The sequence below is a fragment of the Ascaphus truei genome, chromosome 12, assembly GCF_040206685.1.
Source record: "Ascaphus truei isolate aAscTru1 chromosome 12, aAscTru1.hap1, whole genome shotgun sequence".
Lineage (NCBI taxonomy): Eukaryota > Metazoa > Chordata > Amphibia > Anura > Ascaphidae > Ascaphus > Ascaphus truei.
The window spans coordinates 14,474,744-14,618,922 of record NC_134494.1 but is presented as its reverse complement, the minus strand read 5'-3'; the positions used below and the strand labels follow the sequence as shown (position 1 = coordinate 14,618,922).

Genomic DNA, 144,179 nt, shown 5'->3' with positions numbered 1-144,179 from the left:
AGAGCCAGTTTTATGGCCAAAAGTTCATGATTACCAACATCATAATTCCTTTCGGCAGATGAAAATTTCCGGGGGAAAAAACCACAGGGGTGAAGTTTCTCTTGGGGAGAAGTCCTCTGGGACAGGACTGCGCCGGCTCCTACGTCCGAGGCATCGACCTCCAAAGTGAAGGGGAGGGAGGTATCCGGATGACGAAGGATGGGTGCAGAAACGAAAGCCTTCTTAAGGACCTCAAAAGCATGAACCGCCTCAGGAGACCAGGAAGCAATATCAGTGCCCTTCTTAGGGCAGTTATGGCAGTTATGGGAAGCGCAATAGAATTTTTTTTTTTAATGAATTTCCTATAATAGTTGACAAAGCCAAGAAAACGCTGCACAGCCTTGAGTGAATTAGGCAGCGGCCAATCGAGAACAGCTTTCAGTTTCTCTGGATCCATGGAGAAGCCTTGGCTGGAGATGATATAGCCTAGGAAGGCCGTAGAAGACTGATGGAACAAACACTTCTCCATTTTCGCATATAGATGGTTAGAACGGAGTCTAGAAAGCACTAGTTTGGTATGTTGAATGTGTTCCTCCAAACTTTTTGAAAAAATTAGAATGTAGTCTAGGTAGACTATAACAAATGTTCCCAATACATCGCGGAAGATGTCGTTCATGAACTTTTGAAAAACGGCAGGGGCGTTACATAACCCAAAGGGCATAACGTCCAGAACGTGTGTTAAATGCAGTCTTCCACTCATCCCCCTCCCTTATGCGGATGAGATTGTAGGCACCTCTTAAGTCGAGCTTTGACAAGATAGAGGCCCCCTGGAGACGTTCGAACAGTTCTGAGGTAAGCGGAAGGGGGTACTGGTTCTTCACCATGATTTTATTGAGTCCGCGGAAGTCAATGCACGGCCTAAGCGATCAATCCTTCTTCTTCACAAAGAAGAAGCCAGCCCCAGCACGGGAGGTAGAGTTGCGGATGAATCCCTTCTCCAAATTCTCCTGAATATAGGACATCATGGCCTCAGTCTCCGGGACAGAGAGTGGATAAGACTTCTACTTCGGCAGGACGGTCCCTGGAATGATATCAATAGGACAATCGTACGGACGATGTGGGGGAAGAATCTACGCTTGTACCTTGTTGAACACATCCAGGTATTCATGATAAACGGTAGGAAGGGTTAATAGATTAGAAGAAACGGAATCCAGGCTGGCCAGATCCGCAACAGGAGACTTCTGGGGAGCGGTATCAGTGGGCGAAGGCCATTGGAGAGGCAGAACACCGGTCCAGTCAATATGCGGATTGTGGAGTTGAAGCCAAGGTAATCCTAAAATAATTTGCACAGAAGGAGATTGAAAAATATCGAAGATGATTACCTCCTTATGGCCATCAGCCAGGGTCAATGTGAGAGGATTAGATTCCCAAATGATACATGCCGGCTGGAGTGGTCGGCCATCAATGGCCTCGAGGCCAATGGGAGGCCAATGGGAGTCTTCCTTCTGACCATGGGAATTTGGTTCTCTGATGCAAACTTCTGGTCCAAGAAGTTTCCACCCGAACCTGAGTCGATGAACGCTTCAACCTTCAGAAAAAGGTTCGGACTCTCCAACGTAGCAGGAAGCATCAACTTCTTTGGGAGAGTTTCAGGAGGAGAGGGGCAAGGAGAGACAGTACCCAGTAGAAGCCCCTCTACCTTTACTGGGTGTGCCCGTTTCCCGGCTTCAGAGGACAATTCTGGAGACGATGTTCCGGAGAGGCCGAATAAAAGCAAAGTCTATTCAGGCGACGCCGCGCTCTTTCCGTGACCCGAAGTTGCTGACTACAGACCTGCATCGGTTTCGGAGACTCCAGTGCCAGGAGCAGTGTTGCAAGCGACCTATTAGAAACAACAGAAGAAGAAGGTCGAGAACAATGCCTCTCATGCAGCAGCTCCTGAGTACGCTGATCCATGCGTACACTCAGGGTAATCAACTCCTCCAAGGAGGAAGGCCGGGCATGAGTCGCTAGGTCGTCCTTTAAGGTATCCGTGAGTCCATGCCAGTATGCGGCAGCGAGTGCCTCATCATTCCACTGGACTTCAGCGGCCAGCGTGTGGAACTCGATGGCGTATTTGGCAGCGGATCTTCGGGCCTGAGAAATGTGAAAAAGAGAAAAAGCGGCTGCCTCACGCCGTGCAGGGGTATCAAATACAAGTTGAAACTCGTGTCTGAAAAGAGCGTATCTTGGGTTATTTCACTCTTGGGCTCCCACAGGGGGGAGGCCCAGGCGAGAGCATCTCCGGTGAGCAAGGCGTAGATATATGCTACTTTGGCGCGGCCAGAAGGAAACAGGGAGGGGGACATCTCAAACTGCACCTCGCATTGGTTTAAGAAACCGTGGCAGGCGAGGGGGTCCCCTTTGTAACCGTTCGGAGAGGAAATCCGGGGCCCAGAATTGGGTAAGTCGAAGCCACTGGTGGCATGGGGGCCGTGAGATTCTCCTGAGAGGAGAAGTTCGCCAATTGTTGGGAAACAGTAGACAGCTGGTTGCTGACAAACTGTAAGGCCTCTAAGGAAATACTCGTACCCACCTCAGGGGGGTCTGCATTTGTTTGGCTCTGCATAATGTCACGCCTGTATGCCCGCAGACCTGGCAAGACCCCAGTACTGAGGTGGGAAAGGTATTACACCACACACCCACAGCAGTGGGAGCAAGCCCGGAGTGTGGTATAGCGTTGCTGAGCCTGTTGAAAGAGTAGTTAGTGATACTTGCAACGTCTTTCGTAGTATGCGTAGGGATAGTCGTATCCGTGTGCCAATGTCCAAGGGTTCTAGAGGGTAGAGTCGTCGGGGTACAAAGCCAGGTCCAAGGGTTCCCGAGAGCAGCGTGGTCGAGAGCGTAGCAAGGTTCAAAGGGGTACAGAGAGCAGAGTAGTCCAGAGTAAGCAGGGTCAAAGCCAGGGAAATCCAAAGGAGAAACACAGGAGCAGGATACAGCAGGGACACAGCAGGGACACAGAGGGAGCACAGCATAGGTCAGCACACAGGGAAACAGGGACTATGCAGAGCGAGGAAGAAGTGGACAAACAGGGATTATCATACTGCTCCCTTGTAGCTATTAATTCAAGCTTCCCCATTTTATCTGTCAGGCTTCTTGCATTAGCAAGCATGCATTTAAGTTTTTTTTCAGCTTTTCAGCCTGTACTATTATCTTATCTGCTCTTTCCTTTCTGCTCCCACTTGGTTTAGTCTTTAGAAGTTTTCGAAATTACTTTTACAATGTCAGTTTTATGCCTAAATGTTCAAATCTGTGAACTTGTTACCGTATGTTATGCACAGTGGATTTCATAAAAGACCCAGGACCATAAATTTAATGAATTCACACGATTTCCATTATTTTGGAGATATACAGTCAGTGCCTTAATTCCATTTTCTTCTGTAATAATGCTCTTTAACACTATTTTCCACTGCCATCTACTCCCTGACAAAGAGCTGCAGGAGAGGTATACAGTAATTACCTGGTCAATGGCAAATATAGAAATGCTGCATCACCACTATAATATTTTTTAGCAGTTGTTACAATCATCCTAATTGACAGAGCGGTAAGACCACTATGCAAAAATTGCATTACCAATTAGCTATTTTCCCTCCTTATTTCTCAGACTGTATATAATGGGATTCAACAAGGGGGTCACCACACAGTAGAATATAGACACAACTTTGTCAATGTCAAATGAGTACTTAGACTGTGGCCAGACATATATAAATATAATCGTCCCCTACATAGAATATGCCGACCACTGTGAGGTTACACACACGTGTGGAGAAGGCTTTCCGACAGCCTGTGTGCGAGGAGATCCACAACATGGTTACAATGATGCAAACATAGGACACCATAGTGAGAAGAAAGATTGCTGGTAAGATGACAGACGTGGACATGTAATATATGGCATCAACTACATGGGTAGAGGACCAAGACAGTTTTAACACTGGAGCCACATTGCAGAGTTAGTGGTCAATTGAGTTAGGACCACAAAACGTCAACTGAGATGTAGAATAAGTGGTGAGTATACACCATAGAAACCCAGCAGAGCATGGCCAGCATGTGACACGTCCTGTTGGTCATTATACGTCGCTGTGTAAAGTAATGTCTTGCAAATGGCAAGGGAATGATCGGAAGCCATGCCAGAAATGAGGAAACGCTCAGTGGAATCCAATGAAAAGGAGAAGTACATTTGAACCATATAGCTAAAGAAAGAGATTGCCGTTGGCTTGGTCATGAGGTTCCTGAGCATCTTGGGAACACTGACGGAGGTGTATCACATTTCCATAAAGGTGGAGTTTCACAGGAGCAAATACTGTACATGGGCTCGTGAAGGTATCAGTCCAGGCTGATAATGGGTGAGGATAGTGATATTGCCCATCAGGTTCACTGTGTAAAATAAGGAGAACAAGATAGAAGGGACCAGGTGAAAATACTGAGAGTTGGGAAAATTCAGGAGGGTCAATTCTGTGACGAGTTTTATTCTCCCTCAGGGTCTTCCCAGTCTGTAATAATACTGAAAATGTCTTCATTTAATTACATATACATTAATAAATTATCCATGTATTAAAAAATCCATCATCCAACTAAAATAAGATGCATAAATGTAAAACTATTGGACATTGTGCTAGGTTCTGCCCATTGTAATATATTATACAGGACATGCATTACATTGAATCCCGTGTCCCCTCTCCATAGAGCTTACAATCTGATTTTAGGTGCCTGAGGCACAGGAAGATTACTTGGACTGCAGTGATCCTTGTCCATAATATATTATAATATTATGTGACAATGTTACAACAACTGGCATATATTACATTTACAGTGCACATCTACGTCGCACCAAAGGCGGAAAGCCTTTGGGGCAGGCGAAGGGCAGGCAAAGGGTGTGAGCCATTTGCTGATGTTAAAACTTCTCTATTTCAATCTGAAACACACCAGCCCTTTGTTTTATCCTTTTTTCCAACTCTATCTGTCCATGAAATGTCTGTGAATTGATTGTATAACTCTGTTCATTTAATGTAACAATGTATTGTTATAACTCTGTGTCTAGGACATACTTGAAAATGAGAGGTAACTCTCAATGTATTACTCCTGGTAAAACATTTTTATAAATAATATATCTACTTATAATTATAAATACTATGTCTCTGCTACAAGCCTACTAACGTTTTTTTTTAAGCCACCAATTTTATATGAAAAGGATTGCTAAAGTCCTGAAAGGATTCAACAGAAGGGTCACCTTTTGCTTTCCTCTTACAAAGTTCAGTCATTTATGAATATTGCTAGGATCCATTTTAAAGCTCAGCTTTCAAATTATTGCTACTTTATCTTAGATTAGTCCAGTTCAGGAGGGGCCAACTCCAGTCCTCAAGGGCCACCGGCAGGTCAGGTCATTGACTGAGCCTCTAATTGAGCCACACACATGGCTGCGAAAGGTTCACTCCTTAAGTCAGGAGACTACAAGGCCCCAAATTCCGTGGAAATATGTAGGGTAAAGATTAGTTAGCTTGCGAAGCATGTATTTGAGCTCGAGGAAGGTTTTTTGTATTATTCACTACAGTGCGAGGGGAGGAGAAAGTTAATTTTGAATTCTCTCTCTTCCATGTAACTTGGTACGAAATAAACTCACTATGATATTCTGAACCCTTAGACTTATTGATATTATTTGTACGCTTTCACACACTCACTGGATTCTTGAACTTCTAGGCTCTAGGGCGTTCATCCAGCAGCAGAAACAGTAGTGATATAGTCCAAAGATGGAAAAACAGACGCGTTTCGGGCGTTCCTACTCTTTGACAAAGGGCAGGAATGCTCGAAACGCGTCAGAGTAGATTCTATACCCACTCACCTTGATGTTCCCCATTTCATTCCCTAATAAATAGGTCTTTAATTAAATTCCTTGATGTTCTGTACTCCATTTTTTCCTCAACACGATGTGCACCATTTTTCCATATTTGGACTATATAATTTCTCCTCAATTGACTGTCACAAACCGGTATTAATGCTGCTATACATGGATTTACTTGCAGCTGAAAAGTGCTACGGAATTGACGGAACTAAACCATAGGTAAACTCGTTTCTCTCTTTGTATCTCTCGTGTATCTCCTTGTGGAAAACAGTCTACAGAAGCTTACAAGCAAGTGAGCACCTCATTTCAAGGACCCATAAACATGTTCAATTTAATATTTGCACAGATCATCTTACAGTGTTCAGAGATTTTTTTGTATATATTAATATCCATGTAAAGTACAATTAGTGATACATTTTCTATAACATGCTCATCATCTATCAAATAAGTAATTGATCTTCAGACTGTGGTAATTAGCCGAAGGCACCGAGCTTCAACCAATGGGAGACACGCAGCGCTCCTTGGCTTTAACACATGAGCATATGCAGTCCAAGTTTTAAAAGGGGGATGGAAGATGAGAGAGAGAAAAAAGAGGGTCTGGGGGAGAGAGAAAAGGGGTAGAGAGGAGTGCGTGATTGTGTTACAGTAAGAGAATGCGTTTGACACCACATCATGGAACAATCAGGATGCAATGGGGTTAGATGCGTATTCACTACAAAATACTCTGACTCTGACATAAATAGTAAGAATTCTATTTTTCTTTCTTTTCTTAGAAGTCATGTAATAAACATTTAGGGCCTCATCCAGAAAGCCTCGATAAGACCCTTATCGAGTACGTATCGACCAAAATGGCTACTCGTATTCAGAAAGCCTCGATAAGTGCTCGATAACGGCCTATATCGACGCAAAATGTCCTCACCAACAGAAATTCGCCAATTGAGCGGCGATCAGCCGCTTATCGACCATTTTCTGAAGGATCATAAACTCGCGCGATTCAGATACCCGTGAGTCAGCTGTCGCTGCCTATCGCAGCCCTAAAAGGCGTTCTTCTCCCCAAATCCAATTCACCTCAAACTTTAGGTAAATTGGTGGGGAAATGGCCTCAATGAGCTGCGATGTGTCGGGACTTAGAAAAAATCAGGCCCTTTTCCTGCCTCGGATTAATGCCGAGGGTCTCTGAAGCTGATTGCCATTAAAAGCAGCTCCGGACCCCCCCGGCATGCATCCGAGGCAGGAAAAATGCATGTACAACAACTTCATTACCTTAGCGGCTATCCGCTCAGGTCGCTCGAGGAGGACTTTTTCTAAGTATAGTCTTTTTTCTACGTGCGCGCTCATGAGATTTCCCTCGTGTCGGGTGCTCGTCTTATTGTAGGCATACTGTATGGCAGCAGTTGCAGAGCGTTTAAAAACCGCCCTTTGAGTTTTCCGCTCTTGAAGCCGTCTCTCTGCCCTTTTCCCACTCAATGGGGTTGCTAGTTCATCCTCTTTGAGGTTAAGTTGCAATTCCACACCCACTTCCAGAGAATGTCCCATCTTTTCAGCTTCATCAGCTAAGGATTCTTCTGGTTTTGATTCAGCACATGTAACTTCTTTTGTTGCCTGTTGGGTGGCCGAAGGTTTTGCTAGTGCTTGTTTAGGTGGTTCAAATTTTGCAACCTTGTCTTTCAGATGAGCGGTATTCCCAGCTCTCATTGTACCCTTGTCTTCATGGGTTTTTGAGGCAGTGGGATACTGACGCTTAGTCAGGGTCAATACTTGTCCTTGTAGGACTGTAATCTCATCCGCGAGAGATCCCTGTTTTTTGAGTGCGTCTTGCAAGTCTCTTCTGGGTCTCTGCTGATAAAATCTACCTATAACCACCTGTAGCTGCACTGAGCACAGCTCAATCGTTTCACTGTAGCGCTGTAAACTCAGCTTTTAACCGACCTAATGCATCTCTGATCTGATACACCCATTTAAAGAGGTGTTAGCTCTGGCACAGGGCAGGGCTGTTTGCAGTCACTACACACTCAATCAAGCTGCAAATGGAACATTTTCACTCACTGCGTGTTTAGCCTAAACATCGGAGCAACACCAATCTGCGGTCCAGGACACTATCTGGAATTGCGCCCTGTCACTGTTTAAACCTAGCCCACACAAATACCTGTCCCATTTTCAGCGGGGGTCCTGTTGTACTTCCTGGTGCGACATTATCCAAGTCGCAAGGAACTACCGAGATGTGACCCGCTGACAATTAAAGTACCACTAAGTACCATGGCCAATCACTTCGGCCACGAACAGTCCCTATACCTACTTATTTAGTAGGGGTATCTAGTATCATTATTTAAATATGGGGTCTGTGGGCACTCACTAATGGACGCCAGGGGAGGCACGGCAAACAGCTTCTATATTTCACCGTATAGTGCAAACTGCGAAGCAGCGCTCCATCAGACTCTGCATCTAGTCTATATCTAAAACCTGGCCCTTTTCCAACAGGGATCCAGTGGTACTCCCTTGTGCGATACTGTCTAAAATACTTACCAAGAATTGCCACGAATAGCACGGCAACCAGTTGTTCCTCTGTACAGACTTTAAGAGTCTCACGGCACAGGTAGCGATACCTACTGAAGTTGACGCATGCGCAACTAGAATCTCAAATCAAGTACAGATCAGTGCGTATGAAAACTGTACCCACAATAGAACTGTACACCTGTGGGTGCAAACAACCACTTTTCTAATACACTGGACAGATGTAAGAGGGCATAAATACACTCTATCTCTCTGCAGGAAAAGCGCATTGCCGCTAGATACACTAGTATAACTGCACCAGACTATACATCTATTCCATATCTTTAAACCTGGCCCGTCTCGAGGGGGGAACCTGCTGCACTCCCTGGCGAGACACTGTTTAGCAATATTCACTATGAAGTATTACTAAGGGCACGGGAACTAGCCCTCAGTCTATACAGATACTAAGAATATTACGATAAACGCAGTAACACCATCCAAAGTTGACGCATGCGCAACTAGAACTTCAACTCGGGTACAGGTCAATACGTACAAGAATTGTGCCCATAAAAAGAACTATATATCTGTGGGCGCACACAACCATTCTACCAATAGCGCATTATACCTTTATATACCACTAAAAAACTGCATACTAACCATCTGTACTTGTTCCATATATCACAGCCAAGCGGTGATTAGACAATACACTACTCCTAAAACATACCCTGATGTGTGTCATGCGTTTCCCTCCCTACATGGGAATATTTGATTGGTAACTCCATTATAGTTAAACTATTACACTTACCTCACCAGACACAATAAGCCGCCAGCAATTTTTGACCATACTCTTGCTCACGCTCTTGACGCATGCGCAGTAGGTACCGGTTGTCCACGGGTGACCATGAGTGCATCCATATACATTATCGCTTAGCCTCACTGTATAACAAAGAACTACAGTTCTAATCTACATACGATTACTACACCTGGATAATCGAGCAACTTACAGTGTGTAGTAAGGTTTTGGTTTAACTCAAAAACATCACCAGGTATCCATTCAAACTTGTGTGTACCAACCATTTGTTCTACACTACCCAATAACGATTATAGATGCATCAATAACTTCACGACACTACAGTGACTAACAATAGTTCTGATATAGCCAGAACTACTTGCTACCTATACCTACAGGGGGCCTACAGTAGATTATATAGACCTGTTAGTGTCTATTTTTAATACAGTATATCTAGTAGAATATAAGTATGTATACTGTTTTTACTACACCTTCACTAAATTGAATAAAGTATTAAAAGATATTCCAATACACACCATTTTTTTCACCCCTGACCACTTTTATTCTATAAAGGTCTGCGGTGCGCCTACAAAGGGACTCTTTCTGTGTACCTCTCTAGATACACTTGTTATATATTCTCTTCTCAGGGAATTTATCTGCATGCTTTGCTTTCTCTGAGCTTGCCTCCACATTTTTATTGCATTGTGGAGCACTATGAACTTCTTTGCTTGGGCCACAGTTACTTGTTTCAGTTTCTGGACCTTCTTGTGCTCCCTTTTGTGCCGCGTCACCTGGGTTCTAAGCTTGGCTTTTAGCGTTGCTTTGGTGATGCTCAGGGTAGCCTTCAGTTTCTCATGCTGCTTTGCGGGGACATACTGGGTCATCAGACGTCCCTGCAGCACTTGAATTTCTTTAGCAGCCTGCAGCTTTTCTTCCTGCAGCATTTGCTACTTCTCCTCAGCATACTGGAGGTGTGTACGCAGACCTTGCAGTTGGTTCTGCAGTCGGTGCTCTGCTTCAAACCTTTCCTTGACTTCTTCTGTCAACTTAAAATTTTCTTCTTTCAGTTTTAAGTTTTCTCTTTTTAATCTTGAATTTTCTCTTTTTTTCAGTCTCTGTATTCTTCATGGCTTCTTTGCAGTCCTCCTTCCATTTAGGCACATCTGCTTTGAGAATGACACTCTCCTGGCGTGAGACTCTTTTCTCTAGGTTGAGGGTCTGAAGCTCCTTCTGAGAGACTTTGAGATCTGTATCAAGATTACCAATAGTTTCTTTAGCAATGTCCAGCTCCTCAGTGAGACTGTGTAGTTCCTTTCTGGAAACTTCCAGGTCTGTGCGGCAGCTGTTGGTCAAGGGATCGTCACTCACTGGTTCCGGCTCCACTTCCCTGGGATGGTTGGTTGAGGGTTCCTCACTGTTGGCACCCGACAGACACTTCTTTGGGGTACACGACTTCTGCCTTGGGCCCTCTGGATATTCAGTTACCCACGGGACAAATTCTCCATTTTCTCTAGGCTGCAGGGCAACTCGGTCCCCCTTTTCCACCACAGGATCTGCGGACATGTCTGTTCCTTCCACGGTAAGTGAAGAACTGCTTTTCTTTTTCTTTTTCCACCTTTTTGATTTGGATGACACCGTCCCTTCAGGGATATTGGGGTCTCCATCTTCATTTGAAATTTTAGCAGCTTCATTATATATGCCAGGCTTTTCTTGCAGTTGCTTTAGCTGACAGAAATATTGGGTGATCTGCTGCTCCCGCTCTGTCTCCTGTTGATCATATTCGTCATCAAAGGGAGCGGTCTTTTCTGTTCGTGCCGAGTTCAGGCACCCCCACCATTCTTGGGGTATTTTGTGGGTGTGACTCGGTTCGGGTTCCCCGTAAGAGATGTCTTCCTCTTTTTTTTCAACTTTATATTTTATTGAATTTTCAAAAGATACAGACATTTTTGCACAAAATATAAAACACTCCATACGCTCTGTAACTTGTCCATATCTGTCTGAAATGACAAGACGCAAACACCATTCACACATCCAACATGCACAGGGGGGGAAAGACACACTGGGGAAGAGGGGTATGGGGGTGGGGGGTCACTGTGGATCTTCAATCCAACGTCATGCTAGGCACATCTCTACACTTCTCCCTCTTTCTTTTGGTTCTGGTGCGGGAGACCTCTGCAGCCTCTTATGCCTTTGCAGGCTTTGACGTATAGAAATTTTCCCTTAACTTCCCGACCCAATCGTCCTTTAGCTAGGCCCGTCTCTATACACCCTCCCGCCCGAGTGCCGTCTTTCACAGGAGAACTCACTTATTTCTATCATAGCCAAATGGAGGCATTGCTCGCCCCTGGGATGTCTGTTTGTGCCAACCACGGCATCCAGACCTTTTGGAAATTTGAGCCAGTGTCGTTGACCAGACTCGTCAGCTTCTCCATCTGGCAGGCAAACCAAATTCTGTTCCGAATCTTTTCAATTGTTGGAATCGTGCTCTGTTTCCACAATGCTGTGGTCTCACACCTCATTGCCGTTGCAAAGTGAACGATCATTTTGTTTCCTGCCCTTGACAGACCCTCCAGTGGCTTATTTAGCAGAAACAGCCATGGATCCCCGGGAATTTCGAGGCCCAAGATCCTCTCTAACCACTCGGTTTGGGTTCCCCATAAGAGATGTCTTCCTCTTTATTGGACTGGAAGGGCCACTCTTCCGTGGGGTAGGGTTCATTACAGGAACGCTGCATCTTGTCCTCCATTTTTAGGCTATCAGGTGTAATTTTCTTCCTGATCTCAGGAGGCGCTATTGCAGCTGTTGCCACTGTATTTGCTAGAACCCCCAATTGTGGTAGTCCTACAGATGGGCCTATTTTGCTTGTAGAGGTCGTAGCTCTCACAGGCATCTCTGTAGAATTTTTCTTTCTTGGATAAGTTTTACAATATCAGCAGTACTGTGCATGCATTTTCTCTCATCAGGTATACAAGATGTGCAGTTGCTAGGTAAAAAAGTCTATTTGCTTTACACCATTTACTTGCTAGGTTTAAACTCTCCGCTTCAGCAACAGAATTTTGGTTTTCTGCCTGAGTTCAGTAATATTCAGTCTCATCTTTGGGTATTATGGCATTCACACTTCACACTTTGGGTGTCTGTTTTTGCTCCCAAGATATATATAGGCAGACTTTTTTTTACTTGCAGAAAAAAAAACATTCTTTGCAGTGGACTATTTCTTTCATTCCCGGCAGGGTGACTCAACATTCAGCAATTGATTGCTAAAAATTCCCCTGCTTCAGCACAGTATTGTATCAATTTTCACACTTTTCTGCATATACTCCATTCACAGCTGGTAGCCCTATGCGGTGTGGCAACCTTTATTTGCAAAATCAGTACCACTCTTGGGTCCCCATCTGTATTCACTGCTTCAGCGAAACTTTTGAAAACAACAAACACCTATCCCTTTTTAAGGGCTGACTCACTTCTTGAACCCTGACTATGGCTGGAAGGCAAAACCCCTATTTCAATGACCATATTACACTTTGTGATAGGCAAAAAAAAGGATTAGCTGTTTCAGCAGTCTCTCCTCTTGGGATTGGGGCAAAGAGTCCATCTGTGATTTTGTAAGTTTCAGTGCAGTGTAAGTTTCAGTGGTGTTTACCCCTTTAACTCGGATCTCTGCTGCATGAGGTTTTTTTTTTTTTTATGTTGTTCAGACTGTTGTAGGCAAAAAGCATTAAAAAAAATTCACATAAAAATCTCCGGTCCTTTTTAACTACAAAGACACCTCTTGTCCCACCTCGGACACCATATGTAGACGGACGTTCACAGGTACACAGTTGGAGACTTTATAAGGTGAAATTATAATAGGCTTTATTGTGTCTTTTTCCTTTTCATCAGGAAATCATCCAAACACAGGGGGGGGAACAAAGCGTCTATTCACTCGGGGAGTATCTCTAGTGAAAATACCATGCAATTAATTCACAACTCCCTAAGTCAAGCATGTCTCGCAGCCCCAAAACATATAGCATGAAATAAGCAGATATAAGCAGTCTCTTAATTATGAAAGTCTTATCTGTTTCTTGCTGTAGAGTAAGCTTCTCTGCTCTCCTGGAACCGCACCCGTGCGTGCACAGAAAATATCAGCATCTAGGTTTAGAAGTCTTATTTGGTGTCTTGCAATCAGCTATGCTGGGCAGAGCTCAAGACCGGTCAGCTCCAGAGATGTGTGTTCTCTTGGTCAGTCTCTCCTGGGAGTCTCAAGAACACTCCTCTGTCTCTCCAAAGGTCAGCTCTCATTCAGAGCTAAGGAGTCCCACTTCCTGTCTCAAAAGACAGGCTTTTGTAAGCAATCTAATCAGGCAGGTGGTGTTTGTTAATTGACTACCAGCAGTTAACCACCACACTGCTGGATTAGAGGCACATTACTTGAACAGGGATAATTCCCTTGTTACAGGCATGATAAGCCTCTATAGCACTCAATGGGCACCCTAATTACAATACATTAATACACTAGACACACAATAATAAAACCTAACTAAACTCCAAAAAAACACACTTCACTAAATATAAACAGTAGCCAGCTAATCCAATCAATACAAGCAATAACAACATCAACAATGAATTAATTAAACCATTAACCAATCAAACCAATTAATTCCTAAATCAACTCAAAATGAATAGTAACACTAACCAATCCAAACAATTAATTACTATAACATTAATGAATTTAAACAGTAAAATACAAAGAAATTCTAACAATATCTGAACTAACCATAAAATGCATTAGCTAACATAATATAACATTAACTACAAACGAACACCAATCGCAAACTTTTTAATAGCATTAAGCATGAACAAACAAACAATCACATCCACATAATACAATGAAATGAAAAAAAAAAATAACAGCAATACCAAGCGAGAAATGCCCCCCAAATATTAGCATAATAATGTATTAATCTGTACCCTAAAGAGGTACAGATTAATATATTATCAGTCAATGTGCCTCTCCCAAAAATTCAAAACACACATCCAATGAAGAAACCTGTAAACAGAGACATTTAAAAACATTGAATATATTACTTACCATTAGAAGTGGTGGCCCTCCGACTCCCAGGGTAACAGGAAGCTCACGTATCTTGAAGCCCTCCAACAGCATCCGATGTCATCCGCCATGAAGATCCGGATCAGGTACCCAAATCTTCTTTTTTCTAGTTGGGTTCCCGAGGGACTTGTCTGTGCAAGAAGGTGACACACCCCTCTCACAACCCGAGACGCAGGCAACCGACCAAGGTGGTCCCTATACCGGCACCTTCCATCTAATAATTTTATTGACCTTCTTCATACAAACTACATACATGAATAAACCAGTGTGGGTACAAGTCATAACCTATTTACAGTGAAAAAAGAAGAGAAAAGACGGTGCAAAACAGCGCTAAACACACAATAATAAAATAATATAATGGTAATAAGATATGATGAATTGGCAGCCAGACAAAAACTGACTGTACAGTCAGTAACTAGGCAAAGAGAAAAAGGTAAGCCGGCGCCAGTTCAAACCGTGACGTGCAAAGTCCAAATCAAGTCCTTTAGTGATGGTGATGAGCAAAGTGCAGATTTCCTCCAAAACGTGACGTGATATGTGAAAAAACAAAGAGAGAATTATGGTGCAGTATGTCAAATTGAGGACATAAAAACATATAACACTGACAACATTTAACAAACAAGACAGACTCACAACAACAACTAGCCAGACAAAAATTAATAAAAAGCTATTTAATAACAACTAATGCAGAATTCTGGATAATTTCACACACTAATCCGGGGGGGCAAAATCGTTGCCCTACTCACAGGATGCAGGATATTTGAAAGCAGTAGGACTGGAAGCACTTTCTGTGGATCCAAGATGGCGACCGGAGCTCACTCTCTGGCGTCCCCACGTGTGGCAGATGCTGTATGGAGCTCCAGAGGGTCTGGATCAATGATGCTGCTACGCGTGTCTCTCTCTCCTCCTGCCGGTTTCAAATTCTCCTTCTCTCCTGTACCCAGCCGTGCGGTGTACTCTCCACGAATAATAAGCTTCTAAAGCTTCTAAAAACGAGTCCTCCCCTCTGGAGCTCCATACAGCATCTGCCACACGTGGGGACGCCAGAGAGTGAGCTCCGGTCGCCATCTTGGATCCACAGAAAGTGCTTCCAGTCCTACTGCTTTCAAATATCCTGCATCCTGTGAGTAGGGCAACGATTTTGCCCCCCCGGATTAGTGTGTGAAATTATCCAGAATTCTGCATTAGTTGTTATTAAATAGCTTTTTATTAATTTTTGTCTGGCTAGTTGTTGTTGTGAGTCTGTCTTGTTTGTTAAATGTTGTCAGTGTTATATGTTTTTATGTCCTCAATTTGACATACTGCACCATAATTCTCTCTTTGTTTTTTCACATATCACGTCACGTTTTGGAGGAAATCTGCACTTTGCTCATCACCATCACTAAAGGACTTGATTTGGACTTTGCACGTCACGGTTTGAACTGGCGCCGGCTTACCTTTTTCTCTCTATTTACAGTGAACACGAACGAATCCTAGCAACCATCCCGGACTTCTAGTCACCCAAACCCCTCGTGCTCTGTGTGATCTTCAGCTCTGCGGCAGAGTCCAGTGCGGTCAACCCTTCCACCGCTCCGATGCCCGATCCCCTCAAGGCTCCCTCCCTCTTAAACAAGTTATATTTTGCTTTGGCTGAACTTCAAACCTATTTCCTTCTAGGCCACAGTCCCTTAACAACCTTTCCCCTCCGCATGAGTCCCTTGTTTATTATGGCCGCCCACCCTGACTCCCTCCCCCCTCCCCTTTCCCCCCACCCAACCTCCACCATCATCCTTATCTCCGGTATGGGGGCTTTTCTTCCTCGCGGGACCTTTTCAGCTTTAGAGGTGTCCACATACCCAGTTCAGCAAAGGTACATAGCGACCGCACTCTCGTCATACTCCCCCCTATACATTGTGGACGAGCATCTCCCTGTCGGCCCCCATGGACATCTACTGCAGGTAAGTGGAGAGAGAGATTAATCATCTGGACCATAGAAAACATGGAGGTCCACCCTAATTCTTGCCCTCATATCTAAGTCCCTAACCCCCTGCACTTCTAAGACTATTTAATTAAATCTTGACCCTCGGTGCGCTTTTGTGTTTCATTCCCTGCTGTTGCCCGCGTTTGGAGCCATCCTGCGATGGGACCTGTGGAGGAGGGGTGCCTTCACATCACATCAGCTGCAAGAGGGAAGAGTTGATCCACTACGAGATCCTGTTAGGAAGCAAGAGCGCGGTTTGACTTTCTCATCTATGGTAACTGTGTTGCTTAGTTATAAGGAACACTACTCTCCCTCTACCCCACATCAATCTCGCTGCACTACAAAAGACTTCCATTTAGTATTACAACTGTTTGATCCAGTAGATATTTGTTCACTGTGTTATTGTGCAATTTTTATTTATCTAGCTATTGTTTTATTCATCTTCCATGTTCCAATTCCCTCCCCCCCCTTCCCCAGGCCCATCTTCCCTGCCACTCATATCTCCTCTGTCTCTCCCCTCCTCCTCCCCCCCCCCCCCCCAGGTCTGTGCCTCCACCTTCCCCTGCTCTTATTAGACGTATTATGGATGTACCACACACTAGCCAATTCCTACAATGTATTAACAATAGATACAGGAAGGCAGAAATCCTAAACAAATTATTTTCTGATAAACCCCTCACTGAGGAAAATGTACCTAATCTATCTGATCAAATTGATACTTTGCATAAACTAATAGAAAAAGAAACTCGGTCCTGGTTGGATATGGCCACACTAGAGGAGTATGCCAGGTGTGGCCGTATTCCCAGAGGCTTAAGATTCAGAAAAAAAACAACATATGCTGCTGACAATGACGAATTTGTAAAGGAGTGGGAAAGACTCCTTGATCATTGCTCATTTGAATTGATCAGATTGCTGGTGTTGGAGAGAAAGAAAGAACTAACAGAATTAGACTCCAAGATCACTAAGATCAAAAATGAGATTCTATTAATGTCCTGCTTAGATCAATTACCCAAACGTACAGAAGACATGTGTTCTAAATTGAAGAAATTCGAAAATCAAATATTACACTGGCGACACACTTTATTCGAGCTTGGCTAGTCCCACGAATTCGGGTATACCCGGGTGTATTGAGGTTTGTGACTGTTTTCTGCCCGAGTGCATTGAGTTATTTTCCAAGCAGGGATTGAAGCATTTTATTCCCGCTGGCTGCAATACTGCACAGTATATATATATACACTGCATTACAATTCATGAATTTATGCCATCTGGTAGACACGCGAAGCATTGCAGCCTATTAAATCCTAATCATTATCATTTAACAGATCAGCCGCCCATCAGCCAGGCATGAACCCAGGCTGGGAAGGCAAATGCAACGGGGCTTGTCAGAGGTGAGGAGTGGCGCATTCCAGGTATCTGCCAGGTACATACCGGGTATTTGCTCGAATAAAGTGTGTCGGTGCAGTAACGTCCAAAAATAGGAAATTTCTTAGGGATAAACTTGACTATTCTCTAAACCAACAGAGATCATGGGATAATTCGAGAGACAAGAAACAACAGGAAGGAGTAGATGCTTCACATAATCCCAAGACGCCCGTTCCTACTCCCAAATTAGACCATGTAAGTAATAACCCACATAAATCTCACAAATATCATCCACAACCACCCAGAACACCCAGAGACCCCAATCATTATCAACACAATCCACACTTCTTTCCTCACCACGACCAACACTATAGACATACGCCTCAACATCATAGAGACAGCACTTCATATAAACCCCCATGGGGTCACCCCACGGGACCCCCCAGTCATTGGAAATATCAAAAATCAAAAAATAACAAACACTACCAGAAGTATCACTATACATGCGATCACAACCCTAGAGAACCTCCTAGGGACTCAAGAAGTACAGTGACACAACAGCAACCAAAAACTAAAGATATTAAAGAGAACCCAATCCCAGTGACTAATAAATATGAGGTCCTAGGAACATTGCCAGAATCACATAATGATGATTTTTTAGCCAGATTGAATCAAGTCAGGAAAACAATACCGACCTGGGATCCAAATCACCCACCAGAGACCAAACAAAAAATATCAAGAAAAAGAGAGAATTCAGAAGGGGAACAAGGGGGAGAGGAGGAATCATTACAACCCTGCAAAAAACCCACCCAGACAATATCACACTGATTAACAACGGTATTTTTAATTTATCATCTATTACTGTAGATGATACACTTATGATGCTGTTAAGTAAAGGTTTATCATTTGCTCCCACATGTGAAGCTAAGAATTTTGATCTGTATGTGGATCTTCAAAAATTCACTCGAAAACTCACACTGGGTAGACATTTTTCGAATGCTCCATACAGTGTTAAAGCAGCATCTCTCGACATATGTTCAAATAATGAGGGCTTTACCATAGAAGAACAAGCTGCGTTGGTTGACCTCACCAATTTAGCAGATGAGGGATATATGGATGCTCACTTTAAATGTCCAGTGAACCATACGAATTATAAACCTCGATCAGTTTTTTATCCCTATCACTCTCGTGGTCATTATATAGAAATCTTCAATAAATTAGTAGAGAAGGATTTTGGAGAACTGTGCCAAATTGAACATGGGAAACATAAATACACCAGTAATCTAACCACACAAGAAAAAATAGTATTACAAGAATTAAAAAACAATCAAGATGTCATTATACGTGAGGCAGATAAAGGCGGGGCCATTGTCCTCCAAAACAGGACTGATTACTGTAGGGAGGCACTACGGTTACTATCTGATACCAATTCCTATCGGAAACTATCCAAGGATTCTACTAAACAATATCAGGAAGATCTTAAATTACTACTTTGAAGGGCACGACAATCTGGTGTGTTAAGTAAGGCAGAATACGAGTACCTATTTTGCGCTGCTCCCACCATCCCTATCCTGTATCACTTACCCAAGATTCACAAATCCCTCACTGATCCTCCTGGGCGACCTATTTTTTCTGGTATCAACTCTCTCACAGCTAACCTTTCCCAATATGTAGACACTTTTTTACAACCACTTGTGCCTACATTACCTTCACACTTATTAGACACTACTTCGGTTCTTACTCTACTTCACGATTTTCCTTGGGTGAACACCTATTCACTAGCCACTTTAGATGTACAGGCACTTTACACATCAATACCTCACAAAGGTGGATTAGAAGCCATAGATTTCTATCTAGCACTTCACGACACACTCCCATCTATACAGCGTCACTTTATTCACGATTCCATCGAGTTTATTTTGCAACACAATTATTTTCTATTTCAGCACGACTACTATGTACAACACTGTGGTACTGCTATGGGGACCCGCTTTGCACCTTCCTTCGCCAATCTTTACATGGGATGGTGGGAGTCGATGCATATATGGGGTATCACTGTATCTCCTCCTCAGTTAAAACTCTGGAGGAGATACATTGATGATATACTAGTTGTCTGGGATGGCGATGAGACGTCATTTAAAAACTTCGTTGATAGGATTAATAACAATAATTTTAATCTCACCTTCACTAGCAATGTCCAGAAGGACAATACTACCTTCTTGGATTTATCAATCTCCATCAAGGGAGACTCTCTTCGTACACAAACTTTCTTTAAAGACACTAATGTAAATTCCTATTTGCATCCCAAAAGCGGACATCAAAAGAAGTGCATTGACAATATTCCGTATAGCCAATTTCTCCGAATCAGGAGGAATTGTGCAACTGTTGATAGCTATATGGAACAGTCACAAATACTGATTAAACGCTTTAGACACAAGGGCTATCAGGAGGAATTAATATCTGAATCCTACCTTAAAGCATTGAATAAAAATAGGGATTCATTACTACTAAAAAAGAAAAAGAGTAAACAAATACATGCCAAAACCTTAGGATGTCAAAACAGTGACTTAGAAGTCGATAACATTCACATACTCGATTCCCTCCCTGTCAACCATAAAAAAGACAAACAAGAGACACCATATTTTGTGACACAATTTAATTCTTCCCATAACTCCATAAAAAATATTTTGACCAAACATTGGCACATTTTACTCATGGATCCAATTTTAAATAAATTTCTTGCCCCGAAACCACTCGTGGTTTTTAAAAAAGCACAGACGTTTTATTGATTGTCTGTCCACGTATGTGGTGTACATACTGCAGTGCAGCTGCGGACTGCAATACGTGGGCAGGACAAAGCGAAATTTGAAAATACGCATTATGGAGCATTTACGCAACATAACTAATATCCCTAAACTAGAAGGGACCTCCAAACCTCTAACTCATCTTTTGACTCATTTTAAAGAAGTACACAACTGTAGTACAGTGGATGTACAATATATGGGTATTGAGATAATAAAGAGCAACGTGAGGGCAGGAGATAGAGATCTACAACTTGCCAAACGTGAGCAATTTTGGATCTTTACCCTCCAGTCCAAATACCCAGGAGGTCTCAATGATTATATTGAACTGACACCCTTTTTGAGATAAACGGATATTAGTTGTTGCATTAAGACTAATGAGATTTTTTTTATCCATTCTTATGATTATTGGAATCCATTTTTAGTTTTTAATTAATATACCCCTGGAACTTCCCCCCCCCCCTCCCCCTCTCTCACTCCTTCCTCCCCTTCCCCCCCCCCCTTTTTTTTTCTCCCTCTTTCCTTTCTTTTTTCTTCTCTCTCTTTTTCTTCCTTGTCTCCCTTCTACCCTTCCTTTACCCCATTCTTTCCTTTCCCTCACTTCCCTCTCTTCTCTCTCTCCCTCTCCCTTTCCCTCTTTTCCTCCTCTCATTTTTCTCAACCCTTTTCCCCTGCTAGTTTACCCCACTTTTCTCTCCCTCCCCCCCCCCCATTTTTTCTTATCACATTATCCTTCCTTCTCCCCTCTCATTCATCTGTTTCATTCTACCATTTTAGACCTTTCACCCCTTTCCCTTCCTTTCTATCCCCCTTTTACAATGTGTTCTTATGTATTTATTGCATGTACCATTGTGATTCAAGTGTGATCTTGTAATACATTTACATGATCAATTATGGGTTATTACCTACATGGGTGGCTCTTTACAGTGTTTTTTATTTAATTATTAATATATTGCTAATGAAATTTATTTTGTTTTTATTAGTATAAGGTTCAGTGCATACCGTTTGCATTTATAATACCTTTTAAGCCTCGTCAGTACATTGCATTTATTATGCATGTACTCCTATTGGCTAATTCTCTATCCTATCGGGAACCCAGTATTACTGTTTAAAAGGCCCCCACATAGGTGTCCAAAATATTGCCTGATGAAGCACAATACTGTGTGAAACGCGTTGCGAAAGCCCTACGTTGCAGCTAGAAGTCAACCCACTGGTGTACCTACCCCCAGCTGTCCCATCAACAACCAGAGACCCTTCGGCACGCCGGAGTGAGTTTCTCTGGGGAACCGGCGTTTGAGGCGGGCTACTATTCACGGGTCCTGCGAGAAGCCGCAACCCGGAAGTAAGAACAATGTGGTGCTGAGCCAGGCAGCCCCAGCGCGCGGGTCTACCTCGTAAGCCTCTGCACCATTTCTTTATGCCCAGGACACCACCAGGACTGTTTCCTCTGCACCTTAATACTGGATGTACTTAACCTTATATGTAAGTTTTTATTGTTACTACTACTAACATGTTTTAATTAAATCTTGACCCTCGGTGCGCTTTTGTGTTTCATTCACTTCTAAGACTATCCCTTTTTCCTCTACTTCCCTGTCCCTTCTCTAGACTCCTCCTTCTTCCCTCCTCTGCTGGGCTGGAGTTTCAGCGCTCCTGCTTGGCCCTGCTTGGCTGAACTCCTCCCTCTCCTACCCTACCGAGGGGATGCTTCTATCCCTTCTCTCTCCTAGTCTACCCCCAGCCTTTCTCCCCCACCCTTTCTCCAGCGAATAGATTAGCTTCCATGTGACCATCCACATCCCCCAGTCTTCTTAACCCCTGCTCCCTCTCCCCTGATCTCTGGCCTGATCTTCGACCCCAGTCTCCCCGCTCCTCCTTCCCTCTCCATCTATTCTCTAGCGGCAAGGCCCCCCTCTCCCCCCCTTATGAGTTTGATACTTATTAAATTTTAGGACAGCCATGTCCCAGTCGGATCCTGCGGTTCTCCACTGTTCTCCGCTGGTGGGCCTCCTGCTCCCATCTGAGCCCCCGTCGGTGAGGTAATGGTGTCCAGCCAGACTCAGTGCCCTCTTCTACCACCAGGGGGCTCTCCCAGCCGTACCCTCACCATGAGCTTATATGGCCGACATGCACCGTCGCGCCACCAGGGATCCTCATCACTCATCTCCTTCTGCTGCTACCAAGATGGCCGTGATGCATCTTCCCGCCACCACGGGACTTCTTCTTTATCTCACTCCTCCAGGAAGAATCAAGATGGGCGTGATTCACCTTCCCCGCCACCAGAGGGACCAACTACACACCGCACGAATCATATGAAACTCAGAGACAGGGATGGCTCCTGTAAGTCCTAACTTGGGGATGATTGACACCGGAAAAACACTTAAGCACTGTGTTTGCTCCTCTGCAGCTCCACACGCTTCCATGATGCCTCCGGAGCTGGATCCTCGGCTGGGAGCTGCTGTTCAGGACCCGAGGAAGAGACAGGTAGGCCTATTTTTTTCAGAAACTCAGCTCTCCCCTCCACATGTTTCAGAGTGAACGCCACCCCATTTTTTAACACCATTAATCCAAATGGGAACAGCCATCTATACCGGATCCCATTATCGCATAGGGCTTTGGTAATTGATGACAGGACTCTCCTCTTTGACAGGGTTGCCGGGGCAAGGTCCTGAAACACCTGGAGTTTCACTCCCTCGAATTCCAGGGACTTAGCCGCTCTGGCGATTTGACATATGTTTTCCTTTATTTTAAAGTAGTGTAGCCTTATGATTATGTCCCTCGGCGAGTCTCCATGTTGCGGTTTGGATCGCAACACTCGGTGACATCTGTCAAATTGTAGCTCTATTTCAGTCTTGTCTGGTAGCATATGCAAAAGCCAGTTGGAGGTAAATTCCTCTGGATCTGACACCGACTCCGGGACACCCCGCAGTTGGATATTATTTTGCTGGTCGCGGTTTTCTGAGTCTTCCTGCCTGTCATTTATGTCCGCAATCATTTTATAGAGTTGGGCCGTGGATTTCTCATTTTCTGGATGGCTCTAGTACAGTATTTGCATCCACTTTATTTTCCAGTGTGTTGGTTCTGTCACCTAAACTGTCAATATCTTTCCTGAGTTCCCAGAGCTCTTTCTGAAAAAAGGTCTTCATCTCCAAGCAGAACACTTTAATGTCCTTTCTTGTGACCCAGTCTTGGTCCGTAGCCTCCACTCTACTCGCAGGTCTGCTTGTGGATCTTTCACTCTCTGAGTCGGAGCCCGCCATTTGCCTGCTTTCCTCCCCTACACTCACTTGTGTCAGCTCACCTTTCTGGAAATAAACTGTTACCATCAGGGTTCTCTTTCGAGATATCGTTCTCCTTGGCATCCTTGGGGGCTCCGGCGTCTGAATTTCTGGTTTTCACTGTTATTCTCCTGGTTTTTGTGCTGTAAGTACATACATTAATTGCCGGCAGGGACAGAGTGAGAGGATGAGGAGGGGGGAGGGAGAGGATGAGGAGGGGGAGTGCGAAGGGGAGAGGGGGGAGTGAGAGGATGAGGAGGGGGAGAAGCGAGATGATGAGGATGGAGGAGTGAGAGGAGTGGGATTGAGAGGATGAGGAGGGGGTGAGTGAGAGGATGAGGAGGGGGGAGTGAGATGATGAGGAGGCATGGAAAGATGATGAGGAGGGGGGAGATGGTGAGGAGGGGCAGAGGCGGAGAAGGAGTTTAGAGGCTTTGCAGGAAGCAGAGAGGATGAGGAGGGGGAGAGGTGGGGGAGTGGAGGGGGGAAGAGGAGGGGAGACGATGAGGAGAGGGAGAGGATGAGGAGGGGAAGAGGATGAGGAGGGTGGAGGTAGGTTAAACAGGGGGGGAGTGAGAGGATGAAAAGGGAGAAAAAGAATAATGAGGGGGAGAGGATGAGGAGAAAGGGGAGAGGATGAGGAGGGGGAGAGAGGATGAGGAGGGGAGGAAAGCGGATGAGGAGGGGGATAGGAGAGAGAAAGAATGGGGAGGGGTGGGAGAGGGAATGGGGGTGGGGTGGGAGAGAAAAGGGGGAGGGGTCGGAGAGAGAGAATGGGGATATAACAAAAAATATATACTTCATAAAACTCATATGGGTTTTGTTGAGATATGGGTCTCTCTCGGCCCACTTGGTTTGGACATGCGAGAAGGACTTACAGAAGAGCAAAACCTAGAAATCCAATCGGATAAGGCTCTTTCTGCACGCTTTTGCACATCTCCCAGCTACTAGAATATCCCTGTGTCTATCGAAGAGGAGGTTTTAGTGTACTGACAAAAACATCCCAAAAATAAATTGTAATTAAGGCCGCGAGGTGTCACTGTATATAGAATATAGATCCAGTAGCACTCTCATTGTAAAAGACTCTTATCTCTATCCCCCCACAAATAAGCAGGGGGACCCATTCAATACCCATAATGCATATGTCTTAAGCATTAAAGCAAAGTGCAGTGCTGTACCAAAGTAGTAGTTTAGTTTAGACTGCCCTTGAATGGAGTTGAACACTTCCCCAGTGCTGGAAAAAGTCCTGAAAAAAGGGTCTCTGCAGCAACATAGAGTAATTGTGTTTAGACGCATGGCTCTATTTTTGGGAGCAAAGCCGCAGCATATATACTGTAAGAACAGTTTCTTACTTCTGACGCGGTATGTTAGACTTATGGCACTTCAGATATGGAGGATTTTATGGGGGCAAATAAAAGGTTAAAAAAAAAAAGTATCAGAGAAATGCAAGTTTTGATACATCTCAAAAGAATCTGTGCACCATGTAACTCCCCCCCAACTCCTCCTACTGACTCTCCCCAAGGTGCATGCTGGGACAGACGCAGAATGTGATACATCTCCTTATAATCTGTGCACCATGTAACTCCCCCCCAACTCCTTCTACAGACTCTCCCCAAGGTGCAAGCTAGGACAGAAGCAGAATGTGATACATCTCCTTATAATCTGTGCACCATGTAACTCCTACCCAAGGTGCATGCTGGGGCAGAGCTGCAGAATGTGATGCATCTCTTTATAATCTGTGCACCATGTAACTTCTCCCCAACTCCTCCTACTGACTCTCCCCAATGTACAAGCTGAGTAAGATGGGACACAATTTGGAGCAAAATGCTTAGATACAGTTGTAACGGGTTTCCCCCCCCCAATCGCAGATTATACTGTGGGTGCGGAGAAACATATAGTGTTACCAGGTGTGTGGTGCGTTACCTGTTGGCTCACAGGAGGGCTGAGCTTCCGCCACGGGGAACCTGGGGCAAATTATACTAGGGGTAACCACTTACTCGATACAGCGCCTCCACCTGCGATGGCTCCCACCATAGGGGGAGGGGTTCCTCGCAGGACACATACAAATAACCAATACTCACACACAGTGATATATATATTAACTAATACTATTTACTGGGAACAGCATATAACACGATACCATGCAACATATCATGACGGTGTCCCTCTCTCGAGGGGACACTTACTACAACGTTGCGCAGGACGCTTCCCCAACACCAGGTGATCCCACCCAGTGTCCAAAGAACCCCACCCAATGTCCCGCACTCTTGTAGAGAGAGGCAATGGGTGACTGCGCAGTCACAATTAAACTAAGGGCCCGTTGGTGCACTTAGAACTGTATAGTACCTGCCGAGCACTCCGGTGCTCGGATCAGCAACACTTCGCAAAGGATCAGTCGTAGGATGACTCCATCTGATCCCCAACCGGACTCCTTGCACGAGGACCGCCAGGGGCGATCCCACCCTGGAAATAACCTCTTAGCAGGAACCGCAGCGTCCGCTGTGTCCCTATCTAATCTACTCTACTGTGACAGGATCCCTAACATGAGGCCTGTCCCTGTAGCACTACAAACTGGGGGTGAGAACCTATCTGGGACCTAAGGGGTTAATAACCTACGCCTTTCCCTTTACTCTTCCCGGTTCTGCTCTACCCCTGCAACTAACCTTCGCAGTCCTGAATAACTAATCACTAGCACTCGCAGCACTAGCCGTAACGTGTTGCAATCTACTGGGTGGGTACAGCAACTTAGCTGCACTCTAACACTATGCCTTCTTGTCAGGCCTCACAGCACTGTCAGCCGTGATCCTGACAAGACAGCACACTCTCGCAGTAAGGGCAGCGTCCCTATCTTGGGCCTCCCTCAGCACTTACCCACTAACCTAGTGGGGAGTTAGGTACCCAAACCCCAGGTAGGCCCCATCTGGGTGCAGGAGCTGCACTCGCTGCCCGCACCCTTCCTTCCCTCACAGCTCCCTGACTCCAAAGGACAAACTTGAGTGACAGGGTCCCTAACCTAGGGGAGTCCCTGGCAACACTCACTCTCAGGTGGTACTCAAAGCTATCTCGGGCCCTGGGGGTGCTGGCCTAGTACAGGGAGTCCCTGACTCCTGTACCCTACCTCCTTCCCTGGGCTGCTCCTAGCTCTGACTGCCTAGCGTGGGCTCAGCGCGCGAATTGTATCCACTTGCCTGCCTGGAGATCCTAAGCCCTATTGGCTCCCTGGCATCACGTGGGGCGCGCAGAGGCTCATGGGACTTGTAGTCCTCTCCAAGAGCCTTCCCTGGTAGGCTAGGGCTTCGCAGGCTTTCTTTCTCCTGCCCTGCGCGTGCGCAAGCTATCTGGTGCTGCCTCAAAGTTTCCCTGCCTAGTCTCACGCTCGCACGACTTCTCCCTAGCTCTGGTCTATCTTCTGCGCATGCGCGATCTATCTGTGGTCTTCCCGGCGCTCCGGTGCCCTTGCGCATGCGCAACGCACCTGCAATGGCGGTGCTCCGCTTACTGAGCCACCAGGACCTTAGAGACGCGACCGCGGCCCTAGCAACGGCCCGATCGCATCCCCGGCAACCGGCCCGCTCGTGTCCCTGGTAACCGGCCAGCACCCCAAGGCAACGCACTGCTCGTGCACCTGCCCCCTCACTCCCTCGTGCGCTGCGACTGTAGGCTGGAAAGGGAGGGGGGTCAGCGGTGAAAAGGGAGACCTGGCTACACAGTAAATACAGTAAGTGCAGGGTTTTGCTCCAAAATTGCCTTGATACATAGACCCCAGAGAGAGAGCTTCAAATGTGTTTAAAAAGGAGAAATATTGAGCCTGGCCTTAGTAGGAGCTGACAAATGACTGATTGTATCCGTGCAGGTGGTGTTATTTATTCTGTTTGACATACACAGTAACTTCTCAGCGTTTTACATGTGACATACATAAGGGGATGATACTTTATCTTGCCATGAAGTCAATGCATTTGAACCCAGTGATACAGTATGTTGATCCCACTGCTGTCAGTGGCACTGTCCATATGTGTACTTGTGTCACACAATGTACGTAATACAATGTATCACAGCAGCTGTGATTTTTATGACTGATACTCTAGTTAACCACTTCTCAACCCCTTGAAATTAAATGTCAAAGTAACTGATTTCTCTATTATGACATCACGAGACAGCATCATTGAGCCTCCTAGGAGATGCCAGCAGCCGTGTTCTGTAATGACATCATGGAATCGCCTTAGAGACTGAGATAAATACACAAATGTAAACTTGTTTGTGCGTGACTTGAATTAGTTCCCGAAGGAAACCGGTAGTTTCGTGGACATCTCAGAGATAGGAAAAGTGTGGCGCTGTACAGAGAGACTAATTATCTCCACCTTAACTCTGTATCATGGCAGGTAGGAAGCAACGTGACCTTTACATACCCAAAAAGAAATGGATAATATCTATATTTTTTTATTGTTTACTTGCACAATGTTTCATGGGGTACAGAACAAATAATATGACTCCTATCAATGGATGGGAGAAAGAAGACGGATTGGGGGGGGGGGGGGTGCAATGGATGGGAGAAAGAAGATGGATTGGGGGGGGGGGGTGGCGGTAGACAACACACAGGGGGGTTAGGTACGTGGCCTTTATTGGATAATATTTTTTTTATAAATGTCAAAACTAATTTATTATAGATACATACACACATTTGTTTTATTGTATTTACTTCTATATCTGGCTGGTAATTCAAAATCTTAAATGATTTGAACAGTAATGTATAGAAAAGAACACATGTACTGTATACATAAATGTCAAAGCGGCAAACGTCTATGGGATCTATGGGATAGTAAAAAAAGACACAGGGACCTTAGTGTATACAGTAGGATTAGTTATGTATAAGGCATGCTTTTTCCTTTGGAGGGGGATGAAATGGCCCGAAAGGGTCATAAGGTGTGCACCTTGCACTATACCAATTGTGAAAGGAGGGAAAACTGAATGGTATAACCTGTGTAGTGTAGGAACAAAAACTGCAATAAAGTGTGGAGGTGGTGCTGGCAGGGAAGGGGTTAATATTGAACAAAAGGATAAAGAGAAGTTCCCTATATGCCGCACAAGAGTACACCTGTACCTGTATTAAAACTTAATATTTATTAATAAACAATTAAAATATATTTATTGCAGCAAAAGTGTGAACCAAAATATTGAAAAAGTGAATTAAAAATGGAGAGGTTAGCTGTGTGCCTAATTCAAACTAACAGTGTAGATAGAAACCACTATTATGAGTATGACTATCCCACAACTATATAATTATACTAGAAGTGGTAGTGATTCTGTTACAATTTAATGTCGTTTGAACACTACTCCCAAATGGTAAAGTATGTAACCTAAAGTGATGTATACGTTCAAAATGAATGTGGTTGAGCCTGGTAGAATGTAGATCAAGTATACATACACATTTGTGCCAGGCCGTCAGGTTCAGGATTTAGTGAGCCTGTGGGTCTGTTATGATAAGCCTTAGCAGCTGTCACAAGATCACAAAGTATGTGTCTTGTACTTAGAACCATACACAAGATGAGGAGTAGTCAGAGTGTTGTGCTTCCTATTGAAGTCTCCGTAACACTCTGAAAGGAGGTTAAGCAGCAGACCTCTCCGATATAGCCAGCGAACTAGGTGATAACGCTTAGCTTGCCCTACATATGTTTCACCTGTAGTGGCTTCATCGGGGGCAAAGACAGAGTGATTCCCTTACTTATTTATACACTTTAATGTTACCCTATTGGTTAATTGATTACAGACTATGATTGGTCCTCAGAATGTGTATATCCCACCTACCCTTCTGAAATGAGAGAGGAAGGCTATGATTGGCTGTGTCAGGTCACGTGGCCAGTCATCCATCTGTAGATTATAATTAGACTCGCACTATGTTAACAGTGTCCATTTGAAAATGAGCTGTCACGGGATTTTAGCATGGGACAACAATGTTTCCCAGCGTTGGTTTGTTTATAGATGCTGCCCGTGACGCCCTAAGGTTATTTACACGAAGTGGCGCCGCGTCATCAATGCGCGACATCCCCATCAACAGTGTTTAAACATGGTCAAGGATTCTCCCCTTGTCAGTGCGCATGGTTGCCCTGGCTACCCGCGATGCTCTGTCCTGATTGGTCAGAAGTTCCGTCGCATCATCAAAGGGGCGGCATTACTCTCCAAACAGTGGAAGAAGATATCACCGCGATCGATTGGCTGTGTGGGCAAATGTATTAAGTTAGAGGGTTACGGGCCACTGGCATGTAGCCCCAAAGATTAGCAATGTGGCATAAGTGGGTGACACATGTTGTTATGGTGTCGCTTCATGTTGCCTACACTCCCTGGATGGTAAGAATATCCTATTGGTGGAGGAGGGCAACTAGTCTGCACTTTTATATAGTATATACTAACATTTTATGTTTTTGATTACAATTACTAATAAAGTTACAAGGAGCAAATGTGTGTTTCTACTTGTTCATTTGTGGGATGTTGCATCAATTAAATGACCGAATAAACTATTTTTCAACTTTATAGTGGCGTTTACTGTTAATTTAGCTTAATATGTGGGAGTGTATGTCTCAAGGAATTGATGGTTGCAGAGGAGAGTTTGATAAACACGGTCAGGATTGTATCTTGTTATTGGTTGGTGTCACTAAAGGGTGAATGAGTCAGATAAACTGAAATAGTCAGAGCTATTTAGAGGAAGGGGGTGAAGAGGAAACCCTCATTCAGACCTGATGGGGATAGGGTGGATAGTTGGTATATCCAACGGGACTCTTGTTGTAAAAGAGTTTTGTCCCAATCTCCTCCCCTCATATTTGTTTTCAGGCAAAAAATGCCTTGAAAGCTTAATGAGTTGATGTCCCCCCCGTGGTGTCCCCTAACGTGGCATGATACCGGGGTGTCTAGCTCATTCCTAATTGATCCGACATGTTCCAGTATGCGTCTTCGGAACTGGCGACCCGTCTTTCCCACATATTGTATCCCACATTTGCATGTGATAAGGTATACTACATGTGTACTCTTGCAGTTTATAAAACTCTTCATTTGGATTTTTTTGTTATTACTGGTACTTTGGAAGTTTTTACTGGTGTTAATGTGTGTACATGCTTTGCATGTTCCACACTTGTAGGTACCCTTGAAGAGTTTTATAAACTGCAAGAGTACACATGTAGAATACCTTATCACATGCAAATGTGGGATACAATATGTGGGAAAGACGGGTCCACCCTATCCCCATCAGGTCTGAATGAGGGTTTCCTCTTCACCCCCTTCCTCTAAATAGCTGACTATTTCAGTTCATCTGACTCATTCACCCTTTAGTGACACCAACCAATAACAAGATACAATCCTGACCGTGTTTATCAAACTCTCCTCTGCAACCATCAATTCCTTGAGACATACACTCCCACATATTAAGCTAAATTAACAGTAAACGCCACTATAAGGTTGAAAAATAGTTTATTCGGTCATTTAATTGATGCAACATCCCACAAATGAACAAGTAGAAACACACATTTGCTCCTTGTAACTTTATTAGTAATTGTAATCAAAAACATAAAATGTTAGTATATACTATATACAAGTTCAGACTAGTTGCCCTCCTCCACCAATAGGATATTCTTACCATCCAGGGAGTGTAGGCAACATGAAGCGACACCATAACAACATGTGTCACCCACTTATTCCACATTGCTAATCTTTGGGGCTACATGCCAGTGGCCCGTAACCCTCTAACTTAATACATTTGCCCACACAGCCAATCGATCGCGGTGATATCTTCTTCCACTGTTTGGAGAATAATGCCGCCCCTTTGATGATGCGACGGAACTTCTGACTAATCAGGACAGAGCATCGCGGGTAGCAACGGCAACCACCCACATAAAAACAACGTCGCTCACTGATGACGCGACGGAACTTCTAACCAATGAGGATAGAGCATCGCGGGTAGCCAGGGCAACCATGCGCACTGACAAGGGGAGAATCCTTGACCATGTTTAAACACTGTTGATGGGGATGTCGCGCATTGATGACGCGGCGCCACTTCGTGTAAATAACCTTAGGGCGTCGCGGGCAGCATCTATAAACAAACCAACGCTGGGAAACATTGTTGTCCCATGCTAAAATCCCGTGACAGCTCATTTTCAAATGGACGCTGTTAACATAGTGCGAGTCTAATTATAATCTACAGATGGATGACTGGCCACGTGACCTGACACAGCCAATCATAGCCTTCCTCTCTCATTTCAGAAGGGTAGGTGGGATATACACATTCTGAGGACCAATCATAGTCTGTAATCAATTAACCAATAGGGTAACATTAAAGTGTATAAATAAGTAAGGGAATCACTCTGTCTTTGCCCCCGATGAAGCCACTACAGGTGAAACATATGTAGGGCAAGCTAAGCGTTATCACCTAGTTCGCTGGCTATATCGGAGAGGTCTGCTGCTTAACCTCCTTTCAGAGTGTTACGGAGACTTCAATAGGAAGCACAACACTCTGACTACTCCTCATCTTGTGTATGGTTCTAAGTACAAGACACATACTTTGTGATCTTTCGACAGCTGCTAAGGCTTATCATAACAGACCCACAGGCTCACTAAATCCTGAACCTGACGGCCTGGCACAAATGTGTATGTATACTTGATCTACATTCTACCAGGCTCAACCACATTCATTTTGAACGTACAGTATACATCACTTTAGGTTACATCCTTTACCATTTGGGAGTAGTGTTCAAACGACATTAAATTGTAACAGAATCACTACCACTTCTAGTATAATTATATAGTTGTGGGATAGTCATACTCATAATAGTGGTTTCTATCTACACTGTTAGTTTGAATTAGGCACACAGCTAACCTCTCCGTTTTTAATTCACTTTTTCAATATTTTGGTTCACACTTTTGCTGCAATAAATATATTTTAATTGTTTATTAATAAATAGTAAGTTTTAATACAGGTACAGGTGTCCTCTTGTGCGGCATATAGGGAACTTCTCTTTATCCTTTTGTTCATGCTTTTTCCTTTCCCTAAGTTTAGGCCAATAACTATTGGAGCAATTCTACACCCTGGGGTGTAATGTTCGACTACTTTCAGCCATATCCTTAAATTATTGTGTACAGCAGTGTTTTTCAACCAATGTTCCTAGGAACCCTAGGATTCCCCGGGCATCCCTAAAGAGTTCGCTGTAATTTCAGGTCATTTTAAAATTGTACTTAATACAGAAGAATTTACAGTACAATGCATCTTATCTCACACGCGCTATTAGAGAGGGTTAGGGTTCCTAACAATGCATCTGATCTCAGACGTGCTATTAGAGAGGGTTAGGGTTCCTAACAATGCATTTGATCTCAGACGCGCTATTAGAGAGGGTTGGGGTTCCTTACAATGCATCAGATCTTAGAAGCGCTATTAGAGATTGTTGGGGTTCCTCACACCATCTGATCTCAGACACGCTATTAGATAGGGTTGGGATATATTACAATGAATCTCATCTTAGACTCGCTGTTAGAGGGTTGGGGTCCCTCAGAATTTCACATTGGGTTCCTTAACCAAAAAAAAGGTTGGAAACCACTACTCTACAGTCATACAAAGGCCCCCCAAAAAACAAAGCCACAAAACGAGGGCAGAATCTGCCACTTGATTTACAGATATAGCTGACCTGAGTGCTCCTCCAGATACCTCAATATACCAGACATGTCTCAGAATACCACACCATAATATTACCACAAAATATCACAGTAGGCACAGGCAATTTTTATTTTTTTATTTTTAAAGATCCAGTTCCAAAAGCTATGGTACATCTACATTTGTCATTGTGTTCAGAGGTGAACATGAAAGCAGGTGATGAACTGCACAAGTTATATATGGCTGTTGCCACTTTGTGTCGAAAACTACCTAGAAATCGTTTTCTGTCTGTGTTACATCCCAGCACATCATTAATGTGTATATATATATATGCTGTGAGTGGGTTTACTGGCTCTGCATCTCCCAAGCCCTTGCTTAAAAGCTGTGTCTAAAGCAGCATGCATTGGCTATGGGTTGCTCATGTAATGTGAGCTTGAGATAAAAGGTGGCATTGTGTGCTCATTTGCATGCCATTTCCCAGAATCCCTTGCTGCAGTGGAAGTGCTGTGTGCTAAGGGTGAAAGACAGGGTTGCAGACCTGTCTAAGACATGCAAATGTATATACAGGAATAGTTACAGTTGCTTTATGCTTTACTGTGGATGGAGCTTGCTTAAAAATGTATTTAAAATATTGAAGCTTCTGACCACTATTGATCAGAGTAGTGGTCTGTAACATTGATAATCAAATAAATGTGTTTTCCCAGCAAGCCCGGTTTACATGTGTTTTCCCAGAAAGCCATTTTCCCTGTTAGTGCTTGCTATTCATAACAAAACAAAGACCCCCAAAAACTTTATTCAAAACCAGAACCAAAACCCCAAATATTTTAAAGGCAAAATAAAAATACCAAGCCAAGTGAGCATCTCTATGTATTTCATATGTATTTGATATCAAGAATATCTTTTAACAGGTCTGTTAAAGCAGTCCTAACCCCCAAAAGTCAGGCTTTTAGGATATCCCAGCTTCAGCGCAGGTGGCTCAATCAGTCCCTGCTTCAGCACAGGTGACTCAATCAGAGGCTGATTGAGTGATTGTGCCACCTGTGCTAAAGCTGGAATATCCTGAAAATTTAACCTGTTGGGGGGGCTTGAAGACTGGAGTTGAGTCCCCGTGTGTTAATGAAATGTGCCTTAATTGTGCTTTTCACGCCCTTTACTTTTACCTTTCTTCCTTACAGATCAGTTTTTAAATTCCTCTGCTGTGAACCCTCCACCGACCTGCAGTGCTCCTGCAGTCACCACTGCTTACCCTTCATGGAGCAACAGCTCCCACCCAGTAGGGAGGAATACTGAAGTCTACAGACATGGGGCCCAAGGCATGATTTTGCAACAAGGGTCTGCAGGAACACCAATGTATCTACAGCAGATCCCACAGGCAACACGCGCTTACCCTCGTGTATCGGACATGAACGGTGATTCTACCACACTGCTACAGGAGGATACGCAGGATTTGCAGGACAGGTTAGGGAAGAAGCCACAACGCAGCCTGTTACTTTCTGTCCCAACAAACAGTTGGAAAGACGTGCTACATTAGGGCCTTGTATAATGACCACCCAGTATGCACAACTTCAGCAGCCACCATTCATACCCCTTAGAGGAATGCACGTTCAGGATAGGACATACCACCCAGTTCCTGGCCAATATGCTCCAACTGGTGGCAACACAGCTCATTATATCTACAACCGACCTCAGCCGATGCAAGTGCCTTAAGCACAGATTGGCTCCTTCTTAGACACCCACTGGGCTGCCAATAACCTCCACCAGGGGGGGCTCTGCTTTACAACACCCAGTGCACCAGGGGGAAGTGCTCCTGGTCCTAAAGGAGAAAAGACCAAGACCGTCCTATCCACTTGCTCATTATTCGGCAGCCCCTGATCCCCAAGCAAACAGGATAGCCGAAAACGTAAAAGTAGGAGGAGTGTCAGGTGGGTAAGGCAAACCAGGTTCAGTTGGGGGAGCACAAGGGGCAAAAAAGGAGAGACCTAGATGCCCAAATCATAGCATTTTCCCCAGTTGTTGCTATTGCAGCTAAACGTTTGTGGATGTTCCTTAAGTTGAATGCCGCTTTGTTACATAAATTGATAACATGCAAAACTGAGTAGCTACTGTAGTGTATTGGTTTTCCCATTGACAAATAACACACAGGTCTTTTATCATAATCTGCCCTCTTTTTCACTAATGATATCCCCACCAATAAAACCTACTTCTCCTCGTCTTCATCACTCCACCATCATTATTGTGATAAAACATGGATATCTCTCATAATTTTGCAGTGTGTACAGTAGTTCTTTGTACTGATTTAATTGTGTAATTAGCTTAATTCCCTTTCCCCACTGCATTGTGTTGCAGACCTTACAAGGTGAGACATGGAGAATCTTTACTAATCATTGTTCAAAATCTTCTCCTTGACCGATACCATTACCTGTTATAAAGATCTTAATTACGGTCATTCGCCACTGTAGTGTTACAAAGATATAGAACTCTACAGTATGTAGTCCTCGCCGATACTGAAGGGATTAAGCATGTGTTTGCTTTTCTTTCTTTGTGTTATTATGTACAATGTGTTGGTATTTATGATAATTGATTATTACTCCTTTTTGATTTTGTTACAGTGTGTCAGACCTCGCTTGGAGCCCAACATATTTCCCAGACCAGTTTAATTACACAAGGAGCAGTTCAGCTTGCTGCTAATGAAAAAAGTGAACCACCTCTAATGTACCCAACTCAACCAGCTCGGAAGCTGAGCCACCTCCCAAAGTTACATATTGAAGTGCAAAGCAACAAAGAGTTATGTGTGCCAGTGTGGAAAAGGGGTGGGTTAAAAGATATGGAGAAGAGATCTTCAGAGGTGAAGGCCCCCTCACATATGGCTCAGAAGATTCGTAATAACGTGCTGAGTTCAGTGAAGACTAAGGGCCTCATGCAGTAAGCGCCGAAAATGTGCAATGGCCAAGCTTACCGATTTGGCATGATTTTGGCGATTTTCCCTCTCCGTATGCAGTAAGTGCCAAATCCCTTCCCAATCAAGCCGAAAACACTTCCGCCCACTCTCACGATGATTTGCCGATCACACACAGGTGTATCGGCATGCTGGCAGCACCAGCCAAGCTCTGAGCCTAAACGTGCTCAGAAGAAACGTGTGGAGCAGCCACGTAATCCTCGGTTCAATGACCAGGAAAACACAGCTCTTGTCACTAGGATTCTGGAGCACTATGACATTCTGTTTGGCCATTTAGTAGGTGAGTTTACCTTTGCATTCATTCTTCAAATACATGTGATCTTAGGTCATGTGAGGTGTGTTAATATGCAATTATGGGTCCATAATATCTATCAATCTACATTATTTTGTAATCACATATTACAACGACAAGAACACTCAGTCGTTCAATTGGCGCAAACTTCATACAATATTTATGCAAAGTTCCTTACATGTCTATGTTTACAAGTGAATGCTCATGTGCTTCACATATTACACCTAAACCAGCATGTTTGGTATCTCTTGGAACAGCTAGCAGTGTAGGAAATTGTTCGTTTTATTAGTAGGAATTAACGTCATATATGTTGTATGTATTTCAAGGGCGGACAGTTCAGCAAGCAAAGAAGAGAAGTGGAATTAAATAATACTTGGTGTGAATGCGTGTGGGAATCGTGTCAGGGACAAGAATAATTGTCGCAAGAGATTTGACGATATTAGGGCAAGATTAAAAAAGAAAATACAACAACTACGCTTGCATGCATGTGGTACTGGAGGAGGGCCGCCAGCACAACGTCTCATATTAACTCCATTGGAGGAGCAGCTTCGGGAAAAATTACTTCCCGTCGTCGTGGAGGGTTTGGCCGGTGACAGAGACATCGGAATTTATTCATCTGAATTTCCACCAGGTGAGAAATGTTACTGTACTAGGCGTGTCGTTGGTTACAGTTATTAGCGAATTTTCCGCTGCTATTTATACTTTCCTCCCAATAGAAGCATACCTACATCTATATATGTATATGTCTCTCTCTCTATATATATATCTATCAATATATATTTATATTTCGTTGTCCTACTAAAAGCAGTAAATAATATATCACGTGGCGCTGCGTGCTCATTTGCATGTCATCTCCCACAAACCTTTGCTGCAGTGGAAGCAATTTATGCTGCCCGAAGATGGGGAACAACAGGGTAGCACACATGTCTAACACATGCTAATGAGCAAACATTAATATGTAGTGTTGCAGTACACACATATGTAATAGTAATGTATATTTAATTTATTTGACACCTAGAAACACGACATTACTGCCTCTTCAAATCATGCATCAAAGATATTGCTACTGCCAACAAACATCACTTGCACCAACACATTTGCTTTTGGTTATTAAAAGGTCCTTTTTTGCTTCATGTCACATACAGAGACCATAATGAGGCACACGTTGCATATGTTATGTAATTGTGTTCATAGCTAGCTCACTTCATAATAGTATTTAGATCATCTAACATTGTGTTAAACCTGCTGCAATTAATATGTCATCACAGCATACACGTGAACCACTGACAGCTGCTTGAATTAATTGAAAGGTCACGGTGATGTCACCTTTTGGGGGAGGGACTACAGTTCTTTAAACCTGACAAGCTAAATAGAAGTTAATCACACTCATTTGAAATGTTAACTCTATGTACAAATTCACCCACCAAAGCATTATGTATCAAAACGTACGTTACACATTCGTTAACTCAGATATATAGTTCAACTTATATCAACACCAAATTATGACACCAGTAGCATCTGTGAGCGGCACAATGCAAGTGTTGTGTTGTTGAGTGGCAGCAACATTCAGCCTTGCAACAGCTTCTATTACTGTAGTACACATCCAGTAATAAAAGCATAAACTTTTCTAATATTACCTACTTAATGATAAACATTGTCAATGTTGATCTCATGATAGTGATGTACATAATGATTTTTATATTACTGCACAACATATGCAGTGTATGTCCAATATTATTAATATTGGTAAAACGCATTACTGCATAAACATTGTATGTTAGTGATCTAAATAGTCCAAAGTACACTGGCATGTACATTGTTATTAAAACGAATAATGTTCAGTTTGCCACTCACATTTTTCAAGTTCAGGAAGTGATGCTGTTAGTTTGCCTTACATACTCAACATACACTAACTCAATGGTCATTATGTACACATGTGAATTAACAACTTATGTTATTGTTCTATATAGTTGCTCCTGGAGGACATGTGTCACCTGAGACTGAGCAAGTGTCTTCACCTGGCTCATGCAGCTCATCGCACCTGGAAGGAAAGTGTATGAGGTGGCGGACATATAATATGTTCACTTCTATATGTTATGTTGTCATGTTAATTAATGGTTGAAGACATGTGGATTAAATTGGATAACTTAGTGTCACTGAAAAAGAAGTTTCTATAGAGAACATGTATTGTGCTTGGGATGTACAGTATCATGTAGGAGTTGTGAGGTTTCAACAACCTTTCATTCATTCTTATTTCACACCGAGTCCAAACAGAATTCTTAAGTTAAGGTACATTTTAATGTGACGTCATAAAACGTATGGAAACATGTTAGGTGATAGTTGTTATCACAGTGTATAATTACATAGTAAAACAGCAGACATTAGCATGCCATTTCATCATGTGTTCTTTTATTTTTAGAACATAATGATGGCAAAGACACAGAAATGCTATTAAGTGAAAATGAAGAGGTTCCCTTTCAAACAGTGACACAGGCAATTCCTCCAGCAAGTAACACATACACAGCAATAGCTGCTTCTGAAGAAAAAATTGTTCTAGCAGAAAATCGTCGCCATGCAGATATTATGTCAGTGCACGAAAGGATTATATCACTGCAGGAAGAAACGATATCACAATTGGCACACCTTCACAGAGTCTTCATTGAAGTTCCTAAAAAATTACAAACATTAAACACGACATTAAAAGCAGTAGTTGTTCAGCTAACCCAAGCTAATCACTTGAGAATGACTACAACAGCACATCAATTCAGCTTCACCCCATCACAGGATGGATCTTTACATGCTGCTAATTTTTCACCCCATGCATCTGATATTCATTCCCCAGGACGGGATGTTACTGGTACAGTAGCTGCAAGTTCTGTGCATGTTCCTCTCCACATCCAACCGCTGCCATCTGTAGTAAATCTGGAGCTGACACCTACAAAGGAGGCACCAAAAAGAAAAATGCACAAGCAATTACTAATAACCAGTTTTTGGAAAAAAACTAAAATACAAAAACATCAAACGGAGCAAGCATCAGTTGTGCACTGTCTACCAACTTGTTCAGAACTGCCACTGCCCACTAGCCCTGGCCGTGAAGTCTCACTGCCCACTAGCCCTGCCCCTGAAGTGTCACTACCCACTAGCCCTGCCCGTGAAGTGCTACAGGCCACTCAAACTGGCTGTGTTTTGCCTAAAGTTGTTGGCAAACGGATAAAAAAAATACCACCGACAACAAGCAGGCCTGTGACTCGGTCCCAAAAGGGAAAAAAAGAATACATTTTCTAATTAATTAAATCTGTATTTGGCCTTGTGATGTTGACTTAAGATTATCTAATGAATATTGTATGTATGATCAAGAGCTGTTGTTTCCAAACATTCAAGTATGTCCTTGTACACGTGAAGGTTTGGAAATGATCACAGTCTGAATGAATGCATAATGTAATTAATATTTATGTATTAATCATCTGTTCAGTAATGGTCTAACATTACACAGTTGCAATGTTTAGAGAAGGTGACATTCACTTAGCTACAAAACATTTTATTGAGGTGTGTTTGGTAGGTAATTTAGGAAGTCATTGCATGTTAATAGTATTCACATGCAAGTAAAAAAAAGTTTTAATTAACTGCTAACATCTTTCATTTACGTGTCGAGCAGGATTAACTGTAAAATATTACTTACCTACACCTTCCTTGAAGCTTCTTAATGTTTTCCTTTCATCATGTATGTGTACTACTTACAATAACATATCTGTGAATGTGTAGTAATATATATATGTAGTATCTATGTATATATGTACACACACAGTGTATAACTAATTATATATAAATATATATATATTACATTTGTATATAGTTTTTTGTACAAAAGATATATATGATGTTTTCTTTTGAAAAGACAGTATTGTCAATCAAAAAAACATTATGTTAGTTAAATATACATGATCTTACCCTTTCCCAATATGGGCCTAATATTATGAAGCACATAATTCACTCACCTTGATCACCATTTAAATAGTTTTCTAAGAAGGCCTACTTACTGCCATCAATACGTTCAGTCTATAACTGGATTAAATAGATATATTATATGTTGTAACACTACAGCCCTTGTAAACTCACAAAAGGCCTGGTCTGATGTTAACTCCAAATTGGACACAGCTGACTGTAGTAGGCTCTCAAACATACTTACCCTGTAATGTTTAAACCTTTAAATAAGTCTGAACAATCTAACAATCCCTGTTTACATAGAAGGCCTTAAATACAGTAACACACACACACACACACATATATATATATATATATATATATATATATATATATATATATATATATATATGTATATATATATATATAGATATTTCAGAGTTGGATAGATATAGATATATATATACACAGATATATGTTTGACACAGACAGAGTTAAGCAGACAGAAAGATACACTGGGAAATTTTGAACAAAAGACAGAGAAAAATATTAGCAGGTGTGTTTATATCTCATTATTTCAGTGTAGGCAGTTTTTTATGTATGGGAAAAATACATTTTCTCACCCACATTGTTTTTTAATTAAATTCGTAAACTTGGTTTGAGAATGTAGATTACGGGAAAATCAATGGCAAGTTCACTGCATTTCCTATCTTATTACAAAACATGTTTGCCAATTATTTAGACACATTCAAATTGGACCTCAAAATAAGGAGTGCAACATTGAAATTTTATTTTGGCCTTGACTAAAGCCACAAATGATAACATTTAATTAGTTTTACATTCAGCTGCAGAAAACGGCACCTTCTTTTTCACACATTTGACATCCAGAAATGGCAGAGCATACTACAGAGAACAGCAATCCCCTAAAACCTTATAAAGTCCTGATAGCAGAGGCTATCATGGCAAGTGCCCAGCACAAAGCCAATGTCGGTGTCATCTATGACTTGATCAGAACTAAATATCCATATTACCAAGACCCGTGCCGCGCTGAAAATTTTAAATCATCTGTACGATTCACTTTAACAACAAATAAGTTATTTGAACGTGTCCAAGATAACCTACAGGAAAGGTATGGTTTTTGGCAGATTGCACCACAATTTAAACTTACCATGGAACATGGCACATATATTCTGCTAAATAGCATATTTATTCCTAATACCAATAGCTATGGATCCGCTAATACTGTTCCGTCAGAATCGATACCTGCTGCAATATCTGCACCCTCCATTCCTGAACCACAGATGCAAGATGAACTGAACTATGATGATGGGTTTTGACCAAAAAGGTTGGGAAACACATTTGATTGGCAAAACCAAGAACTGTACGTACCTCCGGACATACCGTTTGAAGAAGGCTGTGGCGATTCCTATGAGCGCCTCATGGAGATGTGTCTCCTACAGGATTCAACGGTTGCCTCAAGCATGGATGAAAATGCAGTGTCTTTCTGGAGCGAACAGTTGCAGCCAAACGAACAGTTATTTCTACAAGAATGGTAAATATAATAATCGTTATGCGTTGACTCACCGTTAAAAGTTTTACCTTTTAAATATCCACCATTTTTACGCTAAATGCGTGGATACAGCGTAACATTGCAGACAGCATTACATGTAGCGTTCACAAACACATTATTTCCTATTACAATATACTACAACCAGAAACCTTACTACACATTGCTAACGGAGAAAATATACCTAGTTTCCTATCTCTTACAACATTTCATTGCAACATGTTACCATAACTGTAACACACCTCTTTGTTTATCATGCTACATTTAAAAAAAAAAGAGGGTCGGCCACATATGACGTGGGACCCTTGTCATGTGCCAAGCCGTCCTTTAAAGGATTATGGATGTAAGCCCCGCCCCCAACCGACGTGCGCGCGTCAAATCCTATTGGCTGTGTCCGTTTGTTATTGTTACGGTCACTGCACTGTGTCATGCGCGCGCGTCTGTGTTTGTGGGCGTGCAAAGTGCGGTAGGCCAATGTTAATTCAGTGGGAGGAGTGCTTGCATGCACTTAACGTTGCCTTAACATCACGTCACACGTATTGTATTCGCTCATTGGCTGATCTGCCGTGGTTTCCGTCCACACATGTCCGTTTAAAAAGTGTATAGAAGTACGTGTTCCGAACGATTTTGGTTTAGCGTTCATTGGATTTGAAATAAATATTATATGCTTAATGCTACTAACAACATGTACTGAACGCACAGCGTACACATTGTTTAGCGCATGCGCTAACACTTAGTCGACCCAATCGTGAAGTGCGTGCGCAAATTAAGATGTGCGCGCACATTGTGATGTATACAGGCACCGGAAATATCAAATCCCTAGTTATGGCTGCAACGCAATTAACAAAAGGATACATAATGATGTTTACTTGTAACCTTGCACTTCTAACATATAAGTGAATTACACGTGGATATACAAAATCATATAGAGATGTGTAACGCGTTGTCACGGCTACACATATATAAAGGTGCCATCTGTGACCATCATGTGTTTGCTGTATTTCAGAGATGTCGGGGAAGAATCAATGGGAACAATGTATCATTTCTGAAGAGTCTACCGTTATATGAGATGATTGTGAGGAGGAGCGACCGACTAATATACTACATATGCAACAATTTTTAAAATGCTTGTAGCGCATATTAACAAACAATACTAAATGTGAACAGGTTATGCCTATATTTCATAACCACTTAATTAACATAATGATGTTGCTAAAGATTTTTTTTAATCTATTTTTTATGTGTGTACTTTTTGTGGTAATAACATTATATGCCATGCTCACTTTCATATATAACAACCATTCCCACTCTGCAAACACATTTGTCTATTACATTGTATAATGGGACATAGGAGTGTAGAAAGTATGTAAAGGAGACGTAAAACCAAGTAGCCATTTAAAGCAGCAGTTCAGTCAATATCCTGTCAGTGTTTTTTTTTTTTCAAATTTAGTTCTGTAGTAAGAAAAATTACTGTTAGCATTTTGTGTTGTTAAAAAAACTAGTTTGAAAGACCTATTCTGTTGTCTTCTATTTTAACAGCCATTTGCTAAGGCACTGCCCCTTCATGTCCTGTCACAAGCTCTGCCACACCCCTTTGTCAGCCCTACCCTCCCTCTAGCACTTGTCAGTGGAGGAATGCTCATGAATATTCATGAGCTTCCACTGCCAGTCAAGCAGATTCTAAACAAATCCCAGCTTTTAATATGTCAACTAATTGCGAACTATCAATACATGGAAAACGAATTGACCTGCAGCTATACAGTTCTTTAGCTAATTAGAGATTGTACACATGAAACTATTGAAGTTAAAAAATAAATGTAAAAAACAAAACAATTACAATGAATGAACTGCAGCTTTTATGCATAAGTTCTCATGTTACATGGGGATGTTGTTTCAATTGTTTGTGAGTGTGGCAAAAAAGTTTTATGCCAACATGTAGTATTGAACTATAATGCATGATGTTAGGAAAATTAGGTACTGATATTGTCAACATTAAAGTTTATGTGTATATTTCATTTAGCAAACTAACTATAGTTTACTGTGTTTAGTAAACGTTACACACATACAGAGTAAAGTGAGTATGATGATATAAGCTAACATTATAAACCTGATGTTATGATTTGACGGTGTTACACATGCATCATACACAAATTGATACAGACACAAACAGTGGTCTTGAAATGTGTGTCTATGCAAATGTGCACGTGATTTACGTTATTCTGTTGAGAATACTTGTAAATGATCATCATAATAATGATGAACTGACGTGTATGACATTCCAACTATATTAAAAACATTGTCATTGGGTGAAATGAATTATGCAAAATTACTAATACATTTTTTGAATATTTTGCTTTGTGTTAACAGTTTGACCATTGCTACATGTAGGTCACATCAACACACGTGTGACTTATACATACACATGTGACAATGTAAAAAACAACTTTACCATTAATTGATAGCATTAAGTATCACATACATTGCAACATACAAGATGTACAACGCATTGCTGTGATTGCAGGCATTCATGTATGGAGTGTTATGATCACTCATGTGCATCCGTGGTTAATCACCTCCTCTAAGCAAAACACTAGCAGCATTTATCCCCTTCTCTCCAACCACCCCTATATTAGACTGAAAAGAAAAAATGGTGTATATAGCGCTAAAAATACAATATAATGACAATATATAAAAAAACAATGTAAAATACCTATAAATAAACTAAATGTGGTATGGCTGCCAGGAAAAACTAACCCAAACACAGTTAGTGAAAAGCACAGAGAAAAACAATACAGACCGGCGCCTCAATGTCCAATTGGAAAAAAAGTGAGTCCAAAGATATGCTGCAATGTCCAGTAAAAGGTAATCCAGTTGTTAGACAGCAGGCTCCACAGCAGCAACCGTGGTATATCATGCAAGGGAGATAAAAGGAGAAATCATAGCGTGACACTGTATGAACAAAACACATAACACACAAACACAAACATACAACACTTACAACAAAGACAGATAGGCTGACTAATATACAGAGATTTTAATAAGACAATATTACTAAAAATAGTCAGTGAACTGACAGAGCAGGTCTAGGATCCGGTGTGTAAAACCGGAATCCTACTTACAGAAATTCAGATGTAACAGGCTTTGGTAAATAAGGGGCTCTGTCCGGTGGAAGCTGATACTGTATAAGACGCGTGGTGCTCATGAATGGCCGCCGGCGCCTCTTCTGATCACCGTCAGACCGTGCGTCCCTGCAGGCCACTTCTCGCGATATCTCACGTCTGTGACGTCACCCGCTAGGCGGAGCCGCTTGCCGCTTGCCGCACTTGCCTCCCTTCCCGTCTGAGACTGGGGATTTCTGTAAAGGTCTGCTCGTAGTGAAGTTCACTGCCAAAATAATTCTCTCAAAGGCCCAACGCGTTTTGTGCGCATGCGCACTTCTTCAGGGGATAATTAGCACAGTCAATGCACACTTTATATACTGGCACGTGATATCACACCTTGTGAAAACACAGTTTTACACACCGGATCCTAGACCTGCTCTGTCAGTTCACTGACTATTTTTAGTAATATTGTCTTATTAAAATCTCTGTATATTAGTCAGCCTATCTGTCTTTGTTGTAAGTGTTGTATGTTTGTGTTTGTGTGTTATGTGTTTTGTTCATACAGTGTCACGCTATGATTTCTCCTTTTATCTCCCTTGCATGATATACCACGGTTGCTGCTGTGGAGCCTGCTGTCTAACAACTGGATTACCTTTTACTGGACATTGCAGCATATCTTTGGACTCACTTTTTTTCCAATTGGACATTGAGGCGCCGGTCTGTATTGTTTTTCTCACCCCTATATTAGAATAATGGAATTTTTAAGGGTACATACATGAAATGTGATGTCATGTCACTAATAATTTTCACATACTATGCACATGAAACATAAAGAGTATCTAAACGCATGTAGATGATAGAGAAACGAGATGTATGTAAGATTTGAAGTTGTCAACTATGTTGGGTTTATACATCCTATAATTATACGTATATAGAGGTAGGCTCATCTTATGACAGATGTCAGTTCATATACATACCATGGTCAGTGATAGAGGAGATATACCTATAAAAAAATTGAAGAATACATAAATTGCAAACATTGACATGACATCTTCATTAACGTAAGCAACACACCAAAGTGTCTATTTGGTGTTACATATGAAACACCATGTTTATTTTGTCACATTAAATATTAAAAGCTGCCTGGTGTACACATCATATTGATGCACATGTAACAGTGTAACAATAAGATTGAATGTAACCATACTGCAATAATGAATGACTATCGCCATACTATGTGTATTGTGTTTGCATAATCAAAAACACAATGTTACTAAATTACTCGTTTGTAACACTTGTTGTATTCACATACAGTACACACAACTAGTTTACATTCGAAGAAGGATTATATAACCTGTGCAAGAATAACATACCGGTGCCACATGCCTTTGTCCACACAGCAGAGAAGAGAAAGGTGTGCGACCCATATTCATCTGTGTCCTAACAGAAGGTTATTATAATCAATGTAGTGTTAATTTAACATAATTAATATATCAAAGTAGTACTAGGAACATATATGTATTTACGTACCAGAAAAAAAACTATTTATGAGATTCTGGCGTGTCTCGGCACCACTGGCTGTTTGTTCATTTTCAGCTGGTACATTTGTGGGATGCTCCTCTTCCAAAGTCTGACCTATGTCTGAGTGTACATTGTGTCTGAGTGCCACATTGTGCAAAATGCAACAGGCAATGATAATATCAGACACTTTTTGAGGCTTATATTGAAGAGCCCCACCAGTTCTGTCGAGACACCGAAATCTAGTTTTGAGAAGGCCAAATGTCCTCTCTATAACGGATCTGGTAGATATATGGGCAGCATTGTAGCTCTCCTCTGCTTCAGTTTGAGGGTTTAGCACCGGGGTCAACAGCCACGGCCTAATTCCGTATCCTGAGTCACCTATAATCAATGTAGCACACATAAGGTAACATTAGTGATAACATTCTAAAATAAAATCATTCCTAAACAAAAAAGAGGTTTGTGTTACAACATCCAAATATGTACTCACCCAACAGCCAACCAGGTCCAAAATGGGCTTCTTCGAAAGCATGGAAGACTGATGAGTTCCTCAGGATAGAGGAATCGTGACTGGAACCAGGGAATTTGGCTACCACATGCATTATCTTCATCGTGGCATCGCATACCAGCTGTACATTCAGGGAATGGTAGTGCTTACGGTTGCGGTAAGCATGCTCACTCTGACTAGGCGGAATCATTGCCACATGGGTGCAATCGATTGCACCCATCACACATGGTATCCCTGCTATGGCATAAAAGCCATTCCTGACTTCCAGCCACTGTGTCTGCTCTTTAGGAAAATAAATATAATTCCTAGCACGTCTATTGAGTGCATAGAGAAACTGGGTAAAGGCCCGCGAGAATGTAGATTGCGAGACCCCGCCCACTATGCCCACAGTTGTCTGGAATGACGCGGAAGCAAGATAATGTAATGAGCACAGCATTTTAACAAGCCCAGGGACTGCACGACCTCTGGCTGTCACAAAATCTAAATCTCCCCTTATCTCTTCATAAAGAGATAAGAATGCTGCTGAACTCAAACGATAGCGACTGACTATCTCCTCCTCACTCATCCCATCTAACAGGGTTCTCTCCCTGTACACACGTGGACGAGCCACAACTTCTCTCCTCTGATCTCCTGTCCCTCTCCCTGTCCCTCTCCCTGTCGTGTCCACGCGCCTGTCCCTGTCACTGTCCCTGGTTCTGTCCCTCCCTTGCCCTATGTCATTCTGTTCTTCAGCAAGCCACTGGTGCAAAAGAATGTTCCTCCGTCTCCTAAACATGCGCATCATTTTGAAATCTGTAGCTGTGAATGAGCAGGTAATGGGCGTCCTTTAAATAGCTATGTGATGACAAAGACCTGACGGGCCGAAACGCGTCAAGAGGATCCGTTTGCACTTTGTTTCATTAAAGTTTTTTATGAATCACTGATCAGCCTTCTCTGAAGTTCTTACTCCACGGCTGTGCGGCATCTACACCTCCCCTGGGAGGATTTCCAGCTATGTGATGATGTCAGGTGAGTTGGTAAAATGCAACGTGTTACATTAACACATTAAAGTACTTGGCTCCCAAGCTGTATCCATTTGATCTAACAAGTATTATTTCTGTGTATTCAGCAGCCAATCGTGATATTTGACAATGATGTAACGTGAAGCTTTGTACAAGCATTCATTGTTAATTCTTAGTGTAATGTGTCATGCATGTAGCACTTCTGAACGCAACAGTCAGTCATGTAATGATGCTAAAAGCATGAGATTGACGTATAAAAAGTTTGCTGCAACATGTCTAATTTGCCATGTTAGTGTCACATGTTCCCAACAATGAATTCTCGTGTGCATATGCATACATTGATGGCATCAGGATAGTTGCTATTGAATCAGTTTGAAAGGTGTAACAATGAGTAAGTATTGTAGATGTGTGTATAAGTTAGCATGAAGTGCTTGTAATGCAACTTTTACAATGTAAACATGCAATGTGATTGAGTGTCCAATAGTGGACGTCATGAAAAAAGGGAGGACACAAAGTACATGTAAACATGAGAAGAAAGATGTACATGAACGTTTGATGATGCGTTACACATTACAAGCATTGTCTAATGTAAAGCTACATGAATATACGGTGGCTGTGTTAGATGTGTGACATGGGTAACATCATATAATCAATTGTCGCACAGATCAGTAACATGTCTGATATGATGTGATCTTCTCCTTTAAGAGTTGGGTATAGGTTTTTCCATTGCCACATCATCACATGATGAGTAATGTGACACGCAAATGATGAAAACATCTAAAAGTACAATGTTCTGCAAATAATAAACGTCTGGTGTGACACGATGCAGTGAATGCCCCCCACACTGTAATGCTCAACACATTTGTATTGTGAGCAATCGAACATAAACAGTACTATAATGTTGTACGTCCCCGCTCCATTGACTCCATTGATGTACAGATGAGTTTATTTTTCTAAGTGCTGTTCCGGCAGCCTTAGCGATCGTTCTCCCCTCCAACTTGCCAACTTTAGTTGGCGGGACAAATTGGCCATGAAGTCTCAATTTCTTAGTGCCGATCAGCCCCGATTTTGCTACTTGAATACAGCCGAATTAAAAAAGTGGCGAAAAGTGCCGAAAAACGGCTTATCGGCAGGCGACTGGCCATAACAAATTTATCGGACACCAAAACTGGCGAAATCAAGCACTTATCGGCGCTTACTGAATCTCAAACCCAATTTTGGCGGGAAAATGGCGAAAAAAGCCTTATCAACGCTTACTGCATAGAGCCCTAAGTGTCCGTCAAAGTCTGAGGGGGTACCAAAGTGCTCCACAGTGGAAACAAAGAAGAAAAAGATCCTTTCTTCAGCTGCAAAGGATCAAGTCCCTCAAACTGCACTGCAAAAGAAGGTAAAACCAATGTCAAAGCCAGTAAATCATTCTTCTGCTCCTATACCAGGGAAGTCACCCCATGGCCCACAATCTGGTGACGAGGCAGTTCTGTTAAAAAAGATGAAACGTGTTTGTCTCTCAGGTGCCCAAATTTCCAATAAGGTAAATGAAAAGATGCTGCAAAGCCGTGAAGGTTCAATGGATGCAAAGACACCTGCTGTTACTCATATTAATCCTAAACTGAAGAAAACTCAGGAGATCGGGATCAAACGTAAAAATGCAAAGACTCTTGCAGTTACTCATAGTCCTGAGCGGAAGACACCTCAGGAGATGGGGATCAAACGTAAACAGAACAGCAATAGCAAGCAGGTAGTGAAGACCAGGTTTTTCAGTTTTAAGCAAGCGCTGGCTTGTGGTACTGATAATAACCCCAAAGCTCTCAAAAGAAAAAGTGCTAATCAGCCTGGGATGAATTCAGAAGTCCTTGGGAAGGGCAAGAAGTCACTGGAACCTTCTGACCAAGGAAAGTTGAAAGCCCATCCCAGCAACCTAAGCCTCCTAATGATTAAATCTGTTCAATTATTTCACCCATTGGGTAAAAAAGCAGGTCCCATAGGTCCAGGGGCACCCGCAGGATCCATTACACTTGGAAATAAGCTTGGACCAATGCAAGGAAGCCAAAGCCAGACTTCTGCTTCTCATGTTCAGTGGCCTCCTACTGATGGGATTAAAATGTGGATGGTCAAGAAACAGAGCAGTATTTCTGGAATTGAAGGAGTCGGTATTAATGCCAGGCCTAGGCTATTTAAAATACGTGAGCACACAAGACCTGACATTAAAACCAGTGAAATCAAACAACATGGGAAAAACAAAGCTTCAGTTATAGAGAATCTCAAACACTTCCCAGTGATATCCATAAAACAGGAAGCTGCAGTAAGATGCATTGAAAAGTTCAGCCAAACCACTATCCCCATTCCAACCTGAAATCGCATAACCATTCCTTGCTAGACTGGATTCTCTCCTCAAACCCCAGCAGAATCCAATCCTCTGGCATCCTTCCTGATATTTTCAGTGACCATGCAATAGTGTACTGTGTAAGGAAAATTAAACCGCCCCATTCAAGCCCTAAAGTTCTCCTCACTAGAACATTTAAAAACTTTAACCCACAACAGTTTCTGGATGACCTTACCAACTGCCCATGGCACAGAATCAATTTAATTCCCGACCCCGATCCTGCGCTCGACTATTTCCAATCCGAGTTCTTAAAACTCTGCGATACCCATGCTCCACTACGCAAAATAAGGGTACGGGGGCCCATCTTCCATGGGTTACAACTGACCTTATTGCACTCTACCAGCTCAGGGATACCTTGTGGAAAAGCTACAAAGTAACTGGCACTACCAAGGATCTCAATCACTACAGATGCCTGCGGAACATGTGCACAAGGCAAACATGGCACGCAAAAGCACAATATAACTCTGTCAATCTCCACCAATGGACATCAAACCCAGCTAACTTCTGGAAGGTTATCAACAATATATTCCAGCCTCCTAACCACCAACAACCAAGTAATATCACTAAGGGGGATATTACTCTGACAAACCCCACTGACATTGCAAAAGCATTCAATGATTACTTTGTGATGTGTGCCACTAACTTATTAGCGAAACGCAGCCCAAACCACCAACCTGAATCTCATCCTGGGAGTGCCCACATAGCCCCAGCCCTTCCCAACACTGCCCCCAATTTTCAATTTAGCCCAGTATCTGAAGAGGAGATTACACAAGCGCTCCTCAAACTAAAACTAAGCAGCCAATGTGGACCTGACTTACTACAATCTAGGTTCCTACGACTTGGTGCCCCAGCCATTGCCAAACCAATTGCGTCCATAGTCAACTCTATCCTGTCTGCAGACCATATCCCTAAGACCTGGAAAACTGCCAGAGTTGTCCCAATCTTCAAAAGTGGGGACAAAAACACTGTCTCAAACTACAGACCAATCTCACTTCTCCCAATTCTATCCAAAGTTATGGAAAAATGTGTCCACTCCCAATTAAGCGATTTCTACACCAAGACAAATTTCCCTAGCCAATTCCAGTCTGGGTTTCGTCCCAAACACTCCACCGTAACTACCCTGCTAAAAGTTTGCAATGAAATCCAGTGTGGAATGGAACGGGGACAACTCACTGGTGCAGTATTCCTAGATTTTGCAAAGGCTTTTGACACAGTTGATCATGCTATCCTGCTTAACAAACTCCAGAGCTCTGGAATAGGGAAACATGCTTTAAACTGGTTTCAGTCCTACCTATCAGGAAGATCCCAACATGTGTCCATCTCAGGCTCTAACTCCAACCCCCTGGATATCACCTGTGGTGTCCCGCAAGGCTCTGTTCTGGGGCCCCTACTCTTCTCAGTGTTCATTAATGATCTTCCCACAGCTTGTAAGGAAGCCTCAATACACATGTATGCAGATGACACAATCCTACACTGGCGACACACTTTATTCGAGCTTGGCTAGTCCCACGAATTCGGGTATACCCGGATGTATTGAGGTTTGTGACTGTTTTCTGCCCGAGTGCATTGAGGTATTTTCCAGCAGGGATTGAAGCATTTTATTCCCGCTGGCTGCAATACTGCACAGTATATATATATATATACTGCATTACAATTCATGAATTTATGCCATCTGGTAGACATGCGAAGCATTGCAGCCTATTAAATCCTAATCATTATCATTTAACAGATCAGCCGCCCATCAGCCAGGCATGAACCCAGGCTGGGAAGGCAAATGTAACGGGGCTTGTCAGAGGTGAGGAGTGGCGCATTCCAGGTATCTGCCAGGTACATACCGGGTATTTGCTCGAATAAAGTGTGTCGGTGCAGTATATGCACACAGCCATAGCCTCTCTGACCTTCAACACATACTTCAGTCTGACTTTTTGAGACTCGAAAACTGGATTTCCCAAAACAAACTGTTTTTAAACACTGACAAGACTGTAACAATGGTATTTGGGACCAAGACTAAATTTGTAAAGCTTCCAGTGACTGAGCTCCTGATTAGAACCAACGCTAACACCACTCTAACACGTGTCACTAGTTTTAAATACAGCTAAACCCCGTTATAACGCGCCTCGTTATACCGCGATTCGGTTATAACGCGGTTTTCCCGTGGCTCCCGTTTTAAAAAAAAAATTTTTTTTTACATTTTTTTTTTGCACACTGCACACTGCACACACTCACTGCACACACTCACTGCACACACTCACTGCACACACACTGCTCATTGCTCACACTGCACACACACTGCTCATTGCTCACACTGACACACTGCACACACACTGCTCATTGCTCACACTGACACACTGCACACACTGACACACTGCTCATTGCTCACACTGCACACACTGACACGCACACTGCACACACACTGCTCATTGCTCACACTGCACACTGCACACACACTGCTCATTTCTCACACTGCACACACTGACACACTGCACACACACTGCTCATTGCTCACACTGCACACTGCACACACACTGCTCATTGCTCACACTGCACACACTGACACACTGCACACACACTGCTCATTACACACACTGCACACACACTGCACACTGCACACAATTATTATATAGAAATAAACAGACAACTGCACTTTAACAGATGTATTTTGCCTGTACAACGTCTTGTGACTTTTGTTTCACAAAGTTAAGGGGGTGGGAAGTCATTGTGCTGTGGGGGTTGGGGGGGTGGCGGGGCCCTGCGCTGCGGCTACGGCGGGCCCTGTACTGCGGCGGGGGGGGGGGAGTTAGCGGTCTGTGTGTGTGAGTGCGAGTGCCTGTCTGTGTGTGTGTGTATGTGCGTGAGTGCCTGCATGTGTGTGCGCGCGTGTGTGTGTATGAGTGCGTGAGTGCCTGTGTGTGTGTGTGTGTGTTGAGGTTCCCTTCTCAAGTCAGGGTCTCTGCTCAGATGTGGATTGCCAAATTAGTATAACACAGGCCTGGGTGCACCCCGGATCCCAATAAATGACACACACAGAGTCATGTATCAGTTCCCTCAGGCTCCGCAGCTCAGACTGACGTGCCGAGTATATGTATTACAGAATATATATAGGCAGACAATAAGTTTCAGTTTCGTTTCTCTGTACCAGCTGAATTCACAGGAAACCGAGAGTCAGTAGAAAAAGGCTCCTGGTTGAGTTTCGATTCACCTCAGAGAGAGAGAGAGAGACTTATTAGCTTATATAAAAACATACTGCGTTATTTCCAAGCCTTGCAGTTAAAGCAGATTCAATATGGCGGAATGCATACAAAATGGACGAATAGTTTCTTATAATACTTTATTACCTTCACATGTGTGTATGAGTGCTCCAGCCCGAGTCCGTGGAGGGAGGGGAGAGTAGCGGGTCCCTCCTGCAGCCAGTGGAGGGAGTGGGGGGAGAGTAGCAGCTCCCTCCTGCAGTCCGGTGAGGGGGGGGAGAGTAGCAGCTCCCTCCTGCAGCCAGTGGGGGGAGAGTAGCAGCTCCCTCCTGCAGTCCGGGGAGGGGGGGGAGAGTAGCAGCTCCCTCCTGCAGTCCGTGGAGGGGGGGGAGAGTAGCAGCTCCCTCCTGCAGTCCGGGGAGGGAGAGTAGCAGCTCCCTCCTGCAGTCCGGGGAGGGGGGGGAGAGTAGCAGCTCCCTCCTGCAGTCCGGGGAGGGGGGGGGAGAGTAGCAGATCCCTCCTGCAGTCCGGGGAGGGGGGGGAGAGTAGCAGCTCCCTCCTGCAGTCCGGGGAGGGGGGGGAGAGTAGCAGCTCCCTCCTGCAGTCCGGGGAGGGGGGGGAGAGTAGCAGCTCCCTCCTGCAGTCCGGGGAGGGGGGGAGAGTAGCAGCTCCCTCCTGCAGTCCGGGGAGGGGGGGGAGAGTAGCGGGTCCCTCCGCTCAAGCCACGCCACCCCTCCCTGTCAAACCTCCCACCTCCCGCTCCGGCTCTTACACTTACTTACACACACACTCAGACACTTACACACACTCACAGACACTTACACACACGCGAGGGCCCTGTGCTGCGGCGGGGGGGGGGGGGTTAGCGGTCTTCCGGAGACTGCTTACCTGTCTCCAAAAGCAGCACACTTATGCAGGCACCCCTCACGTTCGCCGTGCGCATGCGCATGCGCCGTGCGGCAGTGGATGTTGCCTGCCAGTTCCCGCGGTGACAGGGGGAAGCGGGGACAGGAGGGACATCCCCGCTCCCATCTCCTGCCCCGCGGGCTGTCCCGCGGTGACAGGGGGAAGCGGGGAGCGGAGGGACATGCCCGCTCCCATCTCCTGTCCCGCGGGATGAATATGCGCTAAAGCGCGGCGGCCATTTATTTTCTCTCGCGACCCCGTTAGTAACGCGGTGGTCTCGGGGTGGACCCCGAGACCCGCGTTATAACGGGGTTTAGCTGTACCTGGGCTTATGGTTTGACTCCCACTTAACATTCGGGATGCACATTGATACCCTGACAACTAAGACCTATGCCAAACTAGGGGTACTTTACAGGAACAAATCCTCCCTAAGTCTCCTGGTCAGAAAGCGTATTGCACAGCAGATGCTAATGCCAATTATTGACTATGGAGACATAGTATATGGCTCGGCTCCTCAAACCCACCTTAGCAAACTTGACACCCTCTACAATTCAATTTGTCGTTTTGTTCTCCAATGCAACTACAACACACATCACTGCGAAATGCTCAAAGAACTAGATTGGTCATCACTAGAGTCTAGGCGCAAAGTTCACCTTTCCTGTCTCACCCTCAAATACTTTCTGGGCAAGCTACCCAGCTACCTGAAGAAGCTCCTCACCCCTACCACATGCAGTACCTATCACCTGAGATCAGACTCCAAAAGACTATTCATGGTCCCAAGACTCAACAAAGTATCCGGACGTTCCTCCTTCTCCTTCCGTGCACCCCAAAACTGGAACAACCTACCAGAGACTCTCATATCCACCACCAGCTTAAGTTCTTTCAAATCTAAGGCTGTCTCACACTTTAATCTGGTCTGTAACTGTTTCACACGCTCATAATATATATTTTCTTTAACTGTGCACGCAATGTCTTGTATACAATGTATACCCTGTTCATTTATGTAACTGTACTTGTAACCATGTATTATTTGTTTTACTCTGTGCCCAGGACATACTTGAAACCGAGAGGTAACTCTCAATGTATTACTTCCTGGTAAAATATTTTATAAATAAATAAATAAAATCTCCTTTCAAACCTGCAGCTTCCTATCAATGTACCCAGTAGAGTGGACAACTCCACTCCATCTTTCTGTCAACAGACTCACCAAGAGCTTGAGGTCTCCATACCTATTCCACCAGGACAGAGAGAGGAGAGAGAGGCTATGAAAAGGAAAGCACAATTGGAGAGGGAGTAAGCCTGTCAACATACCTCCAAGGGGAGGCTACAGTGCATTGTTCAGAGGCAGACGGATCATAACATCTCTAAACGTTATGGATACCCACCATCCAGACTTCATTCCCCCATGAGCTACTTAAGCCCTAAAAAAAAAAACCCCTGACTAATCTGTAACTGATGCCAAGCTCTATGAATATCTGTAAATAAGATTGATATTTATAAGTCCGTTTTTAACATATTGTACTAAGAATATATTTAAAACTCTTCAATAAAATGTATCTATTTTTATTTGAACTCTTTATTTACTAAATAAATTATTTACAAATGCCAAGGGTTATTGAAATTCTGCAAATTAACTTTAGATTACCCTCTTGATGATAGGAGAGAAAGAGAGAGAGAGAGAGAGAGGTAAGGTAAGTCGGACCCCAATTATGAGAGAGAAAAAATAAATATTTAACTATATACTTTGTCATGTTGGATGTATGTACTGTATGTCTCTATTTATATAGCGCCATTTATGTAGATAGCGCTTCACTGCAGTAATACACGTGACAATCATATAAATAATTCAAATAACAGATCATGGGAATAAGTGCTTCAGACATAAAAGTAACATTTAGGAAAAGGAGTCCCTGCTCCGAAGAGCTTACAATCTAATTGGTAGGTGGGACATAGACAGTAGGAGGGCGCTCTGGTAAGTGCGTCTGCAAGGGGCCAAGCTTTATGTATGCGGTCTATAGTATCAGCCACGGAGCTACTCACATGCTTCTTTCAGCAGATGTGTTATAATGTGGGTCTTAAAGGTGGATAGAGAGGGTGCTAGTCGGGTATTGAGGGGAAGGGCATTCCAGAGGTGAGGGGCAGTCAGTGAGAAAGTTTTCAGGCGAGAGAGGGTTTTAGATACAAAAGGGGTAAATAGAAGACATCCTTGGGCGGATCGCAAGAGTCGGGATGGTGCATAACGAGAAATTAGAGCTGAGCTGTAAGGAGGGGCAGAAGGGTGTAAAGCTTTAAAAGTGAGGAGAATTGAGTGTGAGATACGGGATTTGATAGGAAGCCAGGAGAGTGATTTCAGCAGGGGAGATGCTGACACAGATTTAGGAAAGAGTAGAGTGATTCTGGCAGCAGCGTTTAGGATAGATTGTAGGGGAGACAGGTGAGAGGCAGTAAGGCCGGACAGCAGAAGGTTCCAGTAATCGAGATGGTAAAGAATGAGGGTCTGTGTCAGAGTTTTAGCTGTTGAGCAACAGTGGAAGGGCGTATCTTTGTAATATTGCGGAGGAAAAAACGCCAGGTTTAGACACCTTTTGAATGTGAGAGGAGAATGTGAGAGAGGAGTCTGTGACCCCTAGGCAGCGTGCTTGGGCTACTGGATGTATAGTAGTACTTCCAACAGTAATGTGGAAGGAGATAGTAGGGCCAGGTTTGGCATGAAATATAAGGAGTTCTGTTTTTGACATGTTAAATTTAAGTCAGCGGAGGATCATGTTGCATTGGGCTTCTCTTTCTTTTGTTTATACTGTACAATGTCACATACCCAGTAGCACTCCTTAACACAAATATATATGGTGAGGTGGGTTTGGGTTTGAGTTTACAGGGGGTTTGTGTCTGCAGATTTAAATTGTTTGGAGGTCTGTGACTCCTCCCTGTTTCCAAACTTACTCTGCCCACCTTTAAAGCAGCAGTCCAAGCTGTCGTTTAAAAAAAAAAAATCCCTTTAATATGTGCATCAATACAATCCACTCATTGATATGTAATTAGCTAAGTTGCGGTCGATCGGTGAAGATTCGGCTTGGGGGTTCACTAAATGGTTGCCAGTGCAGCAGAAGAGGACCAAAGATGCAAAGTTCTCTGGGGAAGATCATGTGACCAGGCAGTCACTGGATACAATTGAGTTATGCACAGCTAGGAAGAGGGCAGGGCTCAAAAAAAGGGGGGGGGGGTGCCTGAGCCTGTTTCAGAAGAGGAAGGGGATGTGACTTTGTAAATGGTTGCTATAGAAACAAAAAATGATTGTTACATTATGATACATTAAAATTTTAATACAGAGTTGTTTAAAAAAAAGTACTGCTACTAGTAGCATTATACTAAAAAAAATAATACAGATGCACAGCAATATCCTCTATAGATATACCAAGAACTGTTATATTTATTAGCGGTGGCCATGTCCATCAATAAAATTAACTGACATCCTATTCTTCACAGTCAGGATAAAGGTTTTTGATCTTACCGCACTCCTATTAGATCATTGTGGTGGATGTCCTTTTTATTTGTAAGGTGCAGGCAAGAGTGTCTGGGATCCCACTTCTGACACAGTTAAACTTGGCGCTGGGTATCTTCTTGCTTCCCTATTCTAAGAAAGTCTTACACCAGACATTATAGCATGATAAACTGTGTTGCATCTGACGATGGGAGATCCCCGAAACATTGTTTTATTTGCAGATTGCAAACGCACAGTTTATCATGCTATAATTTCTGGTGTAAGACTTTATTAGAATAGGGAAGCAAGAAGATATCCAGCACCGACATTATATTCTTAGTAAGAAGTTTTCCAAGCTGCCCCCCGCTAGCCATTTTAATACCCATTTTGATCTTTTACTTCCCATAACATTCAATACCCATTGGATCTGGTCCTGACTAGCATTCTGTATGTTTCCCACATGTTCAAAGAGTAGACAGAAATCCTTGTGGATAAAGTGAAGCCAACAATCCGGGGCTAAGCGAATGAATTAAAAATATTCTTTATTGGGGGTGCACAGCATGGTGGCACAGGGGATATGCCTCTGACATGTTTCGCGCTGAGATAGCGCTTCCTCAAAGAGTATCTGGATACAGAGGCTTATCCCCTGCGCCACCATGCTGTGCACCCCCAATAAAGAATATTTTTAATTCATTCACTTAGCCCCGGATTGTTTTCTTCTTGGAACGTCTGTGCTTCACTTTTTCCACAAGGATTCCTGTCTGCATTGTATACCAGCTGGATGCATGCCTCTGGGACGGCATACAAACAACACCCATGTGAGTAAGAACTACATCATTATATCACTGGATATTCATATCTTGCTCTAAGGTTGCTGCCTGATAGAGACCTGCTGTTCACACTGATGTTCATATGCACCAGTTCAGATTAGGTTTTTGTTACACCATTGGCAGCAGTTAATTAGGCGTGTCTTGATTGCAGAGCTCATTAACAGGTTGTTTGTGCTTACTTACCTATCCCAGGGTCTACTTAAGCTTGCTTATTCACTTATGACTATCAGATCTCAAACTTTGATACACTTGGTTTGGAGGACATTCCTCCTACAGTCTCATGTACAAAGAGAATCTTTTTTAAGGCTCTCGTTGTCATTCCTACATACAGATGTAGCCAGACTTATACGTCGCTGTACGTGGTCCCATTCGGAAGCCATGAACTAACCGCAGCAATGCCGGGAGAAGCTACGACGGTCACCTTCACTACTGTAAATCTCATTTTTGCTTTTTAAGTTGTGGCTGTATCTACAGTTGCAAGGACATTGTAAGCAATATATTAGCCCTTCTGGCTGAGCAGCAAGACGCCCGGTAGACGTGCTACTCTGTGTATGCAGAGTATCGAAGAAGAGGCCAATACAGCTTCTGATGTCTTAGCAATATGACAGAATGTCAGAGCGGTGGCTATGCTGCGGTGCTACTGCATTTCCTGCTTGCACGGTGTTCAAACAACAGATGGACTTCGGCACAGGAAGCATCAACAGTCTCTGTCGTTACACAGACAGAATCACCTGGTCAATGACAGAGAGGAAATAGCTGCAGACCAATGTGGCACTGACATAGGGTGACCGATGTCCCGGGACAGTCCAGATTTTTTATCTAATGTCTCCTGCTCCGACTATCTTCTGCTACAGTATGTCCCGATTTTACCAGGAGCAGAGAGAAAAGTAGGGTCTGCCACTGCAATTTCTCCTCCAGCCATTAGGTGGCGTTATGCTGCGCAGCTCATTCTCTGACTGGGTGCAGTGTGAGTGTGTGTGTATATGACATGTGGAGGGAAGGTGGAGGGGTGAGAGAAATGGCGAGGGGAGGGGGATTGAAGGAGAGACATGGAGAGGGGGTGAGAGACATGGGGAGGGAATTGGGTGAAAGAAGCATGGGGGGTAAATAAGCGACATGGGGGGGCTGAAAGAGAGCCATTGGGAGCGGGGTGAGAGAAATGGGGAAAGGGGTGAAAGAGAGACATGGGGAGGGGGGATGAAAGAAAGCTATGGGGGGAGTGAAAGAAAGTCACAGGGAGGGTGGGTAGTTCTTTTTTTTCTTCTTCACAGGTCTGGGAGATGTTGATCAGACGGCTTCTTAGGGTCAAATACGACGTGAAAGACTTTATATAAGGCCTGTGACGTCACATTTGACCGGCAAATGATACTGCTGCGGAAGACTTTATTCTAACAAATCACCGGTTTGTCCCTGGCTGGTTCCTGGAATGCGACGCTGTTCACCTGGAGCATGCCGCATTCCTTTTGCGTTCCCAGCCAGGGGTCATGCCCGGCTGACGCACGGCTGATGTGTTAATTTATAATTGTTCAGGATTTAATAGGCTGCAATGCTTCGCGTGTCCGCCAGATGGCATAAAATCATGAATTGTAATGCAGTATATATATATATATATACTGTATAACAACAACCCCTATAACCCCTAACATACAGTACTGTACACATACAGTACTGTATATGCACATCAATGATACTATGGGCCGGCGGGGGCGAGATGTGTTTTCAGCAGAGAGAGATCCGCTGCACTCTCTGCGCAAACATCGGCACATTAAAAATGATTTAAAATACATTTTTATTCATAGTGTACATGTGCAGGGGGTCTCCGGAGCTGAACCGCGTTGGTTTCAGGTCCGGGGACCCCCTGCTTCCCGAGATACAGTCCCCTTTATGACGTGCCGGAATCCGTCTGCATTTAAAGGTCCCGATCACGTGACCGCGGCATGTAAACAAAGCAGAGGGATACCGGCACCCCCTAAAGGGGCCTGTATCTCGGGGAGCAGGGGGTTCCCCGACCTAAAACCAAAACGTTTCTGCTCCGGAGACCCTCTGCACATCTACAATGTGAATAAAACACACACATCAATAAAGAATCATTCCTTACCTTTGCGGCTATGTGTTACGGTAACGAAGCAGCATTTCTGTATTTTAATAATATTGTACAGTGAGCAGGGGGTTCCCTGAGCCAGAAATTAATGCTCAGGGGACCCCCTGCACATCTACAGTATGAGTAAAACACATATGTATATGTATATATAACTTGCAGAGAGTTGGCCGGGAGTGGCGCCAAAAGGAAAACCCAACCCTGATAGGAGGTATGGCGCGAAAGCTGAGGCCGCGTCCTCATGGACAGTGACGAGCTCAGCCCCAGTGCTGGGTATCCTATCAACTTGTGGAACCCTCCCCTAATTTCAACCAGGGGGAGTGGTTTCCAGCTGTGTCAGATGAGGGTGGAGCTGGAAGGAGGAGTTAATAAACCAGCCCCTGCCTTTCAGTTGCGAGGAGCTGATCTACTGGGAAGACCACTACAAAGAGTAGCTCCAGTGGTTAATATGGCCAACAAGATCGAGGATGATTCGGATATCTCTGCCCAACCCTATTCAGCCCCAGGAGGCTTCAGTGCTCAGGGCGGCAGGCAAAAAGACTGTGACGTGCCTATGCATGCAGTGTCGACTGCCGGGGGGTACGGTCAGTACCGTGTCCCGATTCCCGCATTTATTATCTATGGCCGGTGCAACCCTTCATACCTGGCCAGACCATGGAGGCGGGGCCGGACACAGCCTTGCCAGCGGCTGAAGTCCCGGGCGCACTCTGGGAGACTTGGGTTTTTTTTTTTATAACTCTCATTTTTATTAGGTATTACAGAGCATACATAATATCACCACCTATTGGCATACGTTACAGAATACCCAATTTTGTCATCAAAACAGTGACACGTAGACAGGACATGAGACAGACGTAACAAACCACACGTAAACCACATCACTAAGACGGACAGGACAAACTAGACTGGGGTGAGACACATTAGGGTGGGTGGGGGTGGGGGGCACCTGTAACTGCTGCATCGGAGCGGAGGATCTGCTATTAGCTCTATGTGTACGCTAGGGTGTGTTGTGGATATCCCGGTGGTTCTATGTTCTCCGTCGCTATGTCATCATCTCGTCTGGTCTGCTTTGTCCAAGGAGAACGCATTTATCTATATTAATGCAAAATTGTGGCGGCGTCCACCCCCGGGATGTCTGTTTGGGCCAGCCATGGGGCCCATACGTTTAGAAATTTGGAGCCAGAGTCGTTGATCCAACTCGTCAACTGTTCCATCTGGCAGACATGCCAGATTCTGTTCCTGATTTTAGCTATAGTGGGTAATTCCTGTTGTCTCCATACTGCTGCGATCTCACACCTCGTGGCGGTTGCGAAATGTGCAACCAATTTGAGTGTCGCGTTAGACACGTCCTGAGGCCGTCTGCCCACGAGGAACAGCCACGGGTCCAGGGGGATCTCCAAGTTGAGGATTCTTTCTAGCCAATCTCTAATAGATTCCCAAATCGGGACCACTTTCGGGCAAGACCACAGCATATGTTTTAAATCAGCCGTTTCCCCACACTGTTTTGGGCAGAGCGGGGAATAGCTCTTGATAAATTTAGATAATTTCAATGGGGTATGGTACCACCGCATTAGGACTTTATATGCGTTCTCCTTCAACGTGGCACAAATTGAGCTTTTGGCAGCTGCCTGTAATATCTGATCCCATTCCTCGTCCTCTAGTGTCTCCCCTAAATCTGTCTCCCAATGTCGCATGTATTTCAGTCGGGGGGCGTCGGAAGTCTTCGGACAGACTACCTCCCTGTACATCCGAGAAGTTAGTCCTCTTGTGTCCGTCTCTCTGGAACACAGCTGTTCGAAATTGGTTCGTGCTGGGCGAACCGGGAATTTATTATAGAAAGCCCTAACCTGGAGGAATCTAAATAATTCTGTGTTGGGTAGCTTTTTCTCATCCTTAATCATATCGAACGTCTTGATATATTTACGTCCTTCCAGGTCCTTTAATCGTAAGTACCCCGCTTGCGTCCATTTTACAAATTTGTCACCTAACAGCCCTGGAGCAAAATCCGGATTTCCCACCAGGGGGGTCATCAACGACTGACGTGTGGTCAATTTAGCTTTAAATTTAGATGACTCCAAGACCGCTAGCGAGTTCGCAATTGCGCAGAGTGGCATCCCTAATGATTTCTTACACTGTTTTGGAAGCCAAATCAGATCGTGCAGTTTTACTGGCGCACAGCATTCTGTTTCTAGGGCCACCCATCTTCTATTTGCTGGGTTCGAGTGCCACTGGACAATTTGGCATAGTTGTGCCGCCTTGTGGTATGCCAACAAGCAAGGTACCGCTAACCCTCCTCTTGTTACTGGTTTTGTCAGTATGCTTTTCGCAATTCGTGGGCTTTTTTTATTCCAAATAAATTGAATAATGCGAGCCTGCAGCGTGAGGACCTCAGTCCTAACAAGAGGTATTGGGAGGGCTTGAAACAGATATAGTAGTTTAGGCAGCAGGTTCATTTTGACACTGTTGATCCGCCCAAACCACGATATGCCATAACCCGCCCAAACCCTGAGATCTTCCTTCAGTTTCTTCATTATTCTGGGGAAATTTGCTTTATATAGTGTGTTGTAGTCCTTTGTGATATACACCCCTAAATATTTGATAGCGGAGGGTTGCCATTTAAAATTGAAGTTGAGCTCTATCAATTTTTCGACCGGCTTGGGTAGATTGATGTTAAGCGCTTCCGACTTGGCCTGGTTAATTTTAAACCCCGACACCAAGCTGAAAGTTCCCAAGATCGCAAAGACGTTGGGCAAGGAGGTGAGGGGCTTTGACAGTGTCAAGATTACATCGTCGGCGTATAACGCTACTTTATGATGCTGCTCCCCTATATCTATCCCTGTTATATCTGGGCTTGCTCTGATATGAGCCGCTAACGGTTCTATGCAGAGGGCAAATATTAACGGTGAAAGTGGGCAACCTTGTCTTGTCCCGCTACGGATGTTGAATATCTCCGAGGGGAATCCTTGGTGTCTCACCCTTGCAGTGGGACCATTGTAAAGGGCTAGTATTGCCTCTAGAAGGCGCCCCCCGAACCCAAACGCCCCCAGCGTCTCCCTGAGGAAGGGCCAGTCAATCCTATCAAAGGCCTTTTCGGCGTCCAGACTCAACAACATAGACGGAATATTTTTATTTTTTGCCAAATCAATCAAATCTACAATCCGCCTAGTATTGTCTGCCGCCTGCCTGCCCTCAATAAAGCCTACTTGATCCGGGTGAATCAACCCCGGAAGGACAATGCCCACCCTGTTAGCTAACAATTTTGAGAAGATTTTAGTGTCTGAATTGATCAGGGATATTGGCCGGTAGCTCTTGACGTCTGCCGGGTCCTTACCGGGTTTGTGGATCACAGAGATAGACGCCTGGAGCATCTGTGCCGGGAGGGGCTCTCCTGCTAGAATCCCGTTAAATAGGGACAACAAGTGGGGAGCCAGAATCTTGACAAATTTCTTATAATATAAATTTGAAAATCCGTCTGGACCAGGGGCTTTAGCGGGTTTAAGGGACTTCATTACCTCTGTTACTTCCTCAAGGGTGAAGTCGCCCTGGAGTGCCTCCCTATCCTCCCTGCTCAAGGTAGGCAGATTTGCCTCTTTTAGGAATTTGTTCAAAGTTGCTGCGGTCTTTTGTGTGTGGCTGACCTTATCACCGTCGTATAATGTGGCGTAATAATTCTTAAACACCTCCACTATTTGTCGAGGATCGGAGGTAAGGTCCCCCCCCTGAGATTTGATGGATGCTATACGGTAATTTGGAAGCTTGTTTCGGAGCTTATTGGCTAATAAGGTATCTGGCTTGTTGGCTCTCTCATAGAATCTGCGCTTTGACCATGCCAACTCCTTCTCGGCCTGAGAGGTCAGGACCAGGTTAAGTTTAATTTTAGTGTCGCTCAGTTCTTTCCAAACCAAATTATCCTTGTGCGTTTTGTGTTGAGCAGTGAGATGTGCCAATTTCTCACGTAGCTCTTTTACTCTCGCCTCTTTTGCTCTCTTTCTTTTTCCTGCTATGGTCATCAACACCCCTCTCATGGTAGCCTTATGAGCCTCCCAGAGCGTGGATTGAGCCGACACACTGCCTTTGTTGTCCTTAAAATATTCTTGGATTCGCTCACCAATCTCTTTTGCAGTTACGTGGCATTTAAGGAGGAGTTCGTTGAGCTTCCAGTTTGCTCCCGGTCTGTCTAAGGCGTCTAATGTGCACCGCAGCTCTACCGGTGCATGGTCGGACCACGAGATTCCATGTATCTGCGTGTGCCCTACCACTGGGACCACTCTATTGGACACCAGGAGGTAATCTATCCGACGGTAGCGATTGTGTGGGTGGGAGTAAAAGGTATATTCCCGTGCATTAGGATGTTGTTCCCGCCAGATATCAATTAGCTGACAATCTTGCATACCCTTATGTATGGTTAGTACGTCCTGTTTGTGGGATAGGTTAGGTCTCGTACATCTGTCCAGGTCAGAGTCTAGTGTACGGTTAAGGTCGCCTGCTATGAAGATATGTCCCTTTGCGACAGTGTGTAGTTTATTAAAGAACTGTGTAAAGAATGTAGCGCTCGTCTCGCATGGGGCGTAGACTGACACCAATGTCAGAGGTTGACTCTGTATCATCCCCGTAAGGATGATATAACGACCTTCTGGGTCCGTATATTGTTTATTTATATCTAACGCCAGTTTATTGTGTACTAAGATAGCCACTCCTCTTTTCTTTGCCTTGTTAGAGGCCAGGTAAAAAGTTCTGTAATTTTTGTCTAGATATTTCGGGTGATTGGAGTGTGAAAAGTGGGTTTCTTGTAGAAAAAGTATATCGGCTTTCAGGCGGCTATATTCTTTAAATGCGATTCTACGTTTTACCGGGCTGTTAAACCCTTTGACATTGTGTGTAATCATTATTAGTTCATTACTCATCCTTGTCTGCAGAAGAGGTGTGCTCCAATGGCGAGGTCATCTGGGCCGTTCGTTGGTCCGCCTACTCCAAGAACTTCAAGGTATACATTTATATACAAGACATTGCATATAAATGTATACCTTGTTCATTTATGTAACTGTATTTGTAACCATGTATTATTTGTTTTACTCTGTGCCCAGGACATACTTGAAAACGAGAGGTAACTCTCAATGTATTACTTCCTGGTAAAATATTTTATAAATAAATAAATAAATAAACTTCAGGGGATCTGTAGTTCTCCATCTTCCTGTAGGTTGGTGCACTATGGGGGGGAAGATACATGAGGGGAGGGGGGGAACATCCAGACAGACATAAACAACACATATAAACAGTGGTCTCAGAGCCTCGGTACCCGTACCCCGGCTGTGAGACCATCGCCCTTGGGTACTCAGTGTAGGCGGCCAGGTACTCCCTCCTCCCTGCCCCCCTCCCTCACTGGAATCCCCTCCCAAGGGACTTTGCCGGTCATTGGGGTTGGTGTCCTTTCCCGCTCCGGCTGTCGGTCCATGCAGGAACAAAAGCAGGCTCGAACCCCGCTATCCGGCCTCCCTCCTATAAACTCTTCAAACAACAACTAGCAAACAATGCTTTCCTATGATCATTCCTTTGCCCTGCGTACTCCACTTTACGGTAACCTGCCTCTCCCCCTAGTAATACATTATCCTTGTACTCCTAATTGGAGCTAACTGGCAAGACTTGACTAAAAACACCACCTTATACTAACTAAACATCCAGGATGTCAAAAAAGATAGCTAAAACCCCTAAAAAAAAAGGGGCTCCCAGAGTATTTTGGCAGAGCTAAACCGAACAGGGCCACGGCGGCAAGGGCACCCACCTCCCGCACTGGATCAGAATCGGAGGAGGAGGGGGATACAGGGGAGGATCAGGGTCTTCTGCCGGTAAGACGCTGCGATTTTGAAAGACTATATACAGACTTAAAATCCATGTTGCAGGCTGAAATTAGAGCCCTGGGAAAGGAGGTAGGGAGCCTGGGGGCAAGAACGCAGGAGCTTGAAGTGAAGGTGGATGCTAACGCCAAGGTGGGCCTGCGCAATACAAAAAAGACAGCGGACCTGCAGGCGCAAATTAACGAATTAAAAGACAGACAAGAAGACGCAGAAAACCGCGACCGACGCAATAATGTCCGCCTACGGGGCGTCCCAGAGACTGTGGGAGACTGTGAGGAGTTCGTGGCGCGGTGGCTCGCCCATATGTGCCCGGATTCCCCGCAAGATAAACTGGGAATGGATAGATGCCAACCAACAGAACGACCGCGGGACATTATAGTGCGGCTCCATCACTATAAGACCAGGGAAGCGGTGCTGCAGCACGCAAGGAATGCACCCCTGAGAGAATTTGAGGGCACCAAAATTGCAGTATTCCAGGACATTGCCCCAATTACATTAGCCCGAAGAAGAGAGCTGTGGCCCATAACTAAATGCCTCAGGGATAAGGCCATCCGCTACCGTTGGCTGTTTCCCTTCGGGCTGATGGTGATTAAAAATGGACGCCCAATCAGTATGAAAGCCCCTGGAGAAGGTGAGGCGTTCCTTAAGAAGCTGGGGCTGCGGCTGACCCCCACGGCCTCCGAGACGGAAGAGCCGGCCCCGGGACCATCCTGGACCACAGTCGGAAGCACAGCTGATGAAGGGGCCACTCTAGGATGAGGAAACGTATAATTACTATGTTTCACCACAGTTTGTGCTTTAATAAAGTTGTCAGTTTAATGTTCAAAAAGTCAAGAAATATATACCTTTGCCCTGGACTAATGGACCTCGCACCCCCCCCCTACCGGAGCTGGTGTATGCCGCATACCCGGGATGTCGGGCACCTGTTAAAAAACTCTTTTGGACTTACCTCGTGGAGATGGCAGGGCACCCAAGATGGCGGAGATAGCGCAGGCACCATGGAACGCAGAACCAGGAAGGCGGGAAGATCGAGGTGAGCGGGAAGCCAAGTAGATGATGCGTCCGCGTCGGTGAGTTGTCAAATCCAAAATGGCGTCCAGAGGAAATACGTCACCGGAAGGGGCGGGACCCGGAGCGGCCATCTTGGAGGTGGCGAGGAGCAGAGGAGATCCTGGCCGCGACGTCATCTTGAGGAGCCGGAAGCAAGCGCCGGCGAGTGAGGGAGCCGACATTGAGAGGCAGGGACCACCGGGAGCAGCGGAGATCCCAGACACCTGCACACAGACCAGGAAGCCGGAAAGAGACGGCGACGGAGCACTACGCAGGGATCGACATGGACTGCACCGGCGGACAATAAAAGAATCTTTGGTGGATGTGATTCATTACGGAGCTGAGGGGGGCAGTGGGGAGAGCTCAGTCAGCCGGAGAAACAGATAAGAGGGGCACGGGTAGCGCAGATAGGGTGGGTAATAGAGGGGAGAGAGGGGAAAGTGAGGTGGAAAGGAAGGAGGGGGACGTGTAATAGGGCGAGATAGGATGGGGTAAGTAGATTAAGTAGGTGGTTTAGGGTAGGTGGCTAGAAGGAGGGAAGTAGTAGGTAGATGGGTTGGAGGAGGGAGCGGAGAGAGGAGGAGTAGGGAGGTGAAGTAGAGAGGAGTAGGTAGGTTATCGGGAAAGGAGGGGGATGTGAAATAGTGGAAGGTAAGAGAAGGTTAGCTTAAGAGAAGAAGTTCTGGAAATGTTGGAGAGGGATCAGAGACGGGGAAGTGGTTAAATAAGAGAAAGATAGAGGTGAGAAGGTAATACACACACAAGAAGATAGAAGGGAGGGAGCGAGAACCTGAAGTAGATCAAAAGGCCCCAGGTAACCAATATAGGCTCGATTCCGGGGCGGTCGGTTTATCTCTGTATATGGTGGTCCCGCTCATTGAGGTCAACAGCCACTGAAAGTGGAGGGATACATGGGTCCAGGGATTATTAGACTTGGGGTTTAAGTGTCAAGACAATCTTGGCAAAAAACGGTGGCATCATTTTCAACCATTTAATCAATATGTGCTTTTAGATGACAGTATCCTACATTCTGCATGGATATAATATTATTAATAATAATATTAATAATAATAATAGATATCATGGGAAAATAATATGAGACATAATGAAAATATGATCCAGTTTGTCACCATAAGGGGAATATACATAGCGCTTCACAGCAATAATACAAGTGACAAAACTGGAATATAATAAATATATGGCTAGGGATACAGTATCCTACAGTACATCTGTCATGGATATAATAATGAGACATTATGGGAAAATTATAGGAAACATAACGGTAAAAAGCGCTACAGACATAAAAGGAAACATCCGGAAAAAGAGTTGCTGCTCCCCCGAAGAGCTTACAGTCTAAGTCTATACATAACAAGATACAATGTGTATCCATTTTGTGACCATATATGTCATCAGAAAATAGAAACAACATGCAGAACACATCCAACTTTGCTGGCATTTGCTCATTAAATATTTTGACCAACACCAGTCTGTGAACTGTTGATGTTTAATGCTATGGTCACAATCACAGCAGTATCGCCAATAATGCAAGACGGTTTTATGTATGTCTTCTTCTTCTTCTTCTTCTTCTTCTTCTTCTTCTTCTTCGCGCTGAAGCGGGTGTCTCTTGGAGCTCTGGTGGAGGAACTATTCACCTGTCTTGATGTCTCAGAGCTTTCAGAGAGTAAAAAACCTAGCACTAGTTTAGTTATTTTGATGCCCGCCTCATATAAACAAAATACAGCACACAATCCACTTTGCTTGCGCTCACTTATAGGTATTGGCAAAATGATACAATATGTGCAACACTGATTTTTAATGCTATTGTTTCATACGTTGCATTCTTTCTTTGGTATCTCTTATAAAATGGTTGAACGGAATCAGAAGTCATATGGTGACAAATTATTATTATGATTCTAAATAATGTAAAGGTTGCTCAATAAACTGCTGTTGCTATTGACAAAATCATCTGCCGAAACCCGGGATCGAACCAGGGACCTTTAGATCTTCAGTCTAACGCTCTCCCAACTGAGCTATTTCGGCTGTGCATGAATTTTGGACAAGTGTCTGGAGCGGATCTGAAGCACAATGTTAGAGATAGGCCAGATAGGCTTCCTTGAAAAGGTGAATTTTCAGAGAGTTTGGGGGAATAGAATATAAGACTTCATGGCAATAAGTGCAAACTGTAAACACTGTAAAATCTGTAAAATCTGGGGCATCCCTTCCATCTAGTACATATTATAATATTTGAAACACTTTAAAATGTTGAATTTTTCCTTTTCTTGTTCACTGTATTGGCAAACGCAGCAAGATAAACAAAAGAGAGTATTTGCTACAATCATTAGCACTAACAGGCTTCAGTGAAGTCATCATATCAATCAGTGATGTCATGTAAAAGTAGAATGTCTGGAAGGCCTTGCCCTACTGACTACACAGCAAAAAGCTTTGAGAATGCGGGCATCGATCCCTCTACCTCTTACATGCAAAGCAAGCGCTCTACCATTTGAGCTAATTCCCCTCTTTCATAACAGACACACAGACACACTCACTGACAGACACACAGACACAAACTGATCTTCAGTCTGATTGAGATATACATTGATTGAGATTTACATTGATTGAGATTTACATTGATTGAGATTTAGATTTACATTGATTGAGATTTAGATTTACATCGATTGAGATTTAGATTTACATTGATTGAAATTTAAATTGATTGAGATTTAGATTTACATTGATTGAGATTTACATTGATTGAGATTTAGATTTACATTGATTGAGATTTAGATTTAAATTGATTGAGATTTAGATTTAAATTGATTGAGATTTAGATTTACATTTAGATTTACATTTAGATTTACATTGATTGAGATTTAGATTTACATTGATTGAGATTTAGATTTACATTGATTTAGATTTACATTGATTGAGATTTAGATTTACATTGATTGAGATTTAGATTTACATTGATTGAGATTTAGATTTACATTGATTGAGATTTAGATTTACATTGATTGAGATTTAGATTTACATTGATTGAGATTTAGATTTACATTGATTGAGATTTACATTGATTGAGATTTAGATTTACATTGATTGAGATTTAGATTTAAATTGATTGAGATTTAGATTTAAATTGATTGAGATTTAGATTTACATTTAGATTTACATTTAGATTTACATTGATTGAGATTTAGATTTACATTGATTGAGATTTAGATTTACATTGATTTAGATTTACATTGATTGAGATTTAGATTTACATTGATTGAGATTTAGATTTACATTGATTGAGATTTAGATTTACATTGATTGAGATTTAGATTTACATTGATTGAGATTTAGATTTACATTGATTGAGATTTACATTGATTGAGATTTAGATTTACATTGATTGAGATTTAGATTTACATTGATTGAGATTTAGATTTACATTGATTTAGATTTACATTGATTGAGATTTAGATTTACATTGATTGAGATTTAGATTTACATTGATTGAGATTTAGATTTACATTGATTGAGATTTAGATTTACATTGATTGAGATTTACATTGATTGAGATTTAGATTTACATTGATTGAGATTTAGATTTACATTGATTGAGATTTAGATTTACATTTAGATTTACATTGATTGAGATTTAGATTTACATTGATTGAGATTTACATTGATTGAGATTTAGATTTACATTGATTGAGATTTAGATTTACATTGATTGAGATTTACATTGATTGAGATTTAGATTTACATTGATTGAGATTTAGATTTACATTGATTTAGATTTACATTGATTGAGATTTAGATTTACATTGATTGAGATTTAAATTGATTGAGATTTAGATTTATATTTAGATTTACATTGATTGAGATTTAAATTGATTGAGATTGAGATTTACATTGATTGAGATTTAGATTTACATTGATTGAGATTTACATTGATTGAGATTTACATTGATTGAGATTTACATTGATTGAGATTTACATTGATTGAGATTTAGATTTACATTGATTGAGATTTAGATTTACATTGATTGAGATTTAGATTTACATTGATAGAGTTTTACATTGATTGAGATTTAGATTTACATTGATTGAGATTTACATTGATTGAGATTTACATTGATTGAGATTTAGATTTACATTGATAGAGATTTACATTGATTGGTATTTAGATTTACATTGATTGAGATTTACATTGATTGAGATTTAGATTTACATTGATTGAGATTTAGATTGACTGAGATTTAGATTTACATTGATTGAGATTTAGATTTACATTGATTTAGATTTACATTGATTGAGATTTACATTGATTGAGATTGAGATTTACATTGATAGAGATTTAGATTTACATTGATTGAGATTTAGATTTACATTGATTGAGATTTAGATTTACATTGATTGAGATTTAGATTTACATTGATTGAGATTTACATTGATTTAGATTGAGATTTACATTGATTTAGATGGACATTTACATTGATTTAGATTGAAATTTACATTGATTGAGATAGAGATTTACATTGATTGAGATTTAGATTTACATTGATTGAGATTTAGATTTACATTGATTGAAATTTAGATTTACATTGATTGAGATTTAGATTTACATTGATTGAGATTTAGATTTACATTAAGATTTACATTGATTGAGATTTACATTTAGATTTACATTGATTGAGATTTAGATTTACATTGATTGAGATTTAGATTTACATTGATTGAGATTTAGATTTACATATAGATTGATTGAGATTGAGATTTAAATTGATTGAGATTTAGATTTACATTGATTGAGATTTAGATTTACATTGATTTAGATTGACATTTACATTGATTTAGATTGACATTTACATTGATTTAGATTGACATTTACATTGATTTAGATTGAAATTTACATTGATTGAGATTGAGATTTACATTGATTGAGATTTACATTGATTTAGATTGAAATTTACATTGATTGAGATTGAGATTTACATTGATAGAGATTTACACTGATTGAGATTTAGATTTACATTGATTGAGATTTAGATTTACATTGATTGAGATTTAGATTTACATTGATTGAGATTTACACTGATTGAGATTTAGATTTACATTGATTGAGATTTAGATTTACATCGATTGAGATTTAGATTTACATTGATTGAGATTTACACTGATTGAGATTTAGATTTACATCGATTGAGATTTAGATTTACATCGATTGAGATTTAGATTTACATCGATTGAGATTTAGATTTACATTGATTGAGATTTAGATTTACATTGATTGAGATTTAGATTTACATTTAGATTTACATTGATTGAAATTTAGATTTACATTGATTTAGATTTACATTGATTGATATTTAGATTTACATTGATTGAGATATAGATTTACATTGATTGAGATATAGATTTACATTGATTGAGATTTATATTTAGATTTACATTGATTGAGATTGAGATTTACATTTAGATTTACATTGATTGAGATTTAGATTTACATTGATTGAGATTTACATTGATTTAGATTTACATTGATTGAGATTTAGATTTACATTGATTGAGATTTAGATTTACATTGATTGAGATTTAAATTGATTGAGATTTAGATTTATATTGATTGAGATTTACATTGATTGAGATTTAGATTTACCTTGATTGAGATTTACATTGATTTAGATTTAAATTGATTGAGATTTACATTGATTGATATTTAGATTTACATTGATTGAGATTTAGATTTACATTGATTGAGATTTAGATTTACATTGATTGAGATTTAGATTTACATTGATTGGTATTTAGATTTACATTGATTGAGATTTACATTGATTTAGATTTACATTGATTGAGATTGAGATTTACATTGATTTAGATTAACATTGATTGAGATTTACATTGATTGAGATTGAGATTTACATTAATTGAGATTTAGATTTACATTGATAGAGATTTACATTGATTGATATTTAGATTTACATTGATTGAGATTTACATTGATTTAGATTTACATTGATTGATATTTAGATTTACATTGATAGAGATTTACATTGATTGAGATTTAGATTTATATTGATTGAGATTTACATTGATTGAGATTTAGATTTACATTGATTTAGATTTACATTGATTGAGATTGAGATTTACATTGATTTAGATTTACATTGATTGAGATTTAGATTTACATTGATTGAGATTTACATTGATTGAGATTTAGATTTACATTGATTGAGATTTACATTGATTGAGATTTACATTGATTGAGATTTAGATTTACATTGATAGAGATTTACATTGATATTTAGATTTACATTGATTTAGATTTACATTGATTGATATTTAGATTTACATTGATAGAGATTTACATTGATTGAGATTTAGATTTATATTGATTGAGATTTACATTGATTGAGATTTAGATTTACATTGATTGAGATTTAGATTTACATTGATTGAGATATAGATTTACATTGATTGAGATTTATATTTATATTTAGATTTACATTGATTGAGATTTAGATTTACATTGATTGAGATTTACATTGATTGAGATTTACATTGATTGAGATTGAGATTTACATTGATTTAGATTTACATTGATTGAGATTTAGATTTACATTGATTGAGATTTACATTGATTGAGATTTAGATTTACATTGATTGAGATTTACATTGATTGAGATTTAGATTTACATTGATTGAGATTTACATTGATTGAGATTTAGATTTACATTGATTGATATTTAGATTTACATTGATTTAGATTTACATTGATTGATATTTAGATTTACATTGATTGAGATTTACATTGATTTAGATTTACATTGATTGAGATTGAGATTTACATTGATTTAGATTTACATTGATTGAGATTTAGATTTACATTGATTGAGATTTACATTGATTGAGATTTACATTGATTGAGATTTACATTGATTGAGATTTACATTGATTGAGATTTAGATTTACATTGATTGAGATTTACATTGATTGAGATTTACATTGATTGAGATTTACATTGATTGAGATTTACATTGATAGAGATTTACATTGATATTTAGATTTACATTGATTTAGATTTACATTGATTTAGATTTACATTGATTGATATTTAGATTTACATTGATAGAGATTTACATTGATTGAGATTTACATTGATTGAGATTTAGATTTACATTGATTGAGATTTAGATTTACATTGATTGAGATATAGATTTACATTGATTGAGATTTACATTGATTTAGATTTACATTGATTGAGATTTATATTTATATTTATATTTACATTGATTGAGATTTAGATTTACATTGATTGAGATTTACATTGATTGAGATTTAGATTTACATTGATTGAGATTTAGATTTACATTGATTGAGATATAGATTTACATTGATTTAGATTTACATTGATTGAGATTTATATTTATATTTAGATTTACATTGATTGAGATATAGATTTACATCGATTGAGATATAGATTTACATTGATTTAGATTTACATTGATTGAGATTTATATTTATATTTATATTTACATTGATTGAGATTTAGATTTACATTGAGATTTACATTGATTGAGATTTAGATTTACATTGATAGAGATTTACATTGATTGATATTTAGATTTATATTGATTGAGATTTACATTGATTTAGATTTACATTGATTGAGATTTAGATTTACATTGATTGAGATTTAGATTTACATCGATTGAGATTGAGATTTATATTTAGATTTAAATTGATAGAGATTTACATTGATTGATATTTAGATTTACATTGATTTAGATTTACATTGATTGAGATTTAGATTTACATTGATTGAGATTTAGATTTAAATTGATTGAGATTTAGATTTACGTTGATTTAGATTTACATTGATTGAGATTTAGATTTACATTGATTGAGATATAGATTTACATTGATTGAGATATAGATTTACATTGATTGAGATTTACATTGATTGAGATTGAGATTTACATTGATTTAGATTGAAATTTACATTGATTGAGATTTACATTGATTGAGATTTAGATTTACATTGATTGAGATTTACATTGATTGAGATTTAGATTTACATTGATTGAGATTTAGATTTACATTGATTAAGATTTAGATTTACATTTAGATTTACATTGATTTACATTTAGATTTACATTGATTGAGATTTAGATTTACATTGATTGAGATTGAGATTTACATTGATTGAGATTTAGATTGATTGAGATTTAGATTTACATTGATTGAGATTTAGATTTACATTGATTGAGATTGAAATTTACATTGATTGAGATTTACATTGATTTAGATTTACATTGATTGAGATTGAGATTTACATTGATTGAGATTTAGATTGATTGAGATTTAGATTGATTGAGATTTAGATTTACATTGATTGAGATTTAGATTTACATTGATTGAGATTGAAATTTACATTGATTGAGATTTACATTGATTTAGATGGACATTTACATTGATTGAGATTGAGATTTACATTGATTGAGATTTAGATTTACATTTAGATTTACGTTGATTGAGATTTAGATTTACATTGATTGAGATTTAGATTTACATTGATTGAGATTTACATTGATAGAGATTTAGATTTACATTGATTGAGATTTAGATTTACATTGATTGAGATTTAGATTTACATTGATTGAGATTTAGATTTACATATAGATTGATTGAGATTGAGATTTAAATTGATTGAGATTTAGATTTACATTGATTGAGATTTAGATTTACATTGATTTAGATTGACATTTACATTGATTTAGATTGACATTTACATTGATTTAGATTGACATTTACATTGATTTAGATTGAAATTTACATTGATTGAGATTGAGATTTACATTGATTGAGATTTACATTGATTTAGATTGAAATTTACATTGATTGAGATTGAGATTTACATTGATAGAGATTTACACTGATTGAGATTTAGATTTACATTGATTGAGATTTAGATTTACATTGATTGAGATTTAGATTTACATTGATTGAGATTTACACTGATTGAGATTTAGATTTACATTGATTGAGATTTAGATTTACATCGATTGAGATTTAGATTTACATCGATTGAGATTTAGATTTACATTGATTGAGATTTAGATTTACATTTAGATTTACATTGATTGAAATTTAAATTGAATGAGATTTAGATTTACATTGATTGAGATTTACATTGATTGAGATTTAGATTTACATTGATTGAGATTTAGATTTAAATTGATTGAGATTTAGATTTAAATTGATTGAGATTTAGATTTACATTTAGATTTACATTGATTGAGATTTACATTGATTGAGATTTAGATTTACATTGATTGAGATTTAGATTTACATTGATTGAGATTTACATTGATTGAGATTTACATTGATTGAGATTTAGATTTACATTGATTGAGATTTAGATTTACATTGATTGAGATTTAGATTTACATTGATTGAGATTTAGATTTACATTGATTGAGATTTAGATTTACATTGATTGAGATTTACATTGATTGAGATTTACATTGATTTAGATTTACATTGATTGAGATTTAGATTTACATTGATAGAGATTTACATTGATTGAGATTTACATTGATTGAGATTTAGATTTACATTGATTGAGATTTACATTGATTGAGATTTACATTGATTGAGATTTAGATTTACATTGATAGAGATTTACATTGATTGGTATTTAGATTTACATTGATTGAGATTTACATTGATTGAGATTTACATTGATTGAGATTTAGATTTACATTGATTGAGATTTACATTGATTGAGATTTACATTGATTGAGATTTAGATTTACATTGATATAGATTTACATTGATTGATATTTAGATTTACATTGATTGAGATTTACATTGATTGATATTTAGATTTACATTGATAGAGATTTACATTGATTGATATTAAGATTTACATTGATTTAGATTTACATTGATTGAGATTTAGATTTACATTGATTGAGATTTAGATTTACATCGATTGAGATTTAGATTTAATTTGATAGAGATTGAGATTTACATTGATTGAGATTTAGATTTACGTTGATTTAGATTTACATTGATTGAGATTTAGATTTACATTGATTGAGATATAGATTTACATTGATTGAGATATAGATTTACATTGATTTAGATTTATATTTATATTTACATTGATTGAGATTTAGATTTACATTGATTGAGATTTACATTGATTGAGATTTAGATTTACATTGATAGAGATTTACATTGATTGATATTTAGATTTACATTGATTGAGATTTACATTGATTTAGATTTACATTGATTGAGATTTATATTTATATTTATATTTACATTGATTGAGATTTAGATTTACATTGATTGAGATATAGATTTACATTGATTTAGATTTACATTGATTGAGATTTATATTTATATTTAGATTTACATTGATTGAGATTTAGATTTACATTGATAGAGATTTACATTGATTGATATTTACATTGATTGATATTTAGATTTACATTGATAGAGATTTACATTGATTGATATTTAGATTTACATTGATTTAGATTTACATTGATTGAGATTTAGATTTACATTGATTGAGATTGAGATTTATATTTAGATTTAAATTGATAGAGATTTACATTGATTGATATTTAGATTTACATTGATTGAGATATAGATTTACATTGATTGAGATTTATATTTATATTTAGATTTACATTGATTGAGATTGAGATTTACATTTAGATTTACATTGATTGAGATTTAGATTTACATTGATTGAGATTTAGATTTACATTGATTGAGATTTACATTGATTTAGATTTACATTGATTGAGATTTAGATTTACATTGATTGAGATATAGATTTACATTGATTGAGATATAGATTTACATTGATTGAGATTTAGATTTACATTGATAGAGATTTACATTGATTGATATTTAGATTTACATTGATTGAGATTTAGATTTACATTGATTGAGATTTAAATTGATTGAGATTTAGATTTATATTGATTGAGATTTACATTGATTGAGATTTAGATTTACCTTGATTGAGATTTACATTGATTTAGATTTAAATTGATTGAGATTTACATTGATTGATATTTAGATTTACATTGATTGAGATTTAGATTTACATTGATAGAGATTTACATTGATTGAGATTGAGATTTACATTGATTTAGATTTACATTGATTGAGATTTAGATTTACATTGATTGAGATTTACATTGATTGAGATTTAGATTTACATTGATAGAGATTTACATTGATTGATATTTAGATTTACATTGATTGAGATTTACATTGATTTAGATTTACATTGATTGATATTTAGATTTACATTGATAGAGATTTACATTGATTGAGATTTAGATTTATATTGATTGAGATTTACATTGATTGAGATTTAGATTTACATTGATTGAGATTTACATTGATTTAGATTTACATTGATTGAGATTGAGATTTACATTGATTTAGATTTACATTGATTGAGATTTAGATTTACATTGATTGAGATTTAGATTTACATTGATTGAGATTTACATTGATTGAGATTTACATTGATTGAGATTTAGATTTACATTGATAGAGATTTACATTGATATTTAGATTTACATTGATTTAGATTTACATTGATTGATATTTAGATTTACATTGATAGAGATTTACATTGATTGAGATTTAGATTTATATTGATTGAGATTTACATTGATTGAGATTTAGATTTACATTGATTGAGATTTAGATTTACATTGATTGAGATTTAGATTTACATTGATTGAGATTTACATTGATTGAGATTTATATTTATATTTAGATTTACATTGATTGAGATTTAGATTTACATTGATTGAGATTTACATTGAGATTTACATTGATTGAGATTGAGATTTACATTGATTTAGATATACATTGATTGAGATTTAGATTTACATTGATTGAGATTTAGATTTACATTGATTGAGATTTACATTGATTGAGATTTAGATTTACATTGATTGATATTTAGATTTACATTGATTTAGATTTACATTGATTGATATTTAGATTTACATTGATAGAGATTTACATTGATTGAGATTTACATTGATTTAGATTTACATTGATTGAGATTGAGATTTACATTGATTTAGATTTACATTGATTGAGATTTAGATTTACTTTGATTGAGATTTACATTGATTGAGATTTAGATTTACATTGATTGAGATTTACATTGATTGAGATTTACATTGATTGAGATTTAGATTTACATTGATTGAGATTTACATTGATTGAGATTTACATTGATTGAGATTTAGATTTACATTGATAGAGATTTACATTGATATTTAGATTTACATTGATTTAGATTTACATTGATTGATATTTAGATTTACATTGATAGAGATTTACATTGATTGAGATTTAGATTTATATTGATTGAGATTTAGATTTACATTGATTGAGATTTAGATTTACATTGATTGAGATATAGATTTACATTGATTTAGATTTACATTGATTGAGATTTATATTTATATTTATATTTACATTGATTGAGATTTAGATTTACATTGATTGAGATTTAGATTTACATTGATTTAGATTTACATTGATTGATATTTAGATTTACATTGATTGAGATTTAGATTTACATTGATTGAGATATAGATTTACATTGATTGAGATTTACATTGATTTAGATTTACATTTATATTTAGATTTACATTGATTGAGATTTAGATTTACATTGAGATTTACATTGATTGAGATTTAGATTTACATTGATAGAGATTTACATTGATTGATATTTAGATTTATATTGATTGAGATTTACATTGATTTAGATTTACATTGATTGAGATTTAGATTTACATTGATTGAGATTTAGATTTACATCGATTGAGATTGAGATTTATATTTATATTTAAATTGATAGAGATTTACATTGATTGATATTTAGATTTACATTGATTGAGATTTAGATTTACATTGATTGAGATTTAGATTTACATTGATTGAGATTTAGATTTAAATTGATTGAGATTTAGATTTACGTTGATTTAGATTTACATTGATTGAGATTTAGATTTACATTGATTGAGATATAGATTTACATTGATTGAGATATAGATTTACATTGATTGAGATTTATATTTATATTTACATTGATTGAGATTTATATTTACATTGATTGAGATTTATATTTACATTGATTGAGATTTATATTTACATCGATTGAGATTTAGATTTACATCGATTGAGATTTAGATTTACATTGATTGAGATTTAGATTTATATTGATTGAGATTTACATTGATTGAGATTTAGATTTACATTGATTGAGATTTAGATTTAAATTGATTGAGATTGAGATTTACATTGATTGAGATTGAGATTTACATTGATTTAGATTTACATTGATTGAGATTTACATTGATTTAGATTGAAATTTACATTGATTGAGATTAAGATTTACATTGATTGAGATTTACATTGATTTAGATTGAAATTTACATTGATTGAGATTGAGATTTACATTTAGATTTACATTGATTGAGATTTACATTGATTGAGATTGAGATTTACATTGATTTAGATTTAGATTTACATTGATTGAGATTTACATTGATTGAGATTTAGATTTACATTGATTTAGATTTATATTTAGATTTACATTGATTGAGATTGAGATTTATATTTAGATTTAAATTGATAGAGATTTACATTGATTGATATTTAGATTTACATTGATTTAGATTTACATTGATTGAGATTTAGATTTACATTGATTGAGATTTAGATTTAAATTGATTGAGATTTACATTGATTGAGATTTAGATTTACGTTGATTTAGATTTACATTGATTGAGATTTAGATTTACATTGATTGAGATATAGATTTACATTGATTGAGATATAGATTTACATTGATTGAGATTTACATTGATTGAGATTTATATTTATATTTATATTTACATTGATTGAGATTTAGATTTACATTGATTGAGATTTAGATTTACATCGATTGAGATTTAGATTTACATTGATTGAGATTTAGATTTACATTGATTGAGATTTAGATTTAAATTGATTGAGATTTAGATTTATATTGATTGAGATTTACATTGAGATTTAGATTGATTTAGATTTACATTGATTTAGATTGAAATTTACATTGATTGAGATTTAGATTTACATTTAGATTTACATTGATTGAGATTTAGATTTACATTTAGATTTACATTGATTGAGATTTAGATTTACATTGATTGAGATTGAGATTTACATTGATTGAGATTTAGATTGATTGAGATTTAGATTTACATTGATTGAGATTTAGATTTACATTGATTGAGATTTACATTGATTTAGATTTACATTGATTGAGATTGAGATTTACATTGATTGAGATTTAGATTGATTGAGATTTAGATTTACATTGATTGAGATTTAGATTTACATTGATTGAGATTGAAATTTACATTGATTGAGATTTACATTGATTGAGATTGAGATTTACATTGATTGAGATTTAGATTTACATTGATTGAGATTTACATTGATTGAGATTTAGATTTACATTGATTGAGATTTAGATTTACATTTAGATTTACGTTGATTGAGATTTAGATTTACATTGATTGAGATTTAGATTTACATTGATTGAGATTGAAATTTACATTGATTGAGATTTACATTGATTTAGATTTACATTGATTGAGATTGAGATTTACATTGATTGAGATTTAGATTGATTGAGATTTAGATTTACATTGATTGAGATTTAGATTTACATTGATTGAGATTGAAATTTACATTGATTGAGATTTACATTGATTGAGATTGAGATTTACATTGATTGAGATTTAGATTTACATTGATTGAGATTTACATTGATTGAGATTTAGATTTACATTGATTGAGATTTAGATTTACATTTAGATTTACGTTGATTGAGATTTAGATTTACATTGATTGAGATTTAGATTTACATTGATTGAGATTGAGATTTACATTGATTGAGATTTAGATTTACATTGATTGAGATTTAGATTTACATTGATTGAGATTTAGATTTACATTGATTGAGATTTACATTGATTTAGATTGAGATTTACATTGATTTAGATGGACATTTACATTGATTTAGATTGAAATTTACATTGATTGAGATTGAGATTTACATTGATTGAGATTTAGATTTACATTGATTGAGATTGAGATTTACATTGATTGAGATTTAGATTTACATTGATTGAGATTTACATTGATTTAGATTGACATTTACATTGATTTAGATTGAAATTTACATTGATTGAGATTGAGATTTACATTGATTGAGATTTAGATTTACATTGATTGAGATTTACATTGATTGAGATTTAGATTTACATTGATTGAGATTTAGATTTACATTGATTGAGATTTAGATTTACATTAAGATTTACATTGATTGAGATTTACATTTAGATTTACATTGATTGAGATTTAGATTTACATTGATTGAGATTTAGATTTACATTGATTGAGATTTAGATTTACATTGATTGAGATTTAGATTTACATATAGATTGATTGAGATTGAGATTTAAATTGATTGAGATTTAGATTTACATTGATTGAGATTTAGAATTACATTGATTTAGATTGACATTTACATTGATTTAGATTGACATTTACATTGATTTAGATTGAAATTTACATTGATTGAGATTGAGATTTACATTGATTGAGATTTACATTGATTTAGATTGAAATTTACATTGATTTAGATTGAAATTTACATTGATTGAGATTGAGATTTACATTGATAGAGATTTACATTGATTTAGATTTACATTGATTGAGATTTAGATTTACATTGATTGAGATTTAGATTTACATTGATTGAGATTTAGATTTACATTGATTGAGATTTAGATTTACAATTGATTGAGATTTAGATTTACATTGATTGAGATTTACACTGATTGAGATTTAGATTTACATTGATTGAGATTTAGATTTACATTGATTGAGATTTAGATTTACATTTAGATTTACATTGATTGAAATTTAAATTGATTGAGATTTAGATTTACATTGATTGAGATTTACATTGATTGAGATTTAGATTTACATTGATTGAGATTTAGATTTACATTGATTGAGATTTAGATTTACATTGATTGAGATTTAGATTTACAATTGATTGAGATTTAGATTTACATTTAGATTTACATTGATTGAGATTTACATTGATTGAGATTTAGATTTACATTGATTGAGATTTAGATTTACATTGATTGAGATTTACATTGATTTAGATTTACATTGATTGAGATTTACATTGATTGAGATTTAGATTTATATTGATTGAGATTTAGATTTACATTGATTTAGATTTACATTGATTGAGATTTAGATTTACATTGATTGAGATTTAAATTGATTGAGATTTAGATTTACATTGATTGAGATTTAGATTTACATTGATTGAGATTAACATTGATATATTTTACATTGATTGAGATTTAGATTTACATTGATTGAGATTTAGATTTACATTTAGATTTACATTGATTGAGATTTACATTGATTGAGATTTAGATTTACATTGATTGAGATATAGATTTACATTGATTGAGATTTAGATTTACATTTAGATTTACATTGATTGAGATTTACATTGATTGAGATTTAGATTTATAATGATTGAGATTTACATTGATTGAGATTTAGATTTACATTGATTGAGATTTAGATTTACATTGATTAAGATTTAGATTTACATCAATTGAGATTTAGATTTACATTGATTGAGATTTAGATTTACATTTAGATTTACATTGATTGAGATTTACATTGATTGAGATTTAGATTTACATTGATTGAGATATAGATTTACATTGATTGAGATTTAGATTTACATTTAGATTTACATTGATTGAGATTTACATTGATTGAGATTTAGATTTATAATGATTGAGATTTACATTGATTGAGATTTAGATTTACATTGATTGAGATTTAGATTTACATTGATTGAGATTTACATTTACATTGATTGAGATTTACATTTACATTGATTGAGATTTAGATTTACATTTAGATATACATTGATTGAGATTTAGATTTAAATTGATCGAGATTTAGATTTAGATTTAAATTGATTGAGATTTAGATTTACATTTAGATTTACATTGATTGAGATTTAGATTTACATTGATTGAGATTTAGATTTACATTTAGATATACATTGATTGAGATTTAGATTTACATTGATTGAGATTTAGATTTACATTTAGATATACATTGATTGAGATTTAGATTTACATTTTCATTGATTGAGATTTAAATTGATTGAGATTTAGATTTACATTGATTGAGATTTAGATTTAAATTGATTGAGATTTAGATTTACATTGATTGAAATTTACATTTACATTTACATTGATTGAGATTTAGATTTACATTGATTGAGATTTAGATTTACATTTATTGAGATTGAGATTTACATTGATTTAGATTTACATTGATTGAGATTTAGATTTACATTGATTGAGATTTAGATTTACATTGATTGAGATTTAGATTTACATTGATTGAGATTGGGATTGAGATTTAGATTTACATTGATTGAGATTGGGATTGAGATTCAGATTCACATTGATTGAGATTTACATTGATTGAGATTTAGATTTACATTGATTGATATTTAGATTTACATTGATTGAGATTTACATTGATTGAGATTTATATTGATTGAGATTTAGATTTACATTGATTGATATTTAGATTGAAATTGATTTAGATTTACATTGATTGAGATTTAGATTTACATTGATTGAGATTTGCATTGATTGAGATTTACATTGATTGAGATTTAGATTTACATTTAGATTCACATTGATTGAGATTTAGATTTACATTGATTAAGATTTACATTTAGATTTACATTGATTGAGATTTAGATTTACATTTAGATTTACATTGATTGAGATTGAGATTTACATTGATTGAGATTTACATTTACATTGATTGAGATTTACATTGATTGAGATTTAGATTTACATTGATTGAGATTTAGATTTACATTGATTGAAATTTACAATTGATTTAGATTGAGATTTACATTGATTGAGATTTACATTGATTGAGATTTAGATTTACATTGATTGAGATTTAGATTTACATTTAGATTTACATTGATTGAGATTTAGATTTACATTGATTGAGATTGAGATTTAGATTTACATTGATTAAGATTTAGATTTACATTGATTGAAATTTAGATTTAGATTTACATTGATTGAGATTTAGATTTACATTGATTGAGATTTACATTGATTGAGATTTAGATTTACATTGATTGAGATTTAGATTTACATTGATTGAGATTTACATTTACATTTACATTGATTGAGATTTAGATTTACATTGATTGAGATTTAGATTTACATTGATTGAGATTAACATTGATTGAGATTTACATTGATTGAGATTTAGATTTACATTGATTGAGATTTAGATTTACATCAATTGAGATTTAGATTTACATTGATTGAGATTTAGATTTAGATTTACATCGATTGAGATTTAGATTTACATTTAGATTTACATTGATTGAGATTTACATTGATTGAGATTTAGATTTACATTGATTGAGATATAGATTTACATTGATTGAGATTTAGATTTACATTTAGATTTACATTGATTGAGATTTACATTGATTGAGATTTAGATTTATAATGATTGAGATTTAGATTTATAATGATTGAGATTTACATTGATTGAGATTTACATTTACATTGATTGAGATTTACATTTACATTGATTGAGATTTACATTTACATTGATTGAGATTTACATTTACATTGATTGAGATTTACATTTACATTTAGATATACATTGATTGAGATTTAGATTTAAATTGATTGAGATTTAGATTTACATTGATTGAGATTTAGATTTACATTGATTGAGATTTAGATTTACATTGATTGAGATTTAGATTTACATTGATTGAGATTGGGATTGAGATTTAGATTTACATTGATTGAGATTGGGATTGAGATTCAGATTCACATTGATTGAGATTTACATTGATTGAGATTTACATTGATTGAGATTTAGATTTACATTGATTGATATTTAGATTTACATTGATTGAGATTTACATTGATTGAGATTTATATTGATTGAGATTTAGATTTACATTGATTGATATTTAGATTGAAATTGATTTAGATTTACATTGATTGAGATTTAGATTTACATTGATTGAGATTTGCATTGATTGAGATTTAGATTGATTGAGATTTAGATTTACATTTAGATTCACATTGATTGAGATTTAGATTTACATTGATTAAGATTTACATTTAGATTTACATTGATTGAGATTTAGATTTACATTTAGATTTACATTGATTGAGATTGAGATTTACATTGATTGAGATTTACATTTACATTGATTGAGATTTACATTGATTGAGATTTAGATTTACATTGATTGAGATTTAGATTTACATTGATTGAAATTTACAATTGATTTAGATTGAGATTTACATTGATTGAGATTTACATTGATTGAGATTTAGATTTACATTGATTGAGATTTAGATTTACATTTAGATTTACATTGATTGAGATTTAGATTTACATTGATTGAGATTGAGATTTAGATTTACATTGATTAAGATTTAGATTTACATTGATTGAAATTTAGATTTAGATTTACATTGATTGAGATTTAGATTTACATTGATTGAGATTTACATTGATTGAGATTTAGATTTACATTGATTGAGATTTAGATTTACATTGATTGAGATTTACATTTACATTTACATTGATTGAGATTTAGATTTACATTGATTGAGATTTAGATTTACATTGATTGAGATTAACATTGATTGAGATTTACATTGATTGAGATTTAGATTTACATTGATTGAGATTTAGATTTACATCAATTGAGATTTAGATTTACATTGATTGAGATTTAGATTTAGATTTACATCGATTGAGATTTAGATTTACATTTAGATTTACATTGATTGAGATTTACATTGATTGAGATTTAGATTTACATTGATTGAGATATAGATTTACATTGATTGAGATTTAGATTTACATTTAGATTTACATTGATTGAGATTTACATTGATTGAGATTTAGATTTATAATGATTGAGATTTAGATTTATAATGATTGAGATTTACATTGATTGAGATTTACATTTACATTGATTGAGATTTACATTTACATTGATTGAGATTTACATTTACATTGATTGAGATTTACATTTACATTGATTGAGATTTACATTTACATTTAGATATACATTGATTGAGATTTAGATTTAAATTGATTGAGATTTAGATTTACATTGATTGAGATTTAGATTTACATTGATTGAGATTTAGATTTACATTGATTGAGATTTACATTGATTGAGATTTAGATTTACATTGATTGAGATTTAGATTTACATTTACATTGATTGAGATTTACATTTACATTGATTGAGATTTAGATTTACATTTAGATATACATTGATTGAGATTTAGATTTAAATTGATTGAGATTTAAATTGATTAAGATTTAGATTTAGATTTAAATTGATTGAGATTTAGATTTACATTGATTGAGATTTACATTGATTGAGATTTAGATTTACATTGATTGAGATTTAGATTTACATTTACATTGATTGAGATTTACATTTACATTGATTGAGATTTAGATTTACATTTAGATATACATTGATTGAGATTTAGATTTAAATTGATTGAGATTTAAATTGATTAAGATTTAGATTTAGATTTAAATTGATTGAGATTTAGATTTACATTTAGATTTACATTGATTGAGATTTAGATTTACATTTAGATATACATTGATTGAGATTTAGATTTACATTTTCATTGATTGAGATTTAAATTGATTGAGATTTAGATTTACATTGATTGAGATTTAGATTTAAATTGATTGAGATTTAGATTTACATTGATTGAAATTTACATTTACATTTACATTGATTGAGATTTAGATTTACATTGATTGAGATTTAGATTTACATTGATTGAGATTTAGATTTACATTGATTGAGATTTAGATTTACATTGATTGAGATTTAGATTTACATTTATTGAGATTGAGATTTACATTGATTGAGATTTAGATTTACATTGATTGAGATTTAGATTTACATTGATTGAGATTTAGATTTACATTTATTGAAATTTAGATTTACATTGATTGAGATTGGGATTGAGATTTAGATTTACATTGATTGAGATTGGGATTGAGATTCAGATTCACATTGATTGAGATTTAGATTTACATTGATTGAGATTGAGATTTAAATTTACATTGATTGAGATTTAGATTTAAATTAATTGAGATTTGCATTGATTGAGATTTACATTGATTGAGATTTAGATTTACATTGATTGATATTTAGATTTACATTGATTGAGATTTAGATTTACATTGATTGAGATTTAAATTGATTGAGATTTAGATTTACATTGATTGAGATTTAGATTTACATTGATTGAGATTAACATTGATATATTTTACATTGATTGAGATTTAGATTTACATTGATTAAGATTTAGATTTACATCAATTGAGATTTAGATTTACATTGATTGAGATTTAGATTTACATTTAGATTTACATTGATTGAGATTTACATTGATTGAGATTTAGATTTACATTGATTGAGATATAGATTTACATTGATTGAGATATAGATTTACATTTAGATTTACATTGATTGAGATTTACATTGATTGAGATTTAGATTTATAATGATTGAGATTTACATTGATTGAGATTTAGATTTACATTGATTGAGATTTAGATTTACATTGATTGAGATTTAGATTTACATTGATTGAGATTTACATTTACATTGATTGAGATTTACATTTACATTGATTGAGATTTAGATTTACATTTAGATATACATTGATTGAGATTTAGATTTAAATTGATCGAGATTTAGATTTAGATTTAAATTGATTGAGATTTAGATTTACATTTAGATTTACATTGATTGAGATTTAGATTTACATTGATTGAGATTTAGATTTACATTTAGATATACATTGATTGAGATTTAGATTTACATTTTCATTGATTGAGATTTAAATTGATTGAGATTTAGATTTACATTGATTGAGATTTAGATTTAAATTGATTGAGATTTAGATTTACATTGATTGAAATTTACATTTACATTTACATTGATTGAGATTTAGATTTACATTGATTGAGATTTAGATTTACATTGATTGAGATTTAGATTTACATTTATTGAGATTGAGATTTACATTGATTTAGATTTACATTGATTGAGATTTAGATTTACATTGATTGAGATTTAGATTTACATTGATTGAGATTTAGATTTACATTGATTGAGATTGGGATTGAGATTTAGATTTACATTGATTGAGATTGGGATTGAGATTCAGATTCACATTGATTGAGATTTAGATTTACATTGATTGAGATTGAGATTTACATTGATTTAGATTTACATTGATTGATATTTAGATTTACATTGATTGATATTTAGATTTACATTGATTGAGATTTACATTGATTGAGATTTACATTGATTGAGATTTAGATTTACATTGATTGATATTTAGATTTACATTGATTGAGATTTACATTGATTGAGATTTATATTGATTGAGATTTAGATTTACATTGATTGATATTTAGATTGAAATTGATTTAGATTTACATTGATTGAGATTTAGATTTGCATTGATTGAGATTTACATTGATTGAGATTTAGATTTACATTTAGATTCACATTGATTGAGATTTAGATTTACATTGATTGAGATTTAAATTTACATTGATTGAGATTTAGATTTAAATTAATTGAGATTTGCATTGATTGAGATTTACATTGATTGAGATTTAGATTTACATTTAGATTTACATTGATTGAGATTTAGATTTACATTTAGATTTACATTGATTGAGATTTAGATTTACATTGATTGAGATTTAGATTTACATTGATTAAGATTTACATTTAGATTTACATTGATTGAGATTTAGATTTACATTTAGATTTACATTGATTGAGATTTAGATTTACATTGATTGAGATTTAGATTTACATTGATTGAGATTTACATTGATTGAGATTTACATTGATTGCGATGTAGATTTACATTGATTGAGATTTAGATTTACATTTAGATTTACATTGATTGAGATTTAGATTTACATTGATTAAGATTTACATTTAGATTTACATTGATTGAGATTTAGATTTACATTTAGATTTACATTGATTGAGATTGAGATTTACATTGATTGAGATTTACATTTACATTGATTGAGATTTACATTGATTGAGATTTACATTTACATTGATTGAGATTTAGATTTAAATTGATTGAAATTTACAATTGATTTAGATTGAGATTTACATTGATTGAGATTTACATTGATTGAGATTTAGATTTACATTGATTGAGATTTAGATTTACATTTAGATTTACATTGATTGAGATTTAGATTTACATTGATTGAGATTGAGATTTAGATTTACATTGATTAAGATTTAGATTTACATTGATTGAAATTTAGATTTAGATTTACATTGATTGAGATTTAGATTTACATTGATTGAGATTTACATTGATTGAGATTTAGATTTACATTGATTGAGATTTAGATTTACATTGATTGAGATTTACATTGATTGAGATTTAGATTTACATTGATTGAGATTTAGATTTACATCAATTGAGATTTAGATTTACATTGATTGAGATTTAGATTTAGATTTACATCGATTGAGATTTAGATTTACATTTAGATTTACATTGATTTAGATTTACATTGATTGAGATATAGATTTACATTGATTGAGATTTAGATTTACATTTAGATTTACATTGATTGAGATTTACATTGATTGAGATTTAGATTTATAATGATTGAGATTTAGATTTATAATGATTGAGATTTACATTGATTGAGATTTACATTTACATTGATTGAGATTTACATTTACATTGATTGAGATTTACATTTACATTGATTGAGATTTACATTTACATTGATTGAGATTTACATTTACATTTAGATATACATTGATTGAGATTTAGATTTAAATTGATTGAGATTTAGATTTACATTGATTGAGATTTAGATTTACATTGATTGAGATTTACATTGATTGAGATTTAGATTTACATTGATTGAGATTTAGATTTAGATTTACATTGATTGAGATTTACATTTACATTGATTGAGATTTAGATTTACATTTAGATATACATTGATTGAGATTTAGATTTAAATTGATTGAGATTTAAATTGATTAAGATTTAGATTTAGATTTAAATTGATTGAGATTTAGATTTACATTTAGATTTACATTGATTGAGATTTAGATTTACATTTAGATATACATTGATTGAGATTTAGATTTACATTTTCATTGATTGAGATTTAAATTGATTGAGATTTAGATTTACATTGATTGAGATTTAGATTTAAATTGATTGAGATTTAGATTTAAATTGATTGAGATTTAGATTTACATTGATTGAAATTTACATTTACATTTACATTGATTGAGATTTAGATTTACATTGATTGAGATTTAGATTTACATTGATTGAGATTTAGATTTACATTGATTGAGATTTAGATTTACATTTATTGAGATTGAGATTTACATTGATTGAGATTTAGATTTACATTGATTGAGATTTAGATTTACATTGATTGAGATTTAGATTTACATTTATTGAAATTTAGATTTACATTGATTGAGATTGGGATTGAGATTTAGATTTACATTGATTGAGATTGGGATTGAGATTCAGATTCACATTGATTGAGATTTAGATTTACATTGATTGAGATTGAGATTTAAATTTACATTGATTGAGATTTAGATTTAAATTAATTGAGATTTGCATTGATTGAGATTTACATTGATTGAGATTTAGATTTACATTGATTGATATTTAGATTTACATTGATTGAGATTGGGATTTAAATTTACATTGATTGAGATTTAGATTTAAATTAATTGAGATTTGCATTGATTGAGATTTACATTGATTGAGATTTAGATTTACATTGATTGATATTTAGATTTACATTGATTGAGATTGGGATTGAGATTTAGATTTACATTTAGATTTACATTGATTGAGATTTAGATTTACATTGATTGAGATTTAGATTTACATTGATTGAGATTTACATTGATTGAGATTTAGATTTACATTGATTGAGATTTAGATTTACATTTATTGAAATTTAGATTTACATTGATTGAGATTGGGATTGAGATTTAGATTTACATTGATTGAGATTGGGATTGAGATTCAGATTCACATTGATTGAGATTTAGATTTACATTGATTGAGATTGAGATTTAAATTTACATTGATTGAGATTTAGATTTAAATTAATTGAGATTTGCATTGATTGAGATTTACATTGATTGAGATTTAGATTTACATTGATTGATATTTAGATTTACATTGATTGAGATTTAGATTTACATTGATTGAGATTTAAATTGATTGAGATTTAGATTTACATTGATTGAGATTTAGATTTACATTGATTGAGATTAACATTGATATATTTTACATTGATTGAGATTTAGATTTACATTGATTAAGATTTAGATTTACATCAATTGAGATTTAGATTTACATTGATTGAGATTTAGATTTACATTTAGATTTACATTGATTGAGATTTACATTGATTGAGATTTAGATTTACATTGATTGAGATATAGATTTACATTGATTGAGATATAGATTTACATTTAGATTTACATTGATTGAGATTTACATTGATTGAGATTTAGATTTATAATGATTGAGATTTACATTGATTGAGATTTAGATTTACATTGATTGAGATTTAGATTTACATTGATTGAGATTTAGATTTACATTGATTGAGATTTACATTTACATTGATTGAGATTTACATTTACATTGATTGAGATTTACATTTACATTGATTGAGATTTAGATTTACATTTAGATATACATTGATTGAGATTTAGATTTAAATTGATCGAGATTTAGATTTAGATTTAAATTGATTGAGATTTAGATTTACATTTAGATTTACATTGATTGAGATTTAGATTTACATTGATTGAGATTTAGATTTACATTTAGATATACATTGATTGAGATTTAGATTTACATTTTCATTGATTGAGATTTAAATTGATTGAGATTTAGATTTACATTGATTGAGATTTAGATTTAAATTGATTGAGATTTAGATTTACATTGATTGAAATTTACATTTACATTTACATTGATTGAGATTTAGATTTACATTGATTGAGATTTAGATTTACATTGATTGAGATTTAGATTTACATTTATTGAGATTGAGATTTACATTGATTTAGATTTACATTGATTGAGATTTAGATTTACATTGATTGAGATTTAGATTTACATTGATTGAGATTGGGATTGAGATTTAGATTTACATTGATTGAGATTGGGATTGAGATTCAGATTCACATTGATTGAGATTTAGATTTACATTGATTGAGATTGAGATTTACATTGATTTAGATTTACATTGATTGATATTTAGATTTACATTGATTGATATTTAGATTTACATTGATTGAGATTTACATTGATTGAGATTTACATTGATTGAGATTTAGATTTACATTGATTGATATTTAGATTTACATTGATTGAGATTTACATTGATTGAGATTTATATTGATTGAGATTTAGATTTACATTGATTGATATTTAGATTGAAATTGATTTAGATTTACATTGATTGAGATTTAGATTTGCATTGATTGAGATTTACATTGATTGAGATTTAGATTTACATTTAGATTCACATTGATTGAGATTTAGATTTACATTGATTGAGATTTAAATTTACATTGATTGAGATTTAGATTTAAATTAATTGAGATTTGCATTGATTGAGATTTACATTGATTGAGATTTAGATTTACATTTAGATTTACATTGATTGAGATTTAGATTTACATTTAGATTTACATTGATTGAGATTTAGATTTACATTGATTGAGATTTAGATTTACATTGATTAAGATTTACATTTAGATTTACATTGATTGAGATTTAGATTTACATTTAGATTTACATTGATTGAGATTTAGATTTACATTGATTGAGATTTAGATTTACATTGATTGAGATTTACATTGATTGAGATTTACATTGATTGCGATGTAGATTTACATTGATTGAGATTTAGATTTACATTTAGATTTACATTGATTGAGATTTAGATTTACATTGATTAAGATTTACATTTAGATTTACATTGATTGAGATTTAGATTTACATTTAGATTTACATTGATTGAGATTGAGATTTACATTGATTGAGATTTACATTTACATTGATTGAGATTTACATTGATTGAGATTTACATTTACATTGATTGAGATTTAGATTTAAATTGATTGAAATTTACAATTGATTTAGATTGAGATTTACATTGATTGAGATTTACATTGATTGAGATTTAGATTTACATTGATTGAGATTTAGATTTACATTTAGATTTACATTGATTGAGATTTAGATTTACATTGATTGAGATTGAGATTTAGATTTACATTGATTAAGATTTAGATTTACATTGATTGAAATTTAGATTTAGATTTACATTGATTGAGATTTAGATTTACATTGATTGAGATTTACATTGATTGAGATTTAGATTTACATTGATTGAGATTTAGATTTACATTGATTGAGATTTACATTGATTGAGATTTAGATTTACATTGATTGAGATTTAGATTTACATCAATTGAGATTTAGATTTACATTGATTGAGATTTAGATTTAGATTTACATCGATTGAGATTTAGATTTACATTTAGATTTACATTGATTTAGATTTACATTGATTGAGATATAGATTTACATTGATTGAGATTTAGATTTACATTTAGATTTACATTGATTGAGATTTACATTGATTGAGATTTAGATTTATAATGATTGAGATTTAGATTTATAATGATTGCGATTTACATTGATTGAGATTTACATTTACATTGATTGAGATTTACATTTACATTGATTGAGATTTACATTTACATTGATTGAGATTTACATTTACATTGATTGAGATTTACATTTACATTTAGATATACATTGATTGAGATTTAGATTTAAATTGATTGAGATTTAGATTTACATTGATTGAGATTTAGATTTACATTGATTGAGATTTACATTGATTGAGATTTAGATTTACATTGATTGAGATTTAGATTTAGATTTACATTGATTGAGATTTACATTTACATTGATTGAGATTTAGATTTACATTTAGATATACATTGATTGAGATTTAGATTTAAATTGATTGAGATTTAAATTGATTAAGATTTAGATTTAGATTTAAATTGATTGAGATTTAGATTTACATTTAGATTTACATTGATTGAGATTTAGATTTACATTTAGATATACATTGATTGAGATTTAGATTTACATTTTCATTGATTGAGATTTAAATTGATTGAGATTTAGATTTACATTGATTGAGATTTAGATTTAAATTGATTGAGATTTAGATTTAAATTGATTGAGATTTAGATTTACATTGATTGAAATTTACATTTACATTTACATTGATTGAGATTTAGATTTACATTGATTGAGATTTAGATTTACATTGATTGAGATTTAGATTTACATTGATTGAGATTTAGATTTACATTTATTGAGATTGAGATTTACATTGATTGAGATTTAGATTTACATTGATTGAGATTTAGATTTACATTGATTGAGATTTAGATTTACATTTATTGAAATTTAGATTTACATTGATTGAGATTGGGATTGAGATTTAGATTTACATTGATTGAGATTGGGATTGAGATTCAGATTCACATTGATTGAGATTTAGATTTACATTGATTGAGATTGAGATTTAAATTTACATTGATTGAGATTTAGATTTAAATTAATTGAGATTTGCATTGATTGAGATTTACATTGATTGAGATTTAGATTTACATTGATTGATATTTAGATTTACATTGATTGAGATTGGGATTTAAATTTACATTGATTGAGATTTAGATTTAAATTAATTGAGATTTGCATTGATTGAGATTTACATTGATTGAGATTTAGATTTACATTGATTGATATTTAGATTTACATTGATTGAGATTGGGATTGAGATTTAGATTTACATTGATTGAGATTGAGATTTACATTGATTGAGATTTAGATTTACATTTAGATTTACATTGAGTGAGATTTAGATTTACATTGATTGAGATTTAGATTTACATTGATTGAGATTTAGATTTACATTTAGATTTACATTGATTGAGATTTACATTGATTGAGATTTAGATTTACATTTAGATTTACATTGATTGAGATTTAGATTTAAATTTACATGGATTGAGATTTAGATTTACATTGATTTAAATTTAAATTGAATGAGATTTAGATTTACATTGATTGAGATTTAGATTTACATTGATTGAGATTTAGATTTTCATTTACATTGATTGAGATTTAGATTTACATTTACATTGATTGAGATTTAGATTTACATTGATTGAGATTTAGATTTACATTTAGATTTACATTGATTGCGATTTAGATTTACATTGATTGAGATTTAGATTTACATTTACATTGATTGAGATTTAGATTTAAATTGATATTGATTGAGATTTATATTGATAGAGATTTACATTGATTGATATTTAGATTTACATTGATTGATATTTAGATTTACATTGATTAATATTTAGATTTACATTGATTGAGATTTAGATTTACATTGAGATTTACATTGATTGAGATTTAGATTTACATTGATTGAGATTTAGATTTACATTGATTGAGATTTAGATTTAAATTGATTGAGATTTAGATTTATATTGATTGAGATTTACATTGATTGAGATTTAGATTTACATTGATTGAGATTTAGATTTACATTGATTGAGATTTAGATTTAAATTGATTGAGATTTAGATTTATATTGATTGAGATTTACATTGATTGAGATTTAGATTTACATTGATTGAGATTTAGATTTACATTGATTGAGATTTAGATTTAAATTGATTGAGATTTAGATTTATATTGATTGAGATTTACATTGATTGAGATTTAGATCTACATCGATTGAGATTTACATTGATTGAGATTTAGATTTACATCGATTGAGATTTAGATTTATATTGATTGAGATTTAGATTTACATTGATTAATATTTAGATTTACATTGATTGAGATTTAGATTTACATTGATTAATATTTAGATTTACATTGATTGAGATTTAGATTTACATTGATTGAGATTTAGATTTACATTGATTGAGATTTAGATTTACATTGATTAATATTTAGATTTACATTGATTGAGATTTAGATTTACATTGATTGAGATTTAGATTTACATTGATTGAGATTTAGATTTATATTGATTGAGATTTACATTGATTGAGATTTAGATTTACATTTAGATTTACATTGATTGAGATTTACATTGATTGAGATTTACATTGATTTAGATTTACATTGATTGAGATTTACATTGATTTAGATTTACATTGATTGAGATTTAGATTTACATTGATTGAGATTTAGATTTACATCGATTGAGATTTAGATTTACATTGATTGAGATTGAGATTTAGATTTACATTGATTGAGATTTAGATTTACATTGATTGAGATTTAGATTTACATTGATTGAGATTTAGATTTATATTGATTGAGATTTACATTGATTGAGATTTAGATTTACATTGATTGAGATTTAGATTTACATTTAGATTTACATTGATTGAGATTTACATTGATTTAGATTTACATTGATTGAGATTTAGATTTACATTGATTGAGATTTAGATTTACATCGATTGAGATTGAGATTTAGATTTACATTGATTGAGATTTAGATTTACATTGATTGAGATTTAGATTTATATTGATTGAGATTTACATTGATTGAGATTTAGATTTACATTGATTGAGATTTAGATCTACATCGATTGAGATTTACATTGATTGAGATTTAGATTTACATTGATTGAGATTTAGATTTATATTGATTGAGATTTACATTGATTGAGATTTAGATTTACATTGATTGAGATTTAGATCTACATCGATTGAGATTTACATTGATTGAGATTTAGATTTACATTGATTTAGATTTACATTGATTGAGATTTAGATTTACATCGATTGAGATTTAGATTTATATTGATTGAGATTTACATTGATTGAGATTTAGATTTACATTGATTGAGATTTAGATTTAAATTGATTGAGATTTAGATTTATATTGATTGAGATTTACATTGATTGATATTTAGATTTACATTGATTGAGATTTAGATTTACATTTAGATTTACATTGATTGAGATTTAGATTGACATTGATTGAGATTTAGATTTACATTTAGATTTACATTGATTGAGATTTACATTGATTTAGATTTACATTGATTGAGATTTAGATTTACATTGATTGAGATTTAGATTTACATTGATTGAGATTGAGATTGAGATTTAGATTTACATTGATTGAGATTTAGATTTACATTTATTGAGATTTACATTGATTGAGATTTAGATTTACATTTAGATTTACATTGATTGAGTTTTAGATTTACATTGATTGAGATTTAGATTGACATTGATTGAGATTTACATTGATTGAGATTGAGATTTACATTGATTGAGATTGAGATTTACATTGATTGAGATTTACATTGATTGAGATTTACATTGATTTAGATTGAAATTTACAATTGATTTAGATTGAGATTTACATTGATTGAGATTTAGATTTACATTGAATGAGATTTAGATTTACATTGATTGAGATTTAGATTGAAATTGATTGAGATTTACATTGATTGAGATTTACATTGATTGAGATTTAGATTGATTGAGATTTAGATTTACATTTAGATTTACATTGAATGAGATTTAGATTTACATTGATTGAGATTTAGATTTACATTGATTGAGATTTAGATCTACATCGATTGAGATTTACATTGATTGAGATTTAGATTTACATTGATTGAGATGTAAATTGATTGAGATTTAGATTTACATCGATTGAGATTTAGATTTACATTGATTGAGATTTAGATTTACATTGATTAAGATTTACATTGATTGAGATTTAGATTTACATTGATTGAGATTTAGATTTACATTTACATTGATTGAGATTTAGATTTACATTGATTCAGATTTACATTGATTGAGATTTAGATTTACATTGATTGAGATTGAGATTGATTGAGATTGATTGAGATTGATTGAGATTTACATTGATTGAGATTTAGATTTACATTAATTGAGATTTACATTGATTGGGATTCAGATTTACATTGATTGAGATTTAGATTTACATTGATTGAGATTGAGATTGATTGAGATTGATTGAGATTGAGATTGATTGAGATTTACATTACATAGTTACATAGTAGATGAGGTTGAAAAAAGACGTACGTCCATCAAGTTCAACCTATGCTAAATTTAGACAACAGAAACTTTATCCTATATCTATACTTACTTATTGATCCAGAGGAAGACAAACAAAAAACCCCATTAAGGGGAAAAATTAATTCCTTCCTGACTCCAAGAATTGGCAATCGGATTAATCCCTGGATCAACATCCTTCCCATGTATACTTATTTGGTATATCCCTGTATACCTTTCCCATCTAAAAAGATGTCCAACCTTTTTTTGAACAAATCTATTGTATCTGCCATCACAGTCTCCATGGGTAATGAATTCCACCTTTTAACTGCCCTTACTGTAAAGAACCCTTTCCTTTGTTGCTGGTGAAATTTCCTTTCCTCCAACCTTAAGGGATGGCCCCGGGACAGTGGACAGGAGGGGGACGGGACGGGACAGTGGACAGGAGGGGGACGGGACGGGACAGTGGACAGGAGGGCGACGGGACGGGACAGTGGACAGGAGGGGGACGGGACGGGACAGTGGACAGGACAGTGGACAGGAGGGGGACGGGACAGTGGACAGGAGGGGGACGGGACAGTGGACAGGAGGGGGACGGGACAGTGGACAGGAGGGGGACGGGACAGTGGACAGGAGGGGGACGGGACGGGACAGTGGACAGGAGGGGGACGGGACGGGACAGTGGACAGGAGGGGGACGGGACGGGACAGTGGACAGGAGGGGGACGGGACGGGACAGTGGACAGGAGGGGGACGGGACAGTGGACAGGAGGGGGACGGGACAGTGGACAGGAGGGGGACGGGACAGTGGACAGGAGGGGGACGGGACAGTGGACAGGAGGGCGACGGGACGGGACAGTGGACAGGAGGGCGCTTCCTGGCATTAAATTTAAATGCTTTGGGGGGGAAGAGCGCGGGGCCTCTGTAACCGACGTGCCCCCCCCCCAAATAAATCTTGTGCCCCCAGTTTGCGCCCCCCTGACCTAACCTGTTGGTGGCCCTTGAAGACTGGAGTTAGCCAATCCTGGTCTAATAATGCTATTTCTGATCATACTCACATTGTCAAGTCCAAAGCTCTGCAGATCGTGAACTGTCGATAGAAAAGAAAAAGATATATACAGATCTTCATAAAGCACAATTGCATTAACCGCTTACATACAAGAGGCACCTGTAACGTACAAGTGACCAACTGCCTCTCAGACGGTGGAGAATAAAGCCAGATAAAGCAATTTTGTGATTCCCTCCGGTTGCTCCCTTCGGTCTGATGTCACCATGTGTTCAACAAGAGTTTGCACAGGCAGAGCCCTCCCCGGCCCCCTATCTTTATTGGGTCTCTAATAAGGACAGTGTGAGCCAAGGGGAAAGAAAACACTATATTAACAAACACTGCCCCATTCACCGCCCTAAACAAATGTAATGGATAAATGTTATTTATGCAAGAAACCTCAACCCTCTCTAATAGCGCGTCTGAGATCAGATGCATTGGAAATTCTTCTGTATTTAGTACAATTTTCAAGACCATAAATATGCAAGGAACGATTAGGGCTGCGATTCCAGTGCGTTCTACCAGACCAAGTACATGCGACGGTGCGCATTTAGCAGCCGCGCTGTACTGCAAGTTCACACATACAATTTTTTTGTATGTGGAACTTGCGACGGAGACGTGGCCACGGGTTCATCCAATGAGGCAAACCAGCCACGTGAGGTCATGGTGATGGCCACGCCCCCGCAAAAAGCCCACCACGCCCCCTCCCGTTGTATTTGTGAAGCGCTGTGCACACGCCCTCGGGCGTGCGTGCTACAGAACGCACTGGGACCGCAGCCTTAGGGATGCCCAGGGAACCCAAGGGGCCCCTAGGAACCCTGGTTGAAAAACACTAACCTATGCAGTGGAGGAAATACAAAGCATAAAGTATTACATTGGTAGTGAAGGCACCTGATGAAAGGGTCACCTTAACAACGATGCATGTTTGGCCAAACAATTGAACTAAATGACCCATATTTGGAATAAAAAAAATAATGTATCAAGTGATGTCATATTGGACATTCTATATTGGGGCATCTATGCACTGTTCTGAGAGTAACCCTTCTGCATTGAGGACGCTAATGATCATAAAAGCGGTAGTGGAGGTGGGCGATCATAATGCGACGAAGAGCAGCGTCCCCAAAATTCGTAGGGGTGACAATTAGCAAACCGTGCAGAGAAGCGGCAGAAGAGAAGGGCAGTCCTGGTGTGTGTGTGTGTGTGTGTGTGTGTGTGTGTGTGTTGTGTTCTCTAAAGGGAACACACGACTTCTACTCCTTTTTATAACAGCCCTATAGTTTACCATTATAAGCCCCTCCCCATAACAAGGAAAGAGGAGCAGAGGAAGTTTAGCTTGCAAGAGGAAAAGGATCTACTGGATTTGTCTTTAGAAGGTTTTCCATCGCATGTGTTGCCCACAATATGCAACTGAAGACCCTGAGCCAAGATAAAAGAAAGGTTACATGGAGCTGAAGTTCTTCTGTAGCATGGTGAATTGAATGATCAGAAAGGGCTAGTTATACTTGGATTGCAGGCCTTCGTGCGACTTAATGAAAGATTAGTGGGTTTACATGGGCAGTGCCATGTTGCCGACCCGAATGCAACCTTGATAAAGCATTTAATAGTCTAATTGGCTTCCCTAAAATGTTTTAACTGTGCTAAAAGCAAAGATTGGCGGCTTTAATTCTGTGAAAATTAATTTCTTCTGGGCCTCTGGATGGGGAGCCGTTGTCAATCAAGGGGTTTGTTTACCCTCCCCCTACGATGTCCCTATCAGAGAGCCGATAAAGATAAGGGGAGGGTGAGAGGGGGCTCTGCCTGTGCAAACTCATATTTGAAAACAAAGTGCCATCAGACAAAAGGGAGCAGCCAGAGGAAAATCATCCCCCACCCAGGTCTCCGCTCACTAAATATTTCTGGTTAAAAGACAATAAACCAATGTGACCCCTAAACAGGTCACTGTCATTAGCACACATTGGTCCTAGGGAAGATTTCATCTTTAAAAATCACCCAAGATCTAGAATAATCCTAACTGAATTCTACCTTCCTAATGGAAACCCCTAAAATCAGGCCATGCATTGCCACATCACACGATTTATTTTACTTTTGGGGAGAGAATTGCTGCGTTGGAGGTGCAGTTCCAGTATCCTCACTGCAGCATTTCAGCACAATGTTGCTGTAAAAGCTTTTTTTCCTGTAGGCAATTAAAAATGGCCGCCTGAGGTATTTTCTCAAAACTGCTAAACAACTGACCCGATCCCTGGACTTGTTACTAATTCATACTAAATTACTTATTTATACATCAGACAAACATAGGGTACAAGTGAAACCTTTAATGGCCAACTTGAGGTTAAGAAGAGCTAGCTCTCAGAACCAGGGGTCTCTTCAGGCAGATTTTAGTTAAAAAAAAATCCCAGCAGGACTTGTGTTCCTAAAAGCCAGCACACCTCACAACCACGACTTAACCACTGATGACTTCTACACTACTTTTGTAGTGTCTATTCTACCGGCTAACAAGGTACAATCCTCTTTCTACATCATAACAGAGCTGGACAAACTGGACAAGTGGATTTCTTCCCCAGCCTTGTGTACAGCAGTGGGATATTGGGGGTGGCGACATATTGAGTTCTGAGCGCTACGCAAAGCATTGTGGGACGCAACTTTGAGAAGCAGATCGTGCTCCAAAGACGGTCAGTGGAAACCACCATTTTCCCGCACCGGCCGCCGGAGTTGACAAATGGCTTTGCACGAATTTGCTTTATGGGTTTAACAAATGTACATCTCTCACAGAAGTGCATCCAAAAAAGCAGGCTGTCCCGGTTTAGCCATGCAATAACTACATAATGAACACGGCACAATTCTGTGAGGTCTTGAATTAATTGGTCCCAAAGTCAGCTTGCCAAAGCCCCCTGTACAGAATAGGTATAGCGAGATGGAGAATAGACAGTATTCTGTATCACTTACTCTCAACTGCGTGTACTGCACAGAAAAGGAGGCAGAGGGGAGAGAAGAGAGAGGTCTTAATTATACAACACGGAACAGTCCTGATTAAGATAAGACAGCAGAGACTGACATTACTGTAGTACACAACCTTTAATTCTTTTGGGTAACTAGAGCATCCTGGTTAAACAACCCCTTGTTTTGGTCACCCACTCGTCAGTGTAAATCTTGTTGCAAGAACCACTTTGCCCACCCAGTCTGTCCATTATCCTATCGGCTGTCAAACTCCAACCCTACTAGATCCTTGGCGCTCATATTTACGATGGCCTAATGTCCATCACAAGCATGTTTGAATCCTCTTACTACATTAGCCTTATACCACTTCTGCTGAGAGCCAATTCCACAAATATACCACCGTTTCCGTGACGAACGTCTTCACATTTTCACGGAGCCTTCCACCCCCCAGTTTCCGAGCGTGGCTTCTTGTTATAACACTTTTCTCTGAGATACAGTGGGCTTCCTTCCTCTACTTTGTTGGAACCCTCCATATGTTAGAATGTTCTCATATCCCCCTCTCCTCCAAGTTGTAAATATGGTGGTCTTTTAGTCTTTCCCAATGGGTTTTATGGTGTAGACCAGCATTTCCCAAACTTTGTTACCCTGTGCTCCCCCTGCTAGAAAATAGTCCCCCAAAACTCCCAATTAATAAATCTCATCGCCATCTCACTAATTACACTGTGTGAGTGATCCCAGGCAGTAAAGGGTCCTGAGCCTGTGGGGAAAACATATGCTTAATAAACCACCTAACTGCCCCTCAGTGTGTGAAGGCAGCAGTGGGAGAGGGGAAGTGGGGTAAATCGCTCTTACTCACTGCGGGAGCTTCCAAAGTCACTCCCCACAATGCCTTGCTGCTGTGTCACCTGGCAGCTCTTGCTGTAACTGTGATACCCCCAACACTAAGGTGCAGTTTGGGGGTTTTAACCAAGTGTGCAGTCCCCATACACACTCAGGACCCCACAATACTGCCGAAGGGCCGCTATTAGAGTTTGTGTAAACACCTTGGTGACACCTACGAACCCCTAGGGTTCCCCAAAACCCGTTGGGAATCACTGCCCTCCATGCACCATTTTAGAAGCACGTCTTTGCATAATCTCCTATGTATTTATGTCCTGGAGATATGGCTCCCTTTCCATGTCTGTCACTGCCGAAGCCAATAAAGGCGCAGTCCCACCTGGGAGCAAAACAAACGACTGCAGAGCGTGAATTTCAAATCCAACGTACTGCCAAAAACAAAACTGCGCTGGCTAGTCTTGACATAACATTAAACGGAACATTACATTCAAACGTATTAAAACGAATACAGTGATTATGACGAGAGGAGATTGTAACATCGCTGCACGAGTCTCTGCCTCCTAGGGCCAAAGTGTACTAATGGCAATGATATGATTACGGGTCACATCAGGGCGACGGATGTCTTTTTACCACAATATGACGCCCACGTGTTTTTGAAATAATGCTTTGTCAGTTTGTAAACACACGGAGACGTGGGATTTCCTCGAGATGCTCCCATTTGGCTGATAGTGTGTGTTCAAGAGGAACTTGCACAGGCAGAGCCCCATCTCTCTCTAACCTCATCTTTATTGGCCCTCAGATAAGGACAGGGAGGGACAGTGGTAAGAACACGCCACTCCCCCATTCAGAGGCCCCAAGGAATGCAAATACAATTAATTTCTTCCCCCCTCCACCCCCCAATTTTTCTAAAGCAGCCAAATCTTTCCTATTTGCACGGTTCAGTTTAAGGAAGCCGATTAAACCGCTAAAACATATTAGAAAAGTTTGCTGGCTGGCTATATGAAGATGCACCTTTAGAGTTGATGCGTCTCGCAGCCTATATGAGATTCTGGAGCAGGTCCTGCGTGTTAAAAACAGGATTATGTTATTCTTTAACGTCTAAGGTTACCATGGCAACATTTACACTGTCCTCGGGGGCGCCTTCATTTTAACCTCCCGGACACTTAATATTGCCAGCGCTTATATCTCCATATATTGTCACAATAAAAACAGTGCTGAAAAAGGCAAGCAGAGTCCGCACTGCTGCTCTATATTGCATGTTAGTTCGAGATCCAGGGGAGCGTCGCCGAATTCCCAAAAAAGAAGAAGAAATGTGGATAGTGTAATACAGTATAAACCGTGATTAATAAACAAAATAAGGCTCCCAATTTTCTACTCACAAGTGAAGTAGAAAAAGGAGTGTGTGCGCCAGTCTTCGACTATAATCGTCCCAGTCTGGATGGTGGGGCTGGGACGATTATAGTCGAAGACTGGCACACACGCTCCTTTTTCTACTTCACTTGTGAGTAGAAAATTGGGGGCCTTATTTTGTTTATTAATCACGGTTTATACTGTTATACAAAAAATGCAATAACCCGGCGCTTCAGGCTACAACAATACCCCAGTCCAATGATTAGTCCATATAGATATGGAAAGTTCTTTTCAATATTCCAGCTGATGGAGCGATGGTGATCCAATTGCTGGCTGCTGGTTCCGAACTCCTCCTAGTATGTAATGGACAAAAAGGAAAAGACCATTGCGCAGCCACAAGAATCCATAAATAACTCCACAACAGATTAAAGTAATGAACTTACAGACTTGCTGTGTTATTGTTCCTTTGAGACAATCTGTGCTTTTAACCACTTCTCTTCCAGATATCACGAATCCCACGTGTTGTATGTCTATCCTTCAGGTTTTCTGTCTGTTCACAGCATTACCACTTGGTCATAGTTCCTATGTGTTCCCAGAAAGGAAAAACATGAAAGATAATGGAGCAGATTGATAAAAATTTATTACAATAAAAATAAAAAACAGCCAAGGGCTTACTCACATAAACCAGGCTGTATAAAAACAGCTGACAACGTGCCGTCAGAAGCAGGCGCATAGAGATCAGGAGAGACGCCAGAGTGTGACATCATGAGGCTTAGCGCGGGCTGACGGCAGTTACCCAGAGAGGTGAGCAGAGCACATTCTGCAGTGCTGGCCACCTCAACCTGACATAGAGGAAGCTATAGCAAATAGAGGGGGCGAATCTCGCAGAGTAACTACTGAGAGTTAGACGCCACTTCAGGGTTTGCAAACAACAATAGCGCCATCCTGCCAGAAGCCTGCCTACCTGATTGTATCAAGCTGCGGACGGCACGTTGTCAGCGGTTTTTATACAGCCTGGTTTATGTGAGTAAGCCCTTGGCTGTTTTTTATTTTTATTGTAATAAATTTTTATCAATCTGAACCATCATCTTTCATGTTTTTTCCTTTCTGGGAACACATGGAACTATGACCAAGTGGTAATGCTGTGAACAGACAGAAAACCTGGAGGATAGACATACAACACGTGGTATTCGTGATATCTGGAAGAGAAGAGGTTAAAAGCACAGATTGTCTCAAAGGAACAATAACACAAAAAGTCTGTAAGTTCATTACTTTAATCTGTTGTGGAGTTATTTATGGATTCTTGTGGCTGCGCAATGGTCTTTTCCTTTTTGTCCATTACATACTAGGAGGAGTTCGGAACCAGCAGCCAGCAATTGGATCACCATCGCTCCATCAGCTGGAATATTGAAAAGAACTTTCCATATCTATATGGACTAATCATTGGACTGGGGTATTGTTGTAGTAGAATAGCAGCAAATGGCGCACAGCCAGGGAAACAGGGAGCCAGGTGTGGAGATAAAAACGTCCTTTAATTCAGCACATAACAGAAGAATAAAACCCCCCATGGGGACACAAACACCTCCTACGCGTTTCGGACCTGTAGGCCCTTTATCAAGGAGAAGTGTCACTAGGTGGAGCACCCCCAATTGTTTATTCTCTGGGGTATTGTTGTAGCCTGAAGCGCCGGGTCATTGCATTTTTTTGTTTGTAATGAGTTTGTGAGGAATTTGTTTGGCAGAGACCCCGTGGCAGCTTTCGCTTAGCAATAAGCTTATTATTCACATATTTATTGTATTTACACTTTATATATTTTTTTGCGCTGAGTTATAGGGTATATCTTTTTTTAGTTTATCACGGTTTATACTGTATTACACTATCCACGTTTCTTCTTTTTTGGGCATTCGGCGACGCTCCCCTGGATCTCGAACTAGCAGTGCATCGTCAAGACTTTTGAAACAGTATTTTCTACAGGGTCGAGTGATAAGTGGTTTTGCCTTTATTTTCACATTTTATTTATTTTATATGATTCACTGTTTTTCTACATATTGAATGTTTATTAAGTATTATTGATGGATTATTTGTTATCGCTGTTTCTTTGGGATTAGTAGAGCGCCATCTAGCGTTTTTTGTATACTATATTGCATGTTCCCTGGGTGATATTGGTATATTGCCCAACACTAAACATTTTATTAATTTCAAAGTTGCTTTTGGGCTCTAGATGTCTTCCCTAGTTCTTATCCAGTAGACCAGTGATTAACATTTTTTGGTTAAAGAATCCTATAATTATATTGTGAAATACTGAGGAACCCCAACCCTCTCTAATAGCGCGTCTGAGATCAGATGCATTGTAAGGAACCCCAACCCTCTCTAATAGCGCGTCTGAGATCAGATGCATTGTAAGGAACCCCAACCCTCTCTAATAGCGCGTCTGAGATCAGATGCATTGTAAGGAACCCCAACCCTCTCTAATAGCGCGTCTGAGATCAGATGCATTGTAAGGAACCCCAACCCTCTCTAATAGCGCCTCTGAGATCAGAAGCATTGTAAGGAACCCCAACCCTCTCTAATAGCGCCTCTGAGATCAGAAGCATTGTAAGGAACCCCAACCCTCTCTAATAGCGTGTCTGAGATCAGATGCATTGTAAGGAACCCCAACCCCCTCTAATAGCGCGTCTGAGATCAGTCTTCAGGATGTCCCTACTTCAGGACAGGTGACTCAGAGGCTCAGCTGAAGACCGCCTCTGATTGAGCCACCTGTGCTGAAGCAGGGACATCCTGAAAACCTGACCTGTTGGGAGGGAGGCTTGAGGACTGGAGTTGAGCACTATACAAGACAGTGCCACGCTCTACATAACTGCAAATCTTATATCACGGATAGAGGGTTTTACTCTACACGGCCACTAAAGAGATTGTTGGATACAAAAAAAATGTACAAAAAAAATGTACAAAAAAAAAGCAGATTTGGCAAAGAGAAATACTGAGGCATCACCAGCATTTAACTGCAGCCGGTTGCACGGGAATATTTATACACCTTTACAACAGACGGCCCTTCCCACCCAGCAACGATTAGCATTTTGTTTGTTTTTTTTGCTTTTAAGAGCAGTAACATTTTGCAACATAAAAAGGTTTCCGTAAGCGCAAAGCACTAAGACATGCAACGCCTCCAAAATATTTAAAGCAGCAACCCCTGGCCTCCCATATCAAACAAGTATTTGCTGTATCCTTATATGAACAAGGGGAGCCGCAGGGTCAGCCAATCAGAAGCTGTAATGTCATCTAACCATGTCGCGGCTTTCTATTCCTGGAGTGAGGCTGACCCCGAGCAGTCATATTGCTTGTGCCGGATGAGAATTCTTGTAAGGCAAAATTAAATCCCTCGGGAACACAGGGGAGAACCCGTAGGTTGGAGTGTCACACGCGGTTCAGCTCTGGGGACCCCTTTTTTTCAAATAAGGTGACACTATCAGTTTCATAATACGCACACGCTCACTCAATGAGTAAAGACACCAACTGATAATGACACAGAGTATGAAGCAGGAGAACCTGGTTCAATTCCCGGTGTCGGCTCCTTGTGACCTTGGACAAGTCACTTTATCTCCCTGTGCTTCAGACACCTACATCAGATTGTAAGCTCCTCCGGGCAGGGACTGTGACTAACATTCCTATATAAGCGTCGTATTGCGCACTATACTGTAATTGTGACGCGCTGTGTCCCATTGGGAGAAAAACGCTATATGAAAGTTATTACAAAAATAAAACTGAAGCGCACATTAGCGGATAGCACAGAATGTAAATACACACTGCTTTCCGAGCCAATGTGCAGCCAAATCTTTGCTTTTAGCATTGCTAGAATCGATTACAAAAGGGTATTTTTTTGGCCCGCCTAAGTGGCATTGCAGTTTTAAATCCGCAGGAAAAAAAAAAAAAAAAAAAAAAAAAAAAAGAAATAAGGTAGCGCTAATTCTTATAGAAAAAATGCTGGCTGCCTATGAAATAACTCTGACCCCTGGTCAGACAGATAGAAAAAAAAGTGTTATGTCTCTGGCGCTCGGCACTAAATACAAACTGTATATATAAATAATAATAATATACAACCAGATTCAATGGTGTAGCCCGTCCAATGTGGTGCTCCACGTGGAGTTGATTAAACATGGAAAGATAATAAAAGAAAAATCATAGCATAACACTGCAAATAAAACAGTGACAGAACTAACATGAAACAAGCACATACATATGTAACAGATGCTGAGAACAACAGGTGACAGTTAATGATAAAAAAGACATTTGATAAAACATCAATGGTATAAAACATATGAAAAAAAGGCCCCAAATGGACACTCAAACCGCGGCTAAAATATCTGCTTACCGAAGGCAAGGAGGTATCAGGCGGTGGATAAATCAAAGCGTATCCCCTCTTATGGACAAACAGCTCCAAGCTCCGGCGACTGCTTCTCAGCCTGGTGCTCCCCTGCTTGTGCCAGACGAATCTGCGGCCACGACCTCACAGCTGTCACTGCGCATGCGCAGACCGGAGACGGAGGCGAACGCTACAGACTGGAGAGGTCTGTCCCCGCGGAAGCAGGGGAGCACCACGCTGAGAAGCAGACGCCAGAGCCAGCAGCTGTTTGTCCATAAGAGGGGATACGCTTTGATTTACCCACCGCCTGATACCTCCTTGCCTTCGGTAAGCAGGTATTTTAGCCGCAGTTTGAGTGTCCATTTGGGGCCTTTTTTTTTCCATATGTTTTATACCATTGATGTTTTATCAAATGTCTTTTTTATCATTAACTGTCACCTGTTGTTCTCAGCATCTGTTACATATGTATGTGCTTAGTTTCATGTTAGTTCTGTCACTGTTTTATTTGCAGTGTTATGCTATGATTTTTCTTTTATTATCTTTCCATATTTAATCATCCCCACGTGGAGCACCTCATTGGACGGGCTACACCATTGAATCTGGTTGTATATTATTATTATTATTATTTATATATACAGTTTGTATTTAGTGCCGAGCGCCAGAGACATAACACTTTTTTTTCAGTTTTAAATCTGCGTTACAATCCCCACGAGCACTTTATCTAACCTAGTCTTGGTTCTAAGTATCACTTATCCATAGATCGGGAGGGGGGGGGGGGGGGGGGAGTCCATTACTTTAGGGCCACCAACAGATCAGATTGTTAGGAATATCTCTGCTTTAGCATAGATGGCGCAACCAGTTCCTGCTTCAGCACAGGTGGCTCAATCTGTGTTGAAGCAGGGATTTTCCTGAAAATCTGACCAGGTGCAGCCTAAGAGGACTGGAGTTGCCCAGCCCTGCCATAGATGCATTGTGGATGTACTGGACTGAAATGTCCGTGTCACCCAGAGATCAGACGTCTCGTCAGCATACAATCTCAATAGCCATCGAACACGACCCAATATCAACACGACAGGTCACCCGAAGGCCTCGCTTACCGTGGACATGGGACTGCTGGAAACTTTTCTCGGGTGCGAAGTGAAAGTTCCCAGCGACCTGTTGCAAAGAAACACATTGGTTTGGTTACGGCTTCGAACACCTGCAATGACCTTCCCGCAGAACTAGGAACGGGCGAAAGGGTCGCCCGAGCTCGCAAATCGTGGAATGTGCCATATGAGTGGGAGTAAGGGTCTGCCCGCGATTCGTCATGGGGGGAGTCCATGCCACTGGATGAGCTTATTGGCAAAATGCTCCACAAAAATCACTAGTTTCGCTTAAGACTAATTTCCGCTGAAGTCTTTACTTTTATTTATTTTTTAACCCTAGTTCGGAAGCAGGGGGTCCTCAGAGCTGAATGGTGTTAATTCGAGCTCCGGGGACCCCCTGCTCCCAGAGGTACTTACCTCTGATAGGGCCCCGGGTGGGCACGCAATATGGAAGTTTAAAGGTCCAGCTGGCCAACGTCATCCCTTGTGGCTTCCTATTGGCCTCCGAACCTTTAATCCCACATTACATCCCGGCAGCACCTTTTGAGTTAAAATCTCAGGGTGCAGGGGGTCCCCGAAGCTGGAATCAACGCAGTTCAGCTCAGGAGACCCCCTGCATCATACCCAGGAGACGGGGGGGGAGATACATTTATTCATAAAGGGAACGGCTTTTCTTTTGAAGACTACAGATGAGACAAGCAGCTGAAAGCTGCGAACTGGCAAAATGGAAGACTCCTCTAGCGACGTTTTTAACCCTTTGAAGCTTGCCAAAGCGTTTCCCAAGGAATACAGTCTGGGGGGCAGGAAATGCTTACAATTCCACGCCTGCATTCGGGACATTTTGGCACTTCTCTGCATGTACACCGAACGCAAAGCAGAGCAACAATGTGTTATCTGCACCTGTGACACTGCTGCTGCCCTCAACCCAAACATTCCTCAACTCTTCCGCTGTAGTTGCTTTGCAAAGTACCCTTGGCAGTGGAAGGGTTAAAGGGTATCTAGCACGCGAGTGCAGTTTTTCACGCTTCTTGTTTAGTAATGAAGATTTCCTTTTAAGTTACGAGACTTTGGAAGTCAGTGTATCATTTCGTGGCACTTCTTCCCCACTTTTTGTTCTTTGATACATCTGTAGATACATTTTTTTCTATTTGGAATGTGCAGTATTTTATTTTTTCACACTTATTCGCACATTTTAATTCTCATTCTTCACACGATATTTATATATTTTTTGCATGTTTTAACCATCTACATATACATCAATATACAGACAGACGTCTGAATACCTACATATTTACAAATACATTAATATACGTGTGTATATATGTGTATAAATGGATACACATTTTTATGTATATTAGGACACTAGTTTATGATTTGATTCTCCTTTTAGTATATATCTACATGTAAAAGAATAAAACAATTTAGTGTCAGATATAAAAATAAGTCATTTTTATTGTTTTCGGATGGACACTATTTATATTAAAGTAACTTGATTCGCACCATACGGATGAAGTCTTGTCCTACGCCTCCTACTTTCACTCCCCTAGTAACAAGATTATGAAGTCCCTCCTGTATATATGGTGTTACAAGGCAGGAGCAGGATCTGACGATTGAGTCACATTGGTCTTAATATGGGAGACGTGTGAGGAGCACTTACCTTGTTGACTTCTAGAAACCCGTACACTTGGTAGCCCTCGTTCCTCTGCTCTTCCATCTTCTGGCTGAACCCTCCCGCTTACACTGGGCTATGGAGTCCGGAGTCTTGAACGCCGAGCCTTTCCTTCGGTACAACACCTGCGAGGAACCAGATAACACAACCATGTCATTACGAGCGACAGAAATGTGTGAAACAATAACCACAAAGAACTAGGAAACACATTCTAGAATCATAATCTAATTTAACAAAATAAGGTGGTTCCCAGCACTCGAGAGATATGTTAATAAGAAAGGTCACACGCGTTAAGTGAAAAAAACAATAGAACATTTGTTACTGATGTGAGTGTGTACAGCAGGCATGTCAAACATGCGGCCCGCGGGCCGCATGCGGCCCCCAATGGATATTTTTGCGGCCCGCTCCCAACCAGCGCGGCGGCGGTCGTGTGTGTCGGCGAGCGCGTGGGCGGCGGTAAAAAGTTTTGGCCGCGGGAGAAGCGAGCGCGGGTGTTGGGGAAGCGAGTAGCACGGGCGGAAGTAAAATCTGTCCTGCAGGGGCTGGAGGCGTACGGTGGCCGGGTGCAGTCAATCTGCACTCGTGCCGTGTGTGGGAGGACACGGGGGCGGAGTCAAAACCCCGGCGGAGAGACTGCATTCTCCTTGAAGCCTGGTAAACCAGAGAGATCATGGCCGCCCCCCTCCATGAGGTGCAGAGAGTTCAGCAGTTCAGTGGAGATCCCACGGACAGGGGTATGTCTTCACAGCAGCCCCCCTCCCCCCTGTCAAATCTCTGTGTGAGCTGCACGTGCAGAAGGAGATCTGTGTGTGTTTGTGTGTGTGTGTGTGTGTCTGTGTGTGTGTGTGTGTGTATGTGTATGTATGTGTGTGTGTGTCTGTGTGTGTGTGTGTGTGTGTGTGTGTGTCTGAGTGTGTGTGTGTGTGTGTGTGTGTGTGTCTGAGTGTGTGTGTGTGTGTGTGTGTGTGCCTGAGTGTGTGTGTGTCTGAGTGTGTGTGTGTCTGAGAGAGAGAGAGAGTGTCAGGGAGAGGGAGAGAGAGAGAGTGCCTGTGCCCCTGTCCCTGTGCCCCTGCACCCTTGTCCCTGTGCTGCTGTCCCTGTGCCTCTGTCCCTGTGTCCCTGTCCCTCTGTCTCTGTGTCTCTGTCCCTCTGTCCCTGTGCCCCTGTGTCCCTGTGCCCCTGTGTCCCCGTGCCCCTGTCCCTGTGTCCGTGTCCCTGTGTCCCTGTGTCCCTGTGCCTGTGTCCCTGTGTGCCTGTGTCCCTGTGCCTGTGTCCCTGTGTCCCTGTGTCCCTGTGTCCCGTGTCCCTGTGCCTGTGTCCCTGTGTCCCCGTCCCTGTGTCCCTGTGTCCCGTGTCCCTGTGCCTGTGTCCCTGTGTCCCCGTCCCTGTGTCCCGTGTCCCTGTGCCTGTGTCCCTGTGTCCCCGTGTCCCTGTGTCCCTGTGCCTCTGTCCCTGTGTCCCTGCGCCTCTGTCCCTGTGCCTCTGTCCCTGTGCCTCTGTCCCTGTGCCCGTCCCCGTGCCCCTGTGTCCCTGTGCCCCTGTGCCTGTGTCCCTGTGTGCCTGTGTGCCTGCCCCTGTGTCCCTGTCCCTGTGTCCCTGCCCCTGTGTCCCTGTGCCTCTGCCCCTGTGTCACTGTGCCACTGTGTCCCTGTGCCTCTGCCCCTGTGTGCCTCTGCCCCTGTGTCCCTGTGTGCCTCTGCCCCTGTGCCTCTGCCTCTGTCCCCCTGTCCCTGTGTCCCTGTCCGCCTGTGTCCCTGTGTCCCTGTGCCTCTGCACCTGTGCCCCTCCCCCTCTCTCTCTCTGCCTCTCTCTCTGCCTCTCTCTCTGCCTCTCTCTCTGCCTCTCTCTCTGCCTCTCTCTCTGCGCCTCTCTCTCTGCGCCTCTCTCTCTGCGCCTCTCTCTCTGCGCCTCTCTCTCTGCGCCTCTCTCTCTGCGCCTCTCTCTGCGCCTCTCTCTCTCTGCGCCTCTCTCTCTCTGCGCCTCTCTCTCTCTGCGCCTCTCTCTCTCTGCGCCTCTCTCTCTCTGCGCCTCTCTCTCTCTGCGCCTCTCTCTCTCTGCGCCTCTCTCTCTCTGCGCCTCTCTCTCTCTGCGCCTCTCTCTCTCTGCGCCTCTCTCTCTCTGCGCCTCTCTCTCTCTGCGCCTCTCTCTCTCTGCGCCTCTCTCTCTCTGCGCCTCTCTCTCTCTGCGCCTCTCTCTCTGCGCCTCTCTCTCTCTCGTTTTTATCTTAACTGCCCTATACCTACACCGAAATAACCTATTCTGCTTTCTTCCGGATCTGACTCAAGTTTCACGCGGGGGACATCGGAAGACAGGTAGGAAACACCTCCCCTGCAGTATAGTACCTTGAGGCACACACACACACACACACACACACACACACACACACACACTACTTTTCGAAATAAACCTACGTTTCTATGAAAATGTAAGTTTTTTTTTTTTTTGCGGCCCACCTAGACTTAAACCTTGTTTATTTGGCCCTTGTTAGCATTTGAGTTTGACATGCTTGGTGTACAGGAACATGCAATATTACATCTCATACAAAAAAAGGTCAACAATGTGATACACCACTCAGGTCCTAAAGCGACACGGACAATCGCAGGAGAATATATACAGAATATGTATCAAAATGAGCACGTCTGAGTGAACACACAAACTAGATACACAACCAAAAACAGAAAGAAAAAGAGCAAAAGGAAACAAACATGAGTAATAGCACACAATTACACGCGTCTCACACGCGCTGTGACTCCGATGAGCTGGGACGCCGCAGATCTAGGCATTTTGGGGGGCACTTTTTAGGAGAAGGGAAGTGCCACCTGTATTTCACACGTGGGAACTGATCTGAAGACTGGGTTAGTGCCCCGAAACGTTGCCACCCTTGTTTAATTGCGTGTTCCCTTGCCCCATGTCCGTGGGATTTTCTCCTCGAGTCCTTGTAGTGGATAATATCGGAGCGCATACATACTCGTGTTGATTTTGATACATATTCTGAATATATCGTACTGTTATTGTCCTTGTTGGTGTATGATCCGAGTGATGTGTATCACCGGATATATTTTGTATGAGATGGAATATTGCATCCTTCTGTACACACACTATATCTTTTATCAGCAACAAATATTGCTTTTTTTTCATCATTTGACACGTGCCCGTAAGCGCCCTTACCAAATAATACGTTTTCAGTGCTGGGAACCACCTTTATTTTTTACCATTAACCTAGAGGGAATTGGGGTCCCTCTTTGTTCCTGTTGCACCGGTATTTGTATATATTGATACCCGTTCCGTTCCAAGGGGGTGCTGTCTGACCTATACACTTTTCATAATATTAAGTCTCCTTAAAGTGATCAGAAGCATTGGAAAACCTGAAACAAATCAATAACAATGATACAGCTCAACCCCGTTACAACGCGAATCCGCTTAGAACGCGATGCGAGCGTGGCGCCCAATCATTGTGTACTCCGAGCACAAAAAGTAATCTGCTTTATGTAATAAAATGCCAAGGTAAATCGGTATTGCGAGTTGCTTTTATATTCTCTAGGATTTAAAGAATATTCTGGCAAAGGAAAAACATGGGTAGGATCATGTGAGTAGGTTACAGGCTCTGTACTTCTGTAACCCCGGCTGTGCTGCAAAGCTGTGTAATGCGGCAGGCAGAAGCTTATATGGGTCCCATGTTAAAATGGATAAGAAGCAAAAGGGGAAACCGAGTGCTCATTTGCATGTCATTACCCAGAATCCCTAGCTGTAGTGGAAGCATAGTATCCTGTTAGATAATGGGGAAAGGCAGGGTTGCAGACCTGTTAACGTGCTCACAAGTGATATTTTTATTTGATCGTTCGTAGCACAAATTGAAACGGTTGAACAATTTTAAATTAACCGAGCCAGCCGTGGAACGTGACAGAGCCACCTTGCGCCAGCCGTCGACGTTCTTGTTGGGGTGGAGAGGCCAACAGCTAGGAAACTCGAGACAGATTTTTTTTTTTTAATATTACTAGGGGAATATTCACCCAATTAAGAAAAAACATCGCGAATTCAACCCTGCCCCTTGTTAGAATAAGCTGCACACCTCTCTACCTGTATTGGTTCTCAGGATGTTATTGGCGTTAACCAAGCTGATGCTGGCACAACGAAACCCTTCACCTCCTCTGCTCCATGCCAACCAATGTCTGATAACTGCGCCTAGCAGGCTCCAGCATTTATAGCTAACCAACACACTGCGTTATGATGTCACTGATCAGCTCACGTGACCTCACAATGCTGTGGTCAGCGGCCTACCTACCAAAGGCAGAAAGAATTATGTGAAGAGGAGCCCACCCAGCCAACACGAGACATTATTTGTAATAGTAGTATGAATATATATTCAAGCATAACGTCTGCAAAGGATTACCAACATATTAGAATATAAATAATATTTATAATCATTTGAATTGCAACTCTTGAGTTAAAACATAACTGCAAAGGACCAAACACCACGACAGAGATATACACACACGGGACACTATCTAACGCGATAGATCGCATCCTCAAGCACTACAGAACTTGCAAATAACCAACAATTTTAACGTTACGATCATAAAAAAATAAATAAAAAACGCTTCCTTGACATGATCACAATTACACCCAACACACACTTAATATAGGTCTACCCTACTATCACAGAAAATGGAAAAATCTCAGCCATACCCCAACCTGCCAGAGCATCTAAAGAGGGCAAACTCATGTCACCCGAGTTTTTAAACAAGAGTTTACACAGACAGAGCCCCCTCTCCTCTGCCCCCCTAATCTTTATTGGTTCTCCGATAAGGACAGGGTGGGACAAGGGGAAAGAAAACACTTCATTGGCAAACCCCTCACCATTGAAATGCCCCAAAGAAATATCACGTGTAATTATTTTACAGGGAACCCATGGCAGACAGATCTTCTGCTTTCCGCACAATTTGATTCATTTAAGGAAGCCAATTCAGTTGGTCCATTCTTTACAAAAGGTTTTCTGTACAGTTTGCTGCGTGGGATTGTACCGGTATGTTTATTTGTAAGCTAGAAGGGACTGCCACCTTCAAAACGTCACCGGATGCGGTGACATTTCCATTGGCACACGATCTCCGGGGTGAGATCCGCTCCCCCATATAACCTTCACAGCTTCCTTTTGACATACCTAGTACGGCATGGCCACTTTAGTATGTTGCAGGGGAAATTCAGGCCGAAGTGTAGGACAAATCGTCGTGGACGTCTACCCTAAAAAGGGTAACCCAGAAAGGCCGTTCTCTAAACCCGAAACCGGTAAGCCCATACCCTAAAAAAAAAAAAAAAACTCCTAATCACTTACCTCAATACCAAAAACTGGCCAGCGGCTAAACAGCAGCAGCCAACTGTCCGAGGGCGGTGAAGGCCCCTATCCGTGGGCCAACTACTCCACTTATGTTTCTGGCATCCATGCACCAGTTGCGTCATGCGACAGCCACATGGGCGATCACGTGACACGGAAGTGCCGGTGGGAGCCAGGAACCCCAGCACTGTAAAAAGGTTGCCATGCAATTACCGGATATCTTCAGTCTCAGCTCCGTAGCAGCTTTCGCAGCGTTCGGGGTCTAAGGAAGTTGGATCAAACACCGTCTCCTCTTCCGCTTTCCCTAGATCTGGAATGGAGTATGATGGAAATAAGCGGTGACGGTGCAGTCCTACCTAACATATGCCACCAAACGTCTGCCATTTACAAGCCCCACATTTGTTTTTTCATTTATTGTAGGGTCGTTACAGACACTATTGAATAACATCAAATGATAATTAATAAAATAGAGAGAGATGAGCTGGGGAGCTTCACAAATATCAGTAGCAATACACCCAAACCATGAGTGCCACGGTGCAGTGATGCAACGGGTTACCTTCTCCATGAGCGCAACTTCCCAGATAAAACTTAAAGCCAACTCAACATTTAATTCGTTATGTCACACAGTATGTGAAGCAGTGGGTCCCACTGAGCTGAACCGCACTGTTTTTCGCTCTGGAGACCCCCTGGTTCTTGAGATCTTGATATTTTTGGGCGCCAGTGTTCTGGTTCCCTTTTGGGAAATCAATATGGCTGCCACACAAGCATCACTCCAATGGTCCAAAAGGAAGCTGTAGTGTCACCGCATGGTCATCTTTCCTTTTACGGCACATAAAAAGGTAAACACCTCTAACTGTGGGGGACCACAAGCTAAGAACAGTGCGATTCAGCTAAGGGGACCCCACTATTCAGAATATGCAAACACACAATGGATGGGAGCCTTTCGAATTAAATCAACAGAAGAATGAAGATAGGATGGTGAGCATTTGGAAGAAACAGGAGTATATTTCAAGGGAACCTTCCAATGTGCCTCAAGTAGAAAGCTTTCTACCAGTGTATCCTGCCCATGTTCATATATGGATGTGAAACATGGACCCTAAATGCGAAGATAATTCAGAATCTTCAGAACCCAAACAAGTATGGAGAGATGCATGCTGGGTATTACACAGAGACAAGAAAAAGAATGACTGGGTTTGAAACCAAACCAAATTCTGTGACATCATAAGGGAGAAGAAATGAAAATAGCGATGTGCCGGACATATGACAAGGAATGACCATTCTTGGACAAAGACGGTACTCAACAGGATACAAGAGAGATTGAAAGACCAAGACGACAACCAAAAAGTAAGATGGGAGGATGGGATGAGAAAATGTGGTAGCACAACATGAAGAGGCGCTGCAACCGCAGTACCTGGGAGATCATTGCGGAGGCTTCATTCAGCTGTCGGGAGACAAGGGCTGAAGCAGATATACACAGATATGGAGGGGATTGCTGTTTTACCTTGAGCGTTAAGGGGATTGGGGTGATAGGGTTGTTAATACTCTGAATATGTAAATGTATCCCCGCGGACCCCACCACTTCCCGCTGAGTGAGATTATGTTCTATAATGTGTATTCAGCGTTAAGTGTCACATATGAGGCTCTTGGCAGCATGATAATGCAGTATTGTAGTTTTTCAACAGCGGTTCCCCGGGCATTCTTAAAGGGTTCCCTGCAATTTTCAGGTTATTTGAAAATGGTACCAAACACAGAAGATTTTACAATGCATCCGATCTCAGACGCTATTAAAGAGGGTTGGGGTTCCTTACAATGCATCTGATCCCAGAAACACTATTAGAGAGGGTTGGGGTTCCTAACAATGCATCTGATCTCAGACGCGCTTTTAAAGAGAGTTGGTGTTCCTAACAATGCATCTGATCCCAAATGCTATTAAAGAGGGTTGGGGCTCCGCAGACTCACAATAAACTTATAGGTTCCTTACCCCCCCAAAAAAATAAAGTTTAAACCTACTGTTCTATGTTGTACTAGAAAGGAAAGTTTCACACCCAATTGAATAATTTGATATTGTAGGTTTATATGGTGCCAGCCAACATATGCCGTGCTTTACACAGGACATAACACAGGGGGGGATACTACAACTAGGTGTAACCCCCTTTGTAAGTGGATGCAGCAGAAACGCACTGCCAAATGCCTGGATCCTCCCCAAAGCATGATCAGCATGTGACTTGTGATGAACATGGCCTCAGCCAATGACAGTCTCAGGAGAAGATGGACTACAGAAGAGACGTTAAGAGTCCCTGGTCGAGCACGAGGGGGCAGAGTTGCTGTGACCCTGGGGGACCTCGTGCGATTATAAGTGGTCTGGAACCAGTCGACTCAGCGGTACGACTCAACGGACGCTGGGTGACCAGATTGCATCGAGGAGTGGAGCCTGCGCTGAGAAGCAGTCTACCTGATACCGAGAGGATGTAATAATGTAACATTACTATTCAAACTACAGTTCCAAGCTCCAATAGGAAATTAACCCTTAATTTTTGCTCCCTTTTTACTCATTTCATTGCACCATTTATTTTAATCATAAGTATTCTAATAAAGATTATTTTTAATATTGACATTCGTCATTACTGATACTTGAGTGCTAACTTAAACTGAGTACTTTCTTTCTTTGGTATACAAATACTCTTGGTATTCACATTACTGTGGTATGTTTCACTCTGTCTGACCTACAGCCACGTGTTGGGTAAGATAAGGGCGGGGAACTCGGGCCCCCACCTTAGCAGCGGGCATCAGTCTAAGGGAGAAGAGAGGGGTCACATTAGGGAAAGCTGCAGAACAGATCCAAGGAAACTTAAGGGGGGAAAGATCTTGCCATGAAAAACTTACAATGTAAGCGATGTCATTGGAGAGCTACAGAGAAGAGACATTGTAGGGTGTATAAGTGGGTCATGTGACACGGCTATATAAATGCTTGGTAATAAACGTGACTTCAGTTGGTCCTTGAAGATATAAGGATATAGGTTGATATTGTTGGAATGATTTAGGATCAAATACCTACTGCATTTTCCCTACTACAAAATATTGAAAATGTTCAATTACCGCACAAGCCCTTTACATCCACTTACCATTTAGATAACTGCCCGTGAACCTTTATTCCCAATACGTACCGTGCTTTTCTGCTTCTGAAGTAACCGGGTTCCCCACTAAATCTAGCCGCTGCTTGAAGAGATTGTGTTCAACATCCAACTGCTGCTCTGCGGCTACATCCATCGCGTCTATGCTTAAATGTTAAAGTCAGACAAAGCACACGGTCATGAAGAGGTCGTCGGTTTGGTTTTACAAACTACAGCCGTGTCATAGTGTCTTGTGATAACATATCCGGTTATTGGGCTGCGTCTATAGTAACCGCGACGGCGAGCGCTGCGAGAACAAGTCTGTGGAAGTCGGAGGGCAGCCAGTGTGCGCGGGCCGAATTTTCAAGCTACAAATTAATTTGTTTTTTTGCGCGGCGGCCGCCTCACGTGAGCGGTTCAGCCAATGAGGGCCGATCCAGCCTTGTGACGCGTCCACACTGGGTCGCTCGAGCAATGCCTTGCACTCCGTCACTCGCGCCTACTATAATCTCAGCCTTACCCACAATATCAACATATCCCATTATTAGCATCAACAAAGTAACATCCATGCGGCTCTGACCTACAGCTCAACAAGGAGTCCACACCAGTCTCTAAAAGCTCAATGAAGCTTAAAGGGATTGAAACACTCCAGAGTATATTCTATGATATTCTGTTATAATCAACTGCCAATGAAGCCTACGGATAACGAGACAAAGCCTGAACAGATCAATCCGCTCCAGAGTTGTGGGTATATAAAAAGAAAAGCTATTTAAGCATAGGTGCGACACAAGTACCCAGCAAGAGGCAGCACTGGACAGCCCTACGTGGTTCAGCACCTACCTCCCCCTATCGCAATGATGAAGTGATGTAGATCACAAAACGCGCAGGCGTAAGTTCAAGGTCACATCTTGCTAGCTACTGGTGTTGCCCCTATGCTTAAACAGAAGTTTTCTATCCACAACCATGGAGCGGAGCGGTCTGCTTATGCTTCATACCCAGTGTTCGACAAACCTATACATTTGCTCGCCCCGGGCGAGTGGATTTAACCCCCGGGCGAGTAAATATTGGCCCAAGCAGCACACGTTTGGTACTAGGTGGCGAGTAGATTTTTTTGTGTGGCGAGTAGATTTTTTGGTGATTTGTCAACCACTGTTCATACCCATTATTACTTAGAATACACATCGGCATCAACGGCAGTTGATCTGAACAGAATCACAGTACGTATCTCACCAGAAGGAATAATGAAGCCTGCTACATCTATGTTAAATGAATCCTATAGTAACATAGGAGATTAGGCCGAGACATAACAAGTTCTAATCGGGTGCAAAAGCGATAAAGAAAACAGCAACACATTCATTAAGGAATCTGATTAAATGCAACCGGAGATTTTTCATTTGATAAATGTGGTGAAAATGCTTCTGCCCGGTTTTGCAGCCGGGAAACTCTGTATTTCATGCAAAGTGTTCACATAAAAACTCCACGGAAAAAAACAGAACAAAAAAATAAAACAAAGTGTGTACTCACAAGGCATGTGTGGGAATAGGATATCAATGTTTATCTTTAACTTCTCTCCTCTTGATTTATCGACAAATAGTTCTGGATAGATCTGAAAACGGAGAAGATTAGTACGTGTTAGAAACGGAATATCCAACTGCACTTAGCGTTTAAAAGCAGCGATCACTATTCTTACGTTTAATTAAAAAATAAAAAAAGATGACAAGCTGGGGGGGAAGGGGTCCCTGGAATGGATCTGCGTTACACCAACCTTCAGGGACCTTGTTGAAGGTCAGGTTTTGATGATATCCCTGCTTCAGCACAGGTGCTTCAGTCTTCAACTGAGCCACTGTGAGCCACCTGTGCTGCAGGAGAGCTCCCCTGGAAATCTGACCTGTTGGTGGCCCGAGGACTGGAGTCACCAGAAATCCAAGGATCAAATTAGGTTTCAGTCCTTACAACACGTAGGAAAGGTGGGCAGACGCGGTTTTATCTGCCGTCTAACGTTGGGTGAGGGAGCTCGTGCAGGCTCACAGGTTGCGAGAGCTCATCACATACATAATGTCTACGCAGCTCATGAAGACGAGGCCCGTGTGGCTTTTCAAACCGCTCTACATGCTCTTGTAGTCTTGAAGAACACTTTTGTCACTATGGCAGAAGGAGCGGCTCATGTGATCATGGCGTTAGCCATTACGGAGGAGAATACTCTTCCTTTTCCCTGCGGGCTGCCCGGTATGCGCTTGCAGAACGCGACTCCTCTTAGAAAACAAGCTAAAAATAATGCCCGCGACGCAGCCACTATGGGGCGCTAAATACGTCACAGGGGCAGTTCACCCTACATGCCGACATAATTTTTGAAGTGCAGTAGCGATGGCCGAGCATGCGCAGAAAAAGTCTGCATCGTCTCTGCATGCGCACCTGGAGCCATAATTGTTCGCACATGCGCAGTAGTTTGATTGTCCCGTGCATGCGCACAAGCTTTTTCAGCAGTTAGAATAGCTTGCACATGCACACATGCTCTGAAACGGCCAACACCACCTGCGCATGCGCACAAACGGCTACCACACCACTTACAATTGGGGGAGACACACTTGGGGAAGGGGGGGTGAGTAAGAGATAATTGGGGAGAGGGAAAGAGTGAGACACTTGGAAGTTGGGGAGTGACACTTGGCGAGGGGGCAAGTGACCGTGGGGAAAGGTGGCGAGTGAGAGACTTGGGATGGGAGAGAGGGAGTGAAAGACTTGGAGAGGGGGAGGTGAGAGAATTGGAGGGAGTGAAAGACTTGGGGGGGGGAGTATAAGAGACTTGGGGGGAGTGACAGACTGCTGGGGGGAGGGAGTGGAAGAGACAATGGTGGAAGAGAGGAAAAAAGGGGGAGATGTGTGGGAGGGTGGGGGGGGTAGAGAGGAAAAAAGGGGGAGATGTGTGGGGTGGGGTGTGGGGAGGAGTAGAGAGAAAAAATACGGGGTGTGCCGAGCACGTGTGTTGTAAATCAAACTTCGTGTTTTGTCAGTATTGTATTTTGATGTTTTTGATTCAAGGAAAGACTTAAGAATAATTACAATTTCAGTGACAACACACAAAGATGTGTCACTTAGAACGTGCGTGCTCGGCACACACACCCTTTGTACATAATTAATATCATATAATAGGTTATAAACACAGCCATGTCCTACCTGAACAGCAATGTTTTGGGAGATATTTAATGTTTCACATTCCAAAGAGAAACATCAAAGCAGCAGCAGAGGAGCCATCTCCCCGCGCAGTGTGATGTCACAGCTGAGTGGTTGTGACATCACGTTTAGGTTAAACCGCCCCAGCAAACATTTCAAAATCTTTCTAAGGACGTCAACTACAGTAATATATTGTTTCTTTTCTGTGCCAGGTACGTGGGGCTGTCCCTTTAATTATCAGAGTTGGGAATTCCAGTTTTAGGTTTTAACCGTGAAACACCGGAAATGAAGCAGCTGTTCCTATTAAACTCCCCGTCTTGTGGCCGCCCGTGCACAGGTGAGAGACAGCAGCGTCGCTGGGAGACTATAGGAACTAAGGACATAAGTGCCCCGATAAACGCCAAATTCAAAAGCGTTTCAAACATTAGGGAATCCCTAATCATTATATAAATTTGTTCTAAAGAGAGTTTCTTAAAACAAATATTTAGAAGCCAATTTGAAATGTTGATTTTTTTAAAATAATTTGCGGTGTTTAAAGAAAATGGTTTTATTATATGTAGCCTTTGATCACCTTTATTGAAAACTAATTACCTAAGCTGCCGATCGATTAGTTCTCCTGTGATCGATCAGCAAAGATCCTGCTTCCCGGGGTTCACTTAATGGCTGCTTTTCAGTTTCAATCAATCCTTCAGTCAGTGTAACTCAGCAGCTACAATGTATTCTTACATTACTAGGGTAACATTATCTATTGTTACAGTTTGCAGCTCAAACTGCTGGGAACACTGGCAACAAATTATCACAAACAGTAAAGTGTTACAAAGATCTTGCACTGCTGGGGAGGTGGCTAAACCTGCTATAGAAAAGGAATCCCAGTGCAGTATATTAAAACTCATTAAAAATGGCATTTAGAGGTGAATAAACAAGAGAAAAAATGTAGTAAGTGTTATGTAACACACGTGGGATATTGTTTGGATTGCTAGACCCGCACACACTTATATTTGTTCCCTTGATTCTGTTATTCCATATATCACGACGATACTTCAAGGAAATACACTTTTTAGGTAAAACAGTTCTGAATTGCATCATCTTTTTATTCCTATATTATTTTTATTAGTAGAATTACGTTTTTGTATGTTATGAAAAATCTTATAATGGTTTAAATAAATAAAAAATCCGAGGGCCTAAGCGGTAAAAGGTACAGGCCCCATGTTTAGTATACGGTGCTATGCCATGACTGATGGTAGGGGGAAATATGGCTGCTGTTAATAAAGGTTAAGTCTGCCACAACCCCCTGTCTAATAAATTGGTGTAGTGTGTGTGGGGGTATATATATTTGCTTGGTTGCAGCACCTCATGAATCAGGGGTTAATATGTTTACAGTAGAATTGCTGCAAATGTTATGCTGCAGTCCTTCCCACCAATCAGGGCCAGACATGTAGGCAGCTCCTGGCCCCGAGTGTTGTAATGTATCGTTTAAAGCTGCAGTTCAGTCTTTTTTTTTTTTTTTTTTTTTTTTTTTACTTCAATAGTTTCATGTGTGCAATCTCTAATTACCTAAAGAACTGTATAGCTGCAGATCAATTCGTTCTCCATGTATTGATAGGCAAAATTTGGTGACATAATTAGAGCTGGCATATGTTTTTATTTGCTTCTGTCAGTCAGTGGAAGCTCCTGAATATTCATGAGCACTCCTGCACTGACATGTGCTAGAGGGAGGACAGGGCTGACAAAGGGGTGTGCCAGGGCTTGTGACAGGACATGAAGGGGCAGTGCCTTAGCAAATGGCTGTTAAAATAGAATACAAGAAAATTGGTCTTTCAAAGTTGTTTTTTTAAAAACAGAAAATGCTAAAAGTATTTTTTCTTACTACAGAACTGATTTATTAAAAAAAAACCACACATGCAGGATATTGACTGAACTGCAAAGCCAGGGTGTGCAGCGCACAGCAATAAGGAGGAGCAGGTCTTGCAGAAAAAATAGTCCTTTATTTAATTCATGGTGTGGGACAACAGCAAACCTTCAACGCGTTGTCCCACACCATGAATTAAATAAAGGACTATTTTTTCTGCAAGACCTGCTCCTCCTTATTGCTGTGCGCTGCACACCCTGGCTTTGGATCTACACTCTAATACAGCTGCACGCTTTGGAGGGGAGACTGGGGAAGAAAGAAGACTCAGTGAGTACTAAACCTGGGGCTACCTAATGAGGAAAGAGAGGGCTGTCTTTGGCAACCCACTCCTACCTTCAGGGTACCTTTGCCCATCTAAAGGCACAGTACCATTGCAAAATATAATTATTACCCAATATACTCCCCTCCTTTCACATAGTCCCAGCACTGTTGAGCACCATTACAAACATACTATTGACTGAACTGCAGCTTTAAGTGTATAAAAAGGTGGGAGGGAGACCCCTAGCAGACAGAGCCTGCAGAGTCCTATCCAGTGCTTGTCTCGGGCCTGAAAAACAGTCCTGTAGGCACTGGGCAAAGAAAGAGAACAGGGGAAATCTCTGCAAGTAGGTCCCTGCAACTAGTTAGGCAGGGTATCCCCCAGTGTCCCCAGTTGGGTATGTGTGATGTTTGTGTCTTTTGTATAGTTGTGGATATGTTTTTCCAATAAATTAATTTTATAAACTCTCGTGTTCTGTCGGTGAAATTGATTCCTGGTATTAGTCCTGGTCTCCCGTGACAATGACATCTACTGCTGCTGGAAGACCCCTATATAGTCCAAAAGTAGGCAACGACTCCAGTCCTCAAGAACCTCCAACAGGTCAGGTTTTCAGGATATCCCCGCTTCAGCACAGGTGGCTCAATCAGTGGCTTTCATTCTGACTTAGCCACCTCTGCTGAAGCAGGGATATTCTGAAAACCTGACCTGTTGATGGCCCTTGAGGACTGGAGTTGCCTACCCCTGGAATAGCAGCCCATTCACTTGAATGCGCTGCATGGCAGTGCATCACTTAGTAAACATGGGCCACAGTTCCACTAATATTGCCCCAAATTTGCTTTGTTTAATTCTGCTCACATATTTTACTTCCGAATCCTCCGGATGTTTCCTATTTGCAGAACTCTCTAAATATAAAACTATTTTGTGCCGTGTCACTATTTTTGTTACAGGACTTTTAAAGCAGCAGCTCCCCCCACAAATAGTTACATAGTAGATAAGGTTGAAAAAAGACATACGTCCATCAAGTTCAACCTATGCCAAATTTAGACGACAAATACAGCAGGGCCCCACTAATACGGCGGGGCCCCACTAATACGGCAGGGCCCCACTAATACGGCGGGGCCCCACTAATACGGCGGGGCCCCACTAATACGGCGGGTTCCGTTCTAAGGACCCGCCGGAAAGCGAAAATCGCCGATTTTCGCTATGTGCGCATGCGCGGACCAGCAATGCACCGTTCTGCGCATTCGCAACCTTGGCAAATACCCCCATTCTGCGCATGCGCGACTCCTGCCCATTCTGTGCATGCGCAGACATGGAGGCCCGCTTCTCGGTACCGCCGGATCGCCGAAAAGCGGAGCCTTCCTCTACTTTATCCTATATCCGTACTTGCAATATATTGATCCAGAGGAAGGCAAACAAAAAACCACAGTGACATATCATCCAATGATGCCTCATAAGGGGAAAAATACATTCATTCCTGACTCCAAATAATGACAATCGGATTAATCCCTGGATCAACATCCTTCCCATGTTTACTTATTTGATATATCACTGTATACCTTTCCTTTCTAAAAAGATGTCCAACATAGTTTAACAAATCTATTGTATCTGCCATCACAGTCTCCATGGGTAATGAATGCCACATTTTAACTGCCCTTACTGTAAAGAACCCTTTCCTTTGTTGCTGGTGAAATTTCCTTTCCTCCAACCTTAAGGGATGCCCCTGAGTCCTTTATCCTGCCCATGGGATGAATAGTTCTTTTGAAGGCTCCTTGTACTGTCCCCGGATATATGTGTATATAATCATCATATCCCCTCATAGACGCCTCTTTTCTAATGTAAATAAATCTAATTTAGCTGGTCTCTCCTCATAAATCAGATTAGCCATCCCCTTTATTAATTTGGTGGCTCTTCTCTGCACTCTCTCTTGTTCCATAATGTCTTTTCTAAGGAGTGGTGCCCAAAATTGTACTCCACATTCAAGGTGTGGTCTTACTAATGCTTTGTAATGGGGCATAATTATGTTTACTTCCCTTCCATCCATTGCCCGTTTGATGCAAAATAAGATCTTGTTTGCCTTTGCAGCTACTGCATGACATTGGGCACTATTGCTAAGCCTGCTGTCTATAAGCACTCCTAAATCCTTCTCCATCAAGGATTCCCCCAATTTATCCCCATGTAATATGTAAGTCGCCTGTTTATTCTTGTTTCCCAAATGAATAACCTTACATTTATCTGTATTAAACCTCATTTGCCATTTACCTGCCCACGTTTCCAGTCGCTCCAAGTCCTTCTGAAGAGAAATTACATCCTGCTCTGATTCTATTACCTTACACAATTTAGTATCATCAGCAAAGATGGAGACTTTGCTCTCTATGCCAACCTAAAGGTCATTAATAAACAAGTTAAAAAGCAGGGGTCCCAGTACCGATCCCTGACGTACTCCACTCACGACTTTAGCCCAACCTGAAAAAGTTCCATTTATGACAACCCTCTGTTGTCTGTCCTTTAACCAGTTTACAATCCAGGTGCATATATTATTACTGAGTCCAACTTTCATTATTTTGTACACCAACCTATTGTGTGGAACCATATCAAAAGTCTTTGCAAAATCTAAGTAGACCACATCAACTCCATTACCCTGGTCTAAATTCCTACTTACCTCCTCAAAGAAACAAATGAGGTTAGTTTGGCAAGATCTATCCTTCACAAATGGGAGAAGGAGCGGCTCACGGAAACCTGGTTCAATTCCCGGGGTGACCTTGGGAAAGTCACTTTATCATCCTGTGCCTCAGGCACCAAAAACATAGATTGTAAGCTGTACGGGGCAGGGACCTGTGCCTGCAAAATGTCTCTGTAAAGCGCTACGTAAAACTAGCAGCGCTATACAAGAACATGCTATTATTATTATTATCTTCCTCCTATTACTACCCACCCCCCTTCAATGTCAACATTATGGGCCACATTTACACCACAAGATCAAACATTAAGGGCCATGTGTACTAAGCGGCGCTGGAAGGTTCCTTATGGAGTAGCACTGCGTAGCAGAGGTGGCTCTCACTGTCAGATGACTTACTTTCTTAGTGAGGTAGTACAGTATTGCAGTTCGGAGAAGAAGAAAATCAGTATAATAAGGCCGCTGATCACCGTCACTAGAAGAAAGATCAGACATTGAATTAAGAGTCACAGAACAAAGGGTATTTAGTACAAGGTGCAGTCTGCCACAGTCCTATACACAGAGCATTGTTCTTTTTCTAACCCCATTCACATCCTCACGAATCCTCTTTCAGTTTTTCATGTCAGTGAAATAAAGTTATTTTTGTGGGACCTCTTAAATATGGCAGAGCGAATTTTTATGAGGAAGGCCCAGAGACAGCAACATTGTAATCAATGCAGCAAATGGTGCAATCACACGCAGCTGGCCATAAAACAACCTTTTGGAAAGAATGTAGTAGTCCAATTGGCTTCCAAATCTAACCATGCAAACAGTAAAGACTTAGTTGATCCCATTCTTGGAAATTAATTACAAGTTTAAATTTCTTAGGGGTCTCTGAATGGGGCACTGTTTGTCAATTAAGCGTTTTCCTTACCCTTAGCCCACCCTGTCCTTATCACAGAGCCAGTAAAGAGAAGGGGATGGGGAGAGAGGGGGCTTTGCCTGTGCAAACTCATGTTGAACACGCAGTGACATCAGACAGGAGCAGCCAGAGGAAGGCAAAGTACCAGCTCTCCAAGTTCAACCCACTCCCAGGTCTCAGCTCAGTGTTTTTACAAACTCACTTAACTGACTGATGTAAAAATACTTATAGGTGTCAGATTTGTGTTAAAAAGGCTTCTATCCCTCACAGATTAACCATGTCGCTGCCATTAGTACACTTTGCCCCTAGGAGGGACTGACCCTTTAAACATGTCACTGTCATAAAAACACTGTTCCTAGAATGGACTAACCCTTAAGGCCTGCTACCTCAACCAGCCTGTAAGGAAGTAATATGGCTGTTCCGCCTCTCTAACTTATTAACATTAGCAGATCAAAGAACCTTATCCGAGGAGATGAGATCGGGCATTATATCTGATAAGAGCCCTTGTAGCCGGAGAATAGCAGGAGTTGCCCTGTGGACACCGTACTGCAGACGTAAAAGAAATAACAGCTTGGTAACAAATAAAATAAGGTTACAGTGCTTCAAAGGGCGTCACATGAGGTCACTTTCATAACAGGTAACGTAGTGTGGGGGGCGGAATAAAGCAGGTTTGGGGGGCACATTACAGCAGTAAAGGTAAAACCTGAATAGTCTCCACAAGGGGAAACAAAATGGCGGTTAAAAGCTCTGACGCCACGCTGGCCAATAGGAAGCCGCAACATCACTGAATATCCTAAAAACCTGACCTGTTGGTGGCAATTGAGGACTGGCGTTGGCCCAACCCGGATCTACAGATTTCGAAAACATTACAAGAGCGTTAAACGCCACCAGTTTGCCAAGTAATTAGCTCCTGGCAAATGTACATCTTCCCCCTTCACCAAGGACTCAGCTTTCTGTACGCTGCGTGCAGAACAATCAGCACACTGCAACAAAGACCAAATCGCCTGCAGCCACCAACACGCAGACCCACATTTATACCATATCTCACACTCGGTGCTCACGGACAAACAGGTTAGAGGAGCTCCCGCCTGTGCGCACGCAGACAGCACTGACCGCACGGTAATATCGCGCCAACTACTGTATACATTTTGAAAAAAAAAAATCTCATAGAATTAACTATTGGAGCGCCAGGGGTCTGACAGCCGGCACATCTAGGTCACGTAATCCTGGGGCGATCCCGACTGGCGCCCGGATACTGGAAGAGGCCCCAACATCTGTTGTGATCGGGCTGCCTGCTACGTCAAAAGCAGTCAGCCTGAATTGCCCCTGTAGTGTCACTGGTACGTTATTAGGGCACTGTAAGGGTCAACTCAAACCAGGGAGGGTGGGGGGAAGGGGGGTATTGATGTGTTATGAACAAGTGCCACCCAACATCACCCACCCTGAAAGTGAGCTCAGTGAGTTGATCTTTAAAGCAGATACAAAATAAATAAGTTTTGTTAATTTGTTTTCCTACTAACATTTGTATAAAAATGGGCCCGAAGCTGGTACTCGAGTGTTCACACAGCAAACCCTGTTTACTCATGTTCTACACTCCTGCAGGCAGCACAGAGCTGCTTTCCACTCAGACTACAAAAGGTCTGATCAGAAAAAACATCTCACCAATGGCCTCAGATGTTTTTTCAGATCTATTAACGTCACTAAGTGAGAGGCATAGCAGATATGACTTTAGGTTTGAACTCATTCTTTAAGAAGAATACATTTTTTCTTTAAAAAAAAATCAGTGATTAGGGGGAAAACTTGGTGAAAACAAGACATTACTGCACATTATGAAGAAACCTTTAAAAAAATAAACATACAGACATAACTGCCATAAGTTGCAACCATCTTCCTCCCCTCTACCCACAAAGGGTCAACTTTGCACTGTTTGAACTCTTTGCTTAATCCCATCCCTAAGGCTACGGCCGCAGTGTTCACGGGTGCACTCGCGCCGGAGCGTGCACAGATAAAAGCCGCAATGTGCTGTCTAGGGGGAGCGATGGGATGCTAAGGGGGGCGCCGATGACGTCAAAGCACAGCACAAATCAGCACTGCCATTGGTCTACACCAGTGTTTCCCAACTCCAGTCCTCAGGGAACCCCAAAAGGTCAGGTCTTAAGAATATCCCTGCTCCAGCACAGGTGGGTCAATCAGTGGCTCAGTCACTTTCACTGAGCCACCTGTGCTGGAGCAGGGATATCCCTAAGACCTGACCTGTTGGGGTCCCCGGAGGACTGGAGTTGGAAAACACTATCTGCCCTTCTATTGGCTGTCCGCTGACCATGTGATCGCGTCACGGCAAGGAAAGGCAAAATTCTTGTCTTCCCTGCCAGTGGACGTGTCATCGCGCTTTGCGCACACACGGCGACAGGGGCCTGCCCCATAGAGGGCTTTGCTCTGGTGTGTGGTGCACCCGCAGCAGCGGGCACTGGGAAATTGGCCTAACCCTGCACGTGATGCCAGCTGGATTATATTTATTTTAAAAGTAACGTATTTAACGTATTTAAAACGATGCGCCTTAGAGATGTATTATGACCGCATGTTTTCAAATGAATTAAAGCCGTTAATGATGTATTTCTTACCGTTGGACAGATCATTTTCTTACTACTCATACTGTGGGGAAACTATTATTGCCCAAACTCATCTGGTTTGAAGTCTCAAGAAACACAAAAGGCCAATTCTCTCATACACTCCTGTGCATGTGTCCTGTAAGCAGATGGACGATCTTGAAAGTTTTATTACGGTGCAAATTGCGATCATATTGTGATACTGTGCGTCTCATCAGGTCTATTGTGATGTGTCTCACTAGGATGCTGGTGGTGCAGTGTGATGCGTGTCTCACTAGGATGCTGGTGGTGCAGTGTGATGCGTGTCTCACTAGGATGCTGGTGGTGCAGTGTGATGCGTGTCTCACTAGGATGCTGGTGGTGTAGTGTGATGCGTGTCTCACTAGGATGCTGGTGGTGCAGTGTGATGCGTGTCTCACTAGGATGCTGGTGGTGCAGTGTGATGCGTGTCTCACTAGGATTCTGGTGGTGCACTGTGATGCATCTGGTCTTAGTCCCTCTCCTCCTTAGACTGTGCTTATAGTGCCGGCAACAGCAACGTCACGTCAAGACAAATGCATTGTCGCCGTCGCGTGGGCTTATAGTAAGCACGGCGCGACAGAGCGACGGCTTGGTCTGATCGCTGGAAGTCATCTCAATTTGATTTTTCCAGCGACCGCAGCCTGACGTCACCGACACTATTAGCATAGACCAACACCTCGTCCTGCAGGTCCCCTGATTTCCCATCCTCCCCTCCCTCAGCCCCCCTACTCTCCCCTCCCTCAGCCCCCCTACTCTCCCCTCCCTCACCCCCCCTACTCTCCCCTCCCTCACCCCCCCTACTCTCCCCTCCCTCACCCCCTATAGGTCCCCATCTCTCCCCTCACACACCCCTGTACATCCCCTACTCTCCTCCCTCACCCCCCTGTAGGCCCCCTAAACTCTCCTCCCTCACCCACCTATCCTCTCCTCCCTCACCCACCTACCCTCTCCTCCCTCACCCACCTAACCTCTCCTCCCTCACCCACCCTCTCCTCCCCTCCCTCACCCACCCACCTACCCTCTCCTCCCTCACCCCCCTACTCTCTCCTCCCTCACCCCCTGCAGTCCCCCTCGCGCTCCCAGGCCTCCTCCGCCCCTCGCACACCCCGGTGCCCGCTCCCTCACCTACAGCCCCGCCGCACGTCTTCACCCTGAAGTCCTCCAACGTCTTGGGGTAAGCGTCAAACTGCTTGAGCTGGTGCAGCGCCTCCATCTTCCCGTTCCGGAAGCAGAGCCCGCAAGCGGCCGTTTTACTTCCGGGTCCCTTAAACCCTTCCGTCCTTCATTCATTGGCTGGGCGTCAGACAATGGGAAAGGGCCCGGAGGCTTGTGCGCTTGTGCGCATGTGCTGCCGCGGGGAGCACGCTCGTGTACACTCCTGCGTCACCTAGCGTCTGACACGCCAATGAAGCAATCGGAAGCCATCTTTGATTCTGGTAACTGTGCCCTTAAGTGGGAACACGGCGGCCATGTTTAATGAGGGAACATTTCCCATCACGGCATGTAATAGCTATTTTTAAATAGGGCAGGGAGCCCATCAGTTTGCAGGACAGAAGTATTGACTATAATTTAAATGCTGTATATATACTCTTTTGGCAAAAAAAAGTAGATTTCTTTACTTTCTCTCTGATTAAAGTCCACTGTCCCCAGGACATGCATATGGAATATTATCCCTTTCAGTCCCATGGGGACACATTGTTTCTGTAGGTATTCACAACCACAAAGGCCTCGGGCATGGTCAGCGCTGAGGCGCGCTCTCGCTTACCAGTGAGCCCCTGCAGCCCAATGAGAACGGCTTTAGCAGGGGCTCGCGCACACTTCCACAAGCGTGCGGAAACGTAGGTCTTATGAAATTTTTAGATTCAAGCGCTCACGGGAGCGCAGGGCCGGTCACGTGAGCGGTTCGCCCAATGAGGGCGAAGCAGCTCCGTGATGTCACTGGCCCGCCCCTTGACACGCCCCCGGACGGCACGCGAACCAAGGCCAGGGAAAGCACCCGCTTTCCTCAGCCTCAGCGCGCCTCTGCACGGCTGCTGCAACCCTGGACGCAGCCAAAGGCATTCTGCCCCAATCAAAGATGGCAGCTGTACCGCAGTCTTTTTTTGCCCTCAACAAAGATGGCCACTTTTGACCATGGTCCAAACCAAACTAATTGGGCACTGTGCCAGGTGGCTTCTCCAAAAATACTGGACACAATGGTGAAAGGTGCGACATGCAGGCACGCACACCTCTCCGCTCCATGCTGTTTCCTCCTCTCCTTGGCCTCAGGCTCCTGACACCACCTCCTGCATTACCCACCAGCAGCCGATCAGGATAAAGGAAACTGCCAAGCCCCCTAGCAGCAGCCCTGCTCGCGGAAATCCCTCACCCCCCAAGCCGGTCAGGTCACTATGTCCAGAGAGTTAATACCGGACACATACATGACCAGTATTACCTCTAATTTTTTACTGGACAGTGTGTCCAAATACAGGCCTGTCCATTTCAATATTGGACACCTGGCAACCCTACCTGTGCCAGAATCAAACATGGCCACTGAAGGTGTCACATGAATTTTTGGTATCCAGGTGTCCAGTATTGATCTGGGCTGTCCTGAATTTGGACACTGTCTACAGGTGGGTGATTGGTGCAGAGGCCTGGAATGCACAACGAGTGAGACACAGAGTGCGCACGCATACCCGGAACGGAGCTGCGTCTACAGACGCGAACTGTGAAGACGCCACGTGGAGCTACCGGAGTCTGATGCCCAGCCAATACCAACCTGGAATATCCGATATATGATCCAGTGGTCCAGTGTGTCCATGCAGCCAGTACCGCTATCTCTATATTTCAAGTCTGCTTGTGAGTGAGATTCTTTTTTTTATACCAATATATCTATTTTGGCATATTACACTATTGGTCCCCTCTTTTCCCCCCTCTTTTCTCCCCATTTTCTATTTTGTATTTATGTGTAAGAGACGTGCAGTGGTATGGCCAGGGATTTGGGGAAATTAAACAATGGCTTCATTCAGCCCGTCACTTTAAACAATACAGTTTTAATGAATTATATGTAACACAGTTTGCCACCCCCCAATCGCAGATGGGGACCATATGTGGAAATACACTTGTGTTACCGTGTGTGGTGCGTTACCTGATCAGAAGGCCTGAACCTCCGCCGCTGGGAGCCTATGGTTACCTGATTATTCCTTTCCTCTGTTACTCGACTGCTAAAACTCTGACTCAGGCCCTCATTCTCTCCCGTCTCGATTACTGCAACCTCCTGCTGTCCGGCCTTCCTGCCTCTCACCTGTCTCCCCTACAATCTATACTAAACGCTGCTGCCAGAATCACTCTACTCTTTCCTAAATCTGTCTCAGCGCCTTCCCTGCTGAAATCACTCTCCTGTCTTCCTATCAAATCCCGTATCACGCACTCAATTCTCCTCCTCACTTTTAAAGCTTTACATTCTTCTGCCCCTCCTTACATCTCAGCCCTAATATCTCGTTATGCACCATCCCGACTCTTGCGTTCTTCTCAACGATGTCTTCTTTCTACCCCCTTTGTATCTAAAGCTCTCTCCCGCCTTAAACCTTTCTCACTTTCTGCCCCACACCTCTGGAATGCCCTTCCCCTCAATACCCGACTAGCACCCTCTCTATCCACCTTTAAGACCCACCTTAAGTCACACTTGCTTAAAGAAGCATATGAATAGCACTGGATAATCCTGGACACATGACACATAAAGCTTGGTCCCCTGCAGACGCACTTACTAGTATTCCCTCCTACTGTCTCTGTACATTCTCCCTACCTACCAATTAGACTGTAAGCTCCTCGGAGCAGGGACTCCTCTTCCTTAATGTTACTTTTATGTCTAAAGCACTTATTCCCATGACCTGTTATTTATATTATCTGTTATTTATATGATATGAGTGAAAACAGAAAAGACTTGCGCTCATATGTGGTCTGTGATGTAAATAGTGACTTAGAAATGAGTTATACAATACAACCTGATGGTAAGGTTGGGGTTTTGTGCTGCTGATCAGTGGGAATGGCTCAAACACCAGGCTACATAGAAACAAAAAGAGAACAGCGCAAAAAAACCATTGTGTAGTATATTAAGATAATTATTTATAATGTGAGGGTGAGTATTGCACGTACATCAAAAAAAAGGGTTAATAGCATGACATGTTAGGGACATGTTACCACTCGGCAGGCACAGCAGGATGCAGACACCGGTTATTAGACGTCCTCCCTCAAGATGCTGGTATCCGGATTCAGAATATGCAGCTCAGCGTTGGGGAACCTTCCCGTGTCTTCACGGAGCTCTCAGCAATTGTTCTCAAGGGTTGATCGCCACGTTTCTTCCTGGTTAGTCCACGTTGGCGTGTGACGTCATCCGTCAGCGTCTCTCGGTCGCGTCTTTGATGCGTCACTCCTTAGCGATAAGCAATCGAGCGGTAAAGCAAGTCCCGGACAAGTCCCACAATAAAACAGATGTTCAAGTATAAAGCCGCAATGGGGATATGAGTAAAAAATGAAGGAACGCGCCCTCTCCTACGCGTTTCGTACTTCCGTACTTCGTCAGGGAAGCTAACATGTCATGCTATTAACCCTTTTTTTTGATGTACGTGCAATACTCACCCTCACATTATAAATAATTATCTTAATATACTACACAATGGTTTTTTTGCGCTGTTCTCTTTTTGTTTCTATTTATATGATATGTATTTCTATTGTGAAGCGCTATGTACATTTATGGCGCTATATAAATAAAGACATACAATACAATATTCGGATACAGCGCCTCCACCTGTAAGGGTTCCCAACAGGGTGGGATGGTCCTCTTACAGGAACAATAATAATAATAATAATGCACTATAACTAATAACCTTGGTACTCTGTACCACACAGTAATATGCAAAAAAAAAGCTGTGTGTGCTGTGCACGCGCATAGTAAGTGAAACTTCTTTGTGTGTTGTCAGCAACATATAAAGTAACAATAATATTATTACTGCTTAGAGTATGAGTAAATTTGATTGGCGGGGTCATGTTTATTGGCAGCCGTACCAGCATCATGGGTGCGGGAGCTCACGGGGGGGGGGAGGAATAAGCACATCATTCAGGGGCGGTGTTCATACATCACTGGGGTGTGCGTGCATGTGTCAGCGCGCGTGCGTCAGAGTGCGCGCATGCGTCAGAGTGCGCGCGTGCGTCAGAGTGCGCACGTGCGCGTCAGAGTGTGCGTGCGCATCAGAGTGTGCGTGCGCGTCAGAGTGTGCGCGTCACGTATGCGTCAGAGTGTGCGTGCGCGTCAGGGTGTGCGTGTGCGTCAGAGTGTGCGTGCGCGTCAGAGTGTGCGTGCGCATCAGAGTGTGCGTGCGCGTCACGTGTGCGTCAGAGTGTACGTGCGCGTCAGTGTGCGTGGGCGTCAGTGTGCGTGCGCATGCGTCAGTGTGTGTATGTGTTTATTGGCAGCAGTACCAGCATCAGAATGTTGAGCGGGTGCGTGAGCTCACGGAGGGGAAGGAATAGGCACATCTTTCAGGGGCGGTGTTCGGTACATCACTGGGGCGTGTGTGCGTGTGTCAGTGTGCGTGTGTCAGAGTGTGTGTGTGCGTGCGTCAGTGTGTGTGCGTGTGTCAGAGTGTGTGTGTGTCAGAGTGTGCGCGTGTGTGCGTGCTTCAGTGTGTGCGTGCGTCAGAGTGTGTGCGTGCGTCAGAGTAAGTGTGTGTGTGTGTCAGTCAGTGTGTGTGTGTGTGTGTGTGTGTGTGTGTGTCAGTCAGTGTGTTTGTATCAGTCAGTGTGTTTGTCAGTCAGTGTGTTTGTGTGTGTGTGTGTGTATGTGTCAGTCAATGTGTGTATGTGTCAGTCAATGTGTGTGTATGTCAGTGTGTGTGTATGTCAGTGTGTGTGTGTGTGTGTGTGTGTGTGTGTGTGTGTGTGTGTGTGTGTCAGTCAGTGTGTGCGTGTGTGTCAGTCAGTGTGTGTGTGTGTGTCAGTCAGTGTGTGTGTGTGTGTGTGTGTGTGTGTGTCAGTCAGTGTGTGTGTGTGTCAGTCAGTGTGTTTGTGTCAGTCAGTGTGTTTGTGTGTGTGTATGTCAGTCAGTGTGTGTGTATGTCAGTGTGTGTGTGTATGTATGTCAGTGTGTGTATGTCTCTCAGTGTGTGTGTGTCAGTGTATGTGTATCTCTCTGTGTGTACACACCGTATGTCTCTCTGTCTGTGTCCTGCCCCCTCTCTCTCCTGACTCCCACCACCCCCGGCGGAGCTCCGGACCTGGGGGGCTCAGTCTGAGTCTTCTGAGCAGACCCCCCCTCCCCCGGCGGCGCGCTCAAACCCCCCCAGTCCCAGTTACCGGAGGAGGCGACAGGGCACAGTGTGGGGGGAATGGCAGCGCTGGACTATAGCCGCACAGAGCTTGGCGGCAGCTGAGCAGCGCCCCTTGCTGCCCAGCGGCGCATGCGCAGGCCGCAGCCAATCATTGCTCAGCCGGTGGAGTGGGCGGAAGAGAAGCTGGCATGATGGGGCAGCATGGCAGCGGGCAGGTAACGGAGGCCGTTAGGAGCGGCGCCGGCGCCAGCCTCCCTCCTCCTGTCCATCGGCATGGCAGCGGGCGGGGAACGGCGCCGCTGCCAGCCACTTCTGCGCATGCGTGGCTTTCCTCTGCGTCCCCATGACTACTGCGCATGCGCGGCATGGCAGCGGACGTATGGGGGGAGCAGGGGCCATTAGGAGCGGCTGATGTCAGTTTTGGGGTCAGGCTGAGCCAGAACACAGCCCGGCCTCAACTTCCAGCACTGACGTCACATCCATTTCATTTCTGTCTCCACAATCCATTTTTGCCCCAGTTCGAATGAGGTGCCACTAAAGAAGTTTCACTTCAATAACCATATGTATAGAAGTTCACCACCCCACACATCAACATAGGTGTCCCCCAAAGTACCTAGGTGCTGGGCACCAATTCCCTGATGTCCCTTATGTCCAGGCCCACCCAATGTGTTGGAGATAGCGCTATCCTGTGGAGTGTTAGTGCACTACTATAGGTACCTGCCCGGGGCTCCGGCACCCGGGTACAGCAAGATAACTGAATGGGAGCCGCTTGATCCGACGTGCCGTCCGCCTACGCGCGGGGTGAATTCCGGCGTGGATAATATCACCGTACCGTCTATACCTTGGGGCTGGTCCGTCTCCAGCCCGCAGGCCACAGTCACTGCGTGGCGTTGTCCTCCGTGAAGTCTCTATCTAGAGGGGGTCTGAGCCCAGACCCAGTGATCAGGCTGCGCGCCGATCAGTGGTTCCTTGGGCTAATCAAACAGCTAAAGGGGAAGATCTCCTTAAGGCCTGTCCCTGAAGTAACCACAAGCTGGGGCAAGGATAATAGTTATCTGGAGCCTATGGGGGTGACTAGCCTAGTGCAAGGGGCTACTGCTCCCCTGCACCCTCACTTACCCAGTTCCCAGCTTCAACTGTCACTCTTCAAAACTGTCTTCATCTCACAGCTTCACTGGTTGCCTAGCAACATGTAAACTGCAGCCTCTGAAGCTGCTATACTCCTATCTATCTAATTGCAGCCGCCCTGTTGGCTACGCTGCAGCATGTGACAATCCCATGAGGGATACCGGGGCTACATATACAAACAAATAAACATCCTATCCCTCTGTACGGGCTGGGAGGATAAGCCTCTTTCCAACCTATAACCCCCAAAGTCCAAAGAGATAGCTGTACAGTAAGTAAGGGCCCTTTGTGGCAGTCTCTGGGTCTGGGTTGGTGTCCGCTGTGCACGGGAATAGAGGTCTAGTTCCTGGTGTCTTGTCAGCACAAGTGGAATGATGGTAGAGCACGCACTCAAACAAACAGGTGATAGTGGGGTACTTAACCGCCAGTGCGCTGGTTCTGGGGAGCTCCTGGTGTAACAAATAGATCCAGTGAAGAAGAAGAATCAGGCACACGGTCTTAACCCCTTTGCGGTCCAATTAATTTTCACTAAGTGCGCCAGCCTGTCTAATTTAATTTTCGGAAAAAACAAACAAACACATACAGCTCAACCTGTTATAGCACGATCCGCTTATAACACGATCCGCTTATAGCACGATCCGCTTATAGCACGATCCGCTTATAACACGATCCGCTTATAACACGATCCGCTTATAACGCGGGTTGAGCGTTATTATTATAATATTGATCGAATATTAAAAAAAATTAAAAATTTGCACAAACACACTGCGCACACACACTGCGCACACACACACTGCGCCCACTCAGCACACTACGCCCACTCACAGCACACTGTGCCAACTCACTGCACCCACTCACAGCACACTTCACCCACTCACAGCGCCCACTCACAGTACACTGCACCCACTCACAGCACACTGCACCCACTCACAGCACACTGCACCCACTCACAGCACACTGCACCCACTCACAGAATGCTACACCCACTCACAGCACACTGCACACACTCACAGCACACTGCACACACTCACAGCACACTCACTGCACACACTCACAGCACACTCACTGCACACAGTCACAGCACACTGCACACACTCACAGTACACCGTGCACACTCACAGCACACTGCACACACTCACAGCACACTCACTGCACACTGCACACACTCACAGCACACTCACTGCACACGCTAACAGCACACTCACTGCACACACTCACAGCACACACTCACAGCACACTCACTGCACACATTCACAGAACACTCACAGCACACTGCACACACTCACAGCACACTCACAGCACACTGCACACACTTACAGCACACTGCACACACTCACAGCACACTCACAGCACACTGCACACACTTACAGCACACTCACAGCACACTGCACACACTCACAGCACACTCACTGCATACACTCACTGCACACACCACACTCACATGGGGGGGAGGGGGGTCAGTGAGGCTGCCGGAGTGCAGGGCTGCTGATGGGGATCGTGCTGGGCTTGGGGGGAGGGGGGTATCGTGCTGGGCTTGGGGGGGGGTCAGTGAGGCTGCCGGAGTGCGGGGCTGCTGATGGGTATCGTGCTGGGCTTGGGGGGGGGGGGGGTCAGTAAGGCAGCTGGGAGAAGTGCAAATGGAAACATGAACGAAACGGAAATGCAAATGGAACGGGGAAATCCGACATTGGACCGCAAGTACTAAAATATTTTTTCGGATATATTCCGACATTCGACCAGAAAGTTTTAATCATCAATGAAAAGGGGGGTTTATTGTGCCAAGGAATCCAACGCTTCGGCAGTAATACGGCCTTTCTCAAGGTGTAGTCTTGTCAGCACAAACCTTCTGTGCGCAAGTGATCAATTCGTGCGAGTCTCTTCTGGCAACACAGTTGTAACTGTGCTCAAGAGTCTCCTTTGCAGTTTCCAGCAGGTGGCTTTTCTACATGTCTGATTAGCCAGATGGAGACTGGTTAATTGTCTATAGCTGCAATTAACCTTTTCCTGCTGGATTCCTCATACCACTACAGGCTTTCTATTGAAGCCTCCTTTAGACAGGGTTCATATGTTTGGACTTTGGACTTTTTGCTCATTTGGAGGGCATATTAGAGTGCTGCACCAGTGGTGTTTTTGTTTAGATTTAAAATGTGTCACTTGTAATATATTGTAATATCATATATTGTAATATATTGTAGATTATTAGACACTGAGTGGGCTCACTCAGGTTCTGCCTCTCCCCCTAATTACCATATAATGTATGACGTCAGTGTAAGGCTATAAATAGCCCCACCCTATGTTGTAGAAGCATGTTCCTCAGAGTTCTGACTGGGGTTCTCACTAGTTTTTTCTGTCACTGTTGATTGTTTTCCAGTTTAGTAACACTCCCCAATTATTAGCCAGCGCTCATTAATCTCAGCAAAGTTTACAGCTCCCGCGTCAGGTGGGCCAATAGGAAGCCGCACCGTAGGACATCACGTCTTCCTATTGGCCCGCATAGCACGGGACCTTTGAAACTCCGCCATTACTTGAACCCTGCTGGTTTAGCGGAGCGGCTACCGGCGCCCCCTACAGAGGTAAGTATCTCCGGAAGCCGGGGTTTTCCAGAACCGAAATGAATGGGGCTTAGTACCGGAGACCCCCTGCTTCAATCCTGTGTTATAAATAAAAAAGGCTGCCTTGTCCTCATAGGGTTCCCCACTGTAACCCGTACGCCCTATTGAATCGGCCCAATTAGCCAGTTTATTTCTCACATCACTGTCTCCCTGCAAGCTATTCCACTAAATCCACGGTGGATAATATCTCTAAAGTTATTATACTTTGCCACATGTTTTGTGAGTGTCTCTGTGAACTGGGTTTTTGGACGGCTCTTCAATTAACACACTTTATGCTATAAAAGTTCCTGGCGCCCATTTCTATACTGCACTTTCATCCACGCCCAGCCAGCACTGGACGGCTGAGAGACAGAGTACTTACTTTATGGAACAGGATGCTGTCCTGCGCTCAGGTATATAGTCTAAGCACCCGTAGGTGTCAATGTGTGCCAAATGAGAGCGGAGTATGAAGGGCAGATGCGGACCACTGAACAATCAGG

At 40.3% G+C, this 144,179-nt stretch overlaps 1 protein-coding gene and 1 non-coding gene across 12 annotated transcripts; both read right to left on the bottom strand.

Annotated features, from left to right (window-relative positions):
* Window positions 1-38,386: 38,386 nt before the first annotated feature.
* Window positions 38,387-141,102, bottom strand: LOC142463912 (endoplasmic reticulum-Golgi intermediate compartment protein 3-like). 11 transcript variants are annotated; one of them, XR_012787533.1, is made up of 11 exons: window positions 134,784-135,003; window positions 130,530-130,605; window positions 123,642-123,723; window positions 122,172-122,284; window positions 119,221-119,317; window positions 113,667-113,803; window positions 112,022-112,079; window positions 101,457-101,488; window positions 41,805-41,956; window positions 39,310-39,429; window positions 38,389-39,162 (listed from the first exon to the last, which is right to left on the bottom strand). XR_012787533.1 is itself a non-coding variant. In XM_075566764.1 (9 exons), the coding sequence occupies exons 6-9, from the start codon at window positions 113,721-113,723 to the stop codon at window positions 101,382-101,384; spliced, it is 237 nt and encodes a 78-aa protein (XP_075422879.1). In that variant the 5' UTR covers window positions 113,724-113,803; window positions 119,221-119,317; window positions 122,172-122,284; window positions 123,642-123,723; window positions 130,530-130,605; window positions 134,784-135,002; the 3' UTR covers window positions 100,974-101,381. The 11 variants fall into 11 exon arrangements, 1 of the variants encoding a protein (XP_075422879.1); XR_012787535.1 differs by lacking the exon at window positions 134,784-135,003 and adding an exon at window positions 140,681-141,102 and having other exon boundaries at window positions 38,387-39,429; XR_012787528.1 differs by having other exon boundaries at window positions 38,387-39,429; window positions 134,784-134,979.
* TRNAF-GAA (transfer RNA phenylalanine (anticodon GAA)) lies at window positions 69,863-69,935 on the bottom strand. Its single transcript has one exon. It is a non-coding gene; the product is annotated as a tRNA-Phe (tRNA).
* Window positions 141,103-144,179: the final 3,077 nt, after the last annotated feature.

Excerpts from the sequence above, each read along its gene's own strand:
- LOC142463912 (XM_075566764.1), bottom strand. The coding sequence starts at position 113,723 with ATGGAAGAGCAGAGGAACGAGGGCTACCAAGTGTACGGGTTTCTAGAA. Across the intron at positions 112,080-113,666 it reads GGTTTCTAGAAGTCAACAAG|GTCGCTGGGAACTTTCACTT; the intron begins GTAAGTGCTCCT and ends TCTTTGCAACAG.